The sequence below is a fragment of the Henckelia pumila genome, chromosome 2, assembly GCF_033568475.1.
Source record: "Henckelia pumila isolate YLH828 chromosome 2, ASM3356847v2, whole genome shotgun sequence".
Lineage (NCBI taxonomy): Eukaryota > Viridiplantae > Streptophyta > Magnoliopsida > Lamiales > Gesneriaceae > Henckelia > Henckelia pumila.
Genome location: NC_133121.1, coordinates 24,630,867 through 24,775,045, shown reverse-complemented (window position 1 = coordinate 24,775,045; position 144,179 = coordinate 24,630,867). Strand labels below are relative to the sequence as shown.

The 144,179-nt window shown below is 35.1% G+C and overlaps 8 protein-coding genes across 13 annotated transcripts; 2 read left to right on the top strand and 6 right to left on the bottom strand.

Annotated features, from left to right (window-relative positions):
* Nucleotides 1–48,989: 48,989 nt before the first annotated feature.
* LOC140880286 (beta-galactosidase 10) lies at nt 48,990–62,692 on the bottom strand. Of its 2 annotated transcripts, XM_073284601.1 has the most exons (19): nt 62,385–62,692; nt 62,211–62,306; nt 61,938–62,050; nt 61,545–61,611; nt 61,305–61,397; nt 60,908–61,051; nt 59,972–60,060; nt 58,284–58,389; nt 58,046–58,133; nt 57,801–57,919; nt 57,438–57,602; nt 56,780–56,979; nt 55,097–55,206; nt 54,793–54,902; nt 53,707–53,814; nt 51,376–51,486; nt 51,046–51,257; nt 49,597–49,933; nt 48,990–49,461 (listed from the first exon to the last, which is right to left on the bottom strand). In XM_073284601.1, the coding sequence occupies exons 1-19, from the start codon at nt 62,640–62,642 to the stop codon at nt 49,351–49,353; spliced, it is 2,637 nt and encodes an 878-aa protein (XP_073140702.1). In that variant the 5' UTR covers nt 62,643–62,692; the 3' UTR covers nt 48,990–49,350. The 2 variants fall into 2 exon arrangements, with proteins under 2 accessions (XP_073140702.1, XP_073140703.1); XM_073284602.1 differs by lacking the exons at nt 62,211–62,306; nt 62,385–62,692 and having other exon boundaries at nt 61,545–61,627; nt 61,938–62,032.
* Nucleotides 62,693–78,972: 16,280 nt separating this feature from the next.
* LOC140877390 (uncharacterized) lies at nt 78,973–80,323 on the bottom strand. The gene is made up of 2 exons (XM_073280923.1): nt 80,225–80,323; nt 78,973–79,596 (listed from the first exon to the last, which is right to left on the bottom strand). The coding sequence occupies exons 1-2, from the start codon at nt 80,321–80,323 to the stop codon at nt 78,973–78,975; spliced, it is 723 nt and encodes a 240-aa protein (XP_073137024.1).
* Nucleotides 80,324–81,356: 1,033 nt separating this feature from the next.
* On the top strand, nt 81,357–84,178 carry LOC140882033 (uncharacterized). Of its 2 annotated transcripts, none has more exons than XM_073287760.1 (6): nt 81,357–81,601; nt 81,719–81,789; nt 82,785–82,833; nt 82,961–83,068; nt 83,519–83,594; nt 83,712–84,178. In XM_073287760.1, the coding sequence occupies exons 1-6, from the start codon at nt 81,553–81,555 to the stop codon at nt 83,959–83,961; spliced, it is 603 nt and encodes a 200-aa protein (XP_073143861.1). In that variant the 5' UTR covers nt 81,357–81,552; the 3' UTR covers nt 83,962–84,178. The 2 variants fall into 2 exon arrangements, with proteins under 2 accessions (XP_073143861.1, XP_073143863.1); XM_073287762.1 differs by having other exon boundaries at nt 82,744–82,833.
* Nucleotides 84,179–94,110: 9,932 nt separating this feature from the next.
* On the top strand, nt 94,111–95,577 carry LOC140884442 (aquaporin TIP3-1-like). 2 transcript variants are annotated; one of them, XM_073291211.1, is made up of 3 exons: nt 94,111–94,576; nt 94,655–94,908; nt 95,097–95,577. In XM_073291211.1, the coding sequence occupies exons 1-3, from the start codon at nt 94,447–94,449 to the stop codon at nt 95,487–95,489; spliced, it is 777 nt and encodes a 258-aa protein (XP_073147312.1). In that variant the 5' UTR covers nt 94,111–94,446; the 3' UTR covers nt 95,490–95,577. The 2 variants fall into 2 exon arrangements, with proteins under 2 accessions (XP_073147312.1, XP_073147310.1); XM_073291209.1 differs by having other exon boundaries at nt 94,111–94,908.
* Nucleotides 95,578–96,422: 845 nt separating this feature from the next.
* LOC140883474 (uncharacterized) lies at nt 96,423–99,442 on the bottom strand. Of its 2 annotated transcripts, none has more exons than XM_073289955.1 (6): nt 99,028–99,442; nt 98,747–98,866; nt 98,592–98,645; nt 98,173–98,336; nt 97,250–97,426; nt 96,423–96,823 (listed from the first exon to the last, which is right to left on the bottom strand). In XM_073289955.1, the coding sequence occupies exons 1-6, from the start codon at nt 99,391–99,393 to the stop codon at nt 96,610–96,612; spliced, it is 1,095 nt and encodes a 364-aa protein (XP_073146056.1). In that variant the 5' UTR covers nt 99,394–99,442; the 3' UTR covers nt 96,423–96,609. The 2 variants fall into 2 exon arrangements, with proteins under 2 accessions (XP_073146056.1, XP_073146059.1); XM_073289958.1 differs by having other exon boundaries at nt 96,684–96,813.
* A 1,203-nt stretch (nt 99,443–100,645) lies between these two features.
* On the bottom strand, nt 100,646–102,578 carry LOC140882529 (L-ascorbate oxidase homolog). The gene has a single exon (XM_073288590.1). The coding sequence runs from the start codon at nt 102,455–102,457 to the stop codon at nt 100,784–100,786; it is 1,674 nt and encodes a 557-aa protein (XP_073144691.1). The 5' UTR covers nt 102,458–102,578; the 3' UTR covers nt 100,646–100,783.
* A 9,365-nt stretch (nt 102,579–111,943) lies between these two features.
* On the bottom strand, nt 111,944–117,244 carry LOC140882692 (uncharacterized). 2 transcript variants are annotated; one of them, XM_073288841.1, is made up of 10 exons: nt 117,131–117,244; nt 116,999–117,047; nt 116,774–116,898; nt 114,278–114,365; nt 113,996–114,055; nt 113,545–113,607; nt 113,203–113,406; nt 113,010–113,121; nt 112,689–112,906; nt 111,944–112,488 (listed from the first exon to the last, which is right to left on the bottom strand). In XM_073288841.1, exons 3-10 carry the CDS (start codon nt 116,890–116,892, stop codon nt 112,396–112,398), a joined length of 957 nt encoding a protein of 318 aa, XP_073144942.1. In that variant the 5' UTR covers nt 116,893–116,898; nt 116,999–117,047; nt 117,131–117,244; the 3' UTR covers nt 111,944–112,395. The 2 variants fall into 2 exon arrangements, with proteins under 2 accessions (XP_073144942.1, XP_073144941.1); XM_073288840.1 differs by having other exon boundaries at nt 116,999–117,136.
* Nucleotides 117,245–120,260: 3,016 nt separating this feature from the next.
* LOC140883533 (RGS1-HXK1-interacting protein 1) lies at nt 120,261–124,146 on the bottom strand. The gene is made up of 8 exons (XM_073290044.1): nt 123,948–124,146; nt 123,816–123,882; nt 123,410–123,487; nt 121,914–121,966; nt 121,611–121,747; nt 121,463–121,527; nt 120,578–120,636; nt 120,261–120,468 (listed from the first exon to the last, which is right to left on the bottom strand). Exons 1-8 carry the CDS (start codon nt 124,113–124,115, stop codon nt 120,379–120,381), a joined length of 717 nt encoding a protein of 238 aa, XP_073146145.1. The 5' UTR covers nt 124,116–124,146; the 3' UTR covers nt 120,261–120,378.
* Nucleotides 124,147–144,179: the final 20,033 nt, after the last annotated feature.

The following is a 144,179-nucleotide window of genomic DNA, read 5'->3' as shown; positions in this document are numbered from 1 at the left end:
AAATTTGTGATTCATACGGATCATGAATCATTGAAGCATCTCAAAGGACAACACAAGCTAAACAAGAGGCATGCTAAGTGGGTGGCGTTTGTGAAAACTTTTCCCTACGTTATCAAATACAAGCAAGGGAAGGAAAATGTGGTAGCAGATGCTCTATCACGAAGGTATGTACTTTTATCTACTCTAGATTCTAAATTCTTAGGATTTGAGTATGTGAAAGAGTTATATACTAGTGATCTTGATTTTGGTGAGATATATGCATCATGTTTGCATGGTCCAAAAGATAAATTCTTCATGCATGATAGGTATTTGTTTAAGGAGGATAAGTTATGTATTCCTAAGTCATCTATTCGTGAATTACTTGTTAAGGAATCACATGGGGGTGGTTTAATGGGGCATTTTGGAGTGGCTAAAACTTATGAAACTTTGCATGAACATTTTTATTGGCCACATATGAAGCATGATGTTGAGAAAATTTGCGAAAGATGTGTGACTTGTAGGAAAGCAAAGTCTAGACAACAACCACATGGTTTGTATACTTCACTTCCCATTCCTAGTGAACCATGGGTAGATATTTCTATGGATTTTGTTTTAGGACTACCGAGGTCTAAGAAGGGGAGGGATTCAATTTTTGTTGTGATTGATAGATTTTCTAAGATGGCTCATTTTATTGTTTGTCATAAATCTGATGATGCTTCTCATGTTGCTGAATTGTTCTTTAATGAAGTTGTTAGATTGCATGGCATGCCTAGGAGTATTGTGTCTGATAGAGATACTCGTTTCTTGAGCTACTTTTGGAAAACATTATGGTGCAAACTTGGTACTAAACTACTATTTTCGACTATATGTCATCCTCAAACGGATGGTCAAACTGAAGTTGTTAATAGAACATTAGGAACTTTGTTGCGTGCTATAACTAAAAAGAATTTGAAGAGTTGGGAAGAATGTTTGCCATTTGTTGAGTTTGCATATAATCGTAGTGTGCATTCTACTACAAATTTTTCACCATTTGAAATTGTGTATGGTTTTAATCCTTTAACCCCGTTGGATTTGATGTCTTTACCTATGAGTGAAAGGGTTAACATGGATGGTAAGAAAAAGGCGGAATTTGTGAGAAATTTGCATGAAAAGGTGAAGGCGAACATTGAGAAAAAGAATTTGCAGTATACAAAGCAAGCAAATAAGGGGAAGAAGAGAGTTGTGTTTGAACCAGGAGATTGGGTGTGGTTGCATTTGAGGAAAGAGCGGTTTCCTAAGAAACGGCGCTCAAAGCTTCTACCTAGAGGCGATGGACCATTTCAAGTATTGGAGCGCATCAACGACAACGCTTACAAATTAGATTTGTCAGGTGAGTATAATGTCAGTGCTACTTTTAATGTTTCTGATTTATCTCCGTTTGATGTAGGTGATGATCAAGATTTGAGGACAAATCCTTTTCAAGAAGGGAAGGATGATGCGATCATGGATGGCTCGCATGTTGATCAAGTGCCTAAGGATCCGTTGGAGATACTACGAGGACCGGTTACGAGAGGCCGAGCTCAGAAGTTTAAGGAAGCATTTCAATCTTTGTTGCTGAAGACACAAGAGGGCGTTGGATTTCTTGATATTCAATTTGGAGAAAGTTATAATCTTATTGAGGTCAAAAGAGGTCAAAAAATTGAAGAAATTGAAGACCCTGCTCGAAACCAAAGCGCGCCCGCGCCATTATTTTGCGGAGAAGAAGCGCGCCCGCGCTTACGGAAACCAAATTGACGATGTTCTTGCGAACCATAGGCGCGCCCGCGCCGTGTCCTGTGCAACAAAGGCGCGCGCGCCCGCCCCGAAGTTTTTACATGCACCAAAGGTGTTTGTGTGTGTGTTCGGGATTTTTAATATTTTGGATTTAATTCGTTTATTTTAGGTCTTTTATTCCTACTAGGAAACTTTAGGAGATATCTTTGATATCTTTTTGATTTATTTTGCGTTATCTTTCAATATTTAGGGTTGTAATATAAATACTACAACATTCATTATTTTAATGATAACTAAGATTTTCAGATTATTGATTATTCAATACAAAATTCTCTTTAGAATTCTATCAAAGCTTTTGCTTTACCCAAAATCAAACTTATCAAAGTTTCATAGCTTTGTGGCGTTTGTCAATCGATTTTCAATTGGGTTGTCAAAAACAGGTTCCTTTGAAGGTCTAATTGAATCTTTGATTGTTTTCTATCGTGAATTCTCTGTTGCTAGTTACAGGTTCAACTAGAGGTGGATATTCCAAAATCTGTTACTTGTTTCAAAGTCGGGACAACATTATTGAATTCTTTTGTTATCGAATTGAGGTGCGATTCGTTGAAATCGTGTTGCCTTTCATACATAAGATTCATATCATCAACCCTCAAGTTTCAAAATACTATCAACCAAGTTCAAATTTTATTTACACAGATCAAAAGGACTTTTTCGGTTAACTTTTAGGCTCAAGTATAATCAGCAGGAGATCTGTGTCCAGATATGTATCAATGGTAATCAAAGACTCGGGATTCAAGCAAAGGAAATGTATATTTTTCAATTTGTGCAGGATTATGAGTAGCTAAAATTTTTTATTTGCATTGCCAGACATTAGTCTTGGCTTTATTCTACTCCATACATCTCTATCTCTTTGCCTTATATTTGGACTAGAATTTCAATCTATTTTTTTTTTCTTTTCAAGGCCTCCCCTCACCTTACTTTCTTCGCCATTACTTTTCTTTGAACTTTTTAGCTACTCAATTTGTTTAGGATTTTTCATGATTTATATGACTAAAAAATGAATAATGGCTAAAAAGGCTCAACGAATTCAAAAATGCCTATATCACTTCTGTGCTCTTAAAAATCTACCTCAGTTTCAAGTAAAAATCACAAGAGTTAAGAATCAAATCCTCTAATCCACATCACAAATCCCCATAATTTCTCTAATTGCTAGGAGTATCGAAAATCATGGCATTCGTGCATGTAAGTGAGAACTCAAGATTAAATAGCGCTAACATGAACTTTTCAGCACAAAAAATTATTTTCATCATAGGCAAATCACAATTACATATTATGTCTTCAACTCAACCTAACTCATGAAAATTTTCAAATTTCACACATCCCCCCAAACTTAAATTGTTGTTCTCAATGTACAGTAGTAAATCAAAACAAGGACACATACCTTGGGCACCGAGCGTCAGTACTCGGCACCATCTTAATCACTCAAAACTCTTCATCAGGGTTGGCTCCTAAATTTTTTCACCTACACAATTCAAAATCATTATTGATGTCTAGTTTTCTCATGATAAAAAAAACAAAAACAACTAAAATTAACAAATAAAAATAAAGCAAATAAATAAAAAAAAAAGCTTGGGTTGCCTCCCAAGAAGCGCTTAGTTTATAGTCCATAGCCCGACTATACTCTGGTTCTAGCCCGGTTCAGTCTTGTTGGAGGATTTTTCCTTTTCTTTTACCCTCCAAACATACTCAACGATCCTCTTAAACTTTGATTTGTTTTTCTTCTTCTTCTTTGGAACCTTCGGATCATTCTCTCTTCGCAATTCTACTTTTCTCTCGACTTCATAGCAGTTCTCCATCTTCTTTGATTGTTCAATGAGGAACACCTTCTCCGTGGATAGATTTTCAGCTTCCTTGAACACATTAAAAGTAACTTTCTCACCGTATACACCCATCGTCAACACACCTTTTCTAACCTCTATCTTGGCGTCAGTAGTAGCCAAGAATGGTCGCCCAAAAATCAATGACAAATTTTCGTCCTTCTCCATATCTAACACTACAAAATCCGCAGGAAAAATAAATTTATCTATTTTTACCAGAACATCCTCAATGATTCCAAGCGGATATGTGATAAATCTATCAGCTAGCTGCAACATGATTGTTGTGGGCTTCACCTCGCTAAGTCCTAAGCTCCTGAAAACAGATAAAGACATTAAGTTAATGCTAGCTCCTAAATCACAAAGTGCTTTATTAAAATTAGAAGAACCAATAATGCAAGGAATCGTAAAACTCCCTGGATCCTTTAATTTTTGTGGTAGCTTCTTTTGCAGGATAGCACTGCCCTCCTCAGTCAAATTCACCATCTCAAACTCTTCCAACTTCCGCTTCTTTGACATCACTTCCTTCCAGAATTTAGCATAATTCGGCATTTGCTCCAAAGCATCAGCAAAGGGAATGTTGATATGAAGTTTCTTAAAAATTTCCAAGAATTTGGAGAACTGCTCATCTAAAGCTTTCTTCTTGAACCTCTGTGGGTAGGGGAGTGGAGGCTTGTACATCGGTTTTGAGTCAGGTTCAGGCTCCTTCTCTTTCTCCTCGACTTTTTCCTCAAATTTCTTCTCCGCAACAATAGGGATTTGGACCCCAACTTCTTTGCCACTCCTCAACTCGATGGCCTTACACTGTTCTATGGGATTCAACTCAGTATTGCTTGGGAATTGGCCGTAATTATTATTTTTCAGTGAGTTCGCCAACTGCCCAATGCTAGTCTCCATGGATTGCAATACGACACCCATGTTGGCCATGTGCGTCTCCAAGCTGTCAAGGCGAGACTCAGTTCTCGCCATCCTCTTACCTGATTCCTGCACAAAGGTACTAAAAACGTCCTCCAAAGAAGGCTTACCATCACCCTTATTTGTATTGTTAGCATATGAAAAATTTTCATTATTCCGCAAACTAGGGTGATAAGTATTGGGAACAGTATTACCTCTGTAAGCTCCATAACCTCGGTAGCCATTAGGATTGATATAATTAACTTTCTCTAGGATATGTGATCCTTCAACTCCAATTGAATCTGCAACATTAATCTTATTCAAAAAAGCTACCTGTGTAGTTAGTGAAGATAATTGAGCGGTGATGGATGTGAGAGGATCCACTGCATACACTCCAACTGGCTTCTTTACTCCCATACGCTCAGATGGCCATTGAAAGCTATTGACCGTCATCTGTTCTAGCATCTCGTAGGCCTGTACATGGTCCTTAGCAAAAATGGTACCTCCAGCCGCAGAATCCACATTCATCCTCGTAGGCGCATTCAGTCCGTTGTAAAACCACTCGATCTGTTCCCAATCTGCAAAATTATGGTTAGGACAACGTCTAAGTAATTCTTTGTACCTTTCTCACGCCTTGTATAGTTGTTCAGTGTCCATCTGCCGGAAGGTGCTGATCTCTATCTTCAACTAGGTGGACTTGGCAGGTGGAAAATATTTAGCAAGAAATTTTTCTGCCATCCCCTCCCAAGTAGTGATTCTTCCAAACGGCAGTGATTGCAACCAAATCCTTGCTTGATCCCTGAGAGAAAAAGGAAACAAGCGTATAGTATCCTCAGATACACCATTAATTTTTACCATATCGGTTATCTCCAAGAAAGTGCGTAGGTGTAGGTGAAGATCAGCAGTGGTTCTCCCATTAAATTGGTTCTGTTGAACCATATTGATCAAGGCCGGCTTCAGCTCAAAATTGTTTGCGTTGATAGTTCCACGAGCTATTCCAGAATAGTGAGCCTGGAATACTGGCCTGAAGTGATCTCTAATTTTCACCAGGGGAGCTTGTTGTGCTTCTTGTTCAGCCATTCTCTCAATTTCTTCTCTTCTAGCTCTTCTTAAAGCACGTGCAGTGCGCTCGATCTTCGGATCAAACAGTAAAGAATTTGCACTTTGAGATCATCGCATAAACTGCAATTAAAAATAAGAAGAAATTAATTAGTAACTTAAAAATAAAATAAAAAGAACTCTAAATTAAAATGTAGACTAATTGGTAAAAAGACTAAAAAATAATCAAAATTTACTCCCCGGCAACGGCGCCAAAAACTTGTTGTAAAAATTGCTGGCAAGCGTACGAGTGTCAAGTTTTAATATAGTGAATGAATCAAGTGTCGATCCCACAGGGAGTAAATTGAAAATAATCAGTGCTTGTAATTAAAATAGTCTAAACTTTATCTAGAAAATCAAACAAAGAGTTATGATTTTAACTTAAAATAAAATTCAGAACTTTTAGAAAAACTCACACAACTTCCGAATAATATTACTGAGAGAAAAATGGTCTAGAGGTTTTGATTTCACCTGGTTTCGACAACAACTACTCCTAATTAAATTATTTTCATGAATTCCATTCAATTAATAGCCAAGAACACTTAATTATATTATTTCCATCTCCCGAGCAACAAATAATATGTATCAACTAAGATTCAATTTCAATATCCTTATTAAAAATCTAGTCTTAGTGATATGTGTAAAACGATGTTCTTCCTAAAGCTCCGTTAACTTATACACTCTCCCGAGCTATATAAACAATTAACAGTGTAATTTCTAATGATCCTATTCAAAATCCCCTCTCCCGAGCAATGATTTCAAATAAGTATAACAATTCAATTAGTGATCAAGTAATTGAAAAAACAATCAAAGCTAGAAAAACAATTAATTTAGGAGAATTCAATCCAATAAAATTAACAATTCGTAAAAGCATCTCAACCAGGCTACACCAAACCCCTAGACTATGAAAATTTAGTTCATGATCAAAAATAGATAAACACCAGTCATATTCAAAAGTCTAGACATCAATTCAATGATAACAAATTCGAAAGGAAGAAAACAAATCCGAATATTCGACGCCGTGTCCGGTCGACGATCTTCTCCTTTGTTCTTCAAATTCTTCACGTTGATGCACAGATTTTTCTTCTCCAATTGTCACGATCAAACTCTCTCAATTTGTGTTGTGTTGTCAGGCGGCTCTCCCCCTTTTATGTTGTGTTGAAATCTCTTTTATATGTTCTCGAAATCCGTCAAAAAAAGCCCGACAAATCGAGAGTTTTAAAGTTGCAAATATCTGCCAATTTCTCGCACAGAGCGGCGCGGACGCGCAATAGAGTGTGGGCTTGACATGTTGGAACAAGGGTAGTGTGGGCTTGACATGTTGGAAAAACCTCAACTCTATCCAAACTCATTTTGAATTGCAAGTTAAGCAGGCCAACTTGTAAAAAAAATTTAAAACGAAGAACAAAATAACCAGAAAAATTCATATTTTTTAACACATATATTATCCATTATATTTAGCCTGACAGATCAACAATTAACATCATTAACCAAAAAAAAAAAGGTGCATAGAGTTTCTAAAAACAAGAGCGCGTAAAGTTTAACAAAAACAAAAAAAATAAATAAATAATATAAAATTCTTCAAAATCCATCAACCACAATGTCATTTTGTTTATTTCTTTTCTTTATTTCCCCTCTCCAGAATACTTGATCTTTCTCGTATAATCATGTCGAATATTTGAAGTGTTATCAACAAAAGTTAAAGATAAATTATGTCGTTCTTCAAATTTTAGAAAATATTTTAAAGGATTTTCAAATTTTAGGCCAATCGACGATTGTGACAAAGATGAAAATGGAAATTGGAAAAAATAAATAAATTTTAAAAAAAATTAAATTGGTAATTAATGGTTTGTGTGTCAATATTTTAAAAGACAGTGGACTTAAAATTTATGAGCTAATTGTCATAAAATCCCCAACACTACTTTCAAATTTTCCACCAGTCCCTAGATCAAAAAAAATATATATTCTCACTCCCTGAAAGAACATGTTTTTATGTTTCAACTCCATGTTGGACAAAAAAAATACCCAATTGGCCTCATTTTTAATTGAAACCCGCTAATAACACTTTTATTTTTTTGAAACAATAAACAATGTAGTAAAAAAATTTATATCCTCCATTCCTAACGTGTTTCACCAACTGCAATCCTAAAATATAGGATAGACAAGATCCTTGAAGTGTAGAATTGCAAAACTTTGGAAAAACCCGTGAAGGTCATGAGTTGAAGGTGCGCTTATTTCCTCAAGCTTTATGATTTTTTTTTCATGAAATTGCATCTTTATGAGTGAATTTGTGTTTTATTTGTTTTAGTTTAATGATTCCCTAATATTTGTGGTTGTTATTGTGTGATTTTCTGTAAATTCCTGACATTTTGTGAATTCTATTGATTTCATTTCCAATATTTAGGGTTTAGTATTAATTGATTTTGTGTTTTATGTATTCAATTGTGGGTTGATTATCTAAAAAACATATGGATCTCTCGATTAATACAATTTTATCCTCAAATTTTATGGTTTAGTTCTTTATTGAAAAAGTTATTAACTTTTTTAATATTGTCTAAAAATTCTTTAGAGTATTGAAGCGTGCAAGATTGTCTGAAAATTCTTTGGATTTCTCGATTAACACAATTTTATCCTCAATATTTTAAGATTTTCAACAGCTTAAATATCTCTTTATCTCCTTAAATATCCCTTCACTTCGTTTGTTAACTTTTTATGTTTTGTGTATTAGGTGCAATATGAGTTCCGAAAGTAGTTCTTGCAAAAAATTCCGTTTTCGGGTATCTTCCGTAAGTGCAAGAATCAGTTGTTTATGATTTCAATTTTTAATGATTTTAGTTTGATGAATATATTTGTGAGTCTTGGAAAGAAATTTGTTGATATTAATCTTGAATCTATATATGATTTTGTAATACGTACGTAGCTCCACAACACAAGATGTACGTGACTTTGAACGATGATGATGATGTCCTAAATATAATTCATATTCATATGTGTATGAATCTCACCATGATTGAATTGAGGGTGGAGAATAAAAACGAACATTTCAGCAACCTTTGGGAGGTGAAATATATTAAGTTTCTCTCCATATTGTGTTTTGATAGTTTTTAATTTTACATCTAGTAAACTTGAAATTGTGAAATTTTTGAAAATATTGTGGTTATATAATTTATGCTCTAGTATTTGAATATAAATACATTTTTCTAGAAGATTATTGCTTCAAAAAGATTAACATATAGTTGAACGCATATTCATAAGTGTGCATTATATGAATTATTTGATAATATTAATATTATTTACATTCAATATTTTACATTTTGTATGTTAAGTACTTATTTTTGTATTTTGCACTTAACAAGTATATATCAAATTGGTAAGGGTTGATGAAGAAGACAGATAGTCATAGTAGTAATGTAGAAAATCATGTCTAGTGGTGCAATACATTAGCTATTTGCTATGTTGCATGGATACAGGTACGGATATCGGATCGGATATAATACGGGTACGACAATACGGGAAATTTTAAAAATATAAGACACGATACGGCTAGGATACGACTATGATTAAAAAATATATAATATTAAAAGTTAAAAAATCTTAAAGATAGAAAACTTCAAGGTCCGTATCCATGCAGAAAACTGGAGGGCTGCGGCGTGCGACGAGTGGCGGCGAGCGGCGAGCAGAAAATTTCAAGGTCCAAGGAGTGGTGTTGGTGATGATAGACGATGAGAAGCAGAGAAAGGAGAACCGAGGAAGAAAGAATTGATGACTTAGGGCTACTAAGCCCAGTTCATATTAATATATTTATTAAGTAGTCCTCATACATTTCTAATTTTTCAATTGAACCCATAAAACTTTTAATTTTTTGCAATTTAGCCCAAACGTACCATGAAAACGTACCCAACTGGTCAAACTTGAAAAATTTCAACGACACGGGTTTTGTCGTATCTTACACGCGTATCCGTATATCGTACTCGTACCCGATACTCCAAAACAAAATTTTGGAGTACCCATGCTACATAGGCTACTTGGATTAATTACATTTGTGGTGTAAGTCAAACATTCAAAGATGTTGCTGACTTTAGAAGATGTGTTATAAATTATTTTGTTGCTACAAGACGTTCATTTTTGTACAAAAATAATGATAGTGAAAAGGAAATTGCTACTTTTACTGAAAAGAGTTGTGGATGGAGAATTTATGCTTCTAAATATAAAGTAGACTATATATTTGCGATCCGAAAATACAATTTACAGCATACATGTGGTGAGAACAATCTATGCAATAGAGGACATCCTAGAGCAAATGCAACTTGGATAGCTAATGTGGTGAGATACAATTGAGAGGAAACCCTCTTATCGTCCTTATACAATTGAAACAGACTTGCAAAGAGATTATGTGGTAGAGTTAAATTGTCGCAATGTGTGGAAGAGCAAGGTATTATTGATACATAATATTCATGGAAATAATAAGGGATGCTATGATAGACTAAGATGGTATTGTCATATATATTGTTAGAGAAACGAATCCTGGAAAGTGTTGTTGAGTGCGAGATTGATCCCGTAACTAATAAATTTAAATGGATATTCATTTGTTTCCAATCATGCGCAGTTGTTTTTGTTACTATATTGTATATCGTTGATTTTTTTTTTGGATGAGACTCATATAAAAGAATAAGTATAAAGGTTGTATCCTATTTAATTTGTCGTGTCGAAGGATGTCAATGATGATCTTTTTATAATTGCTTATTATGTAGTCCATGTGGAGAATGAACATGATGCACCATCTCAATCAACATTGGAGATGGTTAAATAATTAAGTACGAAAAAAGAGAAGGCTATTGCTAGAGTATATGTGGAATCCCAAAAGTTGATAGTGCATTAGTCTTGTAATTGGAGGTTTGAATTAGTTGATGACGAAAAATCATTTGCTATTGATTTAATAGGCATGACTTGTTAATTTAGATCTTGGCAAATCAATAAGCTTTCATGCAGGGATGGAGCCAGAACTAAATACCAGGGAGGGCCAATAGCAAACTCAAGAAAGATCAAATATTTATTATAATAACAATAAAATTTTAAATATATTATATTTGTATCAAAAACTACATCAATATTCATCATAAAAATTATAAATATATCATTATTTCTTGAATCTATTAGAATTTAGAAATTCTTTTGCAAATCACGAAAATCATCCACGACTACAAGTGAACTATATCGAACTTTTTAGAAATTTGATTCTCAATATACACTAGCAAACAATCATTAAGAATTTCAATTTTCATCATATTATGAAGCATACTTCTGAATATATTTATAATATAATTACATATTTAAAAAAAACAAAGAAATCAAATATATTTCAAAATATTAAGAATCCTCTCGAGTACATGTTAGAAATAAATGAAACAAATAAAGTTATTTTAAAAATCCCATAATAAAACATTAGTAACAATGGATTTTTTTATAATAAAAAAACATGTCTCATAAAAATTTAAAAACAAGTTATAATTCAAGAGAGTAAAAAAAAATAAAAGAAAGGAACACACCTTTATTTTGTAGCCTTTAAACAAGATGAAGAGAAGGGGAGGGAAGAGAAGAGAATAAAAAATTAAATACCAAATATTTCATGAAAAAATTGAGATTGACATTCGATAGATTACGTTTCTCAGTTTTGTAAAATTAATTCAAATAAATAAAAATATATTACTATTTTGAGAGGATAAATAAAATTTTATAAATTTTTTTAGATGAAATAATAACAAAATTACAAAACACACACATTTATATACATATATTATAGAACTTAAAAAAAATTTAAGTTGGGTTGGGGGTGGGGGGGGGGGGGGGGGTGCCAAGGCCCCCCCAACCCCAACCCATAACATACCTCCGCCCCTGCTTCCATGCAAGTCTGCTTGTGCCGCTATTGAGTCGAAGTCAATTTTTGCGACAAGTATTTCAAAATTAAAATGTACCACAAAGCATACAAAATAATTATTAATCATATCCCAACTTTTGACATTAATGAGTCGTATCTTGACGTTGGAAATGTAATCAATGCTCATAATATGAGGAGTCATCCAGGCCGTAGGAAGACTAAGAGGATACCATCGCAATTCGAAGCAACAGTCATTGTCATACGAAAGGAGACAACAGACATAGCTGCAAAGAAGCTATAAACTAGTCGTTATTATTTCACTAAAATGGTGCTTTAATTTTTTAATTATTACTAAATATTTTAAATTTAGTTTCTTGCAATATTACTCTATTATTGTTTATGATTGACACCTGAAATATTTTTCAACACTTCAACAGGAAAAATAGAGTGCTAGAAGGGGAATCAAGCATGGTGATACGTGTAAGAAGGCATACACGTTCGAGTGGCTGCATTGGTGGTTTACTCATTATGTGATTGTTTTGTTTTTCAAAATTTTGTGAAATACTTGGTTTGCCTTAATTTCATGTTGTTTCAGTGTTATTTTGATGCATTGTATTCTTATATGTATGGTGAGAACTTGTGCTTGTTCTTGTTGAGTTGTTGTTTATGTTGACTTTGTATCGTGTACAAGTTATTTTTGTGTTTTTGGTCAATGTTAAGCACTTCAATATCTATTTCTGTTGAGTAATATTTGTTTCTGTAAATTTTGATGTTTTATATATTCACCCTTTTAAGTTTGGTTTAAGTGTTGTTTCTGATATGAAAAATCAATTTCGAACACAGATTTAACTACAAATTGCTTTATCGGGTGTATTATGTGTAATATAAGTAAAAATATTGGGTATATCTTGAACACGAAGAAACTGTAATATAATAGAAATTTTCAAAATTTATGTCGAACTTGGAAGAATTTAGTCTTTAAACTTAATTGATTACTATAATATTTAGTCAAATTTTAATTAATTAGCATACGACATCTGATTTGGGGCACACAATTCTAAAATTGTGTGCATATACACAAGATTTTATGCACATCATAATGCACATGTGTTTATATATATCATAATTGGGTGCAACTAATGATGAAATTATTTTCATATACACTTGATTTTGTACACATCATTGATGCGATTGTGTTCAATTATCATAATTGAGTGCACCTAATGATGAAATTGTTTTTATATACACTTGATTTTGTGCACATCGGTGCTGCAATTGTGTTCATATATACCCAATTTTGTGCACATCGGGCTGAAATTGTGTTCATATATACCCGATTTTGTGCACATCATTGTTGGAATTGTGTTCGTATATACTTAATTTTGTTCACATCATTGCTGCAATTAGTATACATTCTTATACTATATTTGTAAAGTATATTATCTCATATGTATTTATATTTATCCGATTTTGTACACTTTAGTTGTTGGTGTGTACCACATCAACTAATGCTACTAAAAAATGGTATACATTCTTCTACTCTACTTGTGAAGTATTGTATCTCATATGGATTCATCTACATGAAAGTTATACTATCAAGACTATCTTGATGTTTTGGAGGAGATAATCATCTCTAATGGTTTTATTGACCACACCATAAGCTGAGTGTTGGGTACCACAACATTCTAGATCAGTGTTGAAGTGATGTTAATTTATAACCGATTTGGTTTACATAATACCGAAATATCATGTACATATATATACCATATTTGGGTACCAAAGTACCAGAATTTTTGGGGGTTTGTTGACGCATCAATGGAGGCCCCAACCTCAATACCCAACTTTTCTTATTTCGTATGCAATAAATACACACGTATACTTGCTTTTTTCTGTATTGTCCCTAATAAAGTAGGATATGTACATTGATCAACCATATAAATCAATATGTTGGGTTTACCTTGCAATTAACATATTTCCACGTCATACGAGCAAAGAGACAAGTTGATAAAACCAAAAAAACACACCAACAACAGGATCTTGTTCACTTTATTTGTTGGTGTATATATACTTCATCAAGTGATGCTACTAAAAAATAATATACATTTTTCTAATCTACTTGTGAATTTTTGTATCTCATATGGATTCATGTATATTGAATGTGTTGTGCCAATACTGTCTTGATGGTTTTGAGTAGATAATCATCTCTAATGGTTTTATTGACTACACCATAAGCTGAGTGTTGGGGACCACAACATTCCGGATTAGTGCTGAAATGATGTTGATTTATACTTGATTTGTTTTACATAATACCACAATCGTGTACATATATACCATATTTTGGGACCAAAGTACCAAAATTTTTGGAGCTTGTTGATGCATCAATGGAGGCCCCAATCTCGATGCACAACTTTTCAGGTTTCCTACCCAATTAATATACATTTATACCTGATTTTTTGTTTATTTTTCCTTATAAAGTAGGATAAGTACCTTGATCAACCATATAAATCAATATGGTGGGTTTATCTTGCAATTAACATATGTCCATGTCATACGAGCAAAGAGAAAAGTTGATAAAACCAAAAAAACACACCAACAATAAGAACTTGTACACTTTAGTTGTTGGTATATACCACATCAAGTGATGATACTAAAAATGGTATGCATTCTTCTACTATACTTATGAAGTGTTGTATCTCATATGGATTCATCTATATTGAAGTTATTGTGCCAATACTGTCTTGATGTTTTTGTAGGTTTGTTGACCATAATTGTGCCCTTAATATTGAAATTTTGTACATTATTATATGAACTACATTATGTAGTGCTCAATTGAAGATATATTATACTCTATGCATGTGTGCAGTATGCTCGATTAGTAAACTATTATATTTAATTGGACATTTTATGTACCTCAACATTGCCACACTATAACTTCATCCGAAAAATGACTAGTGTTTCCTAGCATGATTATATGACCTACTGTGCATAGTTCTCTATTTCAGATAATATTGTACTCGATGCATGTCTAATGTGCGCTCGATTCGTAAATTATTGTACTTGATCGGGTATTTTATGTATCTCGATATTGCCACACTATAACCTAATCTGAAAAATTATTAGTGTTTCCTAGCATGATTATATGCCCTACTGTGCATAGTTCTTTATTATATATATTTTACTTGATTCATGTGTATCGTATGCTCGATTGATAAACTATTGTACTCGACCTGGTATTTTATGTACCTTATATTACCACACAATCACCTTATCCAAAAAAATTAATAATGTTCCCTAGCATGATTATATGACCTACTGTGCATAGTGCTATATTTCAGATATATTTAACTCGATCGGTTTATAATTACCCTGTAGAAAGTGCTACCTTAGTCTATTGATATGTTGCTTGATTTTGCATCTAATATTCTCGATATTTGATTATTTATACATAGTTTATGTACAGAGATCACTTATTTGCATAGATTACGTACCAATTTAACCAAAATTAAGGCATAACAACAACCTTTTGTTAGTCTTCAATACATAATTTAAACCAGCAAAACGGCATAGACTTGTAATGTTCAAACACCAACTAAAACTTCTTAAATACTTGCAAAAAAAGCACACATGATGTGTGTGAAAACTACATAAAATATAATAATTGAAAAAAAATTTGAGTGAAAAAAACATAAAAGGACATGAAATGTTTTATGTTTTTACAATAATAGAGATGAACATGAGATAGAGGTTGAGAAAGTGGGATAGCGGGAATGAAATATTACTTTCTTACCCTTCTTGTATTTTTTTAAAAAATTTTAATTAGTATAATTAGGGGCATTTTAGGATTTTCACATTAAAATAAAAAATATAGTTACCCTGAACCACTCTTCCTTTTGTAAGAGATAAGCATAATGACAAGTTATTGATTAATCAAACTTCTTTTTACACAAGTCATTTTCATCAGATAATATTTTAGCTACCATACGGGCTCAATAAGTGTCCATCTTGACATCCTATGCATAGCTCCATATGTCATCAGTGGCACGGGCTAGACACTCCAACCACATGCATGTATAAATACCACAATCAAGGGTTGCACCTTGTTGGCGACAACTTTCTCTTAGTACCGGCTCACTAAATATGTTGAATCCTCATAAGTGTCATATGGAATGTAGTGACCCACACCGTGATCACCTATTAATCAGAATTAAGCATGCAATAATCTTAATAAGAACATAATAAGAGTTAAACTGCGGAAACCGATAAAGTTATACAATCCCAAGAGAAAAAATCTATAAACTTAATTATTACAACCAAAGCGAATAACAAGATTCTCAGTACCAACATCCTCAGAACGATAAACAACACTGCAAAGATAAACTTCCCACGCTAACAACCTCGACACCTAGGATCTCCCAGCATCTCCTGTGCTATCCAACCTGAGACTTGTCCCATCGAATGGGGTGTCCAATAATCACAGAAATAAAAGACGTGAGAGAACTACGCTAAGTACGAGAGTATGAGTATACAATATTATATGTGCATGAATGCAAGTGTACGGGTTACCAAGACTAGAGGTCAAGAATCTCTGGTTCAAGAACAGAATCGGTCCCTAGGTATGTAGCACTCTGCGTCGTCGCACCAGGAGGTGGCTCACATACCCGACAGTGGATATAGGTGACTTGATCATGAATATACGTGTCCAACCATTCACTAACAGGATAGGATGAAAACTCTACTACAGGATATTACAAGGATACAAGCTTAAGAAGATCATGCATAAAGCATAATAACGTGACATAATATATATGCAGATAAAATCATGTCATATAAATAATGCAACACGTAATACATGCATAATCAGTCAGAGTATCTCGAACAGTACTTTCGTACCTTAATAATACTAGGCAAGCTACACCAGCTCTATTGTCCAATCCTATAATCACAAGATTACTATATCACTAAACACTATCTAAAAGTATTAATTAAGCTAATAGCTACTCCCAAACTATTTATACGATCTAGGGTATACCTTCATCTGTCGTCAGTCCTTTGATGTCGAATGCCCCAGAACTTGGGCACAACTCCGCTACGACTTCGGGATGCCTCGCCAAGGCCCCGCCCCTTACCAAAGATGGCAGGAAACCCCTAAAATAACCAAGAAATGAGAGGAAGAATATGTGAATGAGCAAAGAAAAATGAGCATCGGATGCCCTATTTATATACTGAGATCAGAAGCTCCGAACTCCTCTTCGAAAGCTCCGATCTCGCATGCCAGACACGTTGCAGAAATGCAACGATCGGAAGCTCCAATATCCTCTTCGGAAGCTTTGATCTCCTACGTGTCCAAGCGAGTTGACACGTCGATAATGTGCATGGCCTAACTCTGTTCGAAAGCTCCGATCGCACTTCGGAAGTTCTGAATCGTCCGTAGCCTCCGAACCCTGAACTGTGCTTCCGAAGTGTTCGGACCCTCCTAACTTGGGTTCGGACCTTCTGAACTCTCCTCAACTAGAAATCATAATTTTCCCCAATTAATCCAAATTAATTCCTTAATCCATACTTAATCAATTTAATCATGTAAAATGAGACAGGTTTACTACATGGAACTAGCCAAAAATTTTGTCCACGTAAAATAATGCTTTCAAAATTAAATATTAAGTGGTATTTAAATATAATATGATTAAACTTACATAGAATTTTGTTGTCCCAACTACAAATGAATCATGCATGGAGTTCCATAGTTTAAATATCTCTTCAGCTCGTTTGTAAACAAAACAAAAAAAAAAAACCAATGCCACCTGTCAGTCATGGGGAAAATGATATATATGCATCATCTAAATAAATCATCACTCATTCCTGCAGTCTACCTATCGTGAAAGAAGTCATGTTTGAAAAAAAATCTCTATAATCAATATGGTGTACCATCCTTCTTTTATCATATCGTTTCAATTTCATAATCACTTCTTCATACACATTCAAGACATCATATACTTATGTATCTTTATCCAGTAAAAATAATAAAATAAGACAGCTAACAAAAAATTTAGACTGCTACACACCTTCACAATTTTTCCCATGCATTAAATTTCAAATCCATGCTACAAAATTTGCTTTTGCATAATTCTCATGTAAACGTTAATTATCTTAGGCTCAACAGGTTCACCAAACAGAAAAATACATAATATTGGTCCAATTAATCTCATACACTGATCTTGACAAACGACAACACTACAATAACCAAAAGTTCATTTCGTTACAAAAATTATGACACAATATTACAAAAATAAAAAGAAGAAACCTGTAAAAGATCAACAAACTCCAATTCCTTTCTAGTAATAAAGTATGTCACCAATTTTCTTTCTTCATCAATCTCTTCATCGTGTCCACGAAAATCATATCTATATTTGAATTTATCCATGAAAACCCTCGTACGAGTATTGCCTTCCTTCTTAATATATACAAATTCATGTCTCAAAGTGACAATATATTTCCTAATATAATAGGAAATTAGAAAAATATTAAAAACAATATAACTACAAAAAACTTTTAAACTTAAAAAATCCATACGAGATTGAAGTATGCTCCATCTACCTATTTTTTTAACCTTCCTCTTATGTTTTGGTGTTGAGCTAGGTGGAGTCACAAACATGGATTCTTTTTTTCACAGGATCAGCACTAGTACTCACATTATACACAATTGAAGATTGAAAAACAGTGTTCTTGATCTATATTTGTGAAATAGCTACAGCACTACCACCATTGCTCTCACTACCTGATATATTTCTAGAGTCACCTCGTGACACGTAATTGTTTTCTTCTTTAAAACCATCAACATTGTTATGCGAAAATACATTAGATATGGTATCAATTTTCATCTCATCAATTGAACCATTCAAATAATGAGATCCCTCTAATTATTTATTTTCTTTACCCAATTCAAAAACGACTTCATGTACCATTATGTAAACAAAATCATCTAAGTTAGAGATTGCTTCATGTGCTTACTCAAAAGAAACTTCTTCCTTGGTTTTTATCAAAATTCTCCTAACCTTCAACAATATTGTCAAATTTATCGATCACTAACTCCTTTTATTTGATTATAAGTCTCACATTTCCACCCTCTAATTCATCACACCGCTTTTTCCACATCTTTATTGTAGGAAAACGCGGCTCTCAGATCAATCACGATTGATACCCGGTGCAGCGGAAGTTTAAAAATTTTATTATGGAACAATTCCATAGTGTGAGTATCATCCGTTTAACGATTAAATTATAAATGTGTGTAAAATTAAATAACTATTATTAAATTTTACCTTCAATCTCGAAGCGAGATTATTGGACACCACACAGATTTCTCTGCGCTTCTTGTATCTCCCTGGAACTGATGAACAAGCTTTCCTTCAATCAGGTCCACGAATAGAGGTTTAATCCCTCTGATAGATTGCACTAGAAAATTTATCAGAAGTTTTCTGCGAAGAGAATAAACGAATTTGATTCGCTATTCCAGACTGCAATTCAAAATCACAGACCGGAATTTCTCAGACAGAGAGGGAGGGTGTTCGGCCACTTTGAGAGAGAGGAGGCTAGGGTTTTCGAAATTTTGCTCTCAAAATTATGACCAGTTGTATCTAATTTCTGTACTGCAATAACTTATTTATAATGCAGGCCACTAACACCTTAGGGCCCATTAGCCATAAGTTGAGGCCCGACAAGCAAAGCCCGCATGTTCAGAAATTAATATAAAATTCATCGTGACTCCGATTGATAAACCGATTTTACCAATGTGCACAGAAACCATTTCTGCACATTTTAAAGTCAAGATAAATTTTCCTGAATCCGAATTCAGTGGTTTCCAAAAATGTACATCCCTATGTCATTTTAGGAAATCCTACTCCCTTACTCTTATTTAAGAAGTCCAACTTCTTTATTCATTAAATTTAACTCTTTAAATTTAACTATCTCAACGGGGATTAAAACTCCATTACACTATGTGACCCTCAATGGTTCAGGGATACAGCTAGCCGTGGGCTCACAACTCCTTGTGACTCGGAACAACGATTTCCGACTTGCCCAACGAATCATGGTAAAGCGCCTAGCAACATCGCCCCATGATTCCCTAGGTATCACTGATAGTGACTACAAGAACCAGTAGATTTTGGTTAGCGTACAGTACGGTCCCTTCATCCATATATCCCGATCGAATCAACAACCATTGGTATATCGAGAGTCGCTCAAGATTCGATAACTATGCAATACATCTTGAAGATCAAATTAGTGACATCGCATGTGCTACTAAGAAACCATTTCTTAAATCACATCAAGTACTCTGGCCAGAGATTCGTCACACTAATATCTCCTCAGATCGCATAGGATATCCACACTCGCAAGTATGTGGTGAATCCTTGACAACAATGCATCGACTCCTATATGTGTTGTAACTGTACCCAATCCCGACACCTGATGACCCCCATAGAGTCGGTAAACGAGTCAAAGCACAGTACTAGAATATAGAGTCTCCATGATGTTTCAAGTAGTAAGGACTAATGGTGTACAACCAAAACCGCGGACTTTATCCACTCGATAAGTGATAACCACTTGGAAAGTCCGGATAGGGTAGTTCGATTATTCATCCTATGAATATCCATTTGCATGCTTCGAACATCCCCATGTTCCCTACCAATGAAACGTGGTACTCCGCATCGCAAATGCTAGTCTAAAACTCGAGCGATCCTTATCCTTATTATCGGACGGCTCAATCGACTAGGAACAGTTTAGAATATACAGTGACTATAAGATGTATTTCATGATAGACATCCCCATGTTCTACCACATCTTACATACACTATAGTATATTCAAGGTCTTTATCAAAACAACAATAGTATATCATAATATAACAATATGAAGAAAGATAAAGTCATTGCCATTAATAAAAGTGTAAATTATATTAAACAAAAGATCGTTTGTACAAAGAGTCATCAAAGCCCATAGCCACAAGTTGGCTCACTGGGCACCCACTCTTTCAATCTCCCACTTGCCCTATAGCCAACTAGTCATACTACGTAGACCCATTGCTTCGCGATGTTTGTCAAACAATGGTCCTGGCAAGGGCTTAGTAAGCGGATCAGCGATATTGTCTGCAGAGGCCACTCGTTCGACAGTGATGTCTCCTCTTTCCACAATCTCCCGGATGATGTGGTATTTCCTCAGTACGTGTTTGGATCTTTGATGAGACCTTGGTTCCTTTGCTTGAGCAACGGCACCCGTGTTGTCACAGTACACCGGGACTGGACCAACAAATTCAGGAATGACGCCCAACTCTTGGACGAACTTCCTCATCCAAACGGCCTCTTTAGCAGCAGCTGATGCTGCAATGTATTCAGCCTCAGTGGTGGAATCCGCTGTGGTGTCCTGCTTGGAACTCTTCCAAGAGACAGCACCGCCATTGAGCATGAACACAAATCCAGAGGTTGACTTCGAGTCATCCACGTCACTTTGGAAGCTAGAGTCGGTATAGCCTTCCAATTTCAGATCTCGTCCTCCATATACCATGAACATATTCTTAGTCCTTCGTAAGTACTTAAGAATGTCCTTCACGGCTTTCCAATGCATTTGACCGGGATTAGCTTGATATCTGCTCGTGACACTCAGAGCAAATGCTACATCCGGTCTGGTAGATATCATCCCATACATGGTACTACCTATAGCTGACGCATATGGTACATGTGTCATATTCTCTATCTCTTCATCAGTCTTGGGACACATAGACTTGGATAGAGAAACTCCATGACACATGGGTAGATGTCCTCTCTTGGACTCATCCATTGAAAACCGTTTCAATATGGTGTCGATGTAGGTTGATTGAGTGAGTCCTATCATTCTCTTAGATCTATCTCTATAGATCTGTATCCCAAGAATGTAGGATGCCTCACCCAAATCCTTCATCGAGAATCTACCTGATAACCATATCTTTGTTGACTTTAACATCCCTACATCATTCCCAATGAGTAGGATGTCATTAACATAAAGTACTAAGAATGTCACAGCATCCTTAACTACTTTCTTGTACACGCACGGTTCCTCCGGGTTCTTGATGAAACCAAAATCTTTTATTGTTTCATCAAATTTCTGGTTCCAACTTCTTGATGCTTGTTTTAGACCATAAATTGATCTCTGAAGCTTGCATACCTTATGCTCGCTTCCCATGGATGTGAACCCCTCTGGCTGCTTCATATAGATTTCTTCCTTAATGTCTCCATTAAGAAAAGCAGTCTTCACATCCATTTGTCATATCTCATAGTCATACCATGCAGCTATGGCAATAAGGATTCTTATGGACTTGAACATTGCAACTGGTGAAAAGGTTTCATCATAGTCAACTCCTTGTCTTTGAGTGTAACCTTTCGCCACCAATCGCGCCTTGTAGGTCAATACCTTACCATCAGGCCCAAGCTTTCTCTTGTAGATCCATTTACACCCTATTGGAACAATTCCATCAGGAGGATCTACTAAAGACCAAACTTGGTTTGTATGCATTGAATCCAATTCAGACTGCATAGCTTCAAGCCATAAATTTGAATCCGCATCAGAAATTGCTTCCTTGAAGTTTCTTGGATCACATCCAATGTCGGGTTCATCTTGATCCCCTTCAAGAAGAAGACCATATCAAACAGGAGGTCTAGAAGTCCTCTCGGATCTTCTAGGTTCAGGCGTGTCCAGTAATGGTTCCTGAGGCGTAGGATCGTTATTTTGTATTTCGGGTTCTTCTCGAACTTCTTCGAGTTCCATCATCTCGCCTTTCTTATCCAATAAGAACTCCTTCTCCAAGAAGGTGGCATTCCTAGAAACAAACACCTTTGTTTCAGCAGGATAATAGAAATAATATCCGATTGAATTCTTCGGATACCCTACAAAATAACATAAGCTGGATCGACTATCCAACTTATCTCCCACTGTCCGCTTCACGTAAGCAGGACATCCCCAAATCCTCAAGTACGAATACTTAGGAGCTTTGCCATTCCATAACTCGTATGGTGTTTTGTCCACTGCTTTAGTGTGGACGTTGTTCAACAACAATACCGCCGTTTCAAGCGCATAGCCCCAAAACGAAGGTGGAAGCTCAGTGAAGCTCATCATGGATCGAACCATGTCCAACAAAGTTCGATTACGACGCTCCGATACACCATTCAGCTGTGGTGTCATAGGAGGAGTCCACTGAGAGAGAATCCCATTCTCTTTTAGATAGTCCAAAAACTCGGTACTTAAGTATTCTCCACCTCGATCCGATCGAAGTGCTTTAATACTTTTACCTAGCTTGTTTTCTACTTCAGCCTTGAATTCTTTGAACTTTTCAAATGCTTCAGACTTATATTTCATTAAATATAAATACCCATACCTTGAATAATCGTCAGTAAAGGTAATGAAGTAGGTGTGGCCATATTGAGTCCCAACTCTAAATGGTCCACAAACATCTGTATGGATCAAATCCAACAGATTTTGACTACGCTCAGGCTTCCCCTTAAAAGGAGATTTAGTCATTTTCCCTTTTAGACAGGATTCACAAGTAGGTAGAGAGTTAATATCAGACATATCAAACATGTCCTCTCCCACTAGCTTGTTCATCCTCCTTGAGGAAATATGACCTAGCCTAGCATGCCAAAGGTTCGCCAGGTTTTGACTATCGATTTTCCTTTTGTTTGTTGTCGCCGGTTTATCAATATAATTTATTGGAACGTCTTTTAGTTTTAAGTTGTATAGATCGTTTTCAAGTTGTCCATTTTCAATCAAACATTCATTCTTGTAAATATTGCAAATCCCATTCACAAAATTGCAAGAATAACCATCTCTATCTAGCATAGAAACAGAAATAATATTTTTAATTAAATCCGGAACAAATAAAACATCTCTTAAAAATAACTTAAAACCATTCTGCAAAATTAAACAAACATCTCCAATGGCTGTAGCTTCAACTCTGGAACCATTCCCGAGCCTCAGCTGGGTCTCACCCATTCTAAGCCTGCGACTTCTTGTCATCACCTGCAAATCATTGCAAATGTGAGATCCACATCCGGTATCCAATACCCAAGAAGTAGTATTAAGTGAAATGTTTATTTCAATATAGAACATACCCTTTGCAGTTCCCAACTGCTCTAGATATTCCTTGCAGTTGCGCTTCCAATGACCGGGCTTCTTGCAGTAATGGCAAACATCCTTGGATTTTCCATTGTTTGAAGCCTTTGTCTTGTGCTTCTTCTCGGGCTCGACTTTCTTGGGTGGGGCAGAACGTTTCTTGCCCTTCATACTTGGCCCCTTCTTAGCAGAAGATGAGGAGCCCACCAAGAAAGCTGGCTTATCCTTCTTAAGTGTGGATTCATATGTCACAAGCATATTGACCATCTCTTCAAGGGTGGCCTCTATCTTGTTCATATTAAAATTTACCACAAATCCATCAAACGAAGAAGGAAGAGACAGAAGCAGTAAATCCACGTTGAGTTCATGCTCCAACACCAAATCAAGGGTCGCTAACTTTTGTATGAGCCAAATCACTCGTACCCCATGATCACGGACCGAAGTCCCTTCACGCATGCGACACGTCATCAGCTCCTTAACAGTAGCGAACCTTTCAGCCCTCGATTGAGCCCCAAAAAGTTCCTTGAGTTGAGCGTGAATGTCAGCAGCATTCACGGTGTCCTCAAATCGCCTCTGGAGTTCATCAGACATCGAGGCTTGCATATAGCATTTGGTCTTGATGTCATGGTCCCACCATGCATCAAGTTTGGCCAATTCCTCCGGACTTACGTCAGCTGGTGCTTCCTTCGGAGGTGATTTCTCTAACACGTAGAGCATCTTCTCCGAAGTCAAGACAATCTTCAACTTCCGGAACCATTCCGTATAGTTTGCGCCAGTTAACTTGTTTTGTTCGAGGATCGAGAATAAAGGATTACGCGAATTCATCGTATGAAATACTGAAAAGAAAAACAGACATATATCAATGATTGTTTAAGCAATTTACTAAGACATAAAATAGGCGAATTTAATTTTATGAATCTCACTCCCACTATTTTAACGATTTCACTACCCTCTAGTGAAAACGGGAAACTTTTTCCTTAGTGAGAACATGGAGTCCAATTGACAAACTTATGGTCCCGAATAATATCAGCCAACCATAATTCTCAAAAGGTAGAGCCCAATTGCTTCCAAAGCAACCCCCATGTGTTTACCTCATGTCCAATAAGGGCCCAATAATATGACGCCGTTTAAAGTGACATGTCAAGATGACCCATCAATATTAAGTTGTGATGGACGGTCGCCATGTGGATCCCCCAATAATATGAGCCGATCCCATGGGAGTTCCACCCAACTTACAACATTTGTCGATCCAATGTACAGCTTTCCGACGAACGGGCCCCCCCAATAATATGAGCCGGACCGTATCCGCGGGTAGCATCTCATACATTGACCGTTGATGGAAGGTAGGAATATTTAAACAAATTTAAATTTCCTTTATTTATCTTGATATCAATTTTAAATCATATTTAAAATGAGGAATTTTTAATTATAAAATTTGTCTCATCAATTTCAAATTATTGCATGCTTGCCGGATTCACGCAATTATGTCTAAAACATGCATACAATCATAATATCATATATTATATAGGATGATCGATTCCATTTCTAATTGACCCGTGGTTGCCAATCACGAGTCTTAGTCCAATCCTAGGTAATATGCAGTATGCAATGCAATCCTATTACATGTGCTTCCAATTTACATTTCTTCTGTCTTTATTGTCTGCTGGGCCCACCATCTTCAAATCTTGATCTCCCACTAAATCTAATGTATTTACAATAAATAACAATGACAAGTAGGGGATACATTTTTAGGGGTGGGAACGGGCCATAAACCAAGCCCACTTTTATTACATATGACATTCATATTGGGCCATAAACCAGGCCCATTAATAAAACCAACAACAATAAAAACAAATGTAAATTCCTAACATACACCTACAAAATTGGTCATGGCAATCGATCATCCTTATCCAATAACATTTAATTCAAAATTAATTTATTGGATAACATGCAGTGGCAATTCAAATTTAAACAGGATAAAATCATATTTTATATATAAAATCTCATTTTACATATAAAATCATATTTTATCTCTTTATCAAATAAAATCATATTTTATCTACAAAATCCAATTTTATGGATAAAATCATATTTTACTCAATATATTCATAAGATCAAATCTTATCATCAATTGTACCAAAAATAATTGATTTCAAAATTCAATTTAAGGATAAAATATTAAAATTTTCCAAAAATTCAAATTTATCCAAAAATCAATTTTAAAGTTTACGGACTCGAACAATTCGATCCGAAATCTCGTGAACCAATCAAAAACAATTTTTGACCGGACCAAAAATAAAATTTTAACACATTAAAATTAATTTTAAATAAAAATTTAATTTTTCCCGCGGGCCGCCCGGGACACTCCCGGGCCGGCCCGCACCCGTGGGCGCGGGCCGGGGCAGCCCGGCTGCCCCTTTAGGGCAGCAACAGTTGCCGCCCATGGGCGACGCTCGGCACCGCCCCAGGGCGGCGCAATAAAAATATTTATTTTGTTTCAAAAACCGAGACTCAAAAATTTTTGTACAATCGATTAATTTAATCGTTTGATCTGAGCAACCTGGCTCTGATACCACTGTAGGAAAACGCGGCTCTCAGATCAATCACGATTGATACCCGGTGCAGCGGAAGTTTAAAAATTTTATTATGGAACAATTTCATAGTGTGAGTATCATCCGTTTAACGATTAAATTATAAATGTGTGTAAAATTAAATAACTATTATTAAATTTTACCTTCAATCTCGAAGCGAGATTATTGGACACCACACAGATTTCTCTGCGCTTCTTGTATCTCCCTGGAACTGATGAACAAGCTTTCCTTCAATCAGGTCCACGAATAGAGGTTTAATCCCTCTGATAGATTGCACTAGAAAATCTATCAGAAGTTTTCTGCGAAGAGAATAAACGAATTTGATTCGCTATTCCAGACTGCAATTCAAAATCACAGACCGGAATTTCTCAGACAGAGAGGGAGGGTGTTCGGCCACTTTGAGAGAGAGGAGGCTAGGGTTTTCGAAATTTTGCTCTCAAAATTATGACCAGTTGTATCTAATTTCTGTACTGCAATAACTTATTTATAATGCAGGCCACTAACACCTTAGGGCCCATTAGTCATAAGTTGAGGCCCGACAAGCAAAGCCCGCATGTTCAGAAATTAATATAAAATTCATCGTGACTCCGATTGATAAACCGATTTTACCAATGTGCACAGAAACCATTTCTGCACATTTTAAAGTCAAGATAAATTTTCCTGAATCCGAATTCAGTGGTTTCCAAAAATGTACATCCCTATGTCATTTTAGGAAATCCTACTCCCTTACTCTTATTTAAGAAGTCCAACTTCTTTATTCATTAAATTTAACTCTTTAAATTTAACTATCTCAACGGGGATTAAAACTCCATTACACTGTGTGACCCTCAATGGTTCAGGGATACAGCTAGCCGTGGGCTCACAACTCCTTGTGACTCGGAACAACGATTTCCGACTTGCCCAACGAATCATGGTAAAGCGCCTAGCAACATCGCCCCATGATTCCCTAGGTATCACTGATAGTGCCTACAAGAACCAGTAGATTTTGGTTAGCGTACAGTACGGTCCCTTCATCCATATATCCCGATCGAATCAACAACCATTGGTATATCGAGAGTCGCTCAAGATTCGATAACTATGCAATACATCTTGAAGATCAAATTAGTGACATCGCATGTGCTACTAAGAAACCATTTCTTAAATCACATCAAGTACTCTGGCCAAAGATTCGTCACACTAATATCTCCTCAGATCGCATAGGATATCCACACTCGCAAGTATGTGGTGAATCCTTGACAACAATGCATCGACTCCTATATGTGTTGTAACTGTACCCAATCCCGACACCTGATGACCCCCATAGAGTCGGTAAACGAGTCAAAGCACAGTACTAGCATATAGAGTCTCCATGATGTTTCAAGTAGTAAGGACTAATGGTGTACAACCAAAACCGCGGACTTTATCCACTCGATAAGTGATAACCACTTGGAAAGTCCGGATAGGGTAGTTCGATTATTCATCCTATGAATATCCATTTGCATGCTTCGAACATCTCCATGTTCCCTACCAATGAAACGTGGTACTCCGCATCGCAAATGCTAGTCTCAAACTCGAGCGATCCTTATCCTTATTATCGGACGGCTCAATCGACTAGGAACAGTTTAGAATATACAGTGACTATAAGATGTATTTCATGATAGACATCCCCATGTTCTACCACATCTTACATACACTATAGTATATTCAAGGTCTTTATCAAAACAACAATAGTATATCATAATATAACAATATGAAGAAAGATAAAGTCATTGCCATTAATAAAAGTGTAAATTATATTAAACAAAAGATCGTTTGTACAAAGAGTCATCAAAGCCCATAGCCACAAGTTGGCTCACTGGGCACCCACTCTTTCATTTATCTCATCCATTTGTTTTATGACAATTTTCTCGAATCTTTTTACTTCATATGTACCCTCTCTCCCGACTTTAAAGTGTGTTTATGTCTAATAAAAACTTCTCCTCCTCAAGAAATGGATATATCTATTGGAATATACTCTATATTATATTTTGTATATTTTATTTCCTTTTATTCTTCTTAGTTTTCTAGGTGTATATAAATACATCTTGTATTCATTCTTGGAAAAATACCAAATAATATCATTCCATCAGTTTTTACATGGTATCATAAGTCTCTGGCATACGCCACTAGACCCTAATCCTACTACACCAAATAACTGCCGCCTCTCTCCATCTTACGTCGAGCCGCCGTTGCCGCTTATATGGCCGCCACCACCACTCCTGCCACTGCCCCTAATACCCCAATCTCCTTCAATGTTGCTGCTCATTTGCCCTTGAAGCTCACCTCCTCCAACTTTTTCTCATGACGTGTGCAGTTCACGACCCTCCTTACTGGTAATGATCTTCTTGGATTTATTGATAGTTCTCATACCTGTCCAGAAAAATTCGTCATGACCGCCACCATTCAAACGCTGAATCCTGCGTACACCGCCTAGATCCATCATGATCAACTGATATTAAATATCCTCATTGGCTCGCTGTCTCCATCATTGATTCCGTTTATTGCTACTGCCACCACATCCGCAGAAGCTTTGAACACCATTGCCCTCACCTATGGAAAACCCTCTCGTGGTCGCATAACTCAGTTAAAGATGCAAATGTGCAATCCGGTCAAGGGTTCGCAGTCCATCACCGAATTCATGCAGTTCATCAAATCCAAAGCTGATGAACTGGCTCTCATAAACGCCCCTATGTATATTGAGGATCTCACCATCAAAGTTCTTCATGGTCTGGATGATGACTATAAAGAACTTGCCCATGTCATTCAAGCCCAAGATATTGCGATCTCGTTTGAGAATTACATGATAAGCTCCTAAATCATGAAGCTCATCTTGATGCTCGCCGGGATTCCCAAATAACCCTCCCGGTCACCGTCAATATGTCTGGTCGATGGGTAGGCAACCGTCGGACATCCGCCACGCACCACCAACCAGCCCATCAACCTAGCCCCTGGCCCTCATGGCCATCATACCTGCCGTCTCCATCGGCACCACGCCAGCGTGTCCCGTGCCCCTATCTTGGGCGTTGTCAGCTCTGCGGTCGCTAGGGGTATTCTGCCAAAATCTTTCCGAACTTTCAGTATCTGCCAGCTTCTACTCCTGCGGCTCCTTCTGGGCACCCTTATTCCCCCGCTGATCCATCTGCCTCTCTAGTAGTTGCTACTCTCTCATGCCAGCTTCTACATCTGACTAGATTCTTGACTCTGGCGCCACTCATCATGTTGCATCTGATCTTGCCCATATCTCTATGCATGTACCTTATATTGGTTCAGATAGTGTAATTGTTAGTGACGACACTGGTCTTCCGATCACTCACACAGATTGTCTCTTACCACCCACTAGCCCTGCTTCTCTCCAATTTCCTCATGCCTTGTGTGTGCCCTCAATTAATAAGAATCTTTTATCGATTTCTCAACTATGTAAATCTAATGATGTCTTGGTTTTTTTCTATTCCTCTCCTTTTTAGGTGAAGGACCATCGCACCGAGGCAGTCCACACCATCCTCACCACTGGCGCTTACTTCCTATGTTGTGTCCCTATCCGTCTGGAATCACCATTTAGGTCATCCGTCTGATCGAGTCCTTCATCAGTTAGTCGTGTCTAAGTCGTTCTCGTCCTTTAATTCTTTGTTTCTTCATTTTAATTGTAACTCTTGTCAGTGCAATAAAAGTCATAGATTACCTTTTCATGATTCTTCACTCTCCAAGCAATTTCAAACCTCCCCCGTTCTCTCTTGTGATGGTTATAAATATTATGTTATCTTTGTTGATCACTACAGCAAATATATTAGGCTTTATCCTTTAAAATGTAAGTCGGACGTTCTCACTGTTTTTCGTTGTTTCAAGTCACTTGTGGAAAAATGTTTTGTTCGTCCCATTCTCACTTTTTACACTGATAATGGTGGTGAATTCCTTGCTCTCAAATACTTTCTCAGACTTGTCTGCATGGGATATCTCATCTGAACACTTCTCCTCATACTCCTGAACATAATGGCTTCTCTGAACATCGTCATCGTCATGTTGTCGAGTCTGGTCTTGCGCTTTTACATCATGCATCTTTCCCCACCAAGTTCTGGCCATTTGCTTTTGCCACAATAATTTATCTTATCAATTGACTGCCTAAACGCAATTTGTCCTACAAATCTTCCTTCGAGCGCCTGTTCGGTGTCCCCCCTAATATCTCTCTAAACTTCTTATATTTGGTTGTCTCTGCTACCCCTGGCTTCGCCCATATTCCTCCCACAAGCTTACCCAACGCTCCTCGTCTTGTGTCTTTCTTGGTTAATCACTCACATAGAGTGCCTACCTGTGTTATGAGTCCTTTTCTGGCAAACTATTCGTCTCAGTCATGTTGTCTTTGTTGAGTCTGAATTTACCTTTTCCAGTAGTGGTTCTGGTGTTGGTTCCTCTCCAGGAGTGTTGTCTGATGTGCCGATGGAGGATTCCCTGGCTTCTGATCCTTCACCCCTCTGCTCACATGAGCTGTGCCTTGGGCCCAAAACCTGCACCCCTGATCCACCACCCCCGAACCCGCCACCTGTCGAACTCGATCCACCACCTCCGCCTCACCCTACGGCCGAACCCCCCAACCCAACATCCAACTCCAATTTTAGCACTCATCCTATGGTTACCCGCTCTAGAAATAATATCTTCAAACCCAACCCTCTCTTTGGCCTCACCGCTTTCACTGACTCCACACCATCTGAACCAACCACACATACTTCAGCTCTCAAAGGCCCCCACTGGATTACAACCATGTCTGAGGAGTTTGATGCTCTTCTTCATAATCACAAAGAAATCAAATATATTTCAAAATATTAAGAATCCTCTCGAGTACATGTTAGAAATAAATGAAAAAAATAAAGTTATTTTAAAAATCTCATAATAAAACATTAGTAATAATGGATTTTTTAATAATAAAAAAACATGTCTCATAAAAATTTAAAAACAAGTTTTAATTCAGGAGAGTAAAAAAAAATAAAAGAAAGGAACACACCTTTTATTTTGTAGCCTTTAAACAAGATGAAGAGAAGGGGAGGGAAGAGAAGAGAAGAGAATAAAAAATTAAAGACCAAATATTGCATGAAAAAATTGAGATTGACATTCGATAGATTATGTTTCTCAGTTTTGTAAAATTAATTCAAATAAATAAAAATATATTACTATTTTGAGAGGATAAATAAAATTTTATAAATTTTTTTAGATGAAATAATAACAAAATTACAAAACACACACATTTATATACATTTATTATAGAACTTAAAAAAAAGTTGGGTTGGGTTGGGTGCCAAGGCCCCCCCAACCCCAACCCATAACATACCTCCGCCCCTGCTTCCATGCAAGTCTGCTTGTGCCGCTATTGAGTCGAAGTCAATTTTTGCGACAAGTATTTCAAAATTAAAATGTACCACAAAGCATACAAAATAATTATTAATCACATCCCAACTTTTGACATTAATGAGTCGTATCTTGACGTTGGAAATGTAATCAATGCTCATAATATGAGGAGTCATCCAGGCCGTAGGAAGACTAAGAGGATACCATCGCAATTCGAAGCAACAGTCATTGTCATACGAAAGGAGACAACAGACATAGCTGCAAAGAAGCTATAAACTAGTCGTTATTATTTTACTTAAATGGTGCTTTAATTTTTTAATTATTACTAAATATTTTAAATTTATTTTCTTGCAATATTACTCTATTATTGTTTATGATTGACACCTGAAATATTTTTCAACACTTCAACAGGAAAAATAGAGTGCTAGAAGGGGAATCAAGCATGGTGATACGTGTAAGAAGGCATACACGTTCGAGTGGCTGCATTGGTGGTTTACTCATTATGTGATTGTTTTGTTTTTCAAAATTTTGTGAAATACTTGGTTTGCCTTAATTTCATGTTGTTTCAGTGTTTTTTTGATGCATTGTATTTTTATATGTATGGTGAGAACTTGTGCTTGTTCTTGTTGAGTTGTTGTTTATGTTGACTTTGTATCGTATACAAGTTATTTTTGTGTTTTTGGTCAATGTTAAGCACTTCAATATCTACTTCTGTTGAGTAATATTTGTTTCTGTAAATTTTGATGTTTTATATATTCACCCTTTTAAGTTTGGTTTAAGTGTTGTTTCTGATATGAAAAATCAATTTCGAACACAGATTTGACTACAAATTGCTTTATCGGGTATATTATGTGTAATATAAGTAAAAATATTGGGTATATCTTGAACACGAAGAAACTATAATATAATAAAAATTTTCAAAATTTATGTCGAACTTGGAAGAATTTAGTCTTTAAACTTAATTGATTACTATAATATTTATTCAAATTTTAATTAATTAGCATACGACATCTGATTTGGGGCACATAATACTAAAATTGTGTGCATATACACAAGATTTTATGCACTTCATAATGCACATGTGTTTATATATATCATAATTGGGTGCAACTAATGATGAAATTATTTTCATATACACTTGATTTTGTACACATCATTGATGCGATTGTGTTCAATTATCATAATTGAGTGCACCTAATGATGAAATTGTTTTTATATACACTTGATTTTGTGCACATCGGTGCTGCATTTGTGTTCATATATACCCAATTTTGTGCACATCGGGCTGAAATTGTGTTCATATGTACCCGATTTTGTGCACATCATTGTTGGAATTGTGTTCGTATATACTCAATTTTGTGCACATCATTGCTGCAATTAGTATACATTCTTATACTCTACTTGTAAAGTATATTATCTCATATGTATTTATATTTATCCGATTTTGTATACTTTAGTTGTTGGTGTGTACCACATCAACTAATGCTACTAAAAAATGGTATACATTCTTCTACTCTACTTGTGAAGTATTGTATCTCATATGGATTCATCTACATTAAAGTTATACTATCAAGACTATCTTGATGTTTTGGAGGAGATAATCATCTCTAATGGTTTTATTGAACACACCATTAGCTGAGTGTTGGGTACCACAACATTCTAGATCAGTGTTGAAGTGATGTTGATTTATAACCGATTTGGTTTACATAATACCGAAATATCGTGTACATATATACCATATTTGGGTACCAAAGTACCGGAATTTTTGGGGGTTTGTTGACGCATCAATGGAGGCCCCAACCTCAATACCCAACTTTTCTTATTTCGTATGCAATAAATACACACGTATACTTGCTTTTTTCTGTATTGTCCCTAATAAAGTAGGATATGTACATTGATCAACTATATAAATCAATATGTTGGGTTTACCTTGCAATTAACATATTTCCACGTCATACGAGCAAAGAGGCAAGTTGATAAAACCAAAAAAACACACACCAACAACAGGATCTTGTTCACTTTATTTGTTGGTGTATATATACTACATCAAGTGATGCTACTAAAAAATAATATACATTCTTCTAATCTACTTGTGAATTTTGGTATCTCATATGGATTCATGTATATTGAATGTGTTGTGTCAATACTGTCTTGATGGTTTTGAGTAGATAATCATCTCTAATGGTTTTATTGACTACACCATAAGCTGAGTGTTGGGGACCACAACATTCCGGATTAGTGCTAAAATGATGTTGATTTATACTTGATTTGTTTTACATAATACCACAATCGTGTACATATATACCATATTTTGGGACCGAAGTACCAAATTTTTTGGGGCTTGTTGATGCATCAATGGAGGCCCCAATCTCGATGCCCAACTTTTCTGGTTTTCTACCCAATTAATATACATTTATACCTGATTTTTTGTTTATTTTTCTGATAAAGTAGGATAAGTACCTTGATCAACCATATAAATCAATATGGTGGGTTTACCTTGCAATTAACATATGTCCATGTCATACGAACAAAGAGAAAAGTTGATAAAACCAAAAAAACACATCAACAATAAGAACTTGTACACTTTAGTTGTTGGTATATACCACATCAAGTGATGATACTAAAAATGGTATGCATTCTTCTACTATACTTATGAAGTGTTGTATCTCATATGGATTCATCTATATTGAAGTTATTGTGCCAATACTGTCTTGATGTTTTTGTAGGTTTGTTGACCATAATTGTGCCCTTAATACTGAAATTTTGTACATAAACTATTATATGAACTACATTATGTAGTGCTCAATTGAAGATATATTATACTCTATGCGTGTGTGCAGTGTGCTCGATTAGTAAACTATTATATTTAATTGGACATTTTATGTACCTCAACATTGCCACACTATAACTTCATCCGAAAAATGACTAGTGTTTCCTGGCATGATTATATGACCTACTGTGCATAGTTCTCTATTTCAGATAATATTGTACTCGATGCATGTCTAATGTGCGCTCGATTCATAAATTATTGTACTTGATCGGGTATTTTATGTATCTCGATATTGCCACACTATAACCTAATCTGAAAAATTATTAGTGTTTCCTAGCATGATTATATGCCCTACTGTGCATAGTTCTTTATTATATATATTTTACTTGATTCATGTGTATCGTATGCTCGATTGATAAACTATTGTACTCGACCTGGTATTTTATGTACCTTATATTACCACACAATCACCTTATCCAAAAAAATTAATAATGTTCCCTAGCATGATTATATGACCTACTGTGCATAGTGCTATATTTCAGATATATTTAACTCGATCGGTTTATAATTACCCTGTAGAAAGTGCTACCTTAGTCTATTGATATGTTGCTTGATTTTGCATCTAATATTCTCGATATTTGATTATTTGTACATAGTTTATGTACAGATATCACTTATTTGCATAGATTACGTACCAATTTAACCAAAATTAAGGCATAACAACAACCATTTGTTAGTCTTCAATACATAATTTAAACCAGCAAAATGGCATAGACTTGTAATGTTCAAACACCAACTAAAACTTCTTAAATACTAGCAAAAAAGCACACATGATGTCTGTGAAAACTACATAAAATATAATAATAGAAAGAAAAATTTGAGTGAAAAAAAAGATAAAATGACATGAAATGTTTTATGTTTTTACAATAATAGAGATGAACATGAGATAAAGGTTGAGAAAGTGGGATAGCGAGAATGAAATATTACTTTCTTACCCTTCTTGTATTTTTTTAAAAAAAATTTAATTAGTATAATTATGGGCATTTTAGGATCTTCACATTAAAATAAAAAATATAGTTACCCTGAACCACTCTTCCTTTTGTAAGAGATAATAATAATGACAAGTTATTGATTAATCAAACTTCTTTTTACACAAGTCATTTTCATCGGATAATATTTTAGCTACCATACGGGCTCAATAAGTGTCCATCTTGACATCCTATGCATAGCTCCATATGTCATCAGTGGCACGGGCTAGACACTCCAACCACATGCATGTATAAATACCACAATCAAGGGTTGCATCTTGTTGGCGACAACTTTCTCTTAGTACCGGCTCACTAAATATGTTGAATCCTCATAAGTGTCATATGGAATGTAGTGACCCACACCGTGATCACCTATTAATCAGAATTAAGCATTCAATAATCTTAATAAGAACATAATCAGAGTTAAACTGCGGAAACTGATAAAGTTATACAATCCCAAGAGAAGAAATCTATAAACTTAATTATTACAACCAGATCGAATAACAAGATTCTCAGTACCAACATCCTCAGAACGATAAACAACACTGCAAAGATAAACTTCCCACGCTAACAACCTCGACACCTAGGATCTCCCAGCACCTCCTGTGCTATCCAACCTGAGACTTGTCCCATCGAATGGGGTGTCCAATAATCACAGAAATAAAAAACGTAAGCGAACTACGCTCAGTACGAGAGTATGAGTATACAATATTATATGTGCATGAATGCAAGTGTACGGGTTACCAAGACTAGAGGTCAAGAATCTCTGGTTCAAGAACAGAATCGGGCCCTAGGTATGTAGCACTCTGCGTCGTCACACCAGGAGGTGGCTCACATACCCAACAGTGGATATAGGTGACTTGATCATGAATATACGTGTCCAACCATTCACTAACAAGATAGGGTGAAAACCCTAATACATGATATTACAAGGATACAAGCTTAAGATGATCATGCATGAAGCATAATAACGTGACATAATATATATGCAGATAAAATCATGTCATATAAATAATGCAACACATAATACATGCATAATCAGTCAGAGTATCTTCGAACAGTACTTTCGTACCTTAATAATACTAGGCAAGTTATGCCAGCTCTATTGTCCAATCCTATAATCACAAGATTACTATATCACTAAACACTATCTAAAAGTCTTAATTAAGCTAATAGCTACTCACAAACTATTTATACGATCTAGGGTATACCTTCGTCCGTCGTCAGTCTTTTGATGTCGAATGCCCCAGAACTTGGGCACAACTCCGCTACGACTCTTGGACGCCTAGCCAAGGCCCCGCCCCTTACCAAAGATGGCAGGAAACCCCTTAAATATCCAAGAAACGAGAGGAAGAATATGTGAATGAGCAAAGAAAAATGAGCATCGGATGCCCTATTTATATACAGAGATCGGAAGCTCCGAACTCCTCTTCGAAAGCTCCGATCTTGCATGCCAGACACGTTGCAGAAATGCAACGATCGGAAGCTCCAATATCCTCTTCGGAAGCTTCGATCTCCTACGTGTCCAAGCAAGTTGACACGTTGATAATGTTCATGGCCTAACTCTGTTCGGAAGCTCCGATCGCACTTCGGAAGTTCTGAATCGTCTGTAGCCTCCGAACCCTGAACTGTGCTTCCAAAGTGTTCGGACCCTCCTAACTTGGGTTCGGACCTTCTGAACTCTCCTCAACTAGAAATCATAATTTTTTCCAATTAATCCAAATTAATTCCTTAATCCATACTTAATCAATTTAATCATGTAAAATGAGACAGGTTTACTACATGGAACTAGCCAAAAATTTTGTCCACGTAAAATAATGCTTTCAAAATTAAATATTAAGTGGTATTTAAATATAATATGATTAAACTTACATAGAATTTTGTTATCCCAACTGCAAATGAATCATGCATGGAGTTCCATAGTTTAAATATCTCTTCAGCTCGTTTGTAAACAAACAAAAAAAAAACCAATGCTACCTGTCAGTCATGGGGAAAATGATATACATGCATCATCTAAATAAATCATCACTCATTCCTGCAGTCTACCTATCGTGAAAGAAGTCATGTTTGCAAGAAAATCTCTATAATCAATATGGTGTACCATCCTTATTTTACCATATCGTTTCAATTTCATAATCACTTCTTCATACACATTCAAGATATCATATACTTATGTATCTTTATCCAGTAAAAATAATAAAATAAGACAATTAACGAAAAATTTAGACTGCTACGCACCTTCACAATTTTTCCCATGCATTAAATTTCAAATCCATGCTACAAAATTTGCTTTTGCATAATTCTCATGTAAACGTTAATTATCTAAGGCTCAACAGGTTCACCAAATAGAAAAATACATAATATTGGTCCAATTAATCTCATACACTGATCTTGACAAACGACAATACTACAATAACCAAAAGTTCATTTCGTTACAAAAATTATGACACAATATTACAAAAATAAAAAGAAGAAACCTGTAAAAGATCAACAAACTCCAATTCCTTTCTAGTAATAAGTATGTCACCAATTTTCTTTCTTCATCAATCTCTTTTTCGTGTCCACAAAAATCATATCTATCTTTGAATTTATCCATGAAAACCCTCGTACGAGTATTGCCTTCCTTCTTAATATCTACAAATTCATGTCTCAAAGTGACAATATATTTCCTAATATAATAGGAAATTCGAACAACATTAAAAATAATATAACTACAAAAAACTTTTAAACTTAAAAAATCCATACGAGATTGAAGTATGCTCCATCTACCTGTTTTTTTAACCTTCCTCTTATGTTTTGGTGTTGAGCTAGGTGGAGTCACAAACATGGATTCTTTTTTTTCACACGATCAGCACTAGTACTCACATTATACACAATTGAAGATTGAAAAACAGTGTTCTTGATCTATATTTCTGAAATAGCTACAGCACTACCACCATTGCTCTCACTACCTGATATATTTCTAGAGTCACCTCGTGACACGTAATTGTTTTCTTCTTTAAAACCATCAACATTGTTATGCGAAAATACATTAGATATGGTATCAATTTTCATCTCATCAATTGAAGCATTCAAATAATGAGATCCTTCTAATTATTTATTTTCTTTACCCAATTCAAAAACGACTTCATGTACCATTATGTAAACAAAATCATCTAAGTTAGAGATTGCTTCATGTGCTAACTCAAAAGAAACTTCTTCCTTGGTTTTTATCAAAATTCTCCTAACCTTCAACAATATTGTCAAATTTATCGATCACAGACTCCTTTTATTTGATTATATGTCTCACATTTCCACCCTCTAATTCAGCACACCGCTTTTTCCACATCTTTATCTCATCCATTTGTTTTATGACAATTTTCTCGAATCTTTTTACTTCATATGTACCCTCTCTCCCGACTTTAAAGTGTGTTTATGTCTAATAACAACTTTTCCTCCTCAAGAAATAGATATATCTATTGGAATATACTCTATATTATCTTTTGTATATTTTGTATATTTTATTTCCTTTTATTCTTCTTAGTTTTCTAGGTGTATATAAATACATCTTGTATTCATTCTTGGGAAAATACCAAATAATATTATTCCATCAGTTTTTACATGGTATCATAAGTCTCTGGAATACGCCACTAGACCCTAATCCTACTACACCAAATAACCGCTGCCTCCCTCCATCTTCTATCGAGCCGTCGCCGCCGCTTATATGGCCACCACCACCACTCCTGCCACTGCCCCTAATACCCCAATCTCCTTCAATGTTGCTGCTCATGCGCCCTTGAAGCTCACCTCCTCCAACTTTCTCTCATGACGTGTGCAATTCACGACCCTCCTTACTGGTAATAATCTGCTTGGATTTATTGATGGTTCTCATCCCTGTCCAGAAAAATTCGTCATGACCGCCACCACTCAAACGCTGAATCCTGCGTACACCGCCTAGATCCGTCATGATCAACTGATATTAAATATCCTCATTGCCTCGCTGTCTCCATCATTGATTCCGTTTATTGCTACTGCCACCACATCCGCAGAAGCTTTGAACACCCTTGCCCTCACCTATGGAAAACCCTCTCGTGGTCGCATAACCCAGTTAAAGATGCAAATGTGCAATCCGATCAAAGGTTCGCAGTCCATTACCGAATTCATGCAGTTCATCAAATCCAAAGCTGATGAACTGGCTCTCATGAATGCCCCTATGTATATTGAGGATCTCACCATCAAAGTTCTTCATGGTCTGGATGATGACTATAAAGAACTTGTCCATGTCATTCAAGCCCAAGATACTGCGATCTCGTTTGAGAATTACATGATAAGCTCCTCAATCATGAAGCTCATCTTGCTGCTCGCCAGGATTCCCAAATAACCCTCCCGGTCACCATCGATACGTCTGGCCGATGGGTAGGCAACCGTCTGGCATCCGCCTCGCACCACCAACCAGCCCATCAACCTGGCCCCTGGCCCTCATGGCCATCATACCTACCGTCTCCATCGGCACCAGGCCAGCGTGTCCCGCGCCCCTATCTTGGGTGCTGTCAGCCCTGCGGTCGCTAGGGGCATTCTACCAAACTCTGTCCGAACTTTCAGTATCTTCCAGCTTCTACTCCTGCGGCTCCTTTTGGGCACCCTTATTCCCCCGCTGATCCATCTGCCTCTCTAGTAGCTGCTACTCTCTCGTGCCAGCTTCTACATCTGACTAGATTCTTGACTCTGGCTCCACTCATCATGTTTCATATGATCTTGCCCATATCTCTATGAATGTCCCTTATATTGGTTCAGATAGTGTAATTGTTAGTGACGACACTGGTCTTTCGATCACTCACACAGATTGTCTCTTACCACCCACTAACCCTATTTCTCTCCAATTTCCTCATTCCTTGTGTGTGCCCTCAATTAATAAGAATCTTTTATCGGTTTCTCAACTATGTAAATCTAATGATGTCTTGGTTTTTTTCTATTCCTCTGCTTTTTAGGTGAAGGACCGTCGCACCGGGGCAGTCCACACCATCCTCACCACTGGCGCACTATGTCGTGTTCCTATCCGTCTGGAATCACCATTTAGGTCATCCGTCTGATCGAGTCCTTCATCAGTTAGTCGTGTCTAAGTCGTTCTCGTCCTTTAATTTTTCGTTGCTTCATTTTAATTGTAACTCTTGTCAGTGCAATAAAAGTCATAGATTACATTTTCATGATTCTTTACTCTCCAAGCAATTTCCCCTTGAACTTATTTTCTCTGATGTCTGAACCTCCCCCGTTCTCTCTTGTGATGGTTATAAATATTATGTTATCTTTGTTGATCACTACAGCAAATATATTTGGTTTTATCCTTTAAAATGTAAGTCGGACTTTCTCACTGTTTTTCGTTGTTTCAAGTCACTTGTGGAAAAATGTTTTGTTCGTCCCATTCTCACTTTTTACACTGATAATGGTGGTGAATTCCTTGCTCTCAAATACTTTCTCAGACTTGTCTGCATGGGATATCTCATCTGAACACTTCTCCTCATACTCCTGAACATAATGGCTTCTCTGAACATCGTCATCGTCATGTTGTCGAGTCTGGTCTTGCGCTTTTACATCATGCATCTTTCCCCACCAAGTTCTGGCCATTTGCTTTTGCCACAATAATTTGTCTTATCAATAGACTGCCTAAACGCAATTTGTCCTACAAATCCTCCTTCGAACGCCTGTTCGGTGTCCCCCCTAATATCTCTCTAAACTTCTTATATTTGGTTGTCTCTGCTACCCCTAGCTTTGCCCATATTCCTCCCACAAGCTTACCCAATGCTCCTCTTCTTGTGTCTTTCTTGGTTACTCACTCACATAGAGTGCCTACCTGTGTTATGAGTCCTTTTCTGGCAAACTATTCGTCTCAGTCATGTCGTCTTTGTTGAGTTTGAATTTACCTTTTCCAGTAGTGGTTCTGGTGCTGGTTCCTCTCCAGAGTTGTCTGATGTGCCGATGGAGGATTCCCTGGCTTCTGATCCTTCACCCCTCTGTTCACATGAGCTGTGCCTTGTGCCCAACACCTAAACCCCTGATCCACCACCCCCGAACCCGCCACCTGTCGAACTCGATCCACCACCTCCGCCTCACCCTACGGCCGAACCCCCCAACCCAACATCCGACTCCAATTTTAGCACTCATCCTATGGTTACCCGCTCTAGAAATAATATCTTCAAACCCAACCCTCTCTTTGGCCTCACCGCTATCACTGACTCCACACCATCTGAACCAACCACACATACTTCAGCTCTCAAAGACCCCCGTTGGATTACAACCATGTTTGAGGAGTTCGATGTTCTTCTTCATAATCACATCTGGGATCTTGTTCCCTCTGACGTCTATTATAATATGGTTGACTGCAAATGGGTGTTTTGGATTAAACGGAAGCTAGATGGCTCAGTTGATCGCTACAAGGCTCATCTTGTTGCAAAGGGCTTTCATCAGTGTCTGGTCTTGATTACTTTGACACTTTCAGTTCTGTGTCAAAACTCATTGTTATTCGCATTTTGTTATCTCTTGCAGTTTCCAATTGGTTGTCTATTCGACAAATGAATGTGAATAATTCTTTTCTGAAGGGTCAGTTAGATGATTGTTTTTATATGGCTCAACCGTCTGGTTTTGTTGATGATTTGTTTTTCTCCTATGTTTGTAAGCTGAACAAGGCGATCTATGGCCTCAAACAAGCTCCGCACGCTTGGTACATAGCGCTTCGCCAGTTTGTACTCAGTGTTGGATTCACTAGCTCTCTTGTTGGCACGTCTCTATTTATTTATCGTTCTGGAAGCATTACTATGTATCTAATTGTCTATGTTGATGATCTGATTCTCACATGGAATGATTCTGGTGCTCTCCAGGGATTCATATATCGCTTAAGCAGTCGTTTTTTTGTCAAGGATCTGGGTTCTTTTTCTTATTTTCTAGGTTTTGAGGTTGATTCTTATGCAGGGGGCCTTTGTCTGTCGCAGAAAAAGTATCTTCTTGATGTTCTGACCAAGACGAACATGGCTGACTCCAAGCATGTTCAATATCCTCTCGCCACGTCTTCAGCTCTGCACCTGCTGGATGGCTCTCCTCCTGCCAATGCCACCCTGTATCGCCAAACAATGAGGAGTCTGCAGTATTTGTCGTTTACTCAGCCTGATATTGCCTTTGTTGTTAACAATCTATCTCAGTTCATGCACTCTCCTTCTTCTCTACACTGGGACGCTATCAAACGTCTCATGCATTATTTAAATAGTACACGCTCTTATGGTCTTCTTCTTCGGCGGCATAGTTCTCCGTCCCTGCATGCCAATTGTGATATGGATTGGGCTGGTGATCTTGATGATCGCACTTCCACTGGTGCCTATATTGTGTTTTTGGGTCCTAATCCTATCTTGTGGAGTTCCAAAAAGTAGAACTCTATTGCTCGCTCTTCTACTTAGGAGAATATTGTGCCATTGCCTCTACGGCTGCTGAACTGCAATGAGTTCGATCTCTACTTAGAGAAATTGGGGTTGCTGTTGGATCTTCCCCAGTCTCTATCTACTGTGACAACATTGGGGCCACATATCTCTGTGCTAATCCTGTTTTTCATTCTCGCATGAAACATATTGCCCTAAATTATCACTTTGTTCGTGAGCTGATTCAGAGTCACTAAATTCGAGTATCTCATGTCTCGTCACCAAATAAAATTAAAAACTCTAATGGATAGTTTAATAAAATAATAATAATAATTCTCACTATAAATACTAATTAATTTCTACAAATTCATTCATTCATCCCGACACATTTATACGCGTCAATAACAATCAATATCTCTTTTCTACAATTCTCATATTCTCAATTTCATTTCAATATTTATTTTTTAAATCCTAAATTTTATTCAAATGGATGACAATAACATATGATATTTTAGAAATTTCGTGAATTCTAAAACATGTCGGAAGAAAATGCTTCTAATAAAAAATCACAAAATCCACCTCAATTTGTTTCTTCCACGCAATATCCAATTCAATTTCCAAATTGCTCGTTTGTTCCAATTTTTTTTTAAATCCTTTGAATAATCCAAATAACGCACCCGAGCTCCATATCCACCTCTTTCACCAGAATATTGGCAAAGTACAGGCAACCCATATGCCGCCTTTTTTTTATGGATTTTACAATCCACAATAACCGCTATGTCGATCGAAAAAGAACCAGAAGCTGCTATGTTTGTCCCGGAGACTCAATTTTCCGAGTGTTAAACACCAGTTGACCTATAAAATGTTGACATAGACGCTGAGGTACCGTTTGATATATGAGATGAAAGTGGGATGAGATACAAATTTTTACTCATCTCATGTTTCTCTCATTTTTTTGTTAACTCAATGATATCTCATGGCCCGGTATGAGATTAGATGTAGTTTTGATGACAAATACCTCTCCATCCATGATATTAGTGGAGGATGAGTGTCATATAAGTGACATTATGTGAAATTGACAATGACAATTAAGAAAATAAACACAATAATTCTACAAAATAAAAAACATACAAAACAACATATTATTCATAACTATGTCTTGCTTATCCATATCTCATCATGTTTTTATTCATTTATCGTACATCTCATCCATGATACCAAACGGTATCTGAAGGTATGAAGAAGCGAACAGTCTGGAAAAATGAGAAATACGAGCTCCTAGCGAAATATTATGTCACAAGGAGCAACGGCTCAATCATCGGCAATAATTATAAGGGGACTGATTTCTGGAGACTTTTTGCAAGTTACTACAATGGCAATAGTCCTGCTAGTTATGCCGAAGAGATGTAAATGTGATGCGATCTCACTTGCACAATAAAATCTAAAAAAGGTAAATCACTTCAACGCAAATTATAATAGTTTTTACAATACCTATTGAAGCGACCATATTGGCTTGCATATGAAGAATATCGGGATGAAAATAATTGTGTTGTATTTAATCTGGAGCATATATGAAGAATCGTGAAAATTTATCCATTTTTTAGTGTTTACTCCATAATCCGATGATAACTTGGTTGGTACAAAGAATGCCAGGATTTTGGAGTCGGGGGCTAACAACACCTCATCGAACCAAGTTGCGAGTGTGGATCTAGACGTAAACGAGGAAGATATTCGTCCAATCGATCAAAAAGTCGCAAAAAAAAAGAAAAAAATCAAAGCTAAATCATCCATGGAGGGTATGACAGCAAACTACAATAGCATATTTGAAAATTTTACCCAGTATATCAACATAAAAATAACGAATCTGAATGAAAACAAAAAGAACTTGCACTAGAAGAGAAGAAAGCAAAAACTGCATTGAACAATTCTGAGGCTAAGAAGAGCAAATATTTGCTGAAGGAATACAAAAATCATTCGAATGACACTTCGTAAATGATGTCGGAGCAGCTTATGGTTCATGAACGTCTGTGTGACCAAAAATGTAATTTCATGTAATTCTTTTCAATTATTTTAATTCATTTTCAATAAATAAAATATATTTTCAGTTATTGTAATATGTAATTTTTTAAATTTAATTTAATAAAATATTTATTTTAGTTTATTGCAAACTAGTCGTTATTAACTAAACATTAATTAAATTATAAAATAATAATTTTATGTTATTTTAAATAATAATTATTAATATTTTAAAATAATAATAATTATTATTATTATTATTATAATAATAATAATAATAATAATAATAATAATAATAATAATAATAGCTTTTTCATACTCTTAATATTTCTTAAATAATATGTTAATTAAACTTAAATTATGTTAATTTACAAATATTATTATTATTTATTTTAAATAATATTAATTTTAAAATTTAAAATAAAATTAAAAATATATTTATTTAATATAAAATAAGTATAAAGATATATGAGTGATCAGTTAACAGTGAGACGCACAAATAATGAGTGTAGATATTAAATAAATATAGAAGTGTATTGATAATAGGAATATATTAATATAATGAGTCAGTGGTATTTGAACCTCGCTTTTTTTGAGGAGATAGAGGATGGATTAACGTAGATTAACATACACCAATGAGGGTGTCTTAATACAATGCTCTAAAGGGTTCTTCCATTCTTCAAGTCCTCCATATTACAACAAGTATTTCTACATCGTTTATCTTATCTCGAAAGGATTATGCATATACTTAGACCTGGTCAAGGGCCGGGTTGGACCCGAAACCGGCCCGTGGTCAACGGGCCGATTAACCGGGTCAACGGGTCCAACCCGGAACCGGGATCGAACCGGCCACTTGGCTCCCAAATGGGCGCTCGGATGGCCAGATGATCCAACGGCCACAATTCAATGGCCAGGATTTCATGGTCGTTGGAGATCAACGGCCACGATTTTGTGGCCGTTAAAACCTGGCCGACCCGGCGAATCGACCCGCCGGACTCGCCGGGTTGCCGTTTTTTTTAAAAAAAAATTACTTTTTATCTATAAATACCTCCAAGTCACTTTCATTTTTTTTACACAATTCTCTCTTCATTCTCTCCATTCTCAATTCCTTTTAATTTTTTGAATTATCAAAAATATCAATTTTTGATTATTGGTTTATTGTCAATTGTTGATTTATTTTCATATTTATACAATTACAAATGTCCGGAGCGGGATCAAGTCGTAGGGGTGACAAAGAAAAAGTAAAGGAAAATAACGTCGTACCACCCGAGGTCGAGTATCCTCAATTCAATGTCGATTGCTTTGATCTTGAATATTTCGATGATGAAATTCAAGAAATTCGACAAGAGGCGCAACAAAGACAACAAGTTGAACAACCACCACGTCATCATGCAAGTTAAGAAAGTATGAACGATCCGGCGGCCTCTTAAAGACAAACTCGAGCGATGCCTCGCCCGACATCCGATATCTTCACCAAACATTTTAACAAGGTGACGCTTTTCTCCGGTGATTTGAAAGCCAAATGAAAATATTGTTCAAAATGTTACAAATTTAAACAAGGAGGTGGTTATGGAACTTTGACGCGGCATATCGAGAAAAATCATCCGGTGAAAATTGGGATTGATCGTGCTCAAACTCAAATTCCGGCATTCTCTTCTCAATCGGGTAATGAATCTCAACTATTTAAATATAACGAAGCTAGATTTAGAGAAGAAACGGCTAAATTTTATGCGGTTGAACAACTTTCTTTTAGTTTTAGCGATAAATTATCTTTTGAAAATTGGCTTTCTACAAGTGCTAATCCTTCTATTAGACGTATTCCAAGAAATAGTCTCAAACGCATAATGACAAAGTTAGTTGTCGATCAAAAAAAAAATTAATTAAGGAATTTTATAGTTTGAATAATAAAGTTTCTTTGTGGTCCGATATTTGGAGTGATCATTGGCAAAGTTGTTCATATATGAGTATTACATGTCATTGGATTGATAATAATTGGAACATTCAAAAAAAGTTGCTTTCATATAGATGTTTCAACGAATCACACACGGCACAAAATATTTCTCAATTTATATTTGTTATTTTAGAAGAATATGGTCTAACTACCAAAGTTCTTTCAATGTATTTTGATAATGCAAGTGCAAATACTTCTAGTATTAGTGAGCTTATTGAAGTATGTAAACCATCACTAGGTGGCAATTTTTTTCATATTAGATGCACATGTCATATTTTAAATTTGTGTTTTCAAGATGGGCTAAAAAGTTTAGGCATACATATTCAACCAATTAGGAACGCTATTCATTATTTATGGACGCATCCCCAAGTTATGAAGCAATGAGAAAAATTTTGTAGAGTAAATGGTATGAAGCCTAAGCGGTTTGCACGAGACATTCCAACTCGTTGAAATTCAATATATAAATTGGTATTATCCTCTTTTGAATATAAAGATTTATTATGTATATTTTTTCATCAATTTGTTCAAGTTCGTGATATTTATTTGTTTTCAAATCAATGGAACATATGCACTAGTATTTGTGAAATTTTAAAAGTTTTTAATGATGCTAGTGACCAATTATCTGGTGTTTATTATCCTACTTCACATTTAGTTTTAACACATTGTTGCAACATTTCTTGTGTTTTTCATTAACATGTTAAATATAATGATAGTGTTTTATCTCAATGTATTCTCGTTATGAAAGCAAAATGGGAAAAATATTTTTCGGTCATTCCTGAAATTTTTTTATGTGCTTTTGTTTTAGATCCTAGACTTAAATTAGATGGCTTAAGCGACATGTTAACATTATATTATGAATCTTTGGAGCCTAATGCGAAAACGATTCCTTCTATCTCATTGATTTTGTTTAATATTAAAAGTCATTTACTTGATATTTATAATGAATATAACATCAAATATGGTGGACAAATTGTTTCACATGAAACACAATCCACTGCAACTAGTAATGTTACTTCTAAACTTACTAAAGCACAACTTTTACTAAGGGAACGGACGAAACGTCCACGAGGATCCTCAAGTTCCAGTCAGGAACTTGAGAATTATTTTACCACTACTTTTGATTTTAATGATACAGATGAGGAAAACTTCGACATTTTGAGATGGTGGTCGCAAAAAACACAAATATATCCAATTTTGTCTATAATGGCAAAAGAAATTCTAACTTGTCCGGTTTCAACAGTTGCAGTGGAGCAAGCCTTTAGTATTGGAGAAAATACATTGGACGAGAGACGTTCTAGCTTAAGGCCGAAAAATTTGGAAGCCCAATGTTTGCTCAATGATTGGTCAAAAGCCATTACTCGAACACAATATATTCAAAGTGATGAAGAAGACCAAGATGATACCGAAGGAACATCCGGAACTATGACGGGAGAAAATACAAGTGGAGCAGAATAAAATATAATAGATATTGAAATATAAATATATATTTATTTAATAAATGTAATATATATTTGTTATAGAGATATGAACTATTTGATTGAGTTTATTTAAAGAATATGTATTACAAAAAATATTTAAAAAAATTTGAAGAGAAAAAAACAGCTTAGCGCCCAGGAGGCGCGCCCGCGCCTCCCAAGGACGCGGTCGCGCGACTGCTGCGCAAGAATGCGCAGCGTTGGCTCGCCCGCGCCTTGAGAGGCGCGCTCGCACGGCCGCTTCACAGAAAATAATGTGCAGCAGCAGCGCAGCCGCGCGGGTGCTAGGCACGGGCGCGCCACCCCTGCGCATTTAAAAAAAATGACGCTATTTTTTTAAAATTATAAAGGTTGACCCGGACCCGGACCCGGATCCAAACCCGTCGATTAACCGAACCCGGACCCGGACCGGAACCGCCGATTCTCCAACCCCGACCGGAACCGGCCATGGGCGGGCCGGTTAAGGGTTGGTAAAACACCAACCCTGAACCGGCGGGTCCGACCCGAACCCGGATCCGGATCGTGGTCAGGTCTACATACACGTAATGTGACAACTCCAAATGCCACATGATATTCTAAAAAAAACATCACTGATATATGCAAGATTCCTCATAGAAATCCATATTAGGATGAATGGCTGCCACAAATAATTTCTGACAAACACGATGGACTCCAATTAAAAAAAATGAGGAAGAAAAAAACATGCAAATTACATGAATAAAAATGCAACATCGTCATAATCATGACAAAAAGTAATAAAAAAATTTTCAAGTTACATTCTAAAAATGTAATTCATTGTTTTTTTTTAAATAAAATGTAATTCATTGAACCAAAAGTTGAAAAAGTACAAATCACATAACCGAAAATGTAATTTTGTCGTTTTATGTCTCACAGGTGGACAACTGATCGTCACTCATCGCAACGGTGGAGTGGCTTGGTGCCTATGTCCTTGATGCTATGGTAACCATTCCAATTCACCTTCATCGATGTTCCATATTTGTTTACTCACAATCCAATTATAAATGAAGCACAACTTGTATAAACAATGACCGAAACATTCTAGGCAAAGAGGTAAATATTTTTGTTATTGGACAACACATTGTAACAGCTCAAAGCATTAAAGCATGTGATTTAGGAACCTAAATCACGTTTCTGAGTTGCATTTGAGATGGAAGCATAAAATCAGGTCTCAGCTGCACACTACTTCAACAGCAAGTCTCTTCACTAAACTGGGGCACAGTTGCATGTCAAAGTTTTCTTGGCTTATTTCCAATTCGCAATAGCTTTTATTTAAACAAACCTGCAACATAACAGTACCAAATCAGTACACAAAGCGAGTTAGGCGAACTATGTTGATTTTCTAAACATGCACATTGAGACAGAAAGCAAGCTACTGACTTCACACCATTGAGAGATTTAAAGCATTGGCATGTACCTTTTCAACCGTGGAAACAGAATTAGGATCGTGGCACTGTCCCTGAGCAAATGATCCGCAAGTCCCTGTAGGATTTCCAAAGCTGGCAAATTTTACATGAGAAATCTGAGTGCTCGGGTGGCACTTTAACCTGGTAGTTGTTTTGTTTATGAAATCTCCAGTTGACCTTTTCTGCGAGTACTCGAAGTCAAAGGCAGGATGATCTTCAGATATATGTGCACAAACACTTGAGATTTTTCGTGTTGAGAACGTAATTTTAGTAGGATCTCCACCCTTTTCTTCAAAGATCACCAAGATATTTCCTGATGGCTTGAACCAAGACCTTGGAACATGATACCTGAGCCATGGAAGATACAAGATGAGGTTAATTTTATATTGCTAGGGACAGATACTGAACTTTATGAACAACAAACTGGATCCAGAATGCTATAAATTCATGCCTTTTTTTTCAATGTTTCAACGCAAGAGAGGAAGTTTATGGCTTCAGCATTAAAGGTTGCAACTCAGAAGCCAACAACTCTAACAAATTTAAAGACGAAAAAAGAAAGACAAAACATCAATAAAAGTTGGGCACCCAGCACCGGACCATTCAAACTTGGTGGAGAAATAAACATCATTAACCACCTAAAGGACTTCTTAGCGTATGAAGTTAGATGGAGGATCTAAGCTCCACTCAGGTTAGCAAGCAAGGAACTCAGATCACAAATATACAAAACTACACAAAATATGAAAGTAGATTGTTGTTGAAAAATGACACTAAAGGTGGTTATAATTAACCATTTTGTGTTTGATCACTGAAATTTGAAAAGAAAAGAAAAATCTGTGTTACACAAACAACTTACCGATCACCATCTCACATCTAATTTCTCGAATTACGAGCTTTGGATCATTTAAATTCAATCCTGTGCAGCCAACACATGGGCTTTCGATCGAATAAATTGTAATTGAAAAATGACACTAAAGACTGAGTTAGTGGCTTTGGATTGGTAATAACCCCCTGATAGATCCAATGACCTCCTGTGTTGCCACATGGGATGTGGCTAACACATGGGTCGTGGATTCTGGCCTTCGAGGTACCAGGATCGAATTTTCCGTTTGGGCCTGACATAAATTATGTAGGAATTACCTTAGGGCTCCATTTGGATCAATCACCTTGTATTTGACAATGAACTTTGACTTCTGAATGAAAATGATTTGAACATAAGTAGACTTCAATTAATATCTTTTAAACGAATTCAAATTGGCCCAAAGATTGCTTTAAAATGAACTGTATTTGAAAAATGAATTTCGAATTCTCAAATCTCAACTATTTTCTTATAGCCAAACATACATATGTAGGATATCAAATTTTAAGCCCATACAGCTCAAATCCACAAATCAAAACACAACCTAAGGGGTTCAATAGATAATACTTCCTAAATTTCTGCTTAGGCTATAACACTATCTTACCATCTTTGCGTTGGTTCTCCACACCCTGTGTTACATTTATTCTGGCTAAATTTGCCTCTATAGTCACATTGCTGAACACATTGTTCGCCTTTAGATCCTATTCTAGGCCAGTATCTTCCGATTTCTTGTCCATTTAACCAAGCAAGACCTTTACCCATCTGAATCATGTCTAGTCCAATGGGATCATACCCAGGTGGAGAATCCACAACAGCCTGTATCATATAAATACGTTCATGTAATTTGCTGGCATATTAAATCATGAATCCAGATATCAAGCATGTTGCACGATGAGTAGCTCATAGTTCGGGTAAGAAATTTCCCAAGGTTTACCTTGTACCATGTGAGAGGCTGTTGCTTAGGTGGTTCGGAAGTTGACACCCACTTCACAGCATTTAAACCATCGGTATCGTATATCCGTAAATGTTCTCCAAGCAACCCAATCTAAAGAAAGCAAAGTACACATGAATAAGGTACCGCAACTTTCCCATTGTGTAATACTTATCCATCAGTTAAATGCAAGGACCTGAAATTTTAACACAAACAAATGCGTTGGATTTTTCGAAATTCTGCAAATGCTTAATTTACCGAATTCCACTGATATGAATGATTTTATTACCAAGGTGGGGGGTTTTTTTGTGCAGAATGCAGGATTTAATATCCTTTGATAAACATAGATCACCTTTTACTTCAAAAAGAATATTCTCATAATACTTTTTACTTTTTCCACTTACGCCAAATAATTTATTCCACCAGAAATGTATTATAATATCAATATTTTAAAAATTATATAAATTGGTTAAAATTCTTTCTTAAATTGAATTTTTTTTAAAATCTAGTGAATACTAATTTATTGATTTAAATAATTGATTAAAAATTTACTTAAAATCTCCAATTCACACCACCTTTCTAAATTATTAACTTAAAATATGCCAAGGCATAAACAGTAGAGAGAAAAGTTCCACATAGTCTGCGCTCAAAACCTTATATAAGCAGACGACCATTCATACTTCATTCTTATAAAAGCTTTTGTTCAAATATTTCACAAGTAATGACCGTAAAATCGTGTGAAAATAGTTTTCTTTTGTTATAACAGTCATGATGCTGTCTTCAAAAAAAATATCTTGCAACATTTTTCAGCCATAACTGAAGTATCAAGAAATGTTTTAACCATGTATCTGCGTAATAAGAAGTATTGGTGTTCAGACATGGTTTCCGCAAGGTTAATTCCGTATGTCAATCTGACTTATTTGCGGCAAAGCAAAACAGATGCATTATGTGATACATGGTAAAAGTAGAGCATTTGCTAAACACCCTCTCGGCAGGAATAGTTTCTGGTAAATATACATGATATAATCGATAGTGATATAAGTATAAGCTATTTGGAAGCCGACGAACACTTAGATCAGTCCTGTTTATTTGATTTCATGGAAATTATATTATAAACTCTTATACTATTTTTCTGATGATAAGGATTTAAGCCTTCTGAAATCTGTGATTACTGAGTAGACAACCTCCCTTTTGATCTAAAACTTATTTTGTTTCAGACGGTATGTTAAGAGTCCGGAGGTTTGTTGTCCAGAAGAGAACATCTAGGAGCTAATTATACTAATTTTCAAGATTACTGGATTCGTTTGTCCAAAGATACTTTCAGCAACCTTTTTTGAATTAATGGATTCATTTGTATGCTTTAGGAGAGTCAATTTCATTTAATTTAAACATATTTTGTGTCAGATATTATCTGCTAGAGAAGCATTCGGTTCTGCTTGTATATTTTTATTCCACTGGTTTGAAGCTTGTAGGAAGTTCAATTTAGTTTGATTGATTTCAGTTCCATTTTCGCATATTTTATTCTCAGTTCTTTAACAGTATAAGAAAAAATGGCAATGATGTTTTCGGAAATAGTTTATGGAACCTGGTGTTAATCATCGTTTCCGCATGCTATGTATTATAACTGCATTAAGAGCCTAGTGATGACCTTGGGCGAACCCACTACAACTGTTTCTGAAATTTCAGTAGAGATAGTCACATATAATTTCTACCCCCAATGTCTCAAATTATACTACTCAAACCACTGCCTTTTCAATATGTAGCTAAGCAAAGCGTCCACCTAAATGTTTGTGGCACTCATGATTTTACTCACACTACCATAGCCGTAGATTGATAAAAATCCAATGCATAATGATAGCTGAGAGCCACTCGACGATATTCTATATTCTAAAACATAAGTTTAACTTGGAAACTTAACTTTCACGACGATTGGTATGGAACTCATTAATATGTTCGATGGGCATATGCCAAACTCAGTTGCTTGAAATAGGGGATTAGACTGAACACAGAGTAAGAATATAAACTAATACACAAGTAGATGTCTGTCGATGATGAAACTACATCTTCTAGGGAAATCTAGGCTCATTTGAACTCGAACAATCTATCATGCTACAACTTCATTGGAAAACCTAATTCACTATATTAGAGACTCTTCATTTGAACTTTTGAGCTAAAAAGTGGAAAATTGAATGAGTAAATAAACCTCAGCTGCAGACCAGATATGCTATGTAACATCCGTAATTACAATCTTAATTGGGTGAAAATTGGAAGCAATAAAGGCTTAAAAAAGATATAAACACAAGAAAAGAAAAGTAAAAATAATTAAAAGGATACCTTGTAGGTCCATGTACTACTGGATAAGTCTACTGTGCTCTTCTTCATCCCCGTGATTCTGACACTGTAAGGACCAGCTCCAATCCATTCATAAAAAGATCCTGCATTCTAGAGACCAAACAAAGGTTTCCTAAGAATAGTTTGAGATATATAGAATCTATGTTGTTTACATTGATAACGTTAATATAGGGAAAGAATTTAAAGTTTAGATTTCAAATAATATCAATGTTGAGTGCATTTGAAGTCCACTATGTTCGGTAATACAATATCTAAAATTGAGAAGGATGGATTTGAAATATTCCCATGTAACATTCAAACTACCAAACTGAATTTAAAATCATGAAAGATTTTGTATCTCAAACTTAATCAAGTTGTACTGATAACGATTTATATCAGCTTTGTAGAAGGATGAGTTGCACATACACGAAGTAGCGTAAAAGTGGACAAGTATCGCTGACTTGCACAAATATGTATGTAAAGACATTGATCCGTCTCTTACTGGCTTTTCGAGTTAGTGAACAAATGAATCCCAACAGGAAGAAGTGTCCTAGTTTGCATTTGGATTGAAGGATTTGAGTGGATTTGATTTTAATTCCACATTTCAAATCCATCGTATACATTTGTCTCAAAATTAAAATTGGTATCAAGGATTTGAAATCTCGTGTTGTCCAAGTATATTTTTGTATTTCAATTTTGAATCAACTTTCAACCTTATGATTTGAAATTCATGTATTTCAAATACTTATCTCACAAATCCAAATTCTTCCATCCAAACACAATAATATGTGATAAAAATAAAATAAAAAAAAAAAATTGCCAGCAGTTTTTGCGGGCTAAACTACAAATTTGAGCTATTTCTGTAAAACAAAGTGGTGGATTAGTCATCTGTTCCAGCAAATAAATATTTCATCAATCCTCATTTAAGTGTTTGAAAAGCGAGATTATTTCATATGGTAATAACTCGTAGACAAGCAGCATTATCGATCGCCAATCTTCCTGATTTTAGTGGGTTATTTATTACCTAAGGATAGAGAGGAAATACAAATGTTGACTATCATCTGCAAAGATTTAAGTCAAATTAAATACCTGCAGGCCAACAGTCATGCTTAATAAAGCTATCACATTCATCCCCGGCTTCAGAGAGATGGGACTTGTAAGTTTGAAAGGCGGCGATGATCCATTTCCAGATGCACTAGCTGAAGAGAGACAGGAACTAGAAGTGAAGTTGAAAATACGAGCTAGCTGCTTCAAGTACCAAATGCATTACGAAAAAATAGTATGAAAAAATGCGATAGAATGAGGGTAAACAACAATATATGATCCAATCCATTGGCTGGAAAAAAATATCAATGACGCAATTTTGAGTGATGGAAAAACAAGAGAATTCTACCTTGAAGCTTCTGATTGATAAAAACATGCATTGCATGGCCCTTGGATTCAACAATAAGAATTGGACTGCTTCCATTTCTGAAGAACTCTTCATTCTCATCAACAAGTAAACTATATCATCAAAGAAAATCGATGAGTGTTAGCATGAAATGCATTGCAAACTCACGTGAGCAGCATATGATATTGTTTCATGATGCATGACATCTACAATAAATTGCTGGAAGTTAACGATTAAATTAGAATCTAATCCTTGATTGCTTAAAATTGTAGAGAACTCTTCTACTGCACATTAACATGCATACTAACTAAGAACACAATGAGCCAGGGTCTAAATTGAGCCACAAAAGAACATGAAAACATAACATTTTAGAAGATTTCTGACAGGCGACAGCAGTTGGGGATCTATCACAACCGCAGCCATAACTGGTTTGTGACTAAGCTGTGGCTTATTTGATGTCACATGACAATTGATCCAGTGAATGGCCAAGATTTTGATTACGTTCCACAGGGGAAAGCTGACTTTCGCTATAACACATTTTCATGAAGTTGTTCATTACCAACTTCCTTTACTATTGATATAGCTCTATGCAGATTTATTTTCCAAGTTCTACCATGTTGACATCGAGGACCACAAAAGCAATGAACAGATCAGGTCAGGTCATGGTGCATGGATCAGCAGGATATTGTTGCCTGATTTGATGATAGTTGTGAAGTTTTGCCTATACAAAATTCAACTTCACAAGTATAAACATCGCTTTAATAATGAAAAGAATTATGTTAAATCTTAAATAGTAAGAATATAGTGTAAAGAATGTGCAACAAAACACACGATTTATGCGGTTCGGCGGTTTGGCCATAAAGGCCTACATCCACTAGACATTACCCAAATGGATAAAACCCTGTTAGTATCTCCATTTAGATTTCACTCATCACCTGAAAATACACATGTATAAAATATCATGGGAAATCTCTCTAAATCACAATCATACATATCAAAGATACACCATAATCTTAATAATATCACATTTGATTCCAAAATATATTTTTTGATTTCTAACATTCCCCCTCAAGTTGAACGTCAATATCTTAATTTAAGGGTTTTATTCAAAGCACCCAAAAAAGGTTTTTAAGAGAGAGACAGAGAGCAGAAAACCAAGGATCCTCCATCAAGCAACAAAACACAACCTGTACAAAGAACATTTAGATAGGAAGATGGTAAAATCACGTGCAATTCAACCAATGGTCACGCAGCAAGAAGTCAGAAGTGAGGGCTATTCACCCTGCAGCTATATGAACAATAACCAGGAACATTTTTTGCACATGTTTACAGAAAGGATAACCAAGACACCCTTTTTCCGGTAAGGACAAATTTTGGATAGCACCCGGATATGACACCTTAGGTAAGGATGCCCAATTTAGTACCAGATAGAAATTTAAATGCTAGGAATGAAGTGAGAAAAGAATACTACACCATAAAGACCAGCATCCATAATACAATATCCAGACATCTCTCTTAGTTTAGATTACAATCATTAACTCTAGAATATGGAAAATCTGATTTCATGATATACTATCTTATATTTCTAATCAAATGTAAAAGAGACGCAAATGTCCAAGCCACACAAGAAGACCTATTTTAATATAAAAATAGCATGTCGCATGATTGGTAAAGTAACAGACATACCTTGTCCTATACCAAAAGTAGTCAGTAGCATCTTTTGTGGTGTTAATGTGATCAACCAAGCCATTTTTAGTGAAATCAGCAATACCCCATATTCCAGCTTTCTCCTGAAACACATCCCACTGAAGACTTCTCAATGGGGATGGAGTTGATGGCTTCAAGTTGGTTGCAATCATCTCAACCACAGAAGTTTGACTACCAACCTATCAAATCACAATGAAAATGGATATAGCAAAGGTCAGTTATTTAGGACCTTAAATCAACTATCTAAGAAGGATTTGGGATGTTCTTTTGGAAGTTCAAATAATGAACTTTCCCATGTATATGGACTAGCTTATTTTATTTACCACACTAAAACAAATTACCATTAATGAATGATGATCACGCTGGAATGTAAAGCACAGAATAATATTCTTTCAAGTAGGCAAGGTTTTTGGTTTCAAAAGTTACGTGGAGAAGACACTTGTAATGATAACCAAAATCCAAACTAGCACCAAGTTAAAAAGATTAGACTGAGTTGACTAAAATGTTTGGTAACATAACATGTTGATAAAAAAAACTATTCTCTTAAGGAAAATCATATCTTGACATTAAACTGTTCGATTACCGTCAAAGAAACTGCAATGCATGAAATTTACATGTATGATAAGATTAAAATTACCTTTGCTGAGTTGAATGCTACACCTTTGCAGTCTGGTAAAATGCTTACAGACCACGCTGGCAGGTGGTATGATGTATTTCGGAACTCAACCACTTCATCATTTTTATCATCCAAATTTGCGAGGAAGGCAGCGCAAGCGCCTGATGAATCTTGATAGACATCAGCCTACAAAGAGATGCTGCCTAATAAATGATTTTGCGAGTGATAAAATAAGAGACTGGTGAGACTTTTCAACCTAAATGCAGGAAAAATCCAAATCCAAATTGTAAAAATGTGCATATAATGCTCTCATAGGACCTCTGCCACTCATTGCACGAACCACGTGAAGCAATAGCAGTTCAAAAGTAGACATTAGAAGCTCACCTCTTGTGAGGGGCCGAGTGTGAGAAATGTTGTTTTCCCATTTAGCAATGGACGCTCGCATAATTTTATAGATCTATGGAGCTCTTTAAGATGTCCCCATTTTGGACACCTCGCCAATCCTGGAAGTCATATCAGAATTATTTGAGATGACATCTAGAAAGAGAATACAATATTTCAATGTTTAAAGGGATTATTAAGAGATTCAAACAGCACATCTATGTTAACAGATGACATCCAGACTTTACCATATTCATCAATTGGTGCATCATAGTCATAACTTGTTGTAATGAATGGTCCACCTGAAGTGCGCCCGAAGTTTGTCCCACCATGATACTGAACAAGAAAAGGATATCAAGAAACAGAAATAGAAGCAAGCAGTCCAAGAGTTAAAGTCCATATCACTTTACTTTTGATACACTGGGGTTTACAGTGTTTTGTGGAGCGAAAAGAAGGAGATAACTCCTAGGAAAAATGTCAATGTACCATGTAATAGTTTTGTAAGCTTCCTCCTTTCTGGAAAAAGCGGGCAACAGAAAAAGCAACATCTTCAGGAGGCCTGTGAGGGTCACTTGCTCCAAATGTTTTAAACCTGAATTTTTCAAAGTTGAAGACATGACACAGATGCAGACTAGCTCAATGTAATGTTCTACCACCTTTATGGGATAAGGCTTTGCTGCAACACTCGAATTTCCAACCAATGATTGACCAAATGATGCAAAATGAATTAGAAATTACGATGGCGGAAGTTAAGGTTTCTGTATAGAGAAGGCAATAAAATACATGCACCACCTGTCAGCGCCAGCCACCAGATCACACAAAAGGTACAAATTGACACAAGATTCACAAAATCTGAGACAATATTTTATTGGTTGATTAAATTATGGATCATGGTCATATTTTTCCCAAGTTCAAAAATCTATCAAGTTACAGCGTGTTAAGTCCATGGCAGTTCATTAGAAACTATGATGTGATCCATAAAGCACAATATTATATATATAGCAGTACATCATAATTCTCCTAGATGACGTACATAGCTGTGCAGTTGATGCTCTTTGTTTATGTCTTGGCATTTTTAAGATTCCTTCCAGTTTCCTTCATCAACTTTAAGCAATGGCGCCGGATATAATGGAAATATTAGTTCTTTTCTAAATAGTTTATTTTGATTAGATTAGAACATTTTCATAAATGAAACACTGGTTCTCATACCGTTGCAGACAATCTTAGTTATTTTAATACAGAATTTAGCCTCATGGATGTAACAGACAGCAAGTTTTCCTAGAGCGTAAAGGTTTTGAAGCAAGTTAAAAACTTCTGATAAACGTTTGCCTTACAAAAATAATGACGGTCAATATTCAGAAAGGACCCATTCCATATGTTTGAGTATATTGAGATTGTGCAACAAAAAAAAACAGTAGATAAATTAAACTTTTCAGCCGAAGAAGAAAAAGTTTTCAAAGGGCAACTAATGCTAAAATATGATAATTACATGGACTTTTATGTAATGGACCGGGTGCGTCCCTCTGCCTCTGGCCCATCAGGCCTCAGCTCTGGGGGCCCACGACACGCACCCGGTCCATTACATAAAAGGGCGATAACTATCAACAAGAATGACTAGGCTAATATACATTTTTAGTGGCATGAACATTTAGACTAGCAAGGCCTGTAACTGGAACATAACTTAAAAAAGGTTTTTCCAGATGTCTATATGCTTAGGGCTCATGATATTTAGGATGAATTCAATAGAATCATCAATTTGCATTTCATTTGGCTTCAGAAGACCCTGGTAATTTTGAGTTTTAGAGTTAATGATCATCTAATAAATTGGTAGAAAGTTTGCATTCAGGCATCGATAAAACCCTCGCTCTTGTAGATGTGTGTTACCATCTTAAGCATGTTATGTCCCTAGATAGATATCATTAGTATCTTATAGTGTTCTACGCTATTACTTCTTTATAATTTATTTCCATAATATAAAATTATTAATTAAGTCCCACAAATCAAATGATTCCAATTTTTTCTCCAAAATCCAGAAAATAACACCATTTAAATTGCAAGAATCAACAGTATGCAAGATACGAAAACAAACAACAATTACACTTCCTTTGTAGAAAAAACAATGGTCTAGATGAACTATCAGTAGATATACTACTTCATAGAAAAAGGTTACTTACCATCCAGGCCAGTTCTCAGTCCAAAATTTAGGTTTATTCGGAGAGATTGGTTTGAAATTATCGCAATAAAATGAATTGCACGTGTCGATCTGAAAGAGAGAAGCAGAATTAGACAATTCTAACAAAATAAAATATGAAAGAACAAAGTCACATGGTTAACCAATATTATATTTTAGTCCTGCTCGGATTGAAGCTCTGAACATACACCAAGGTCCATTTAGAATCTGAAATTCTACTAAAAATTGGTACTATGTAAACGAGCCTTAAACTACATTTTAAGTTCATTAAAATAGGTTAATATATTGACGTTAAAGAATAGGAAAACAAAGATTAACTTGACTTTAAGTTATTAATTAAACATGAAAATGAGGTAAAATGGATGGATGAGATTTCAATTTCTTAAAGAGCAACATAGAAATAAAAACTTGTGCAGTCAAGCTCAACTATTTGGCAACCAATTAAAACTGAGATTCTTGAGCATTTTAGTGGAATTGCAAGAGCTTTTCTTTTAAATTTTTTTTTGGCCAAAGAGTATCTACAATTGTAAATCTATCATCAAACAGATTAATTTCATCAAAATGCAGATTTTCAATGTAGATGCTGCATTGTAAAGCCAAGATCAATAAAATGAATCGCGCCTGAGGATGAAGAGTAAAACAAAAGTTACACATTTTAGGTAAGTGAAAGGCAAGTGTGAAGAAAGTTTCAAAAAAGTTGGGAGAAACAATGTGAGGGAAATTTAGGGGTATTTTGTTATCCAACCCTGGTCAACCATTCTTTTAAAAAAATGACTTCTGTAGTGTATTTTAAATACACTTGGGGATGTCATTTTTTGAAGAAAAAAAAAAGGTTGACCAGATCCATTTTCCCAAATATCCCGGGAAATTTATCTTTAATGGAAAATATGCTGGCAACAGTGGATTCTATGAGTCTTACCACAGTATCAGGAGCATCAAACTGCTCGCACATAATCCATGGTACACCTGTACTTTGAGAAACAGCCATGTTAGCTGCCCATGCGGCATACCTTTTCCCTCCATCTCCATAAGCAGACTCATAGAATCCATATTCATTTTCCACCTGCATTTCAGTGTGTAAATGAATGAGATAGCTAACCAACAACTTGATATGTAATGGGAATTCTTACAAAAGCGTGAAGAAAAACAGGGAGCAAATGCAACATAATTCTATCTCATCAGAGTTATATAAAAAATCAAATCCCGAAATCAAAAACAGGTTGCTCAATTGAGAAATGCCACGTGATAAACTTTGAAATGTAAAGAAATCAAAGAAATTCCAAGAGTGGACACAAGTAAAGTGGCAAGGGACTGGCCTGAGCTAAGATGATAGGACCTCCTTGTGATGCAAAAAGATTCTCTTTCTTCATCAAGTTCACGATGAATGTCAAAAACTTTTGCATGTGATACTGCAATTCCAAACACCAATTGCATAAGGAATGTGAATTGCATACTTTTGCATACATAGTAATTGTATTGTAACAAATTGCAGAAACATCAATCTTCATACAAAATACTATTGATGTTAATTAAGCAATAAGAAAATGAACCCACACCTTAAAAGGCTCGTTATCAGTTCGAAAAACAGTTCCTGGCACGTAGTGCAACCAGACAGGTACACCACTGCATGAACCATTTACTGTTTACAAGTTAATAGAGCTGTAATTACACTAACCACCAAAAACAGTGTTAGCCTGTTTTAACTAGCACTTGGCCAATATTAGAACTTAGAAACTTCAACTAAAAATTTCAAAGACGATATCACCGGCCGCCAAGATACTTGAATGGACGACCAATATTAGAACTTAGAAACTTCAACTAAAAATTTCAAAGACGATATCACCGGCCGCCAAGATACTTGAATGGACGTTAAAGGACAGAGTAAACCAAAACTACAAATTCAAATAATTTTTTTGTAAACTACAAATCCGTAAGGATGAATGGCATACCCAAAGTTCCATTCTGCAGCCACAAATGGTCCGATTCGAAGAATCATATACATGCCAGCCTGCTGAACGATCTTGCAAAACTTGACCAGATCATATCTCCCTCCAAAGTAGTACTGAAATAAAATGATGATGATGATGGCAATGGTGATAGAAGAAGAAGAAGTTACTAATTACTTTCTACAAACCAAGACAATATAATGGAGGTGTCAATTCAATCAATCAATCAATCATATTAAAGACCAGAGCTATAAAGTAACACACATACATACATACATTGTTAGGTGAGAGTTCATGACCATTCCAGAAAACGTAGGTTTCGATGACATCAACGCCCCCTTCTTTGGCCAACTGAACGAGACCAGGCCACATCTATTGAAATACCAACATTCATCATGCTACCTACATACATATCACATATGCAAAAGACAAGAGAACAAAAAAGCATACGGCGGGTACGCTGCGCGGGTAGTGAATGGAGGCGGAAATGAGAAGCTTCCGTTGGCCATTGATGATGAGAGAGCGGGAGTCGTAGCTGACAGTGACACTGTAATTGGACGCGGAGGAGAAGGATAGGAAGAAGATGAAAATCAAAAAAAGCGATGATTTTAGTTGTAATTGAAGCCACCATTGGCATTGCATTGCAGACGGAGGAGGGAGAATGCTTCGCTCTCTCTCTTCTTCTTCTTCTTCTTCATCCTTCATCATGGGGAACAACAGAGGGTTTGGGCCCAATGTCTCTGTTGTTTTATGTTCAGTGTTTGTTCCCTCTCAGAATCTTACAACGATTATTCAATTGGCTTGGTTGGTTTAGTGCACTTTAATTTTTTCCTAAACTTAGCAACTCGAACTTCAAGATAAAATATACCATATAAACATATATGAAATGTCGCGGCCTCACAGGAGTCGATTTCATGAACGGATCTTCGACCCAACTAATTAAAAAAATATTATGTTTATTTTAAAGATTATTTTTCACTATATGTATTTCATCGATTTCAACAAAAACTTACTCTATATTTATCAATGTTTTAAAAAGCGGTAGGAGGTAGGCAGACGGTCACCCACCGCCTAGCGCTTAGACACTTAGGCGGCCGCCTAGGTGGGGTTTAAACAATTTTTTTATTTTTAGCCTAAATATTTAATTATTTTAATTCGATCCATTTTAATGTTTCTTCAATATTTTTTTTATCGAATTCACCTGCTTAAGTGGTGTTTTTTTATAGTACAAATATCTAACTATTTTCGTTCATCTTAATATTTCTCCAATAATTTTTTTTATCGAATTCAAACTCAAATTATATGACATATTTTTCGTCTTCATCCGAAACAAATTGATGGACAAATATGTCAAATAATATTTTTAAAAAAATTAAAATAAAAATATTATAGGTTAATCTAAACGACCGCCTAGGCAAATTTTGAGATGTCTAGGCGGCGATTAGGCGGTCTAGACGGTCAATTAATGTAATAACTCTCATAAGCTTCAACTGTCTAAAAATCGAGACGGTGTACCGCCTAGAGCCGTCTTTTAGAACACTGATATTTTTATGTAAAAAATTCGAGGAATTCGTAAATGAAAAAAATCTTAGTATTTACATTTAATCGCATTTAAATTATCTAAAAACCAATTCTAAAAAAATTATGGTTAATTACATATATTATTCTGGTAAAATTTCGAGATTGTTGAAAATCTCTATGACTATTAGTTCATGATAGTTTCAATTTTTGAACATATATACTCTTAAAAACATGTATGAACTATGAATAAGGGTGTGTCTGCTCAAAATTTTAAAAATATAAAGAATTAATAGATCATTCGTTTTTCATAAAAATTTTAACAATATCCGGATTTCATAGGAGCATTTTTCACTCTAATGCAATTAACCCGATACGCAGAGACGGGGCTAGAAGGGGGGTCGTGGGGGCGTCGCCCCCCTCAAATTTTTCCAAAATTTTTGTGTGTGTGTATATATATATATATATATATATATAATTATATAATTAATTAAAAATGAGGTCTCTTTATATTTGTGAGATCAATGTATATTTTTCATTAATGCCGCAAAAACAAACTTTTATACAAAAATTCACATAATATGAATTACATTTGCAAAAAATTTGAAACAAATGTATTCGACGATTTAACAAATAAAAAACAGTTACCTATAAATAAGCATTTATATTTTTTAGTTTGATTTCTTGCACAATCATCAATTTTTGAACGTATCAAACTGCTAAAATTATAATTAATATTCTAAAAAACTGAAAAATAATAAGTTAGTATGTCATGGATATATTTATTAGTTTAATTTAACAATTTCAATTTTCATAGAGCGTGGATTTTTAGGTGTTAAAATTATAATTAAATATGAGTTTATCAAATGAAATAGAAGATTTATGTTTTAACATCTATTCGTTAATGTTACATTTATGCATATTTTGTTCAAAATTTAATAATAAATTTAATCACTAATTATTTTGAAATTGTATAAAAAAACGAATATAATAATTTCTCTAGATATAATATACATGTAAATATTAAAAATATTTATATTTTAAATATTTTCTTTGTCATGATTAAAGTTTTAATTTTAGTATTTTAAATATTGAAAAAATATGAAATAGTTGTTTTTAACTTTTACGCAATTTAATATAAAACCACGTGTTTAATTTTTATTTAAAATTTCATTATAAGAAATTTAGTTTTTTTTCAAAATTTTAATAATTTTTTCTCAATGATATGAGTCAAAAATAATTTATTTATATTATTATGTACTATATATATATATATATAATTTTTTTAATAATCAATAATTTTATAATACTACATTCGCCCCCCTCACATAAAAATTCTAGCTCCGTCCCTGTTGGTACGTATTATTCTTCGATAAATACATATTTGGAACAATCTGCCTGTGAGAATAATTAGTATATTCACTTCAGTGAAATGAATTTGACTATACACTCGTATTATCTCGAATAATTTGAACTTGTATTAAGGTAGTGTTTGGAAAAATTTCTAAAAAACACTTCTCAACTTTTTTCTTATCAAAACATATGCACCACGTGCACGAGCATATGATGACAATTCAATTCCCCACAAAACACATCCGTCCAATAAATGCCACACGTTTTCTGGTTTCCCCTACCTACTTGTTTGGGGCCATTTGCAAAAATAAGCCCCCCACAAAATTTTTTTAAGTTTGTAGGCTCCTCTAAAATTTTTTGGATAAATAGGCCTTCTTTTATTTAACATTTAAGATAAATAATAATTAATTTATAATAGTTTTTTGATTTTGTGGGCCCTTTGAGAAAGGGCAAAACCCCACCAAAAACAAACGGATTCGCTTCTTCTCTGGTTTTGGCGTTTCTGCTTCTTCTTCTTCTCAACTGCTCTCAATCTTCATTTAATTTGTTGTGTGACATCTTCTTTTCTTTTCTCCAAAGAAATCTAGATGAAAACTAAAGATTAATAACATTCTCATTCTCACAAAATATCGTTGGATATATATATATATATATATAAGGTATTTTGTTTGCTCATTTATTTTTTTATATTTGTGGGTTATCCATTTGTCAAGTAATTTGATATGTCATTTAGTTTGTTGAAATATTTATATCAGTCGGTTAGTTATATATTCCAGTCGGTTGATAGAATTAAATCGGTTGGTTAAATTTCAGTAGGTTAAACCATATAGTACAGTCGTTTATAACATTCGATCAGTTGGTTCCGTTATATATTGCAGTCGGTTGAAAGAATTAAATCGGTTGGTTACATTTCAGTAGTTTAAAACATATTTTATAGATGTTGCTAAATATTTTCTATATGAATTCATAATATTATCATTCAATCCATATAAAGACTGATGAGGCAACTCCACCTCAAAAATCTTCAGCATCCATGCACCGCAATCAGAACTGTAAAAATGAATTATTTTAGACTCCCGCAAAATATGTTGAGTTCAAATGAAATGGTAAATTATGTTTTGTAATAAAAATTCTAGAAAATTCAAGAACATACACATCTGCTCATATCTTGCGGGAAATTTTTGGGGCGTGCAACCTTTGCGATAATGTAGAAGATGTTGAACCACATATTCTACTTGATCAATATAAGCAGTCATTTCAGCATCGGTGTAGCAGCCGTGGTTGCAATCAAATATAGAGATTGTTACGCCTTAAACGCATACAAATCTCGTGTGATGAGATTAATGTTTTTAATGCATTAAAAAATCTCATAATATTATGTTTTGATGATTACAAAACTCAGTTAATTGTTACTAACCATTTAAAGTGAGATTTTGAAGATTAGATTTATTGACAAATAAATTATTGGAAGTTATTTTAAAGCTATCAATGTATTTATGAAGTCTCAATTTGCTCATATAATTGACACAATGTTATGTGGATGTCATGAAACATTGTTAAGAGATATTTAGAAAAAGACAAGAAGAAGCCAAAGTATGGAACAGCAACTTCCGAAAATTACTGGAAATTTTGTATGACTCCAAATCGGATCTCCACCAGTCATAATCTAGATAAAGAAGTGTTACAAGTACTGTCCAAATTTGAGAGAAATCCAACGGCTAGAATGATAGATATGAATTTTTCCATATATGCTGCACAGTACCCACTTCTGCAAGGAACGAAACCAAGAATATTCGACTTCAGAAAATAACTGGGAATGTTTGAGAAATCCAAATCAAATCTCCATCGATCAGATTCCGTATTATGATTTATAAAGCTTCTGTCCAAATTTCAGGTCCATCCAACGGATGGATTAAGAGATATGAATTTTTCAAATTTGTTGCACAGAATAGGTTTGAAAACATGATGAAGCGACTTCCGAAAATTACTGGAAATTTTTGACTCGTTCAAATCAAATCTCACCGTTCAGAATGAAGATCTGGATGTTTTAAAGCTTCAGTTCAAATTTCAGATCAATCCAACGGTTAGATTGGAAGATATGATTTTTCCACAAAATCCGCTTAGTGCTGGAAAAAATAAGGCAGCGGCGCCGAACACTTTTTGTCTCTCCTTGACTTCTTAACACACGCTCCAAGCACTCAAATCAGATTCAAATCTTTGCCAACTATAAATAGAGGTCATCCAAGTTCATTTGGAGACATCCCAACTCATCTCTTCTCTCTTTTGCAAGCAATTTCTCACTATCAAAGTGTTTGTGTGATATATTTGAGAGTGTTTGTAAAAATAGTTTGTGAGTTGGTTGTGCTATTGTTGTAAACACTTGAGTGTGAAGCCAAGTGTGTTGTGCTATTGTTGTAAACACTTGAGTGTGAAGCCAAGTGTTGTGTTGAGGCTATCCTTGGAGCCCTTAAGGCCAAGTGTTCGAGTTGTATCGGCGCGGTGATCGTGTTGAGTTGTACGGCTATCCTTGGAGCCATCAAGGCCAAGACGTTGAAGTGCTAGTGGATCCTTGGTTAATCGACTTAACCAAGAAGGGGAGACGTAGACGATTTATCGTCGAACTTCCATAAACATCTCTTATCCCTTTTACTGCTTTATTTACATTACGCATTTATTTACCGCACTTATTATTTGATTGCTTAAGTCTTCCGCTTGCGTACTTACATAATCGCTTTAAATTGCTAAAGTTGCCAATAGAACCTAAATCCCCCCCCCCCCCATTAGGTTCTAACAAGTGGTATCAGAGCCACCTTTTTACAAAATATTTTCAAAAAGGCTCTATGGCAAATCTAGCGAACGACTATGCTCAAGGGCAATCAACAAATCGTCCTCCTCTTTTCAATGGCATAAACTACGGATATTGGAAAAACCGAATGTCCCTATATATCCAATCCGTATATTATGATCTTTGGAAAGTTACTGTGAAAGGTCCCTACATACCTACTAAAGAGGTTGAGGGTGTCAAAATTCCCAAGGGAATGGACGACTTTTCCAAGGAGGACATGCGATTAATTTCTCAAAATGCTAAAGCCATGAATATTCTTCATTGTTCCTTAGATATGAATGAGTACAACCGGATCTCAATGTGCTCATCAGCTAAAGAGATATGGGACAAGTTGGAGATATGCCATGAAGGGACTAATCAAGTCAAAGAGACGAAGATCGATCTACTTCAACTCAAATATGAAACATTCGAGATGGAATCAAACGAAGATGTAGATACTATGTTCCGAAGGCTTACTCAAATTATCAATGAGCTAGCCCAACTCGAGGAACAATATCCAACCAAATAAGTGTGGAGGAGAGCTCTACGCGTCTTACCCAAGGAGTGGGATGCCAAGAGGACGGCCATCATCGAGTCAAACAAAGGCGACACCGCATCCTACGATCTTGATCAACTACATGGGACTCTAAAAACCCATGAGCTGGAATTATCAACAAGGAAGGAATTAAAGAAAGAAGATACCAAGGCAAAGGGGATTGCTCTATCTAGCCAATCCAAAGAAGATGATGATGATGATGATATGGCGCTCTTCGCAAGAAAGTTCAAACGATTCATGCGAGGAAACAAATTCCAAAAAAAGCCGGATAAGGAAGTTACTTGCTACAACTGTCAACAACAAGGCCACTATGCAAATGAGTGTCCTCTTAAGAAGAAAGTTGACAAGGAAAAGAAGAAAGCACTTCTAGCCACTTGGAGCGATAGCGACGATGACGAGGAGGAAGCCAACATCTGCCTCATGGCTAAAAGTGATGACATCGTCTCCGACGACGATGATGAGGTACCTTCCTATGACGAACTACTACATGCATATAAAAACATGTTTGATATGGCTAAATCTCTTAGAAAAGAAAATAAAAAGCTCAAACATGAATTAGAAACTAAGGAGCATGAAAACCTAAGATTAAAGGATGACATAGCTCACTTAGAGAAATCTTTTGATAAATTCAATGTAAGTAGTAATAACTTGAATAATTTACTAAGCATGCAAAAATGTAGTTTTGATAAGGGTGGAATAGGGTATGGTAAGAAATCTATTGATTTCACTAGTCTAATTGCTAAAGCAAAAATGAGATCACCCCCTGCATGTTCTTACTGTTATAAAATAGGACATGCTAGACATAAGTGTAGATCTTTAAAATATCAATATGATAAAAAAGAGCTATATGAAATGGAGGCCTAAGAGTACTTAACAACTCATTAGTCGGCATTATGAGATCATGATCCAAGGGAGTTCATCATAGACCGGTTTAAACTGCCTTGACTTGCGACTGGTCTTCCTGATGAACGCTGCTCTGTCCAAGGAAATAGGTTTTTAAAGAGGCATAGCCCTACCTACAACTGGGAGCACTCTTGGAAAGTGGCGATGATGTCGCTATGAGAGACTGAACTCTTGAAAATCTGTTTTGTATTTTTCTTTTCTAACACTGTGGACCCAAAAGAACTAAAGGGTACCAAAATCTCTTCTTGTAGGGAAATAGGAAAATTGTTCTCCCTAGCATATGGTGTCTAGACATGGATGTTCTAGACATATGACGGGAAACAAAGAGCTACTCCAATCCGTCAAACCAAAGGATAAGGGAACTGTCACCTTTGGAGACAACAGCAAAGGAGTAATTGAAGGAATCGGCTCAATAGGTATATCTAAATCTTGCTTGATTGATGATGTACTCCTAGTGAAAGGGCTTAAACATAATCTACTAAGCATAAGTCAATTGTGCGATAGAGGTTATGAAGTCAAATTCACTCCCCAACACTGCACTATATCACTCACGACTGACAAATCCATAAATTTCAAAGGATATAGAAGTGAAAATGTTTACAAGGTTTCTTTAAACAATTTATCTTTATCAAATATTAAAAGCCTTGTATCCTTGAATGTTGATGACAACATTCTTTGGCATAGACGACTAGGTCATGTTGGTCCTAGTACCATAGAAAAACTTTTTAAACTTGATTTAGTTGTTGGTATGCCAAAACTCAATTAAAATTAGATTCTATTTGTGATGCATGTCAACTTGGCAAACATACAAGGGAATCTTTTAAAAGCAAAAATTTTATATCAACTTCTATGCCCCTTGAACTTCTTCACCTAGATCTATGTGGTCCCTCGAGGAACGCTAGCCTAGGAGGGAAGCTTTATGCATTTGTCATTGTGGATGATTTCTCACGATTCACGTGGACATTATTTTTAGCCCACAAAAATGATGTCTTTGATTATTTTAAAACTTTTGTGAAATGTGTTGAGAATGAGAAAAATCTTTCAATAAAGCAGATCCGTAGTGACCACGGAACTGAATTTCAAAATGAGAGTTTTTCAAACTTTTATGAAGAGAAAGACATCGGTCATAATTTTTCTTGTCCTAGGACTCCTCAACAAAACGGGGTCATTGAGAGGAAAAATAGGACACTTGTGGAGATTGCAAGGACCATGATATGTGAGCATTCTCTACCAAAATATTTTTGGGCTGAAGCAATGAACACTGCCTGTTACATTATCAGTCGCGTATCAATAAGGCCAATTCTCAAGAAAACTCCATATGAATTATGGAGAGGGAGAAAGCCTAACATTTCTTACTTTCGAGCTTTCGGTTCCAAATGCTACATACATAACAATGGTAAGGACAACCTTGGCAAATTTGATGCCAAATCTGACAAAGGTATCTTTCTCGGATATTCTACCTCAAGTAAGGCCTTTAGAGTTTTTAATAAATGCACTTTACTTGTTGAAGAATGTATGCATGTTATTTTTGATGAATCTATGTCTACTATTGTTCGCACTAACATTGATGATGTAGAATTACTCGAAGAAGAGTTGGCTTCTTCAAGCCTAAATGATATAGATGTTTCCGTTGAGAAAACACCACTTCCGAAGGATTGGACGCTTCACAAAGATCACCCAATGGATCTTATCATCGAAAGTCCTTCGAAGGGAGTAGTCACTCGTTCTTCTCTTAATAATATTTGCAATCATCTTGCTTTTGTTTCGCATGTTGAACCTAAATGCATAGATGATGCTTTGTTAGATGATGCATGGATAATTGTGATGCAAGATGAGTTGAATGAGTTTAAACGCAATGATGTTTGATTTCTTGTTCCTAGGCCGCATGATAGATCTATCATTGGTACTAAATGGGTGTTTAGGAATAAACTTGACGAGCATGGCACTATCACTAGAAATAAAGCTAGGCTTGTAGCTAAAGGATATAGTCAAGAAGAAGACATTGATTATGATGAGACTTATGCGCCTGTTGCTAGACTAGAATCTATTCGCATGTTACTTGCTTTTGCTTGCTCTAGAAATTTTAAGTTATTTCAAATGGATGTTAAGAGTGCATTTCTTAACGGTGAATTGAAAGAGGAAGTTTATATTGAACAACCTGATGGTTTTGTTGATGCATTATTACCTGATCATGTGTATAGACTAAACAAAGCTTTGTATGGTTTGAAACAAGCTCCTCGAGCTTGGTATGAAAAACTATCAACTTTCCTTAATTCAAATGATTTTTCAAGAGGAAAGATTGATATTACTTTGTTTACCAAAAATGTCAAAGATGATTTATTGATTGTGCAAATTTATGTTGATGATATAATTTTTGGTTCTACTAATGAAACTCTTTGTCAAGAATTCTCTAAGTTGATGCAGGATCACTTTGAGATGAGCATGATGGGGGAACTTAATTATTTCCTCGGATTGCAAATCAAACAGTGCAAAGATGGGTTCTTTGTGAACCAAAGCAAATACATCAAGGAGATTCTAAAGAAGTTTGGGATGGAGAACACAAAATCATCATCCACACCAATGAGCACAGCAATCAGACTCGACAAGGATGAAAATGGTAAATCTGTAGATCAATCTTCCTTTCGTAGTATGATTGGATCCTTATTATATGCTACTGCTAGTAGACCGGACATTATGTTTAGTGTTTGCCTGTGTGCACGATTTTAATCATGTCCAAAGGAATCACATTTGTTCGCCTTAAAACGCATTTTCAAATATCTTTCAAATACTCCAAATCTCGGCTTGTGGTATTCGAAAAATTCTTTCTTTGATTTAAAAGCATATTGTGATGCCGACTTTGGTGGATATAAGGTGGATAGGAAAAGCACTAGTGGAACTTGTTTCTTTTTAGGAAACTGTTTAGTTTCTTGGTTTTCAAAGAAACAAAATTGTGTTGCGTTGTCAACGACCGAAGCCGAATATATGGCTGCTGGTAGTTGTTGTGCGCAAATTCTTTGGATGAAGCATCAATTGCTCGACTATGGCGTCTCTTTTTCAAAAATCCCTATTTTCTGTGACAACACTAGTGCCATATGTCTAACAAAGAATCCGATTCAACATTCGCGCACCAAACATATTGACATTCGTCATCATTTTATTCGTGACCACATCGAACGAAATGAAGTTGAACTTCAATATGTTGACACGACAAATCAAATTGCCGATATTTTTACAAAACCACTAGATGAAAATACTTTTATTCGTTTGCGTGGTGAACTTGGCATGATTGAGTTGTAATCACTTGTTGACATATTCTAAAGATAATGACATATTAAGAGGGAGCTTAATATAAAATTCGAGCAACTTAATTTTGGATAATACAAATTAATTGTATTTATTCAATATTATACGCTCATATTTTGTTATTTATGTGAAATTTATGTGTTGCATTTTAGAAATCATATTTCAATTCTCATGTTTTTGCATACTTTTCCAGTCTTTTTGATTATCACAAAAAGGGGGAGAATTAGTTTGGTTAAATACTTTAACTAAAGGGAAGAGTTAGTATGGTTAAATGCATGAAGAATAAAATCGGTTATTTGATAAACAAACTCTTCTTCACTAATTGTTTAATTTAGGGGGAGTTTTATTCATGCAATTATATTGTGCAAATTTAAATTATTTATTTAATATTGTACATTTATTTCTCCTATTTAACCAAGTTTTGTGATCATCAAAAAGGAGGAGATTGTTACGCCTTAAACGCATACAAATCTCGTGTGATGAGATTAATGTTTTTAATGCAATAAAAAATCTCATAATATTATGTTTTGATGATTACAAAACTCGGTTAATTGTTACTAACCATTTAAAGTGAGATTTTGAAGATTAGATTTATTGACAAATAAATTATTGGAAGTTATTTTGAAGCTATCAATGTATTTATGAAGTCTCAATTTGCTCATATAATGGACACAATGTTATGTGGATGTCATGGAACATTGTTAAGAGATATTTAGAAAAAGACAAGAAGAAGCCAAAGTATGGAGCAGCAACTTCCGAAAATTACTGGATATTTTGTATGACTCAAATCGGATCTCCACCGGTCATAATCTAGATAAAGACGTGTTACAAGTACTGTCCAAATTTGAGATAAATCCAACGGTTAGAATGATAGATATGAATTTTTTCATATATGCTGCACAGTACCCACTTCTGCAAGGAACGAAACCATGAATATTCGACTTCAGAAAATAACTGGGAATGTTTGAGAAATCCAAATCCAATCTACACCGATCAGCTTCCGTATTATGATGTTATAAAGCTTCTGTCCAAATTTTAGGTCAATCCAACGGATGGATTAAGAGATATGAATTTTTCAAATTTGTTGCACAGAATAGGTTCGAAAACATGATGAAGCGACTTCCGAAAATTACTGGAAATGTTTGACTGGTTCAAATAAAATCTTCACCGTTCCGAATGAAGATCTGGATGTTTTAAAGCTTCAGTTCAAATTTCAGATCAATCCAACGGTTAGATTGGAAGATATGATTTTTCCACAAAATCCGCCAGTGCTGGAAAAAATAAGGCAGCGGCGCCGAACACTTTTTGTCTCTCCTTGACTTCTTAACACACGCTCCAAGCACTCAAATCAGATTCAAATCTTTGCCAACTATAAATAGAGGTCATCCAAGTTCATTTGGAGACATCCCAACTCATCTCTTCTCTCCTTTGCAAGCAATTTCTCACTATCAAAGTGTTTGTGTGATATATTTGAGAGTGTTTGTAAAAAATAGTTTGTGAGTTGGTTGTGCTATTGTTGTAAACACTTGAGTGTGAAGCCAAGTGTGTTGTGCTATTGTTGTAAGCACTTGAGTGTGAAGCCAAGTGTTGTGTTGAGGCTATCCTTAGAGCCCTTAAGGCCAAGTGTTCGAATTGTATCGGCGCGGTGATCGTGTTGAGTTGTACGGCTATCCTTGGAGCCATCAAGGCCAAGACGTTGAAGTGCTAGTGGATCCTTGGTTAATCGACTTAACCAAGAAGGGGAGACGTAGACGATTTATCGTCGAACTTCCATAAACATCTCTTATCCCTTTTACTGCTTTATTTACATTACGCATTTATTTACCGCACTTATTATTTGATTGCTTAAGTCTTCCGCTTGCGTACTTGCATAATCGCTTTAAATTGCTAAAGTTGCCAATAGAACCTAAATCCCCCCCTATTAGGTTCTAACAGAGATGATTTTATCCTTCACGTTCACTACAACTGCTACCCAATGTATAGGCAAATTCAATGGAATCAATATTGAAGATGCATTTGCCCATGGTACTGAAGTCCAACGACAACAATATCCATCAACGTAGCCAAATAACTTCTTCCAAATGCTATAGCTGAAATCATCACGAGCATTCCGATATGCAAAACCTATATCTTGAGAGAAATATGGACTCATGATGGCAACATCCTGTTTCACCAAATGTGGGTATGTCTTTTGCAAGACAGATAATCCATACATGCTCTCGTATACGTGCTGCATGTTATGGAAGCATATTATATATATAAAAAATATTATTATTAGAACACGACTAGAAAAAATATCCTACTCACGCTTTCATCAAGCCAGTGCCTCGGATTAAGAAGGTAAGTAAACCATGACTTGCCATATGATCCATATGTACATGCTTTAAATCCATCATGTAATCTACCTACTTCTTTAGTGATACTGGGCAATACTTTCTTGATGGAAACACACTGCACTGGTTCAAATGAACCGTTGTAAGGACCGGTATATCCAAGTGCAGTTAAAGCAGGTGTATCAGGTAGTTGTTGTTAGGGTAGGTGCCCGTCGAGCCAATGTATTGGTCGATGGTCCTTGAGAGAACTTTTGTATGACAATTTTTATTTTAATAATATTTGACATTATTTAATTTGGCAAATCTTTATCTGTATACCCATGCAAGCTGCATAGATAAAGCCCTTGAATATACAAATAGTAGAAAGAATATGAGATGGTCATGTGATGACTATCATGAAACTCATATTTGGAATACTGTATATTCTAAACTGTTACTAGTCGATTCAGCCACCATAAAGAAGGATAAAGGCCGCTCAAGCTTGAGACTAGTATTTGCGATGTGAGTACCGTGTTTCATTGGTAGGGGAAATGGAGATGTCCAAGCATGCAAATAGGTGCTCCTTGTAGAGTGCACTGAACAACCCTCCCTAAAGGACTTTCCAAGTGGTTCTCACTTATCGAGTGGAGAAGTCCTAGTTTATGGTTGTATACCATTAGTCCTTATGACCCGGGACAACATGGAGACTCTATATGCTAGTGCTTCACTTTGACTTGTTTACCGACTCATCTGGGGTCATCAGGTGGCAATGTTGGGTGTTGTGCAAAACATATAGGAGTCAATGCATTGTAGTCGGGGATTCACCGCTTACCTACGGGTATGGATATCCTATGTTATCTCATGTATACGTAGCTTGAAATCTCTGATCAGAGTAGGTGGTAATTAAGAAAGGGGTTTCTTGAATTACACCTTCGATGCAACTACGACATGACACATAGTTATCGATTCAATGACAACTCTCGATAAACCAATGGTTGTCGAATCGGTCGGGATATATGAGTTGAAGGGACCGTACTGTACGCTAACCATAATTGATTGGTTCTTGCAGACACTATCATTTGATACCTAGGAAGTCATGTAAGCGTTGCTGCTAGACGTTTCACATGACTGGTTGGGTACTATCAGACTTGAGTTTTCTGACGTTCTTATTATCAAGGAGTTGATCAATAAGAATGGAGCTATATAGGGTATGCTCATATAAGGGACTTGTTGATCCCGAATCACATGGAGATGTGAACCCACTGCTAGTTGTATCAATGAACCATTGAGGGTCACATAAGTACTAGCTTTCTAGATCCCGTTGAGATTAAAATTAGTTCAATATGTTGAACAACTTATAAAAGAGTTTATAAGTAAAATAAATTAGAAGTTTGACTTCTAAATTGGAAAATGAATGGAATAAGTAACTTATAATTTGTGAATGTGTTCCAAGATTAAAAGTTGACTTAAAATAATTAGTTTATGAAAATGGTGATTTTTTAAACTATTATTTTGAACTTAGTTAATTAATTCAAGTGTTGAATTAATTTAACACTAATAGACATTTTAATGTACAAATAATTAAATTAATTCAAGTTGAATAAATTAAACACTATTGAATCTAGTAGAGCTCAAATTAATATAGTGTTGTATAATTATTGATACTAGTGGACTTGAATGAGTTCAAGTTGAATTTAATTAATTGATTAAACTTAAATGGGTTTAGGTTTAATAATTAATTAAAAATAAGTTCAAATGACATTTGAATATATATATTTATATATGTATATATATATATATATAGGCGTGTATATATATATATATGATATATATATGTGTGTGTATGAAATTTGAAGGGTTGGAAGATGGTTTGTAATTTTCCATGCATGTCTTGCATTTTTTCATGCATGGCTTAATTGTACTCATTAATCCCTCTCCTTTAATATATTATTTGGAATAATATATACACACACACACATTCCACTCCATTTTAACCTTGAAGTGGCCGAACACTCTTAAGAAATTTTCTCCAAGTTTTCTTTCATTTTTTGTGGAAGAAGAAAAGAGAAATCTCAATGCAAAATTCTCTAAATATTCTAGTGCATATTTAGAGCAGATCTAGATCGTCTAGTCGTGGACCTAATTCGAAGGCTTGAAGTGTTGAATCCATTTTGAGCAAGGTGTGCTCTTGGAAGCTTGTAGATAGTGTCTACCATTTCAAGAGCCTAGTTGTTTATCAACTTGGTTGGAGCCATAAATCAATCTTTGAGATTGATAGGTAAAATTCTAAACACCCTATGGTTGTTTGATTTTGAATGCTACACAAGTTCTCGGATCTCTTTTGTTAAAAATTTTAATATTTTCGATGCGTTTTTGGGCACGAGTTAACCGATCACCTTCAGTTGTACATATGGAGAGCGACAAAATTGAGACTTTTTACTCCTTCGAGCATCTACATACGGAAAGCAAGTGTTTTAGATAGTGATGCATACCTTCAAAACTTAAATTCAAACAAATTATAACAAAGTATAATGCATACACTTTTGAACTGCAAGGGATGGTGTGATCTCCTTTGATAATGCTTGATCATTCATAGCTGCATCATCATCAACTGTGATGACATTTGCATCATCGTGTTTGAATGAAATCTCCGTAGTAACAACATCTCGTTCATTCACACTACAACCAGAGATAAGATTCTTTTGAGACTCAACTACAGCTAAAAGAAAGTAATGTATCATACACAAACAAACAAATGTTTCAAATATATAATTTTATAAATATTTGCACACATTACCATTCTTTTTCTTGGAACACGTGTAGACAATAATCTGTTTTCCAAATCTCTGTCGCTCGTTGGAAGGTGGCTCATCTATGATGAAACAAATTAATCAAGTTAAATAAAACTATGAAAATAGTTAAATTGAAATTTGAAAATAAAAAATACGAGGTGGATCAAACAAAACATCTGGTTCATTGGTCACTTCATCATCGACCACCACTTGCTCACGACTAACTCCTTCATTCAAGTCTCGATCGACAAAAGTTGTTTCTTTGACTTTGTAATCTATGATTTAAAAAATTAAATAATTGTAATTAAAATTAAAAAAAAAAAACATACTACAATTTGGATGTAAAAGAAAATATACCGAGAGATGTCAAAGGAGATGTTAATGGCGCCTCTTGCCCAAAAACCACTCTTTGATTGAAAAAAGGCGTCATCGGCTCATCTACAATTCAATCAATCATATTATTAAAAACAAATACATTATTATCTCTAACATTTTAAAGTTCACAAAACTTATATCTGTGGGTCTTCTTTCTTTTTGATCGTGCAAATATAGTGGTTGATTCATTCGAACGCCTTTTGGATGAATTTGAAATGTCCAAAACTTGCATTACACGTTCAAGCTTGCTATCCAAATTCGAAACCATATTTTTCAACTCCACAAAATTTTTATCCATGTGCTCTTGTAAAGCTTTTACTTGTCTAATAATATTTGATTCACCGAGGACATCAACTCGTTCAACTTGATGAGATTGTTTTTCTCTTGCTTTCTTGGCTGAATCAATTTTAGAAGACCTTGTTGACTTATTTTTGAGACAAAGTTTACTTTCTTGATCTTCTTCTTTGGATTGAAGAGTCTCTTTAGAATTTAGATTCACAAAGAGCGGGATTTCTAATGCAATAAACAGATTTTCCTTCCAACAACAATGAATTGATAAATGACAAATCAGAATCTATGGAATCTTCAATGAAAATATTTCTAATGTAAGAAGCGGTAGATTCTTGATCTGTTGGTGACAAAATACTTTTAATAATCTATAAATTTAACATATTTTAAATTAGTAAATAAATAAATAGAACTTAATCATAGAAATCAATCATATTCTAAATGCACTAACCTTTTTACCGCTTTTTGATGCATTTAAAATGTCAATATACCTAGGAGATCCTTTTTTTGGCCATTTGTTTGAAATTCATTGGCACATGCATGGTAGAGATGTATTGTCTCCTTCTCTTGTTTCGCAAATCGCTCTCCAATACCACAAACGCATTCGTATGCAAGAATCTAAATTCAAATTCAATTCAAAAATTATAAAACACATATAATCAATTATGTTAGAAACATATGAAAAATATAAAAATATTTACTTACCTGTAGCGGATAAATGAATCCAACCATATCATGGGTTCCACTGTTCGAACGCTTACCGTTTCCTACTTTTTCGCTCAATACAACTTTTTTTTTTCTTCAAGTCACACTTTTAATCACGAATTGCTCTTTTGAAAGCTATCGTACCCCAATGATACTTATTAAAAGCATCAAAATCATCAATCAAGCTGAAATTTTTTTTATCAACTAGAGGATTTTTAACTGGCGCTAGAGGCCACAGTACACCACAAACGAAGTAAAAACAAGACATCTTCACTCTCTCTATACTCAACAATGCATCCATACTTTTCAACTCTTTCAACTTCATTTCAACTTTATTCACATAAACTTTATTACTGCCTTGAAAATATTTACCACAAAAATCTGAGACCTCTACTTCTTCTTCAGGAAAACTATTAGAACAATTCAAACCTGTTATCAATGCATACTCCATTATAGAAAATCTTATTGGTCTATCATTCACAACAAACCACATTTCATCATCATCGGTTACATATGTTTGTCTCATCACCAAAAACCACAAAATCTGACTCGATAAATTATAATCTGCAACATACTTGATTAGATTGCCAAATTGTGTTTTTTCAACCATGAATACCATGTCCTCCTCGTTCAAGCAATCTAATATAATCTCACTTACTTTCTGATATTTGAAATATAAGCTAAACTTACAACTAAAATATTTATCCTCTGATATTTGAGATTGAAGATTAACCTGCACAAAAAAATCAATCAAGTTAGCTACTAATACTAATTAATTAAACACTCAATTATGTTAAAATTTCAAGTGATTTATAGAGCAATATAAAAAATAAATAATTTTTATAAAAAAAACAAACATACCCAAGTCTTTTGTGCAGCCATATTTGATATTCTCTGTTCTATAAGCAAGAAGTTTCAAGGAGTAGAGATCTTGATGGAAAAAATAAAATAAATAATCAATTTTCAAAATTGTTGGAGGACATTAAATATTTGATATTAAAAAATTGAGTCGAGGGTCAGGAAATGTATCCAATAAAGATCGAGTCGAAAGAATAGTAATTGTCTAATAATATTTTCACACAATCACAATCACAATCAAATAGTTTTTCATAGCCGATTTCACATAAATATCAGATATCATTAAATAAAAAGCAACATATTTCCAAAACAACAGTATATTTTGCAAATGTTTCATGTCTTGTCTTGGTAGATAACCATATTCCACATTTCCATACATTTTCAACAATCAAGTACCATAATCTGATCACAAGCCATATCAACATACCTAGGGCTGGCAGTAACTTACTTCTACAAAATTAACTAAGATGACAATGAGTAAAGTTTAATTTGCCTTTACTTACCTTTCCAAAAGCGCCTCGCAGTTGATTGTGTGCAGCGTCATTATTGCCATTCACGTTGAATTTCACTTTATCTTGACTGATGCACATCTTATTTGACATAGTTGCCTCTGCTATGCCTTTCTCTGCAGATATATCCACAACACCATCTAGGGATTTATCAAAATACCTTGTAGAGATCCACTGCTCAAATTGATGTCGTCTTAAGAGATGGCAGTGTAGAAGACAGGAACTAAACGAAGAAGAAGAGCGAGGAAGGGAACTGAGAGCGAAGAAGAGAACTGAGCAAGTGAAGAAGAAGAAAATTGAGCGCCAGCGAAATGGTTGAGAAAGAAGATTGGCCCGTTGAAGAATGTGGGAAGATTTAAGTTAAAACAAATAATTTAAGTAAGGATAAAATGGGTATTTGAAATAAGAAGTCTATTTTCTTTGATATCTTATTCGTGATAATCTGGATATCAAGACTAGCGGTTTGGATCACAATTTTATCTACTTTATTCGTATGTATCTAGTGAAAGTATCAAAATTATATTTGAGTTTTTTTGTTGATATCATCCAGTTGTTTTTTCTTGATTTAAGAGTTTTTTATGCTAAAAAACTGTCATTGTTTTCATTATTCTTGTGTTATAGTATGACTTGTTTATTAATTGATTGATTTGCTTGGTTTATTTGATTGCACAAAAGAAGAAGAAAAAAATTATTTATTTCCTTGTATGTGACTTCTTGAACTAGCCAGAGATTTATTGATTTTTTTTCTCGACAAATGTATAATTGACAGGTTTATCTGGAGTTTTTTCTTAAAATTTCTTTCATTGGAAAAAAAGATGTAACAATTTTAAATCATTTTATTATAAATTTTTCACTTTTTAAATTTGATATTTTGATAAACACAAAAACTTGCGTGAGACTGTTATAGAAGATTAAGAGTTGTGATGCTTATTAAATTTGTATAAAAATGAAATATACATTTTTAATATTTTACGGAGTGTTTGACGCGGTAACTCAAAAATATTTGATTAAAAATTTTTCATGGAAAACACTGCCTACACTTTGATAAATATAACTATTTTTTTTATTTAAATAAAACTAAAAAAACCACATGTCCATATATCGCATTTGATAGTACCATGTATCATATCAGTACGGACAAAGACGCATTTTCCTTTCCCCTACCTCACCTCAATCCTCCTCTCATAGCCCTAGCCAGAGGAATTCGACTCTTCTTCTCTTTTTGCCACTTCAATCTGAAAATTTTAGCTGCATGTGCTGATACAAATTTAGTGAAGAACACAATTTCGGAAGGGGGGGTCTCAAAATCTTGCCGTTGAGCGATGTCAGGAAGAGAAGTTCGTGAGTACACAAACCTGACGGATCCAAAAGGTGCATTCTTTCCCCTCTTTGTTGTTTTCTTGTTGGTTGCTTCATAAGAATCATCTTCAGTACGATATTTGTTGTGGAAACTGATGAATTGACGCAATGAATGTATGCGATATGCAGATAAGAAGTTAGGAAAGGGAAAAGACAGAGTAGATGACGAAGAAGTTACTTTCCAACGCATGGTCTCCAAGGTTAGCGAATCCAGCTCCTGCTTCTCTCCCCTTCTCTCTTTTTGAAGGTGTATAAATGCGTGTATTCGTTGTGATTGTATCATGTTGCATCAAGCAAAATTAGTCCAAGAAGCTATCATGGTTAGCTTACGAATTTCGCTAATATCTCTTCTTGGGCTTTTATATTTCTATCAATTCAACTCGTCCGCACCATGATAATAATGTGACAATTCTACGAGGCCAATGTAAACAATTCTTAGTCAAAGCACCTGCTTTGTTGAAAGGTGGAGCCATTAGGTCTGCGTATGAGCTTTGATTCACAATCTCTCCATCATTTAATGTTGAACCTTTAGGAGTGTGCTGATTCTCATGTTTTACGGATTCTCATGTTTTACGGCAAAGGCATGTGCTTCACTAAAGGGTTACCACTTACCCCATTGCTTTTGTCCGTCCACGCGACTCTGGATTTCATCAAGTATGGAAGAAATATTAGCTTCCACATATATCTTATTACTGCCTCGGAAAATATGAGCTGATTCGAGGACTAAAAATTTGGTAATATATCCCTAGCTTGCTCGTACGGTCTACATTATAGGCCAAGGAAAAAAACTGATTCAAGTTTTGAGTTAATCTTGTCCTTTGTCCTCATATTAAGTTGATTAGCGTTGAAAAATTTGAAGTTAATGCTGCTTGTGATCCTTATCTGACACCTCTGGAGGTGAGGTGAAACCCTTAACTCTGTTTTAAGATATGAGAAGAATGCCTATGATTTTTGAGTAGGTATTTCAATTATAAAGGATATGGATATTTTTTTTATTGAGAGGATTTTCCTCTGCAAATTTAGTGGCAACAAGTGAGCTTTTCATCGACCATTTAACACTTTGATATTCTGATAGTTGTCCTGAGTTGCCTGGTGAATGTCGAGTTCATTGATATAAAAATATTGGAAAGTTTTCTGATAACATGCCCCGGCAGGGATTTTGGCTTCTTCCACTGGGTGCTTGATATATGTGCAGATGCAAGAAGTTGCCGGTGAACGTGGTGGCTACCTTCACGGCCGAGGGGGTATGCATTTTAGCTCTATATTTTTTTTGTGAATTTTTTGTTTGTGTGAAAGCCTGCACACCTATATTAATTCATTGATAATGGTATCATCATTGATTCTTGAGACTTGTCAAGTGTAAATTTTCAGCGTTGGACAGCGATGATTTACTCTATCTCAAGGAGCAGATTGAAGCTGAAGAAGATGCTGAGCGCCTTCTACGCCGTACGGAGAAACGAGCATTTGCAGCTTTTAAGATATCCTTATTTTTTAGGCATATGTGTGCCAATATAAGTGGTAAAAATCATTTCTTGAGTGAATCAAAAGTTTCTTCGTCTTTACTTTTCCTAATCTTTCAAAAGAACCTGCTTTAAACAACGTGTCAACTACATTGGGATTAATTGCGATGATCGAGAAGGGATTCTTGCCTTTTGCATGTGTGTGTGGTGGAGAGGGATGTAGGTAACGTTCTTTTTAGAGCTTCTGTGTGATATGGCGTTTTTTGTTTTCCTGTAGTAGAAGACTATAATATTTAGCTAATCAGAATATGTTATTTTTACTTCTCAGCCTCATGCGCTGAGAGTGAAATATGCAAATCGCTAATTCGTTGTATGCGTCTGAGCTTTCTACACAACAAGAAATGAAACAAGTGGCCACGCATTATTTTCTTCTTTACACCTCATACATTTTCCTTGACAACTAACAACAAAGCTGTGGCTGAAACTTCCCCGGCATCAGTTCCCTTGGCACTTCGAGTCGAACCCAAGGCAAAGAGTGGTATCAGGTAAGATCCTCCTTCTTCTTCTCTCTCACCACAAATACAGCGTGGAAATAGCAAGAATGCCAGAAAACTGTGAAAAATTGAAATTTCAAAGGGAGGCTTAAACATGTCTATTTTCAGGCAGCAAGATTTACTGAAGAGGGTGGTAGAAGTGAAGCCTAAGCAGCAGAGAATATCTAAACCTTCTGATAAAGATCCATCCTTGGTAACTTTGAGTGGACAGGCATTTAAAAAACACAAAGCTGCGAGTATTCAACATGGTAACAAGAAAGAGCAGTCGCCCTCGAAGGAAGATGAAACACTTGTGGATAATAATAACCCAGTTAAAAGTTTGGTAGCAGCATACGCAAGTTCGGATGATGAAAACTGATTGAAAATGACTCGCACACTGCCCCTTTTTTTTCCCAGTAGACTTTATTATACAGAGACTTGTAATGCCGGAGATTAGGGATGAATGTGGCCGTGCATTATCTCCTTGCTTTTTTTGTATGGGCAACTTAATTTTTTTGATAGTGGTCAAAGATCAGGTAATCTGCTGGAGAAATCCAAAATACAATAAAATGTACATTATTTATCATGGGTTTAGCTATTAGAGGTTTCATCAATGTGTTTTTTAACACAAAAAAGTACAAATGCTTGTATATTCACAACAAACAGTTGAATATAAATTTCGAAAACACACAGAAAGAGCTTAATTAAAAACAAAAGACCTTAAAAAAAAAAAAAAACAAAAGACTGGATCAAATAAATTAAGGTGAGATAAAATCAGAAATACTTGTTTTTTAAGACGTTGGAGCTCGCAAACGCTCGAACAAAAAGTAAATTAGAAACATATCTTATTCTAGGAATATGTTATGTGTGCATACGTTGTTTTACGTTTATTTTTTAAATTACAAAATTTTTTGAATGAAAATATGTATTTTATGTTATTTTTGAAATTATAAAATTATGTCAATGAAGATATGCATTCAGGATAATTTTATATTGGATAATTTTACATGTACATTCAAGGTTTATTCATTGGTTTAAATGTTGCATTTGTTATTATAAAATTATCTCAAATTTTTTTTAAAAAGGTTTTTCAAATAAAGTACAAGATTAATTTTATAATTTCAAATATTAGTTATAAACTAACATGTAATGTTCAACGTGCATGGAACAATTTTCTTTTAAAACTTGAACGACAATGTGTAATCGATCATATATATCGTGTACATATCTACAACTAGAGGTGTTATCGAGCCGAGCCGAGATCGAGTAGTGTGCTCGACTCATATTTTACTACTCGAGCTCGAGCTCGAGCTCGATGAACAGTAAAATATGTGCTCGAGCTCGAGCTCGTTTGTAGTTCGAGTACTCGAGCTCGAGCTTAAAAATTATATATATATAAATTAAAAATATATGAATAAATAAATATAATATTATATATATATATTATAAATTATAAAATAAATATAATAAATAAATAAATAAAATATATAAATATTATAGATAAATAAATATATAAATATAATATTATATCTATTATTCTATTATCTATTATCTATTATCCATATAAATATGTAGCTTTCATTGTAAATTTACTTTGGTATCCTTATTAATTATTTTTCTTATTAATTATTTTTTTTCTTCATTAATTGTTGTGCATTATTTGTTTGATTTTGTTATTATACATTATTTTTAAATTCATTGATTATTTTAAAAATAATGCTAAAAATTATGTTTTTAAATAATTTTTTCCTACCAATAATTTTTACTTTGGTACCATTGTTAATTGTTTTACTTATTAATTGTTTTTTTTTTTAATTTTCTCATTCATTATTATGCATTGTTTGTTTGTTATTTTCTCATTATTGTCATTAACAAAAAATTATATGTTTAAAACTATATACCTAAATAAAAATATCAATTACATCATATGATTTAATTTCTTATATCTTATTTTATTTTTTTTAAATTCATTGATTATTTTAAAAATAAGGCTAAAAATTATGTTCTTAAATAATTTTTTTCTACCAATAATTTTTACTTTGGTACCATTGTTAATTTTTTTACTTATTAATTGTTTTTTTTTAATTTTATCATTCATTATTATGCATTGTTTGTTTGTTATTTTTTCATTATATTCATTAACAAAAAATTAGATATTTAAAACTATATACCTAAATAAAAATATCAACTACATCATGTGATTTGGTTTCTTATATATATATATATATATTATTTTTTAAAAATTTACGGTTTGTATTTAAAATTCAATTAAATAAATCTAGTCAAAAGATTAATGTGTATACCTTTTGTTGTTTAATTTTTTTTAATTTCATAATTTTAGAAAATGTCGCATTGAGAACGTACAATTTTGCTATGACATCGGTAGCACCTTGGTCCTTACTGGTTCTCGATAATATGAATAGAAAAACTTAAATATAGACTGAATGACTTAGAAACTTCTAAATGTGCATTTTTAGATTTTATAATTCGCTAAACTCTTTATTCTACTTTCAAAAATTAATCACAAATAATATGTTTAATAAAAGTTATATTACTTTTTTCAGAGCTTCTAAATTTCCAATGGCCTTATTATACTTATTGTCATTGAAAAAAAAATTATATGTTTAAGTTATATATTTAAATAAAAATATCAACTACATCATGTAGCTTGATTTTCTATATCTAATTTTTTATTTCTATGAAAATTTTTATTGTTTGTATATAAAACTAAGTAAATAAAATATGGTCAAAAAAATAATGTGATATACTTTTTGTTGTTACCAACCCGGATGCACAACTAATTACTTCATAAGCATGTAATTAACTTAATTAAAATATTAATATATAAATAGCGAAAGATAATTGAAATGTAAGAATCAGTTATATAACTCAATCAAATTACAACAAAATACAAAAATAGATTTAAACTAATTAAAACTATCGGTAACCTCTGCTCCTACACCTTGGTAATCGAATGAACATTGATCCACCTTCTGTACAACTTGCAAGTTGTCTCGTTGAATGTGATGTTCGTAATAAAAACATGACCATGAGTGAAATCCTCATGTACGTAATCTATTAGTACAAATGTTATATGCAATGCATGAAGCATTACTACTCTGATAAGCAGAGATTAAACATTGGAGCTCATGCTTAGATTATAGGCATCCCCAGTATGAGCACGCTGCTCCAAAAATCCAATTGGTTCTACACATACTAACTATGATCTTGGACTATGTAAGGCCCGAGATTATTTAATTTTAATTTGAAAATATTTAATTTGAGAATATTTAGAGTTTAGAATTAAATTCTAATATTCTTAAATGAATAAGGATTGAAATTGAATTAAATCGCTTTTTCGGGGACTAAATTGCAAATAGCCAAAAGTTCAGAGACTAAACTGCAATTTGGATCATTCCAACGTGCACAACCAGAAGGAAAGAAAGGAAAAGGACAGAACTCGACTTCAACTCCCCAAAACACCATTTTTTATCTTTAAAGCTCCGTTAATTCGCGATCCGGCAGTCAAATATTCGAGATAAATATATATCTGCGATCACCGCTCCGAGAGATACGTTTTGGTACAAGTTTCATTCAATTTTCTCAGATTTTATTTTTATGTTGAAGATGGAATTTCATGATTTTAAGATATATGCACATATGAGCTGTACCGATTGTATATTCGCAAACGGTTCGATAAAAGACTGTTTTTCGGATTTTATATGATTTATTGAAACTATTTCGAAAATTCCCAAGTTCTGATTATGTTTGGTTGTGTATATACATGCTGATATTTTTGGGGAATTATGATCTATATGATTGTTGGACTGAGTTGATTATGGTTTGGATTGCCGGTTTTTAGCCGTTACGTCGCCGGTTCAAGATTTGTCAAGATTTTGATCTTATTATTTGAGCTGGGAATTCTTGAGTTATAAGCTGATATGAATTGTTTCAATACTATATTTCAGTTTTATATCGAAGTTTGACGACTCGAGAATTTAGCCTTCGAACCGAGAAAGAATTGAAGAAGGTTTGAAGTTTGTTTGCATTGAGCAAGTAGTCATAACTTGAGCAGATTTTGATATATGTTCATCATGTTATGTTTTCAGATTTGAAGTATTTTCAGACTTGACATTGAAAGGTATAAATGACAGCTAATTCAGATGAGATAGAATACTCGAAATAGCTATGATTTTTGAGTATTCCCTTGTCAATCACATACTTGTTTGATTATGTGCTTTATGTTATTAGATGATTTTGTTGCTTTGCTTGCTAATCTGATTAAGTGTTCAAGGTGTTTTATAACATTCAATGCATACAGAATATGTTGCATTCATCTTGAACTCCAACCTGAAAAGCATAGAGGGCTAATTGGCCTAGAGTGCATATGACGTTTGGAGGGCTGTAGTTGAGTGGCACGGAATGTAGAGTTACTTCCAGAGCCAGAAGACTCACTATAGTTGCACTAAAGTCAGAGAAAATAAAATACTTGACTTCACCTTGATTGAGTGATTTGGTGTTAGTTTGAGATTTTATTTCCTCGGGATCCCAAGAACCGATATTGTTTGATATCAGAATTGATAGTCTGCCATTGAAACATGCATTGCATTCATGTTTATTATCTTGCATGTTTTGTTATTCATACTGGGATTTTATTCTCACCGGAGTTATCCGGTTATTGCTTTGTTTTGTATGTGTGCATGGCAATAGGTGGGACAGGAGCTGGTCAGAAGCGGCAGGAATAACTCGAGAGAGAGAGAGAGTAGTAGCATGTGGTGATTCGGGTTTAGCAGTTGATGTATTAGATCTTTTATCAAACATGTTAGAACGCAAGATAGTTTGTATATATGTTTGATATTCGTCACTTTTGAGATTGGTATATATTGTGTATTCGTGAATACATATGTTTATAGGAGAAGCTTGATAAGATTATATGAGAAAATCATGATTGATATGTCTTGATTTATTAAAATGCAATGTCAAGCATCAAAGGTAAGTATCGAAATTTTCTGGCTGGACAGACCTCGCTCGAGCGAGAGTTTTCCTCGCCCGAGCGAAAGACAACCAGAGATCGCTGGTTCATTGCCTCGCGCGCGGGCGAGAGTTCATCTCGCGCGAGCGCGGGCAAACCAGCAATTTCGCTGGAACATTGCCTCGCGCCCGCGTGAGAAGCTTATCGCGCGCGCGCGAGACATGTAGATTAAAAAAAAAATTCTTGTCTTCTTAAGGTGAGTTACGTTTTATTTATGATGTTTAATTATAAACTGCCCCACGATAAGATTAGCAACCCGAGTTCCCATAGACTAAAAGTGTCATAGATAAGATTGCACACGTTGCTCTATGACCCAGTCACATGGTTATCAGAAACAAGGGTTGAGAGACCCTTCTCAACTGAATATCTTAAATGTTATCAGGGCTCAACATGATACAAACATTCATATATAACATGACATAATAAACATGCATCATATGACTATTAATAATGCAACAAATAACAATGCAACAAAAAAATATGCATATTAAGCTTGATATCTAATTCAGTACTTATGTATATCTAAACAACTGATTTATGAACATAGGGTCTAAAGACCTAGCCTAAAGATAAGTGTGTGCTTATCCAATAGCTACAGTCAAAGTCCCAATTAAGAAAGGGATTCGGGACTATAACTTCATCTGTCGTTAGTCCGCATAACTCGAAAATGCCGCAAACTGAGAACAATTTCTCTATTACCTCGGTAGGACCTTAGTCCTTGCTGGATCTTGATAATATGAATAGAAACACTTAAATATAGACTGAATGGCTCGGAAACCTCTGAATGTGTATTTTAGATCTTATAATTCGCTAATTTCTTTATTTTACTTTCAAAAATTAACCACAAATTATATGTTTAAAAAAGTTATGTTTTTTTTTTCAGAGCCTCTAATTTTCTATTAGCCTTATTCTACTTATGATCATTAACAAAAAATTATATGTTTAAATTATATATCTAAATTAAAATATCTACTACATCATGCGGCTTGGTTTTCTATATCTAATTTTTTATTTCTATCTAAATTTTTACGGTTTGTATTTAAAACATATGGTCAAAAAAATTAATGTGATATACTTTTTGTTTTATATAATTTTTAAATTTCTAAATTTACTTGTCATCCTACCTGGATCAACAACCAATCACTTGATAAGCATGTAACTAACTTAATTAAAATATTAACATATAAATAACGGAAGATAACTGAAAACTTAAGAATGAATTATATAACTCAATAGAATTACAACAAAATAACTAAAATAGATTTAAACTAAAACTATCGGTAACATCTGCTCTTAGGCCTTGGCAATCGAACGAACATTGATCCACCTCCTGAACAATTTGCAAATTGTATCGTCTAATGTGATGTTCGTGATAGAAACAAGGATGTAAGTGATATCTTTATGCATATAATCTATTGGTATACATGTTTACATGCAATACATGAAGCATGACTACTCTGGTAAGCAGAGATCAAACATTGAAACTCATGCTTAGATTATAGGCATCTCCAGTCTGAGCACGCTGCTCCGAAAATCCAATACACATACTAAATATGATCTTGGACTAAAACTGTCATGGTAAGTTTGCATGCGCTGCTCTATGTACTCAGTGAGTGTCACATGGTTACAAGAAATAAGAGTTGAGCGGCCTTACTCAACTGAATATCTCAAGGGTTCAGGTTCAACATGATACTCAAATGTTCATAAATAACATGACAAGAAAAATATACATCATATGACTATTAATAATGCAAAAAATAACAATGCAAAAAAATAATATGCATACTCAACTTGATATCTCAGTCAGTACTTAACATATCTAAACAACTGGTTTAGGAACACATGATCTAAAGTCCTAGCCTAAAGATAAGTGTTTTCTTATCCAACATCTACTCCCAAAGTCGCAATTAAGAAAGGGATTCGGGATTATAACTTCATCCGTCGTTATTCTGCACAAGTCAAAAATGTCGTAACTTGAGAACAATTTTGCGATGACCCCAGTAGCACCTTAGCCCTTGCGGATTCTCGATAATATGAATAGATACTCTTAAATATGGCTCAGGAACCTCTGATTGTGCAATTAATTAGATCTTATATTCAAAAATCTCTTTATTCTACTTTCAAAAATTAACCACAAATTATATGTTTAATAAAAGTTATATTCATTTTTTCAGAGCTTCTAATTTGCTACGAGTCTTATTCTACTTATGGTCATTAACCAGAAATTATATGTTTAAATTATACATCTAAATAAAAATATCAAACATCATGTGGTTTGATTTCCTATATCTAAATTTTTTATTCCTATCTAAATTTTTTCGGTTTGTATTTAAAACCACTTAAATAAAATATAGTCAAAATATTAATGTGATATACTTTTTGTTGTTTAAATTTTTTAATTTACCGGTATTGGTCAAATTTTCATTTTTATGTTAATTTCTTTTATTGTTTTTCCCTAGATAGATAACTTGCAATTTATCTCATCGAATGTGATATTCGTGATAAAAAAGGGACATGATCAGTGAAATCGTCATGCACGTATATAATATATTAATACATATGTTTACATGCAATGCATGAAGTATGACTACTCTGGTAAGCAAGGATCAAACATTGAAACATGTGTTTAGAGTAAAGGCATCTCCAATATGAACATGCTGCTCCGAAAATCCAATGAGTGCTACACATACTAACTGTGATCTTGGACTAAAATTATCATGGGTAAGGTCAGTGGTGTACCCAGGATTTTCAACTAGGAGAGGCGAATTCAATAAATTAAAACAATTATTACAACACAAAGTGTATAATAAAAAAAATCATATATTCTTTCAAAAAAAAATTCATATATTAACTTCATATGTTTTTACAATAACACACTCTGAAATTTCATAGTTTGAAAATGTTGAATAAAAGTTTCAATATCAACTGTATCAAACACATCACGCTCAATATATGGTATCAAACCATCATCTATCACATCCTCTTTCAACCGATTACGAAGTGATATTTTGATTATTTTTATTGTTGAAAACACTTTCTTTACAGTAGCAGCTACAACAAGTGATAACACTGTTAACTTTAAAAGTAAATATACCAAATGATATAATCGATTTTTATTCGATTGGAACATCATTTTAGCAAGGTCGTTAATTCCCGCAGCCTTACAGAACTGATTGTTATTTCGCATGTCAAAAATAAAGTTATGAAGTTGGTAATCAAGATGCATTAAATCCATTAAGAAAAAATCAGGTGGATAAAATTGAGCAAACTGAATCAAATTTCAATGTCACATTCAAGCATTAAAAGTATTTCGTTTTCCAAAAACAAATACGAGCCAATACAAAACATACTCTCAAATATATTATAGTCTAAAATAAATTTATTCTATCTTATTCAAAGATCATCCTAATCAATACAAAATTAAATCAACCTTCTAAAATATATTATAGTACTAAGCTTTTTTTTAAAAAAAATTTCAAAGGGGTGGTCTCAAAATTAAATTTATATTTAAAAGATATATTGTGTATATATTACTAAAATTTTTTATAATTTCAAGGGGGCGGTCGCACCCTTTCGTGACCATGTAGCTCTGCCATTGGGTAAGGTTGCACACGGTGCTCTATGTACCCAGTGGGTCACATGGTTACAAAAAACAAGATTTGAGCGATCCTAGCTACACCACTGAATATCTCAATGATTATCAGGCTCAACTTGATACACATGTTCACATATAACATGACGGGATAAACATGCATCATATGACTGTTAATAATGTAAAAAAAATAAAAATGCAACAAAAAATATACATACTCAATTTGATATCTCAATCAATACTTATGTACATCTAAACAACTGGTTTAAGAACACATGATCTAAAGTCCTAGCCTAAAGATAAGTACATGTTTATCCAACAACTACTCCCAAACTTCCAATTAAGAAAGGGATTCAGGACTATAACTCAATCTATCGTTAGTCCACATAATTAAAAATGCGGCAACTTGAGACCTGTTTCGCTATGATCTCGGTAGCACCTTGGTTCTTGCTGGTTCTAACTAATATGAATAGAAACAATTAAATAGAGATTGAATGGCCCAGGAGCCTTTGAATGTACACTTAAGAACGAAAATCTCGCATCTCTTTGAACTTATGGTTTAAATAAAAAAATTTTGCAACCAATTGTAGTTTACAATTATAAATTATTTGAATGAAACACGATAACAAATCATTTTGATATTTTTTTAGATTTTTTAATTTTTTAAATCTGTAATTCATTTGCTTATGGCATTGACTAGAAGTTGTATATTTAAATAAAAGTGTCTTTATCTAACATTTTGTTGTGGTTTTATATTTATATATTACTTTAAAAAATATGGTAATAAAAAAATATTTTTGACATAAAAATTAAATTTTTTTCTTATCTGACCTAAACAAGAAATAATCTTATAAAATTAACTTGTCACGGTTACAGAAAACAAAATTTGAGCGACCCTAATCAACTAACTATCTCAAGGGATATCAGGCTCAACATGGTCATACATATATCACAAGATAATGTGCATCATGTGACAAATAATATTGCAACATATAAAAATACATACTCAGCTGGATATCTCAGCTAATACTTACGTATCTCTAAAAAATTGGTTTAGTAGCACAAAGTCTAAAGTTTCTATTAATCCAATAGATAATCCCAATAATTATTAAGTATTAGTGACTATCTTTCATCTGTCGTTAGTCCATAAAAGTCGAGAGCCTCGCAACTGAGCACAGTTTCATTACAACCTCAGTAGCACAATGCTTCTTGCTAGCCCTCGCTAATATGACTAGAACACTCAAATATAGACATATCTCAAGAAACGTTGTTGCACTTAGGTATGAAAATCTCACGTCTATTTTAACTTATGTGTTTAAATTAAAATGTTTTGCAACCAACATTTTATTGTGATTTTTATTTATAAATTAAATAAATAAAACACAATAAAATATCGTTTTGATATGATCTTTTTAGACTTTTTAATTTTCTAATTTGCAATCATTTCTTTCAACCAATGTTTTCTTGTATTTATATACATTTATAAATTACTTTAATAAAACATGACAAAAGATCAATCTCACAAACTTGATTCGTGAGACCGTCTTACTCGAGTTTTGTTTTAATTTTTTCGAATTTTAATTAAGCTATCGTATGTTTCCCACGTGCAACACACGTGTATGTTTTTTAGTTTATATATATATATATATATATATATATATATATATATATATATATATTTATATTATATTTTTTTTTATATATGTGGCTTATCGAGCAGCTCGCGAGTAGTTTCAAAGCTCGAGTCGAGCTCGATTATATGCTCGAGCTACTCGAGTTCGAGATCGGTTAAATCGAGCTCAAATCATGTTTTGATCGAGCTACTTACAAACTGCTCACGAATAGCTCGACTCGTTTATACCCTATCTACAACATAATAGAAGGATTGATTCATCCAGCGCAATATCATATCATCATTTGCAATAGTACGAAACATCGTACAAATAATAATTTTTTTAAGCTATATATATAATGTTTATTTATTTAGTATAGGTAAAAGGATAATAATAAGATTTGAAGAGGCAACGCATGCAGAAAGTAACGTGTCGTAATTCCTGCATTTCATCACCCAAGTGTCCATACCCATCTCTCCGATTTAAGCACCTCACTCGTTCGTTCGTTCTCCTCCATACCTCTTTCTCTGCTCATTTACTTACATCCAGATTATATATTTCTTCCCCTGCAGGCGTACGTTTTAAGCTAGGATTATATTATAATTTTCTGTAAGTAAGAGATCGATCATGCCCCGCAGGTATTATTTCGGGAGAGCTGAAGAAGCCACCCATCCCGACTCCATTAGAGCCACCTTGTCCGAATTCCTCTCCACTTTCATCTTCGTTTTTGCTGCCGAAGGCTCCATCCTTTCTCTAGGTATATGTATATACACACATTATTTATTTGTCTGTCTTTTGGGTTTTTTCTTCTATAGATATTTGTATATGTTGTCAGATAAGATGTACAGGGACAAGCAGGGTTTAGGGTCCTCGGGTCTGTTGGTGATAGCGGTTGCTCATGCGCTGGCGCTGTTTGCCGCCGTGGCTTCCAGCTTGAATGTGTCGGGCGGACACGTCAATCCAGCCGTCACCTTTGGCACACTTGTTGGCGGAAGGCTCTCTTTTGTCCGCGCCATTTACTACTGGCTCGCCCAGCTCTTGGGAGCCGTCGTTGCTTCCCTTCTGCTGCGTCCCGCAACTCGAGGCATGGTACGTACGTGCATGGCATGCATCCCGGGCTACCACCAAATTAAATCAAAATTATTCAAAAATTTTATATACAAAATTTTAAAAAATAACTTGGGTCCGCCCGGTGCATCAAATTCCTCTTGGAAAATATGTATGTACAATTAATGTAGTACTTTCCATGCATGCGATTACCATCTTGTATCATGCAGAGACCTGGCGGGTTTGCCGTGGCAGCCGGCGAAGGCGTGGCGAATGCTCTGCTAATGGAAGTAGTGTTGACGTTTGGACTCGTTTACACTGTCTACGCCACTGCGATCGATCCGAAGAGGGGAAGTTTAGGGACGATTGCGCCTCTTGCCATCGCCTTCATATTCGGTGCCAACGTGCTAGTGGGAGGGCCGTTCGAAGGCGCGGCGATGAACCCGGCGCGAGCATTTGGGCCAGCATTGGTGGGGTGGAGGTGGAGGAACCACTGGATATATTGGTTGGGTCCGTTTGTGGGCGCGGCCATTGCGGGGCTGATATACGAGTTCGGAGTCATACCGGCTGAGACTCAACACCAGGATAGCCATCACCAACCCTTGGCCCCCGAGGATTACTAGCTTCTATATGAGTAAATTAAAGTATATATAAGTGAATAAAAATGCTGGTCTTGTGGATATATATACATATATACAACGTTGATGTGCATTGTGCAAGAGTTGGTGATTTCGTATTTCCCTTTTCTTGGTTAATCCCTACTTGTCCATGCATAATGAGGAACGTGAGTGCATGCCTTTTATTCTTTTTGGCAAGTGGTCGCCGGCCATTTCGAGAGAAACATAAAAGTTTCAATAAAAATAGAATTTTTAGTTGATAAAATCAATACGAATCAAATGCTTATCCATTAGGCACAAGAAGGTTTCAAGAAAGTGTCTATATAGAATTGTTATATAAAGTGTTGTACGTTTTATTAAATTAGAAAAGTATTCTAAAATCTTTTTAAAAATTCTCTCTTTCCAATAACTTGTAATTGTCGTTTTAGTTATATTCGTCGCTCAGATTCTACATGAAATAGCTTCTTAATTTGCTTCTATGTCCCCTCTCCTCTCCTTTTGTATGCGAACTTGCAGGTATTTGTTCTTTTTTGGAGTTTTTCTTTTTTGGTTAGTTCGTGTCTTAAGAACGACTTTGGATTGAATAATATATAAAAGCTTACTATCAAAAAATAAATAAATAAATATAAATATAAATAAAAATTGTTCGTCTTTGTTTGAAAAAGCTTTCAATGAAACAAATTATTTTTTATTTTGTAATAATTTATTGTGCGATTTTAGAGGTATCAAAATTGAACTCAATCCGAGTCAATAAAAACAATCCGAGTCAATAAAAAAAATATCAAATTAGGATTGAAGTTTTTTGGTTATCAGATTAAGATTGAAATTTTTTGGTTCGGTAATCGGGTTGGGTCAGATTTGGGTAAACCCGAAATGACCTATTTTAGTTGTAGACAGACAACTATTCAATTACTTGAATCATTCAGGAAATCTTGTGAATTTATTTAAATAAGATTGGGCCGTGATTTATTTAAATCAAAATATCAAGTCCATATAGACTGTGATGCTGCATAATACCAATACAAAGAAGGCAGAGAAATGAATCTAATCCTATGCAGCACCAGAGTCACCCTATCTTCTCATTTGCTTAAAAAAGGAACTACAATATAATAATTCCTCTATCATCCTATACTTTAGTTTTGTAGAACCTGGCTACCCAAGGGGCAAGCTCAATGACTTCAGGAGTTCTGGGGTTGATTGAGTAATACTCAGACCAATAGCAAGGAGAGTGTCTCTCTGCAAAATCTCCACCATTGTATATGCAGAATGGAAGCCATTCTTCACCTCCATTCATTTTCCTTTGTCGTTCCCTTGGGTAAGCTAATGGTGCCTGCACATACCTGCATTTAGTCATCAAAACAGGGATTTAATTGACAGACCCGTTTACACACCTACAGAACACAATGCAGTAATCGATGTTTTTGCAAATAGGTCTTTTGTGAAGAACCTAGCTATCGAGATAATTGAACTAGGTTTAGTTTAGATAGGATTATGCTCTCTCTTGTTCCAGATTGCTATATAGTCTGGTATTGTTTGTATTCCGCTAAGAAGTTTTAGCCTAATTCTCTCCCTTATAAGCGTTGACCTATGCGTTTTATCTACTGGTAACCCCCGTCAGGGTACCGATTGTGTTTGTTTCAAAAAACATATTGAACCGTATAACCTAGACAGTGAAAACTCAGTTACACAACACAATATCTAAACAATTTCTAACTCATTGAAAACAATTGTTTGTTGGATATGTGACAGGGAATGATTTTAACTACCTGATACCGTCAAGAATAGCATCCCAGCAAAAATGAGTGTGACCGAACACATGGCATGCTGATGGATTCCCTTGAGCTCCATGTATACATCTTATTCTGTTCTCAAGATAGTTGGAACCAATGATTTTTGGAAGATTTGGATAGAAAAGCATTCTTTTTTCAGGGCACAGCTCTTGCCTGCACAGAAGAGATAGCAGATATGATCTTTGATTAGGTCCTCCAATGGAAAAGTTTGTGACAACAAATAAAGAGGTTTATTAATTGGAATCTATTGATATGAGATATAAATGCAGATATCAGAATGTTCTGATATGAAAGCCAGAAAACAAAAAACTTTTCCAACACTTCACAAATACACCATCCCCCATATTTACAAGTTTAGAGGATCACATAAGAAATTCTGAAACAGCTTATTCAACATCCTAGCCGGTTCACATATTGCGATATCGGTTGAAGACTAACTGTCCGGAAAGTCCCTCCAAATAACGTGAGGCTAGCAAAATAAAATTCACTTGATTTTAAATAAATTTAACCAATTGTGTAAGGAGAATATTTTTAATACGTGGAAACACAAGGAGCTACATACAGCCCTTCCTAGGACCTTTAACTGCCAATTGAAGCTTATTGGCACAATAAGCTGCTCTAATCCATTTTCCAAGGCCTATAAATAAACAAAGATAGAAGGGAATTTTCTAATTCAAACTAAAGAAGAGAATGCCCATGAGTCCTCATAAAAAATTATCAGGAATGAGTCAAGCTTTACATTGTACATAGGATGGAGAAAATAAATTATAAGATGCTCCTGCATCTACAAGTTCATTCTATAAACCACGTGCTAATGAGGTAACAATTCTAAGACACCAGGGTGCGTGCAACTCAAAAAAACCAAATAGGTTCTAAATGCATAAAAAAGATTGACTAGCCTCGGAACAAAGTGAGAGAATGAAATTATATGGCTGCATCTCTTCTGTATATCTTCGACCACGTCCCGGTTCTTGTCATTCAAAGAATCAAAATGCTTAGCAAGTGCAGTCTCTTCATTTTTCAATTCATCAGGCCATTTGCATACATGAAAGTCTTTGCATGCCTGACAGCGGAACATTCAATATCTTAGGTCATAGAATTTTCAGTACAAACAATGTAAATCACCAAAATATCTGGAAGATAGATGATGAGAGCGTTTAGAGTTTACACAAGGTGTCATTTGTACAGTTAAGTGTTCAAACACTCCAGAGAACAAAACACATCAAACATAGGTTCAAATCCAAATTTCAGTAAGAACAGGTGACTGACGAGGATTTAAAAAAATGAAATCCTTACTAGGAAAAAGAAAGTTAATCACCATCTCCAAGGAAGGAATGCGAACTCCAGTTATGTCCCTTTCCTCATCAAAGCTCTACAAGAAGCCAGATCATCGACACCGAATCAACAACTCGGACCAAGAAAAAAACAGGTTAACTCTATACAGCATTGCGAGGATTCAAGGACAAGATTTACCTCATGATACCAAGAGTACAATGGGATAACTCCCAATCCATCAACTATGCCAGGTGCAGTTTCAACCCCAAGTCTCTGACATGCATCTAGTAATTTATCCAATTTATCAAGAGAACCCGACTGAACAACAATAAAAATTACACCGATAAAACAATGTAAGGAGGTATAAACAAAACATATTGTCCAGTTTGCAATTGTACCGACTCATGTATGGATTAATATCATCTGACGACATAAATCCGCAAAATTGAGAATATAAAATGAGAAAAGCGAGAGATTACGTAGTCAGCTTTCTCCCCCCGGAGCCAAAGATCGTGGTTTCCCGGGACAAAGAAAACACGATGAAACTTGTCCTTCAAAAGCGACATAGTGAGAATGAAATTGGAGTAAATCTCGGCCACATCGCCGGCAACCAAAAGCACATCATCGCTACTGCGGGACTTGAAAGATCTGACCCAATTCATGTTTTCCGAGTAATCGGTGTGCAGATCGGACAACACGAATACTCCCCTTTTCCTCGAATCAGAAGATGAAATCAAGGATCGCGCTTGAGGATTGCGATTGCAAGTAGAGAAGTAACTTCGAATTCCAGTACGATTCCGTTGCGGCAATGCCGGGCAAGTGGAGTAAAAGCACAGAGGAGCCATGCATCTATGTATGTATGTAAACCCCCGCGGACCAAATTCAGAGCTCTCTTCTTTTTGTTGATTCAGACAGAGATCCGAATACCCGATCCAGATTCAGGAAACCTCAATCCGATTGACCCATTGTTTTTTTTATTAGATAGATATTTTATCAATTTACACAAAAAATTTTATAACACTGTCTCAAATTTTTCGAATGTGTTGAGTTCATAATTCAAAAGTCAAATATTTAAAATTGATTTGGACATATATATGGATCTCATTTGAACAAATTAAAAATTCGAAAATTAGATGTAACGTCAGGTATAATTCTTACAAGAACATTGATTCCTATACTGTCATACACGTGATGTTTCTTATATAATTTTTTTATTTGAAATAAATCAGTAACTTAAATAAAGAATAAAAAAATTATATATTTTGGACAATAGTTTCTTTTCGTTATATCTTGACACAATTGAACTTTTATTGCAGGAAAATAAATTCGGAAAAACTTAAAAATCATATACATGTTTGATTTGTAAAATGAAAAGATAAAATTCTTATTTTTTAGATGATTGAATTTTGAAATTTAATATGTAGCTTTCATATGTTATTTTTAGAAGACAAAATAATTATACATTTGGGAAAAAATAAAGTTTCTATATATCTATTTATTTTGGAATGCGAAAAGAAATTGCAATATTTTTTACGAAACTTATATTTGAATGTTTGATATTTGCAAACCATATGTTTTATTTAATAATTTTACGATATTTGAATTTCCAGATATAAGGTTTGTTACGTACTTATAATCTTATGCTTAAAAATGTAGATGGATAAAATTGAGCAATAATTTGGAAAGGAGATTCTGAAAGTCTATAACTCAACAAACTATCAATTTGAGGGAGGAATCAGGAAAAGCCTAAATTCAACCACGGCCAAATGTGCATATTAGAATCGGGTTTTAATTTTTTTTTAAAAAAATCGGGGTTGTTTTTTTTTTTTTTTTTTTTTGGCAATCATCACTTGTACTTTATATATAGTATTTGACATTTAAAATTTTCTTTTAAATGCATACATTATAATAACATATAAAAAAAAAAAAAAGTGAAGAGGAAGTGAATGCATTAAAACCCGCGAAAAGACAAATTTACATGAAACAAAACTTTTTTTTTATTCATGTCAAAAAAGGCCAATATTTCGAAGGCACATCCACCTTGAAAAAGGCAAAGAATTCCGGCCCAAACTCATCTACTCAAATAGGATCCCATGATGAAAGAAACACAAGTATATATGTAACTTCATTGCTACATTCTTATTAATTAAGATAGAAAGAAAGTAAGAAAGAAAAGAAATGATAACACCACAACATTATATAAGCAAAGTCCATTTGGTATAGGTGTGTGTTGGTTCAAGTGCCAGCATATGGAGTAGGCTTGGGCAGACCCTTGACGATGCCACAAAGCTGCTGTGCTTCGGGAATGTTGTATTCATCCCTCAAAGACTTTGCCGGAGACAGCACGCTCAAGTACATTTGCTGTCCTAAATACGTCCTCTCCCACATGTCCGACCTAAGGTTCCACATCCCTGCATTGTCCAGGGTCGTCATCACGGCCGCCCACGAGTTCGGGTACACGTGGATCGTGTGCCTGCTCACCGCGTCTTGCAGGTTGTACAGCTTCCTCTTGTCGGGGGTCCACCTCCCGGGCTCGATGGCCACCGCGAAGAACGAGTACCCGTCCAAGTGCCACGTTTGGATCGTCTTCTCGTGGTTCTCGAACACGATCTCCACGAAGTTCCTGAAAACGGCATTGACCACGCTGGGGGCAACCACCAGGGGAGCGGTCGACGCGGCGGGCTCGTCCTTCACGAGGTCGTACTGGAACACCTTATCCGACATCCCGAAGTATTCCGCCAGCTTCAAAGGGGTCTCGGTGTCCACATGGGAGACGCCGTTGATGCCGAAGCGTAGCTTGCCTCCCACAACTGACCTGGTGTTGGTTATCTTGATGGTGCGGGTGATGTCGATCTTTCCGTAGTGGTATGAGCCTTGCGGGTTGGGGCGGGCGGCGCTGGCCGTCAGATTCCACCTGAAGGAGCGGAACTGATTCATCGACCAGGCGATGCCAGCGGAGTTCTCGCTAGGTGCTGCTGGGAGAACAGGGGAAGCAGGGCCATTGCCGTTGGCGTAACGAACCACGGATACGGCCACGTCGGGGCGTCTAGCGAAGCGGCTCGACGCCACGAAGTAGTAGTCCTTTGGAGGCCGATTCGCGGTGACCAAAACAGACATGCATTGCCCGACGTGAAGGTCGATCGAGTCATACACGTTCTGCACGGTGTGGGATCCCTCCAATTCCACGAGCGTCAAAGTATGGCCCTGGAGCCTGAAATTGATGGAGTTTTTCAAACCCGCATTGCACACACGGAACCTATAAGTCTTCCCTGCCTCCATGACAGCCAATGGCTCAACATTCAGGTCCCCAACCTTGCCAGATTTGCCATTGATGACAACACCATCAGGCTTTCCGATTGAACGCCCGCTATCAAGAAGCCTTTTCAAAGTCTTGTGGCCTTTGTTATACCAATCTCCAAGAATGACAGCGAACTCATCAGCCGGCGTGTCGAATGGCACGGGGATAAGGTCGCGGCTGTGGATTTGGAGCATTCCAATGCCACCAGAAGCCCTGTGGAGGCCAGTGGTTGGGAAGTAGAAGTAGCTGCCGATCTGGTCCTTAACCTGGAAATGGTAAGTATAGTTCTGTCCAGGCAAAATGGGACACATTGTTCCAGGAGTACCATCTTGCCAAGAATTCTTCCTCTGCTGCACTCCGCCCCAGGTGAGCAGCAACGGCTCGTCCAAGAAATTGAAAACGTTAACGACGATGTTGTTGTTGGATGTGCAGTTGATCTTGGGACCTGGGAACTGACCATTGATGAGAATACCTTGCTGCGGGACGCCTAGAGGGGCGATGGTGCCGTATGTGACTTTCCAGTCGAAGAACAGATATGGATCCTCTGCCATAACAATCCCGATTGACACGCTCAGCAACAAGGCCACGAGGATCATTCTCGAGTACTCCATGGCTTATTCGAGTTTTATTTTATTTTATTTTATTTTTTCGTATACAGAAAAACTCCAAGAAAACGAGGAAGAAGAAGGATATGGATCCCACTCCTTCCTGCAAAGAGCTTGGAAAAAAATGTATGCGATGATTAGGAGCAATGGTGCAATGGGCTTTTATAGAGCTATGGGTTATTTTCATCCATACAAACTTCCAAAAAAAAAAAGGTTTGCTATTTAGGAGCCTAGCTTCCTTCCATTGATTCGGGTGTACCGGTTATTGCTCTTCTCCTCACTTCCAGTTACAGATTCGAGAATTATGCGGTATATGTGCAGACACATATGTGAAATTATATCAATTCGTTAATACTTTCAGTTCCTCAAACTAAATTATTTAAACTTTGGTTACTCAAAAATAAATTTTGATTTAATTTGCATTGTTCAGAAATACAGGAAACATCACAAAAAGATATTGTTTTTTTTTTTTTTTTGAATGAAACTATTTGTTATTTTTATTCCATTGTAGTTTACTTTTATATTTTCGTAATTTTGAATTAAGATGTTTCGTTCTTATTTTTGTTTTAAATTTTATCGCATGCCCTCTTATTTTTTTTAGTATAAGTAAAAATTAATTTCTTTAATTGATCACAGTATGAAGTTACTAACGAAATTGTAGTTTTTTTTTAAATAATAATAATATTTTGATTGTAAAATTTATTGTCAACATATTTTCTTAAAAATATTTTCATAAAGTGGAAAGAAATTTAAATATTTAGTGTGTATTTATATAAAATAAATAGTATTCAAAACAATATTTTTACATAATAAATAATGAAGTTGGTTCCAGAGTATATAACATGTTGGGTGCAATAATTGTCCATGTTGAATAGAATAATCTAACCATCGGTGAAAATAGACAGAAATTGGAGGATTTTGTTGATAAATATTATATCAAGAGTGAATATTTGAGGATTTATTCACACATGATTCATGTCGTGCCTGGACAAGCTGATTGGTGCAAAACACAAGGTGAACGAAAGAAAGACCTCAAAGAATGAGAAGAAGAGAAGCAGATGAGGGTGGCAGTAGCATGTCTACAAGAAAGGGACTCACTCATACTTGTTCAAAGTGCTTAGAGCTTGGACACAACAGAGCAACTTGTAAAAATCCAGTTCATCCAAAATCAAAAATGTGCAAGGTAACAATCGATTCAGATATTCCAATACAATGTTTCTCAAACATTTTGACCAAACTTTCAATTATAGGGAGCTTGCTGGACAAAGAACTGAAGGCCCAGAAACATAGTCATCTACAGCACCAAGACAGGCACCAAGGAGGCCAGCAAGCCAAGTTCCAAATTTAAATATTTAGTGTGTATTTATATAAAATAAATAGTATTCAAAATAATATTTTTACATAATAAATAATGAAGTTGGTTCCAGAGTATATAACATGCTGGGTGCAATAATTGTCCATGTTGAATAAAACAATCTAACCATGACTAGGGGTGAGCATTCGGTTAATTCGGTCAGAAACTGAACCGAATTAACCGAAACCGAATTAACCGAATTGCATTTTGGTTAACCAAACCGAACCGAATTTATACTAAAATCGATTTAACCGATCGAATTAAAAATCGGTTAATTTGGTTAACCGATCGAATTAACCAATTTTTTTTAAAAAAATTTAAAAATTAAAAATTTTATAAAATTAATAATTTAAATATGATATTTTTATCATTATAAAAATATATTGAGCTTAAAAAATTAAAATAAGAAAAATTAAGTAAAATATTAAATATAAAAACATTTAAAATATATTATAAATTATATATAAGGCATAATAAAAAAAATTCAAAATTTAATTATTTATAATTCGGTTAACCGAATTAACCGAATTTGTTTTTAAGAATACCGAAAATCGAACCGAATTAACCGATTTAACCAAAATTTTATAACATAAAAATCGAATTTTCGAATTAACCGAACCGAATTTCCGAATTGATTCGGTTCGGTCGGTTAATTCGGTTTAACCGAAATTTTGCTCACCCCTAACCATGACATTTGAGTTGTTGTACGGTTTAAAGATTTTAGTTGCAACATTAGCAGTAGCTATATATAGCATTTTATCCCGACGGTTGAACCAAAAAATCGTTTATACAATATAATACAATGAATAATATATTTTAAATTTTAAAAACCTAAAAGATGTATATAAATTGACAAAAAATATATATATTTACCATGGTTTGAAAAATAAATAACTATATAAATATATTCAAAATATCAATTATAGTTATACATTTTTTAAATAATAAATAAATTAATTAAAAAAAATTTGTGTTAGTAATATTTTTTACGAAGTACAAATTTCAAATAATCATGTATATATATATATAATAAAATAATAAATTTAAAGTTTTAAAAAATAAAACATTTATTTTTTAAATTTTTTTTTGTTCGGTTTTGACCCTTTTGATCGTTAAAATGGTTTTTTGGGTGTTTCAGACCAAACCTATGATCAATTCACGGTCAAACCGATCCTGAAAACACCAGTGACAACAATGAACTTAAAGTACTACAATAGCATCTCTTTGCTGAATTTGATTGATCACCATACCAAAGCATAGCCGCTTCAATTTGTTCTCTTTTTCGAAGGTCTTATTGTTGTTGGTGTGTAAGTTGTCTTAAATCGGTTGGATAAAAATCATGAAAGTTATATATATATAGACTTGGATAATCATTCTCCATTCAACTAACTTTTGGGGTGGAGTTAGGTTAAAGTCCAAATCTTAACATGATATCAGAGTCCATAACCATCATTATTTGTTGGGCCACCCGTTTTCTGTCCAGGGTACGTTGATTGTTCCGCTTGAACTAGTTTGTGGACTTGAGCCCAAGTCCACCTTTTAACACTTATGATGACAAATAAGTAAATGTTATATCAATCCAACCACATAACAGAGGTTGTATGCATTCAAGAGATGAAAGTGAAATCCCTTGAAGATCATCTAGATGATTTCACCAAAATCATTCTAGATCTTGAGGATGAAACAAATATTGATGATGAGATTCAAACACTACTCCTCCTCATATCACATCGAGTTTGAGAATCTATCCGATACTGTCATATTTGGCATGGATTCTTTGACATTAAAAGAAGTCTAGGTAGCCGTATTTTTCTAAGGAATTGAAGAAGAAGACGAAGGGAATCAATATTCTAAAACAAAAATCTTAAGCATTAGCGGGGGGCTGATGTAGCATCTGATGGAGATCAAGGTCCAAAAGTTCTTCGTGTGGTTGAAAGGAATGCGAATCCAGAATTAGGATGTCCTTTCCTCATGTGTCCACACAGAGAATGGGGGATTTTTGTATTCGGACCCCCTGTGAAAGTTTTAATTGTCGTAAAACCCCCTGTGATAAATCAATTGGCTTAATGCTCCTCGTGATTTTAAAACTTTGGCACACGGCCAACTTGTTTCTGCAAGATTTTGGCCGATATTAGGGTTGTGGTTTCTTAAAAAAAAAAAATCAAAAGGAACGTTGTATTACTGTTGTGCGAAGAATCATTGTGAATTTTTTCGTTGGTGTAAACCCCAAAGCTATAGTTTGCTACCAAATGGAGGTGAAGGTGAATCATTTGGTGACATAGATGTAAGTTACAGTAGCTACGATGGTGTTGAGAGGCAACATGAAGAAGCAGAAGTTCTGTCCAAGGTGCAAGAGACCAAGAACGATTCACTTTCCACTACAAGTGCTTCACTTTCCACTGGATATGTTCATGTTAGTTGGGTTGCTGCGATTTTCTTCCTCTTGGTGCTCATCGTTTCCTTGGTCAAGTGAAGCGTGTATTGTATTTGAATGGTGTTTGCACTCTTTCAGTTTCTGTCAACTTGAATTAGGCAGATGAATGTAATGTAGTTAATTTCTGCCATATTTTTTTTTTTAAATGAAGAAAGTTTGATTGTGGTAATAAATATTTTGTATTTTCTTTGTTAAGGTTAGCTTAATGTGGATTTGGAAATAAGATTGCAATAAACATTGTATGATCATAATAAAATGGTAACAACACAAAATGACACCAAATATAACAATCTGGATAATGGATCAAAATGGTAGTCTGCAATTCATAAAGTACCAAAACATACACCAAAAACTAAAATACAAAAAAATTGCATCATATTTGTTCCATCCCATCTTAAAAAACTAGCATATCCAAGACATATATAAAAAAAACTAGCCAGAATTCTTTCATTCCAAAAACTCTACTACCAATTATTCCAGACAAACAGGAGCATATCCACCTCTGAATTTTTCATCTTAAAGCACTTGCACTTGAGCTTGCATTTTTTCCTCCAACATGAGCTGTTGCACTAGATCTTGCACTTCTTCCTTGTGTTGAACCATAGATAGTGGCAGTTGCAGCTACTTTAGAGATACCTTCTCCAGTTGCAGCGGCTCTTGCTCTAGCTCTTGAACTTGCACTAGCACTGGCACTAGCACTTAGGGGTTTTCATATTTCGGATAAAATCGAAAAAACCAGAAATTCAAACCGGAAAAATCAAAGACCGGACCGAACCGAAGACGGTATTTTGTAATTCGGATATAAATATTAAAACCGAAGTTTATTTGGTTCGATTTTTGATTATATATGTCAAAATCGAACTGACCGAAAAAATCGAAATTGAATTAAATTAATAATTTTATTTAAATTTTTATTTATATTATATGTGTTATGAGATGATATTTAGTGAATGAATAATCATTCTGAATAATTTTTTGTTGATTGTTGTTTATTTAATTCATTATTTTTGTTTATTTAATTTATAGTTGATTGTTTTTTATGTAATTTTTAGTTGATTGTTGTTTTTGTATGTCATTTAAACTTTATTTTTAAAGTTTTTATAAAGAAATCATGTAAAAAAACATATTATATTTTACATTGTATTTATGTTTTTTATTGTGTTATGTATTATTAATGATCAAATCGATTAAACCGAACCGTATAAACCGGTCCATTATAGTGCAAAAACCGAACCAAACCGAAGTAGAACGGTTTGACTTTGGATTACATTTTTTATAAACTGAAAACCAGAAAACCGAACCGAAATTAGACAAATTAAAACCGAACCGACCGATGAACACCCCTACTTGCACTAGCACTAGCACTATCACTAGCACTGAAACTTCCATGTAGATTGTTCATTGCACTGGATTGAGTATTGGCTCCTCTTCTTACCCTTGAATGACAATTTGATGCTCTGGTTGAAGATGCTTGAGGAAAGCTTTCAGCTTCTTGTGTTTTCTGTCATAAATTTTAAAAATTATATACATAAATACATGAACACAAGATCTATTGACAGATACCTGAGGATTTGTATTTTGGAACTTGGCTTGCTGGCCTCCTTGGTGCCTGTCTTGGTGCTGTAGATGACTGTGTTTCTGGGCCTTCAGTTCTTTGTCTAGCAAGCTCCCTATAATTGAAAGTTTGGTCAAAATGTTTGAGAAACATTGTATTGGAATATCTGAATCGATTGTTACCTTGCACATTTTTGATTTTGGATGAACTGGATTTTTACAAGTTGCTCTGTTGTGTCCAAGCTCCAAGCACTTTGAACAAGTATGAGTGAGTCCCTTTCTTGTAGACATGCTACTGCCACCCTCATCTGCTTTTCTTCTTCTCATTCTTTGAGGTCTTCCTTTATTTCTCTTATATATTGGTGCATTCAATGGTTCACCTTGTGTTTTGCACCAATCAGCTTGTTCAGGCACGACATGAATCATGTGTGAATAAATCCTCAAATATTCACTCTTGATATAATATTTATCAACAAAATCCTCCAATTTCTGTCTATTTTCACCGATGGCAGTGCATGCATGAGCGCAAGGATACCCACAAAGCTGGAACATACCATATGTACATGTCTTCTTGTTCAAATCAACCACATATTGACTAAGTACACCTTGAGAAGACAAGCACTGAATTTGGAATTCATTTTTCCCACAGTATATTACAAAAAAATTTCTGGAGAATTTTTTATTCTTATTGATCCTTCTCATTATATTGGGACAAATCTGACCAATATATCCCTCTATTCCAATTTTCTTCTGTTGAATCCTCTTCATCATTTTATTCCTTAAACACTCCAACATTGTTATTATTGGTTTGTCCCTAGCCTCCAAGATCGAGCTATTGAATGATTCACACAAATTGTTCACTACTACATCTGACAAACAAACAGTGGAAAAATGACTTCTAGCCCAATGAATCAGTGGAATGTTTTGGAGCCACTCATAAGCTGTCTCATAACTAGCATTTATCTTTGGATCAATTTCAAAAATCTTCTTCATGTGAACATCAGACTCATTTTTATTTGCGGTAGTACCAGCTTTCCAAAACAGACCCTTCAATTCTACTCCCCTGTATTTTTTTTTGAAGTTTTGATACATGTGTCGTAAGCAATACCTATGCTGAGAATTAGGCACCAAATCCTTCAAAGCCTCAATAAGACCCTTTTGTCTGTCTGAGATAAAAGTCCATATATCCTCTCCCAAACCTCCTATGTCTTCTAGCAACTCACTTAGAAACCAAGTTCAGTTTTCTCGGTTCTCTATTTGTACTATAGCCAATGCAATAGGAACCATGTTGTCATTACCATCCCTACCAACAACAGCTAATATCTGTCCACCATGTACTGTTTTCAGAAAACAACCATCAAGTCCAATAATAGGCCTACACCCTGACAAAAAAAACATCCTTTCATTTCTTGCAAACTGTAATACAACTTATCAAAGGTTGGTGGCTCAAAGTCTTCTCTCTTCCTAATTATAATCTTACTGCATGGATTATATTTCAACACTGTCTCGCAATAATCTCTAAGTAGCTGGTACTAGACACCATCAACCCCTCTTATCTTCTGAAGATCAGCCTTCTTTGCCCTTAAAAATTTCCAATAACCAACTTCTACTGCACATTTTTTCAATATTATATTCTGTAGTTGATCAATCTTGATATCTGGATTATCTCTTATAATATTTTCAATTCTTCTGCCCAAGTACTTGTAGTTAGCAAATCTGTTGGTATGAGTTCTTGCACAAGTGTGAGCTACTTTGATTGTTTTGAGAATGTTGGACCACCTTGAACCAGTGAAGCATGAATCCTCCAATCACAACTGTGTTTACAAACACCGGTTATCCTAATTTTCTCATTATTTTTCAACACCAACTCATAACCCATTCTAACCATGCAATCTCTAAGAACCTCCCCGAACTCTGTTGCATTCTTGAATTTCATACCAACCACAAGTTTGAAATCCTTCATATTCTGCCCCTCTTTATAATTTGGATGCTTAGGGCCATCATTATCAGATCCATCAAGACTAATAAGGTCATCTTCCTCACCATCATCACTTGCCCAGTTAGCTGCACCATTTGAATCTTCATTCCTCTTTCTCTTCTCACAAACTTTGCTCTTACCTTTGTTGTCTTTCCTAATCATACTCTCTCTCATCCCTTCTCCTACAACACCTTCTTCGGCAAAAATATCCTTTTCATCACTCCCAAGAACACCTTTCAACATTTCATCAGTTGAATCATCATCGAAACTTGACTTCTCAACTCCAACTAAATAGTTTTCATCTGAAGAATCATCAAATTCACTGCCATCACTAATCCCTTCATGAATGTCATTGTAGTGATCATCAAAGTTACGTGGTTGTTGATTGGAAGCATTGTCTCCAACATTTTCAGTAGGATTTGGTTCAGATTCATACAAATTAGGACCAGAGCAATAAAAGGTCTCGTGGACTTGCGTATTATAAGCAAGAGATTCATCATCTAAGCTAGCATTCTCAGTAGGTTTAGGGCTAGCTACAGATTTCTTGTAATATTCAATATAACCTACTGGTTTTCAGTGTATAAGCTTCAATGCATCAACAACATTTCCATCTGGGTCCAAAACCATATCAGGCAATGACATTGTCTCCTCAATCCAAATAGTTACCAATTCTAATTCCTTATACCAGTCATACATATCACTGACCTCTTTATTCCCCATAATTTCTACCAGACCCTGTTCTATTACCCACCCAGGAATCCTATAATAAAATCGAACATTCAACTTGTTGCCACCACAGAGCTTATAAAGAGCAAATAAATCTTTCATATTAAATCTATCAAAGTTCACTCTCTTAAACTGGTGTTTTATCCCACCAACATAAGAAATTCTCGGATGTTCACCTTCGAATTTTTTCTTGAACACACCTCCATACCAAACGTCAAAATCGATTGCTAAATCCATGATACTAGAAAGAAGAGCATAAGTACGTGCACCTATTCCATAATTTGAATCACATCGATGTCTCAATTTCTCTTCAAAACTCCGCTGGTTCAAAATTAGGGTTCGCGGTTAGAGAATCGCCACTCCTCGCGTCTGTATGTTCCTTCAAGATTTTTGTTGAATACGACAACGTATTATTTGTTTATATATGAGGGTATAACAGACTTTTGCTAATTGAATTTAATTAAAATAGAGAAAGGGGCACGTGTGCCAAAGTTTTAAAATCACGAGGAGCATTAAGCCAATTGATTTATCACAGAGGGTTTTACGACAATTAAAACTTTCACAAGGGGTCTGAATGCAATTATCCCCAAAGAATGGCTCTCCTTGTATAAAATAAAACTTGTAAAGGGAACCAAATGGGACTTGTTGACAACAATGCTTGTAACATGACTGACATTGGATCTGTTTGATAAAAGTAGGCTCTCTTGATATCTTAATTGGATGCCTACTGTTTAATTATGAACAAAATCTTTTATTGCATTTGGCATTTTGACATACGTTTTCCTTTCATAGATTCAAGTTACATAAATTTCTATCATTTTAATTTTGTTCTATTTTTACGAATAAACAATGACGGAATAAATCCATGAATTTGAGACGTATTAAAAAAAATCCCGCAGAGATCAGATAACTGTCGTTTCAATCCTTTCATATCATTAATTCATTATCTTCCTAGAGTAAGACGACTTACTTGAGCATTTTTTTGTATGTGAATACAAGTATCAAGTGCCATTTTTCACATTAGTTGGCAGCAAAACATGTAGCATATTCAATAACTAATGAGATTAACAATCAAGAAATAGATTAAAAGACTCTTTAATTACAAGTCAATTGGATATTTGTTTGCAAATAGGATTCTAAGGAAGTAAAATAAAAATGTGTCAAAGATTTGCGTGAAAAAATCGCTTCTAGGCTTCTCAACTCTTTAAGGATTATTTTTCGACATGAACCCTCCAGCATGAGACAATGAGATGAATCCCGACAAAAATCGAAAAAAAAAAAAAAGAAGATTGTTACACGATCCATCATTTTCCGACCTTCGCTTTTGTGGTAGTAACAGTCTACAACTTTTTCCTTCAAGCAGTTGTTTTTCTAACTGCAAATACTATTCATACATAGGGATCATCGAATTTTAAAGTTGTTTCGTGTGTGCTGACTTTAGAGGGGTTAAATAGAAGCCCATGATGTTACATAGATCTCTTATGAAGTACATGGAAATACTAATGATACAAAATGTGGGGGTAAAAAGCATGATACCGATACACTCTGGACATAAAATTGTCCATGTCCTATTGATTGCCAAGGGGAGCAATATGCACATTACAGAAAACAAAAGACAGAAAAAACAAGGAGATGGAATTCAGAAATCAACAAAATAATAAGCACTCCGAGCATGCTTTATCAGATTGACTCAAATCATTAACTCAGAGTGACTAAAATTATTAACCAACTTCCCCAATCATTTAATTATTTCCTGGAAAAGGGAACCACAGGTTCAAAAAGGAGCAACATAAATCATGACACAACAATTATACAGACAAAGGTATATGAGGGCCCCAATTGAAGCGCATGTCCAAGATCACCGCCGTACAACATATATATCTTTCACAAGCAGCTGATCAAGAATCCTGTGGAGTCTCAAACCTGGTTGGAGTATCGATTCCCATCATGCAGCAAAGCCCAGATATCAAAATTATGAGCAAAACAATTGCCTGAAACATTGTAAATAGCACGAATTTGAGTGTGTCATGCACATTGAGAATGAAAAATAACTGAGAAAAATAAAATAATGCAGCACGGAAACTTATAAGAGCACGGAACTCCAGATTCAGAAACCAGATTTACACAACTCCATATCTCTCATACCAAATTCTGTCAACAAATTATCTGGACGAATACTCCACAGACTTACCACAAGAATTCCCTCCAAAAGAGATGACTTGATTTGGCAAACTCCATCACAGACCGAGGAGTTAGATGATCCATTTCCTAAGTTAGCTTCAGCAAGAAACCTTACTAGACCCTGGTGAGATGGAGGCTGAATTGATCTGAAGGGATCCGAGACATAAAGAACCGAGTATTTCGCACCAAATTGCTCCACGACATTGAGAAGTTTAGACAGAATGCTACCTGCATGTTAGTTAAATAAAAAGTCAAATCGCCGGCTCATGGAATAATAAGCTTGTGAAACACCAAAGTGTCTGATTAGAAAATCTTTCGAAGCCATTTATACTTTCAGAATGTCTTTGATCGGAATCTTGAGATGAATGAGAATGTCCATGGCATAAGACAATCAGATTTGTGTTCCCATCTGAATTTTTTTCCATCCTCGAGTGCACATAATCCTATCAATGAATTAGGTTAAATTAAAAGGATCATCTATAAGTAAACACAACAAAGATTATACTGCTGTTTCTAGTACTTACATGAACAGAGTGAATATCATCTAGTTTATCAAAATTATCACCCTCCATTAAGCAAGATCCCATTAGAGCAATATTGTTGATTCCCATTTTATTCTGACAAGAATCAGCAAACTCTGCCATCAGAGTATTTTCAACTGCTACTTTCTCCTCTGATGCAGCTACATAGGGGAATGCCAATGAGAAGTTGGAGTTTGAAAAGGAGTCCTAAAATGAAGAGACCGTAATTAACACCCTTCATACCATGCCGCAGTAATCTTATCTCAAATCAAGGAAACTGTACATGGATATAATCAAGTCTGTTCTAAAATGGGAATTTATAAACAACCGGACAAACTTGCTAACCTTGAGAAAGTCTACAAGTGCCGCATCTGCCTTTGCGGGTCTGGAAATATCAACAGATTGTAGCTGCACATGCAAACAATAATTTGGATCACTGAAAGAAAATTTCAGATCAAAGATACGAAAATTGTTTAGAGTGTTAAATATTTCTTGATTAATATAGAACATAATTTTTGAATTTGTTGACCCATGCGTGTCATAGATTTACAGATGTGTCAAATTAATGCCTGCAACAAAAATAGAAAATTGTCCTAAAATATTGTAGACTGTCCACAGTACTTTTAAGAAACCAAGCATCTACTGAAGTTAGGAATAAAATGTAATCAATTATCATCTTAAATAAATATGGGAAAGCTTGTTGCCAATTCTTCTTTATATGCATGCATATCACGGAAGAGAGAAAGGTTGATAATTTTTGCCTTGACAAAAGAATAGAGATGAGAAATACTGCTACCTCTGTTCCAACAAACAGAAAGGCAAAATTCTGAGATTCTTGAGCTTCCTCTCCAGAGCACTGAAGACAATTTAAACAACATAAGATTTTGCTTCGACTGAAATCAAAAGAAGTAATGCCCTCGACTTCTGAGGGAACAAATGAAATATAGCTCATACATTTGTGGGCCAAAAAGAATTTGCACTCTCATTGGCTCTATCTTTACAAAAAATGCCTTGATTCTATGATAAGCATGGCAGGACAAATTTCAATCAAGACATAAAGCAAGAGCACATAATATACCAGATAGTTCGACCACCTCCCTTCTGTCATCACAGATTTGGCTAAATCTCTTGGAGAGAGAGTTCTGTAATCAACCATTTCTTTCATTCTGCCAGATAATCAGAAGCATACATACAAATTTCAAACATCAACTATTTAAAACAGAAAGTTTTTCAGAAAGCAGAATAAAGAGGGGAGGGGGAAACCAACTACGAAGCAAGGAAAAAAAAGTTTATTCGGATAAAATGATGTAAAGAAAAAGGAAACAAATGCATGGATTCGATGCATCTAGAACATTTAAGACAGCACAGTGGTGACTTCTCTGAGCTATATTCCGCTGCTTTACCCCATGTTCAAGAAGTAGAAAGCAAGAGTTTATACCAAAGTGAAAAACCAGTAAAGTAGAGAGAGAGTGGACACAAAAGAAATCAGGAAGGTAAAAGCAAAGGACAAGATATTGAGACTTTGAGAGAGGATCCGGAAGAAGCAGCCCATTTTCTGTCAGTTTTCCAATCTGAAATTGTATTTGAGGCGGCTGTCATGGGCCAGCCTCCACCCCAGGATATAGTTTAGAAGAGTCACATACATGGTAAATTCAAAGGTGGCAGCAAGAACACCTAGTCCTTCAGGATTCTAGCTTTTGTGGTTTTTGGTTTCTTTAGGATTTTTTGGTATATCATAGGGTTGGTCTTTTAAGTTTTTTTTTTTTCATTCATCTAGCTTACCGCTAGGATTTGGTGTCTATCTATTCCTTGTATAAATACTTGGATCGGAGTTTTAATAAAGTTTAAGCATTCAGAAATTTTATCTTCACTTTTGAGTACGTGATCAAGAGGTACTCTCATTAAACAAGCCTCGATTCATCACCACGAACATAGGCAGAAACGGCAGAAAATCTCAGAAGAACAAACAAGCAATCATAGCAGACATCAACGTCCATAACTAGATCCTTCATGCGCACTCATAACAGCAGCATATAAAATTTTGAAACAGAGCTATATTAAATTAAAGAGGGTCAAAAGAGCTCTTTGAGTCATAGATTTATCCATACCCCACGTCACCTTCCCACAGGTACAAATTGCAAAACTTATACAAATATTGCTGCCGATATAGCCAAGGATATTAAAATCTATCCATGCTGTAATGAAAAGAGAAACAGAATAAAGGATATCATATTGGTATTAAAACCATTAAGCCTGTATTCCATAAGACGTAACGAGGACAAAGTCACATCGAGAATTGTATGCTAAGTAGTGAAGTGGACCATAAGTTACTCAGTTTCTCCAAACAACAGGCAAAAGGGATTCAACCAACAGCATCATTACTATTTGCTCATGTGAACCACGTTGTGCTACACAAGACAGAGGAAATGGACAAGACATTCTGGCAGCTATGTTGCATGGATACGGGTACGGGTATCGTATCGGATACGACACGGAAAAATTTTAAAATATAAGACACGATACGGCTAGGATACGGCGATTATTAAAAACTAATAAAATATAATATATATATATTTAGTATTAAAATTTTAAAATCCTGGAATATAAAACCATATTTCATCGATGATGAAAGAACGAGACCAGGAAAGTAACAGGAACGAGAAAGACTGAAGAAAGAATGACTGATGCAGGGCTTTTTTAGGCCCAAGTCATTTAATTTACTTATTAATTAGTCATCAGAAATTTATTGTTTTACAATTTAGGAAACTTTTAATTTTTTGCAATTAAGCCCAAACGTGTCCGGAAACGTGCCGTGTCCAGAAACGTGTCCGAGCCGTGTCCGACTGGTCAAACTTTAAAAAAGTCAATGACACGGTTTTTGCCGTGTCCGACACGCGTATTTGCGTGTCGTGTCCTTATCCGTGTCCATGTCCGTGTCCGTGTCCGTGTCCATGTCCGACACTTCAAAAAAAATAAATTTTGGAGTGTCCATGCTACACAGTCTGGCAGTAACTGGTAATTAGAGCATTCATCTTTCATGCAACCAATACTCCAATCAGCTGAACCACACAGGCTCAATTGGGCTCTCATGACATGGCAGTTAACGAGGCAGATTTGCACATCTGAGTATGTTCTTTGAATCAAACATGGATACCTTTCCACAAAAACATAATCTATACTCTGCCTGACCACGTAACTCCACAGTAAGCATATCCACAAGTCACCAAACATTCATATTATTATTGTGTACTGTAAATGATCAAGATTATGGGCATTTTCTATGTACAGATAGAGGTTTGCCTACCCCGCTTCTGGTTGTGTTTTGTTGGGAAAAAAAAAAGATTATGGGCCCTATCAACATTCCAGTATTCAATTCTCAAACTATCTCTTACACCATCCATGGTTGTTTTGCAGTCATTCCAGCAGGAATAAAGCCTCAAAAACCACAAAACTGAATACATCACAAAATCTAGTACATGTCAAGTTATGGAAGACTTCCAACTTAGCAAAACGCATCAACGAAAAAAAAGAAAAAAATAATACCAGAAACTATTAATATGAGGCGGAATCGTACCCATCTAAATGAGGGGACCAGAGGAATGCGGGGACAGTTGATTGGAAAGCTGTACCAAAGGGAAGTTGAGCGGCTACAACAAGCAGCGCCGCCACTAGTGCCACCGCAACTGTATTCATCCTCTTCTGAAAACCAAAAAAGCAAATCAAATGAGTGGATCATACAAAAATGAGAGGAAAAAAAAAATCAAACATCAATCTATGGAAGAATTTTGCAGGTGATTACCGATGGGAATCCGAAAATTCGTTGTGCGACGCAGCCTGGATCAAGGTTCCTTGGGATAAAGGAATTCGATTAGCAAGATTCAGTTTATATATTCCAATTTCAAAGCTATAAAGGAATAGATCCTCGCGTCACCTGTAGAGGAGAGGCACCGCAGATATTGAATCGGAGAATACTCAGTTTATTGCATTTGTCCCTTCAACTTTTCCTGATGTTCATTTTAACCCCTCACATATATACACACACTAAGGCACCGTTTGATAGCTAGTATAAGTGTGGAATTCATGCCAAAGTCCCATTTAATGGGGCGTTTGGTACGAGGACAACAATAGTGCTTTTATCGGAAGGCCCGTTATATTTCACTGTTGGTTCCGTAAAAGTAATACGCCTCAACCACCAACATAAGTTATTCAATGTCCACAGTAATATGTATAAATCAGGCAGTTTTACTTAAATGCCCTCAAAACCCCAATGATATTTTTTAACTGTACTGACAAACTTTAAATAACTTTTCATTATCAGCTTTCTTGAAAAGAGCAGAGCACTTCTTCTTTTTTTTTTTTTTTTTACCATCTATTTGTTATCTGTTTATGATTTTTTACTCTCTTCTTCGTTCTTTTTATGTGTTTTCATTTTATTTTTTATTTTTTCAAAAATATGGAATGGTTAGTTGCAGGTGGAATATATGCTTTGAGCCTTTGACCCAAGATTTTCGTTAGAAAAAGCTTCGATTTTTGTTATCTGGTGCCATATAAATTTCATATTGGGTTTATGTTTTGTGTTGTTTCATTCTTGTTGAAAGTGTGTAATTTTATTTTTTGTTTATATCCAATGGTTTGAAATTATACCAGAAATTTTTCTGTAACATCTTCAACCAATTTCTTCTCCTGCATAAACCAATTTATTCTCTTGCGTAAAGATGGCGATCTATTTTGCCCTACCTGGTGTTGGGAGGATTACGCTTTTGTGTTGAGAAAACATGTGCTAATTTTATCTTCAAAACATTTAAAATAAATTGAAAATAAGTAAAAGGCTTTTTAGATATTTACAATATCAAACCAATTTTACTCTCCAAATTAAAATCATACCAAACATCATATATTTTATCCACGTACAATAATTATCTGCATCTTTGAATATTCTAATCATTATTATAAAAATAACTTATATTATACCATCCTCGAACCAAACGATGCCTAATGACACACAGCATGAGTATGTTATCGTAGAAAAATCAAAGAATGTTACGTCAAAAAAAAAATCAAAGAATGAATGAATTAATTTTTTTAAATTTAAAAATAAAATTTATTAATTATTGAAATTGAATGATGAGATAGAAAATTAAATGTAAAGAACAAAAGTGTATATATAATTGAATGGTTAGAACGTGTTTTGGAAAAAAAAAAAAAAAAAACTTCGTCATCAAAGTGTCATCATATCAAAGTTAGTTAGCAAATAAAGTTTAACTCTAATAAATAATACAACTGTTACATATACATAATACAAACACACTGCACATTTGCATATACTATCTATTTTTGTTATAGGATTTATATAACTTTAATCTAACCAACTAAACATTACACGCAGTCGGTGAGATTTGAATTCAAAATTTTAATAATTTTAGGTCTCACCTTCATAGCCAACACTCAGTATAACAATATCATCTCATTTTAGATTTTTTTTTTTAAAATCACAATTAGTTCTCTGTTTGTATTTATACGTTTGAATCTATCACAATATAGGATAAAAATTATATTTAATGTTACTCATAATGAATAATTATAAAATTTATTAATTCACCTGAAAATTTTATTCTTTCTTTTTTGAGCAAGAGTTTCTTATTTTTTTTCATAAATGAATAAAATAGTTATATTTCGCACGAATACATACATTAGCTACACGCCTACACGTGCGTTGATGCAATTCATTATTTTTTCCCAGAATTTTTTTATAAAATTCATAACTCAATTTTCAGTAGGTGCTGTGACATTTATTAGTTATTAAATGTAAATAAACGACATTGAATAATTTATCACCACAAAGTTTTACCATAATTTGTGGTCGAAAAGTAGAACAGCTATTATTCTTTGCTCACTTAAAAGGGTCAAATTACAAAGCATGGACCATCCATATATACATACGGTAAGTTAGATCCTAACTATACAGGCACTGCCTTGATATATATCTAACGGTCCTCATTCATCAATAAATGTGGGGTCCATTATTTTTTAGTAAACCCCGCATATATTGTTAAATGAGGACCCTTAGATCTATCATGGGGATAGTGCCTGTAAAGGTAAACCTATACACTCCCACCCCTACACCAATTACAGGTCCTCGAGCATCTCTTAATCTTTATTGTGCCCATTCATTTTCCCCCCCACTGTTCGTCATCTGCATCAGATCTATCCAGTTAAAACCAAAATACTCGTGTATATTTTACTAAAAAAATCTACCTCTTTATTAATTAATTTACTATCAATTTGGTTAAACCTTAATTAATTTTACAAGCATACCTTCAAATCCTCATTTTCTTTTAAGTTCCACTCAAACTTATCTCCAGAAATATCCCACCACTTATCTATTATTGTTTATAAATCACCATATGTTTGAGCTCATCTAAAGAAATATAAAAAAATTTTGGTTCAAGCGAAATATTTGGTCACTTTTCTTTGCCAAGAGTAACCTATTATGGAGCTCATTTGACATTTCCTTTGGAAAAAAATATATTTCTCCCATCCATTAATTTATGGAGGAACCGTCCCACAGATCTCCATTACAATAGCGCAAATCAGCCAGCCAGTGAATGAAACAATGACCCTATTCACAGTGGCTCACAGGAACAGAGATGCATACAAAATTCCGAATTCATAGCGAACTGTCTGGAGTGATGTTCACCAATCGGTTTCGGGTGGGTATTTGAGGGATGCGGGACAAATTGAGATCTCTGCCGGATTAGTCCGGTCACAAGCCTACTGGATTGAAGGTCAATCCAATTCGGTTCCTAACGATCATAGTGGGTTAAAACTGCATCATTAACTGTTGTTCCTCAGATCAATTAACTACAAGAAGGACTAACGAGAGAGTAATCATAGAAAATGGTCAGTGCTCCCTTTTCAACTGGTACTTGCAGTCTATCTATCTATCTATCTATCTATCTATCTATCTATCTATCATGGCTAAATTATAACGACAGAGAACACTATATGTCTTTCAATAGAGACAGACATTCGATTCATTCAATGCATATGATGAGCATTCCTTGTATCATCACCTTTTGAATTAGCAAGAAGAATAGAGGGTGTCAAACTGTCAATTATAACACAACCGATTAAAACTTGAGCATCTCCTCTTATTAGAGAAACAGGGGAAAAATCCCATTACACAGGAACACCTAATTCAGAAATTTTAATGATTCTTTTATCCATCCCCACCCTTTGCTGCCGTAGATGTGATGCCATAGAAGCCACCTGATTAAACATAAGATATTAACAGAAAAAACTGCATCTATGGTACAGTGGACACTACAGAATAGCTTGAGAAGCATGCCGCAAGAATATTAGGATGCAAGGGACTTACATCTGCCCGTAGCTTCAAAGCCTCTCTACCAGGAATCTCTCGCAGAAGATCCATCAGATCTAAGCAGACATTAATGGAAAAAATATTAACAAGAAAATGGTGAGAATGAACTGCATGATATCCATCGAAAACTTGATTCATGTAACTCATTTGCTTCACACAAAAGAAAGTGAAATCGCCTGGCTAGAGTTTATGGGGAAAAATAATTCATAAAGAAAAGTGTCAGTCTCCAAGTACTAACCCCTAGTTTTCAACAAACCACCAGCAACAAAATCACTCGGTAGCACTCACTTGCTTCACTTGAATAAAATGCATGAATCTAAAATTATATAAGGTCCCTATCTCATACATACAGATTAGCTACAAAATTCTGAGACTATCAGAAAACATCCCACTCATTAAGGCTCATTCAAGTTCCTCGTATCAAGCAAATGTTGCTTATACAAATCATTATTAGGAAAAACACTAACCAATTCAGCACAAGCCCGAGCAAGTCCTAGCTTGCTTAAGGATTCAGGTACAAGCAAAAAACTGGCTTGTCATTCATAACTTACCTTCAATCTAATTTTTAAATTAGTGTTCATAATGAGCTCGAGAGGAGCTTGAACAACCTTGACATCTCAAGTTCAGAGCTTCAGAAAACATATAAAATAGAAATATACAGCTTTTAGTCCAGTATATGAAAATATTCATCTGTCTTAAAAGTTCTTGACAATTGCAAATGTGTAACTGAAACTTCTAAGCTGGTAATAGTAATAGAGGTGATCTTTTCTCCTTGACTAATGATAAAAAGCGTGTATCAGGAAATGCAAAGGAACAAGGTTTGTCGCAATTGTTGTGTTCGTCACCTTTAATTAGATCAAAAGAAAAAGGGGTGTAGCATACCAGCAGCTTTAGCTTCTGTTTTATAAACTGATCTTGCAAGACTTTGAATCTGAGTTCCAGTATTCCTACACGTCAATTCAAGGATTAGGTCCATAGATTAACAGATGTTAAACAAATATGCATCAAAGTGCTTCAAATAATGTTCTACATGAGGTTAGAATGGCCACGATTCATGTCTTTTTCAGCCAGCACTGATCTTTCGAGCAGTTTCTTGCTTTCCTTCTTCAATAAGTCAACAGAAAGGCTGAACTCTTTGACATTCTTTTCAGCCCTGACAAATTGTGCCTGCAAACAGCTCTGGTTATAGGTGTGCAGAATTTCAAAGATACTGCACATGGAAGTTCTTCAACCAAGCAGAATATATTGAAACCACGTCTGATGTGACAACTGTGATAGAATTTACTTCCACCATTCATAATATGAAAAACCATATGGTTGTGAAATTCAATACCTCTTCACTCTGAAGTCGACCCAATGTGTTGCGAAACAAAAACCTTCTAGGCCCTGCCACCCACAAGCAATATTTGAACTATATAACAAATTAGGGGAAAAAATGAGGGAAAAAAAGAAAGCAAAAGCAGCAAATCTTATGAAAAAAAGATTTGTGGCTGCCTAATCCATGATTAGCATTATGTACCCTAATAATTTTGCACGCTGTTTTGAAGGACTTAGCCAGTCATCTATAATATTAATAATTCCGTCATTACAGAATCTTTTGCTCTAGGTATTATATAATTTCTCAGTCATATCCAGCCTTGTTCCTACTTCTGTCTATTTTTTTCCTAATGTTCTGATTGTTCTCTATCTTGTGGGATGTGACGTCAGGAAGGATTTTTGCATGAGTTGCTCAACAAGGTATCAACGCCACGCATCCATTTAACAGTTTGAGAATGTCACTGACTTAAATAAGACATAGTAAATGAGAAAGACCATTCTCAAAGCATTACAACACTGGGGCAGGACAGGAAGGAGGTGACAAAGGATTCAGATACATGGTGGTGGAAAAAAATATTTTTTATACGTGTAAATAACATTGATCTAAATGGAGGTCGAGGCGACATCATAGGCGGGAGGCAGCCATCAACCGCACCGCCTTTGCCTTAAGCGATTTTGTAGGCGGTCAAAGGTGAGCTGGGGTGGGCGAGGCAGGTGAGGCGGTCAAAAGTCAACAAAATTTAAAAAACTCTGATTATTAATATAATAATATTATACACTTTTTTATTCAAAACACGATAGCAAACTCAATCACCCACATTCAATTTATGCATATACTGCATGATTATATATAATCACAAAAAATTCAACCGCAAAGGTGGCGGAGGCGGAGGCGGAATTTAAAACAATGGTAAATAAGAGAATGAAAGCTGAGGATAAAAATTTAAAAATTGAGTAAGCTTCTACACGAAGGTGTTATATTTGATTTTTAAAAAAAATACAGCTCATGATCACAGAAATTGAGATACATTTCATGAAATCACAAAGAACCAAAAAAGAAAAAGAAATAGCAGATGGTAATATTTGTGACAGATTCAGACTAATTCACAGAAATTTCTTCACATAACTCACTCATAAGATTTCAGAATAACTTAAGAACAAGTTTCTTGTTTCCAATATGTTACTCGCTGGTGGTCACTGGTGTTTAAACCATCACAAAACACTGAGCAGGGGGTGAGGGTTGTGCCCTAAGTTCACCCATCTCAGGACATGAATAAATAGTGAATATTCATATATTGGACATAAAAGTGTTTCAGCAATGTCACATTGGTTCAACTAAGTTTGAAACTTCTTAACATAATTGCAATACACATTATACATAATAAGGATAGTGCAAAAACTTTCATTTGTTTGTTATTATTCACAGTAATTTCCTACTTCGCTTCGTGCGTGTGTCTATCTTAAAGCTTGTGAAGGAAGCTAGGAGGTATAACAGTTGGTTAAAAGGCATACCACGCATGAGAAGGAGAAAAGCAGTAACAGCAACTCCTCCTGCCAACACAGGGTGTTCATTGAAGCTCACCAATTCATCTGCACGGATGCGGGTAGACCATGAGAAAATTGACAGAACATAACTTTTTTAAAAGAAGTAGAATATTCTCGAATTTAACAAACGAGTAAGCCAAATAGCACAAATCCATCAAATGTTGGCATGGAAATGAGCAAGGACTATACCCTACCCAGGGCACGAAAATTACATATTCAATTCAGCTGACGAACCTCAAGGATGTTGGATCGAGTAATATTAGGAAACCAGAAAGTTAGGCGAGCAAGAGACTATGAATTACTCAATTCAGAAACGCGCTCAGACGATTGATGTATGAAAATGGAATTTATAACGCAATGAATTTATATAGACCTTTAACTTTGTGGAAGAAAGCCTCTTCATATGATCTGTACCAGTTTCCAACTTGCGGTGCAAGATCCTGCACAAATCCCTCATCGTAAAGACTGGAAAATCGAATGGTGAAAACTAACAATGCAAGGTCACCTTGAGCGTGCGGAGGTGCGTGGAGGAAGATTGCTGAATTGAGCGGGCGGACTGAATGGCAGAGTGTGCAGACTCTTGGACGGTGCGGGGCAGCTCCGAAGATATGAAATTCTGCCACGACGGCGGTGGAGGCGACGGCGAATCCACAGGAGGCGCTTCTTCTCCCATCTTATGCCCAGAAAATCTGGTGTCGTGTACTTTTATCAGGCCAACTTTATTAGGATTTCAGGGAATTATTCAAAATATTTTTTCAATATAAAAATTATTATTATTATTATTATTATTATTATTATAAAAAGAGAGAAAATAAATCTCTAAACTTCTTTTCAATTAGTTAGACATTGTGTGATTATGTTCATGTTGTCCGTCCTAACTAGGAATGCTCGAAGGGTCCGATCAGTTATTGGTGGACATGATCACGGTTCACAAAAAATGGTTTCTGAACGATTCTTGATAAACATGACTACGATTCAGAATCGTTCTTTAGACCATTTAGAATTGTAGGTTCGATGGTTAAAAAAAATATGACTTTTAACTGTAACTCGCTTTTAACAGTTTTGGTTATGGTTCGTGAACCGACGGTTACAGTTAACCAACTATAACAATTATTGTTAAGAATAAGTGACTCTCAAGTTGGCATTTTCTATTCCAAAAGCGTGTTAGTTATTTCTCGTTTCTTTAATTGGTTGATGGCCACAACTAACTAAAGGAAAATCGTTATTATCAAATCGCTGGGAAAACAAGAAAACAGAACAACGGCTGGTGCAACTAAGAAGATATATATATTCCGAGTCTGGTGCATTAAAGAGAGACACGAGAGCAATCGGATTCCAGATTCAAGAGAAACAAAGAAAGCTTCCGAAAGAATAGAGGGAAAGGAGAGTGATCGAGTGTTTGTAATTCTTCCTTTGGTTAATCTCTGTTCTTGTACAAGCTTGATACTGTGATTTGTTTGATTGAGAAAAAGAGATTGCTGCCCTTCCGTGGATGTAGGCTGTTATAGCCGAACCACGTTAATTTCTGTGTATTTTCTTGAATCGTTCTTATTGTGTTTGATATATTGATTGAGAGATCTCAGTTTGTGGTTCTGGTTCATCGTGTGAAGAAGGTCATCTCCAAGATCAGTAGAGAAATCAAGTTCGATCACTTTGTGTTATTGTTATATCTTGCAATTAATCCAACAAGTGGCGGCGTCCGTGGGAATCGAATTGCGAGATGGGAACAATGAAGTATGATATCGAGAAGTTCAATGGCAGGAATGATTTCGGATTATGGAGAATCAAGATGAGGGCCATCTTGATTCAACAAGGCCTCATTGATGCACTACATAAAGATGAGGGATCATTTAGTTCAACGAAGGATGAGGATCAGGGAAAAGAAAAGGCAAAGGTTGACATACAAGAAAAGACATTGAGTGCGATCATCTTATGTCTTGGAGACAAGCCATTGCGAGAAGTGGTAAAAGAAAGAACAACAGCTGCTATGTGGCTCAAGCTCGAAAATCTCTACATGACAAAGTCACTGGCCAATCGTCTTTATATGAAGCAGAGACTATATTCATTCAAAATCCGAGAAGAGAAGAATCTAATAGATCAAATTGATGAGTTCATCAAGATCCTAGATGATCTGGAAAATATTGAAATAAAATTGGAAGAGGAGGACAAGACTTTAATATTGCTAAATGCACTTCCAAAGACGTATGAAAATTTCAAGGATGCAATGTTATATGGTAGAGAACAGTCAATCACCCGGGAGGAAGTGCAATCTGCCATACAAGCAAAGGAACTGCAGAGAAAAATACTAAATCAATCTGAGTCTCAAGGTGATATACTAACTGTAAAAGGCAGACCAGAGAAAAGAACTCAAAAGTTCAGAAGGGATAAATCCAGATCTAAGAGTCGTACAAGGTTCAAATGTTTTCAATGCCACAAGGAAGGCCATTTCAAAAGGGATTGCCCTGAAAGAAGAAAGAACTCAAATGACAAACCAAGGGAAATTGCTGAGGCTGCTGTTGCATCTGAAAACTATGATTCAACAGAAGCTTTGGTGGTATCTAATCAAGATACTGATCAGGAATGGATATTGGACACTGGGTGTACATTTCACATGTGCCCAAACAAATCTTGGTTTGAAGGGCTAAAGGAATCTGATGGAGGGCTGGTTCTTATGGGAAACAACAGATCTTGCAAGGTGAAAGGTATAGGATCTATCAGATTAAGAACTCATGATGGAGTGGATCGTGTTCTGCATGAAGTCAGGTACATTCCTGAACTTAAGAGAAACTTAATATCTCTTGGCTTGTTAGAATCAAAGAGCTATGCTTTTAAATCAGAAAATGGATCGATAAAGTGTCTAAGGGATCATTAGTGGTTTTAAAAGCTGTTAGGAAAGATGCTTTATATATTCTTCTAGGAACTACTGTTGTATGTGGAGCTTCCTTGTTACAAAACACAGTTGATAAATCCATGTTATGGCATTTAAGGTTAGGACATGTAGGTAAAAAAAGGCTGCATGAATTAGCTAATAAAAATCTACTGTGTAGGGACAAAATTCATGATATTGATCTTTGTGAAACATGCATTCTAGGAAAGTCTAAGAAGGTGCATTTCACATAAAGTAAGCACACTACCAAAGAACCTTTCGATTATGTGCACTTTGAGTTACAGGGGCCCTAAAAAACAACAACACATGGTGGGGCAAGATATTTTATATCAAACATTGATGATTATTCAAGAAGGGTATGGGTTTATGTGCTTAAGAAAAAAGATCAAGCCTTTGATAAGTTTAAAGAATGACTCATTACAACAGAGAATAAACTAGGAAGAAAACTAAAGCATTTGAGGACTTACAACGGCCTGAAATATTTTATAGAGCGGTTTCAAGAACTTTGCAGGTCTCATGGAATTTCCAGACACAAAACAACACCTGGAACCCCTCAACAAAATGGGATAGCTAAGAGGATGAACCACACTGTAATATCCTGAAAATTCATAAATCCATTCATGATTATTAAAGAAATTTTAAATGAATTTTAAGTTATTTCATTTGATTATTTATGATTTAAACGTTATTGTTATTCAAATAATCTTATGTGTTGTGTAAATGATTTAAAAGTTGTAGTTTCATGTATTAAAATATATGTTTATTTGTTGTGTTAAATGATTTTATTAGAATTGATTCTGGACTGAGAATACGAGACTAGCCTATGATCGTTATTGTAGAAAATAATTCTACGAGTATTTTAAGTATAATATTGTTATGTTTTTGTTAAACGAGTCAAAATATATTATTATTTTTATCAGACGAGTCGAGACGTGTTTTTGTGACTGCGTTTTAAGCAATCAACACATGATATGTATTATTATTGATAGCAACGTTTATCCACACCATCCCTACTAATTAATGTAATTGTTCCCTTGACTTAGCCACCCCATCTCCTTCACGTTTCCTTCCCCCATTTCTGCTATCATTAATCTTCTTCTTCATTCTTACTCCACGGTCTTCTAGCTTTGTAAAAAAATTCAAGCTCCGATCTCGCTCGTTTCGTGGTTAACTCGTTACCAAGAATCCGGATCATCTCCTCCTCTAAATTAAGGCAAGTTTTTAAAGAAATTTTAAACCACCATTCAAGATATATGTATTTTGATATGAAAATTCTGATTTATGTAATGTTTATGCATGATTTTTAAGAGTTCAAGATCATGGTTTATGTTTGATTGAAATCGTGAAAATTAAGTCGTTCTTGATGATTCTTTGAGTATGATCGAGATTTTAATGATGATTTTAAATTCTTTATGTGTTCTTGAGATTTTAAGAAATGTTTTATGAAAAACTTATAGCATAAGTAGTAGAAAATCTCATATTTTGAAGTTTTAAGTTAAAGCTTTGAAATGTGTTATGTGTTTGGTTGTTCTGAATTTGCAGCACTTGTTGCAATTTTGAAGATAAAGACTAGTGTACTGATCCAAATGATATGAGGCTTACTTTGTTTGAAAGCTAGTTTAAATGTCTACAACTTTAATTTTTTTAGTTTTGTCCAAATCGTTTTGGAAGTTTGTCCAAAGTCGCCCCAAAGTGTATCAATTGGTTTGATTTTCCTGCACTGACACATCTTGGGAGAATGAGCATAACATTTTACTCAAAACTTCAATTAAGTTCTAATTTACGTCATTGGAAAGCCAAGATCCAGGGCTACAACTTTTATGTTTACCACCTTTCCCAATTCTGGGTGCAAGAACTCAAAATATCAGTGTGAATGCATAGCAACTGCAGTGCAGCAAAACTGTCAATGCGCAAGTATAGCGCCACAGCGCTTCTCTGTCAGAGCTGGAGCGCTGTAGCTTCGAATTAATTTTCTTAAGTTTTGATTTTTGGGTCCTTAATTCATGGTTATGATCTTTTAAGGCTTCTAAAATTTATTTAAGAGTTCCTATGCAAAAAGTTTCAAGTTTAAGTCAAGAACGAAAAGAACGACTTACGTAGATCGCTTACGTTATGTGATGCATGTACATGTCTATGTTTCATTCATGAAACCTATGTTCAATATGAAAGTATGATTTTTATCATTTATGACATGCATGAAGTTATCGAGTAAATTTTTATGTTCATGAATGAAAGTTATGAAGGAAGTTACGATGAAATAATGATGCTTCATAATGAATGAAATGATATGATGAAAGATGAAAGTTATGATGAAATGATAAGATGATGAGGCATGAATGAATAATGTTATGATGAAGCATGAATATATGATATGTTGATACATGAAAATATTTTGATGTTTTATGTGTCTTTGTGGTGGCAATACGGGACTGGTACTTCGGTTTGGGCTCCGGAGGGACCTTTCCAAATATGGCTCAATGTACGGGTTAGGTCCTCTGGGATGAGCTCCAGAGGGACCTCCGAAAATTAAAGAATGAATGTTATGAGGCTTAGTGCCATATGCTTGTTGATCAACAGGAACTAAGAATGTGCCCATTATGACGGTTGCCACAATTTCACATAATTCATCACCCCAAAATGATAAGTTTTTATGTTATGTTCATGGTTTAATGTTTGTCCAAGTTGCATGATTTTATTTATTAGATGTTAAGAGCAAATGTTTATTTAAGAATAAAATGGTAAAGTTTTGAGAATATGAATGAAGTCTATTTTCAAGATTTAAAGTTAAGTAACTTGATATCCATGTTTAAATTCCTTGCATCTTTTAAGAGTTTTGAAGTTCATGTTCAAGATTTTAAGTTTAAAGTTCCATGATGTTTACGTTAAAGTTCCTCAAGTTTAAGGTATCATGTTATGTATGTTCAAGTTATTTTAATTTTAAAGTATTTTGAAACAATAATGATATTGATATGAATATTTTAATCTTGCTGAGTCCTTTAGACTCACTATGCTTGAATGGTGCAGATGGTTTAGCAGTTTTGATTTAAAAAGCTTTGGTAGCACGGCTGAAGAGTCCAAGAGGCGAAGACATTGCATGACACAATAGTTCAAAAGCTCTGATGTATTTAAAGCAGAAAGATTTACTTATATTTATTTATGTTATGTTGTTACAATATTTTATGTACGATGTTTAAAAGTAATGATTTAATTATTTTCATTGTCAATCTTTTAAAGACGAGTTTTCAGGATTTCAAATGTTTCGTCTTTCAAATGTTTATTTCAGTTAATGTTGTTATGTGAGTTCTCTGATTATTTTCAAATGTATTTTATATACATAGTTAATTAATTAAACTCACTTTCCCCTATCCTCTTTAAATGTTATTAGTAGGTTTTGACGAGCCGTATCTTGATGGACTTAAATGTAGGGTTGCATCCGTGTTCCATATTATGATTTGTTGATGTACTAGGGCGATGCACTCCCTGCATAGTTTAAAAAGTTTTGAAAAATTTTCTCACTCTTTTTCCGCAACTCTTTTATTAAATATTTTTAAATACGGGACGTCACAGTTGGTATCAGAGCAACTAGCTCTGGGAGATAGTTCGTGCATGCAATCTCGTCAAGGACTCGAATGCTCCTGCCTCCATAACTGTAAGTTCTATGTTTAAAAATTTTGAATTGTGATCTCTCTTACGGTTATGATCATGCTTGAATTTTTAACAGAAATTTTTCGTGTTTTGGATGGATTTTTGGATTTGTGACTGTATTGAACCTGAATTGGTTAAGATATCTTGGGGAAGTATTGAGTTGTTGTTCAAAAACATCAATTGATATTGGTATTACTTTTTTATTTGGGTTAATAGGAAGATTTTATTTTTCTAAAATAAGTGATCATTTTAGAATTAAGTCGGTATACTTTGGATACCGTTGTTTGGATTAAAAGATTTCTTAAGGGCACATGATTTGTTGATGAAAATTTCTTCTTTGGACATTAAAGTTAAGATTATTTTCTGTTGGATGTTATACTTTTACTATGAGGAATGTAAGATGATAATTGATTTTTTGTTGGTATGTGTTTGGTTGTTCCGAATTTGCAGCACTTGTTGCAATTTTGAAGATAAAGACTAGTGTACTGATCCAAATGATATGAGGCTTACTTTGTTTGAAAGCTAGTTTAAATGTCTACAACTTTCATTTTTTGAGTTTTGTCCAAATCGTTTTGGAAGTTTGTCCAAAGTCGCCCCAAAGTGTATCAATTGGTTTGATTTTCCTGCACTGACACATCTTGGGAGAATGAGCATAACATTTTACTCAAAACTTCAATTAAGTTCTAATTTACGTCTTTGGAAAGCCAAGATCCAGGGCTACAACTTTTATGTTTACCACCTTTCTCAATTCTGGGTGCAAGAACTCGAAATATCAGTGTGAATGCATAGCAACTGCAGTGCAGCAAAACTGTCAATGCGCAAGTATAGCGCCACAACGCTTCTCTGTCAGAGCTGGAGCGCTGTAGCTTCGAATTAATTTTCTTAATTTTTGATTTTTGGGTCCTTAATTTATGGTTATGATCTTTTAAGGCTTCTAAAATTTATTTAAGAGTTCCTACGCAAAAAGTTTCAAGTTTAAGTCAAGAACGAAAAGAACGACTTACGTGGATCGATTACGTTATGTGATGCATGTACATGTCTATGTTTCATTCATGAAACCTATGTTCAATATGAAAGTATGATTTTTATCATTTATGACATGCATGAAGTTATCGAGTAAAGTTTTATGTTCATGAATGAAAGTTATGAAGGAAGTTACGATGAAATAATGATGCTTCATAATGAATGAAATGATATGATGAAAGATGAAAGTTATGATGAAATGATAAGATGATGAGGCATGAATGAATAATGTTATGATGAATCATGAATATATGATATGTTGATACATGAAAATATTTTGATGTTTTATGTGTCTTTGTGGTGGCAATACGGGACTGGTACTCCGGTTTGGGCTCCGGAGGGACCTTTCCAAATATGGCTCAATGTACGGGTTAGGTCCTCTGGGATGAGCTCCAGAGGGACCTCCGAAAATTAAAGAACGAATGTTATGAGGCTTAGTGCCATATGCTTGTTGATCAACAGGAACTAAGAATATGCCCATTATGACGGTTGCCACAATTTCACATAATTCATCACCCCAAAATGATAAGTTTTTATGTTATGTTCATGGTTTAATGTTTGTCCAAGTTGCATGATTTTATTTATTAGATGTTAAGTGCAAATGTTTATTTAAGAATAAAATGATAAAGTTTTGAGAATATGAATGAAGTCTATTTTCAAGATTTAAAGTTAAGTAAGTTGATGTCTATGTTTAAATTCCTTGCATCTTTTAAGAGTTTTGAAGTTCATGTTCAAGATTTTAAGTTTAAAGTTCCATGATGTTTACGTTAAAGTTCCTCAAGTTTAAGGTATCATGTTATGTATGTTCAAATTATTTTAATTTTAAAGTATTTTGAAACAATAATGATATTGATATGAATATTTTAATCTTGCTAAGTCCTTTAGACTCACTATGCTTGAATGGTGCAGATGGATTAGCAGTTTTGATTTAAAAAGCTTTGGTAGCATGGCTGAAGAGTTCAAGAGACGAAGACATTGCATGACACAATAGTTCAAAAGCTCTGATGTATTTAAAGCAGAAAGATTTACTTATATTTATTTATGTTATGTTGTTACAATATTTTATGTACGATGTTTAAAAGTATTGATTTAATTATTTTCATTGTCAGTCTTTTAAAGACGAGTTTTGAGGATTTTAAATGTTTTGTCTTTCAAATGTTTATTTCAGTTAATGTTGTTATGTGAGTTCTCTGATTATTTTCAAATGTATTTTATATACATAGTTAATTAATTGAACTCACTTTCCCCTATCCTCTTTAAATGTTATTAGTAGATTTTGACGTGCCGTATCTTGATGGACTTAAATGTAGGGTTGCATCCGTGTTCCATATTATGATTTGTTGATGTACTAGGGCGATGCACTCCCTGCATAGTTTAAAAAGTTTTGAAAAATTTTCTCACTCTTTTTCCGCAACTCTTTTATTAAATGTTTTTAAATACGGGACGTCACACACACACTCTTGGAAAGGGTAGGATGCATGATTATAAATGCAAAAATGCCTAAGTTTTTCTGGGGTGAAGCTGTAACTACAACAACCTACTTAATCAATAGATGCCCTTCAAGATCTATTGATTTCAAAACACCAATAGAGAGGTGGAGTGGGAAACCAGCTGAGTATAAGAATCTTAGGGTGTTTGGATGCTTAGCTTATGCTCACTTGAAGCAAGACAAGCTAGCTGCAAAAACATTGAGATGTGTCTTTATAGGATATCCAGAAGGAGTTAAAGGGTACAAGGAGTGGAATTTGGAAGCTAATGGTCCGAAGTGTTTTAACTCAAGATATATCACATTTGTTGAAAACAAGACTGGTTTTGATCAAGAGAAATCAGACCAAATAATGATGAATCTCAGATTGAGGTGGAGTCTCAAGAAGACAGTATGAGCAAAGAAAAGGAAACTCATCATGAATCTGTTGATGCAGAAACTGATAAAACAGGTGAACAAGAGAATGAGGAGGACCCAACTAGATCTTGAACTAGAACAGTTAGACGTCAAGACTGCTTTTCTTCATGGCGAACTTGAAGAAACAATTTTCATGGAGCAACCTCAAGGTTTCATAACACTCAAAAATGAAGGAAAAGTATGTAAGCTAAGAAAATCACTTTATGGGCTAAAACAAAGTCTCAGACAGTGGTATAAGAGATTCGACGACTTTATGATGAAAATTCAGTTCACAAGAAGTGAATTTGATAGTTGTGTCTACATGAAAAGGGTGGAAGAGAAAGTACCCACGTTCTTTCTGTTGTACGTTGATGATATGCTAATTGCAAGTGCAAGCAAAACAGAAGTTGAGAAGTTAAAAAAATAACTTAATTTTGAATTTGAGATGAATGACTTGTGAGAAGCCAAGAAGATACTTGGAATGGAAATCTATAGGGACAGAAATAGCAAGACATTATTTCTAAGACAAAGAACTTATATTAAAAAAATACTCCAGAAATTTAATATGAGCGAGTCAAAGGTTGTAACAACACCTTTAGGACAACATTTCAAGCTATCAAGTGAACAATCACCCAACACTGAAACAAAAATAGAACATATGGCTAAGCTTCCTTATGCTAGTGGTGTTGGTATTGTAATGTATGGCATGATCTGTAGCCGTCCAAACTTATCATATGCCATTAGTGTTATCTCTAGATTCATGGCTAATCCAGGTATAAAGCACTAAGAAGCTTTGAAGTTGACTTTTCGATATCTAAAAGGGACAACAAACATAGGATTGTTATTCAAAGGTAAAGTCCAAACCTTTGGTGGGATATGTGGACTCAGATTTTGCAAGAAATTTGGATACAAGAAAATCATTGACGGGGTATGTTTACTATGTTCGGAACAATTGTTAGTTGGAAGACAAATCTTCATCCTGTGGTTGCATTGTCTACAACAAAGGCTGAGTATATTGCACTCACCGAGGCTGTCAAAGAGGCTATTTGGTTAATAGGAATAGCAGAAGAGTTTGGTGTGGTTCAAAATCAGTTGACAATCTACTGTGACAACCAAAGTTCTATACATTTATCAAAGCACCAAGTCTATCACGAACGAACAAAACACATAGACGTTAAGTTGTATTTCCTAAGAGATATTTTTGAAAAGGAGAAATAACAGTTGAAAAGGTATCAACCGAAGACAATCCAGCGGATGTCTTGACAAAAGCATTACCTCAAGGAAAGCACGTCCATTGCCTGAGGTTGCTAAATGCTGAAGAAAGGAAAATAGACCCTTGACAATAAAGGGGTGGAGGGCAGCCATCTTGGAGTCAAGGTGGAGATTGTTAAGAATAAGTAACTCTCAAGTTGGCATTTTCTGTTCCAAAAGCGTGTTAGTTATTTCCAGTTTCTTTAATTGGTTGATGGCCACAACTAACTAAAGTAAAATTGTGATTATCAAACCGCTGGGGAAACAAGAAAACAGAATGGCTGGTGCAACTAAGCAGATATATATATTCTGAGTCTGGTGCAATAAAGAGAGACACGAGAGCAATCGGATTCCAGCTTCAAGGGAAACAAAGAAAGCTTCAGAAAGAATAGAGGGAAAGGAGAGTGATCGAGTATTTGTAATTCTTTCTTTGGTTAATCTTTGTTCTTGTACAAGCTTGATACTGTGATTTGTTTGATTGAGAAAAAGAGATTGCTGCCCTTCCGTGGATGTAGGCTGTTATAGCCGAACCACGTTAATTCCTGTGTGTTTTCTTGAATCGTTCTTATTATGTTTGATATATTAATTAGAGATCTCAGTTTGTGGTTTTGGTTCATCGCGTGAAGAAGGTCATCTCCAGGATCAGTAGAGAAATCAAGTTTGATCACTTTGTGTTATTGTTATATCTTGCAATTAATCCAACAGCTACAGTTGATCCTTATAATTTCGAACCTAACTTTAATTTTTAAAATCTCATTTTAACCAAAAAATTGTTTTACAGGTAAAGAAAAATAAGTTGAGAGCTTGAACTTTTTAGATTGCCTACACCTCTTCTTAAGGTGTAGCCGTGTAGAGGAATCAAAGTCCCCCTAGTTCTCTTATTTTTTTAGTTTTTCTCACATTTGGAAGTGGTGTAGTTGAATCACTTCCATTATCTGTTCTTGTAGTCGTAGTTCCTTCGGTATCAAAATCTTCATGTTAAGAGCCTAATCAGCTAATCTCGTTCCTTGTGCTTTTTGCAGCTCGCGTCCCATCATCTAGAAATACTTGGGCTTTTGAAGAATCTGGATTTAGTTTTGATCGTCTCACATCCAAAAATGTTACCACCTGAGCTAAAAACGTTTGCTACACGGAGTTGACACGGGACAAAGCTAAGATCACCTTTGCTTTGATTGATAAAATTGGGAAATTTTGTGTCTTTTGCAATCACCACCGCAAAGTGTCGAATTCTTATCCATCGTCTGTTTTGCTAAATTAAAAAAAAAGTCATAAATCATTCTCAAGTTCTTGTCTGAAACTTGACGATCTTTTGGGTGTTTAATATATACATTCTTTTAATAAAAGTTGTGATTTTGTGAGCTTAGAACTACTAGAACTCTAGAAGTACTCGTTTGACTGTTTAAGTGTTTTGTGATTCAGATTCATTTTATTTTGTATACACCATATTTTAAATTATATTTGTTATAAATTTCATATAAAAATTTTTTAACTCGACCTATCATAAAAAAGGATTGGGCGAACAGTAATGTTTACAGGAATTAATGCATCATAGTACATTGTTAACAAATCAAAATATCTAATTGCATCTAGGATCTAAAACGCTTACGACTAAAAAACTTCAAGAATACGATAAATATATTTTTCCCATTTATCTTTCATTTTCTCCACTAAGGAACCCAAATATTCATTAGTAATATATACATTAAAAAATAGTGCTACATTGCAACAATTTACTAAAATTAGATAAGAGGTAGGAAAATAAACTCCAAGTAGTTGTTCGGTTGTATTATTAAGTAACTCTAAAATTTCACAAACTGCCTTAAATATGTTCCATGGATTAGAGAACAAATAAAAATTATAAATTTTTTTAATGTTGTGCAAAAAATGGACATGTATTCAAATGAATCTTGTAGTATTTTACATGTCGAGTTCCCACGAGTCGATATATCTCGTGGAAAATTTCTAGGTCGCATACCATTAGCCTTATAAAATTTTTCCCGCTGTTTCATCATTTGGATGAGCCCATAAATAATACAAATTTGGTCTGATTGGTTTAATGTGTGTATATAATGATTTTAATCCATCACACATAGTTCAAAACACGACAAATGCATCGAATATCAAAAAATAAACCACCAATTGCATGTTCACATTATATTTTTTAAGTTCATCGATATTTAAAATATTAGAACTAACATTATAAAATGATAAAAATTATTTTGAAGTTAATTAAACCATATCTTTCCACAATATAACATATCAATTGGAAAATGTTTTCGACATTATGCATTCCATCAAACACTCAATATGCATTAATCTTTTTTTGAATTGACCATGAACTATCAATCCAGTGCAAGTCTCCCATATAAGAATAAGTTTGTCAATGGTTACACCGAATATCATAACATATAGAAATTTTATTTTGTAAATTCATTAATTATTTCTTTTTTCATGAACTAATCTCTTAAGTATTTGAGTGAGTATAGTTTGTGGAACACGATTTACAGCAGGTTGTAGAGACTCGTGACATAAATCTTCGAAACTAAATCTAGACTAGATTGATCCTCTTAATTGTGCATCAAAATATTTAAATATTTGAAAGTTGGTACCTCCATCGAAAATAGAAAATATGCATATTTTTTTTTGAGAAAGATCATTATCAAATTCCACTGGATGCTTCATCTCTATATGTCGGTACAACGAATCATAGCCGCCACCTCTTTGAAACGTATACGTTACAGAGCAATATTTACATTGTGCACGTTTCTCCGAATGTAAGTTTCATCTTCTGAAAATTCTTAGTGAAAAATGGTGATTTAAGTGGAGGAGTATTTACTAATAAGTTTTTCTCAATTTGTTGCATTTGATACCCAAGAGAGTGTGCAAACACCAAAATTTTAGATTTTTTGGTATCTTTATTAGCCACCACGATATGGAAACTGAACAAGAAATCGTGACTGAAGCAGTTCCTATCTCTGTTGTCAAGCCAAGTTCAGAGGTTCCTGTTCTTTCATCAATCCAAAACAACAGCTGACGGATCAGGAAGAACAAGTGTCTCTTATCAACATTGACTCTGTGCTCAAGACCGTTACCACTGAAATTGAACAAAAACAAGTTATTGATCACAGTCAGGCATTTGATATTGAAATGGAAGAAGGACCTTCAATGTTCAAAGAACAAGAATCAGTTCTAGAAATGACTTCTGAACGGGAGGTTACCTCAAAGGAGCTCATTGATCTCACATCTCAGCCACATCAGTCACAAATTGATCCCGAAACTGAGCAAGCTGAGACAGCTAAACTTGAAAAGATTTAGGAGATTACAAAAGAACAAAAGGATGAAGGCCCAATACGAATGGAGAGTGTAGTTTCAGAAGAACCAGAGAAAACTGGTGATCAAATCGAGCCGTTTCAAGAACATGAAAATCAAACAGAGTTTGAAAATTCAACTGGATTTGAGAATGTTGTAACCAAGAATCAACTGGGTAATGATCAGACTGAGCAAAACAAGACTGAGACTACAAACGATCAAGAACTTGAGAAGGAACTCAGTAAAGATTCAGCCAACAACAAAGAACATGAACTAGAGAAACAACAGGGAACTGAATCTAAAGTAGAGAAATTTTTTGTCGACATGGAAAATGATTATGTTATCTTACAAAAGGGCAAGCAGATAAGCAGTGGAAAAGCTGGACTGTGGGGCCTCGGGTTTGATAATCTCATCTTAGAAAATTAATACATAAACATGATTGAATCAAACTTGATACAAAATACTCAAAGCATAATTTTTTTTAAACTACACGAACTCGGTGCACAGGTCCGTGCATTAACCTGTTGTCAAAATTTCGAAGGCTGAAAACTACACGGACCCCGTGCAACCTCCGTGTCTGGGTCCGTGCGAATCAATAACGCTAAAGCGTCAAGTTTTTGTTTTCTACACGGACTTCGTGCTCCCTCCGTGCCCAGGTCCGTGCACAACAACTCAAATTTTATAAAGTTACTGCCTCAACACGAAGTCACACGGACCCTGGCACGGAGGTATGCACGGGGTCCGTGCCTTGATTTTCTTCCAACAATTACAAATGCGAGGGTACATGGACCCATGTACAGAAGCATGTACAAGGTCCGTGCCCTGCTAAAAAATCAGAATTGCTAAAACTTTAAAATATGGAAAATGGCATGAACAAAGACATATACTCGTCAACAAGCTTCTACATAAAATACATGCATTCAAACACCAATCTAGTTATCTGGAATACATGAAATCTTGAAAATAAACGAATACTCGACGAACAAACATATACTAAGTTTCTTATTTTCTAACATGTTTGAAAACTTCATAGAATACATGCCATCTTTTTAACATAAACCTGAGTCCCACAGCTAAGATTCTAACTCGAGCTACTCATGTCGATTCTGACCAGCTCCTGCCCCACCTGTTGACGTGCACACATACAAAACAAAGAAATAACCGGATAACTCCGGTGAGAATATAATTCCCAGTATAAATGACATAACATGTCATATAATAATCATGAATGCAATGCATGTTTTAAAAGTGGCTATCAAATCTGATATCAATAAAATCTTGGTTCTTGGGATCCCGAGGAATAAAATCTCAAGCATACCACTGACTCTACCAATCGAGGTGGCGTCAAGTATCTCAATCACCTGAATTTGATGCAACTATAGTAAGTCATCTAGCTCTGGAAGTAAATCTACATTCCATGCTATCCAACTATAGCCTTCCAAACGTCTTTTGCAATCTAGGCCGTTAGGCCTTCTATGCTTTCTTGGTTTGTGGCTCAAGAAGAATGCATACAAAAGCTGATGCATCATGCTATAATCAATGAATGTAAAATATGCAAATCAAGCAATGAATAACATTCAAACCACAAAAACATATATAACAAATAAGAGCACATAAACATATATGTATGTGATTTAGATTGAGAACTCGAGAATCATATCTATCTCGAGTGTTCAATCCCAGCTTGATCAATATCTGCTTATACCTTTTTTTTTAATTGTAGAGGTTCCAAGGCTGAACAATCTACAAAAACAAACTTCAATCAAAATCTGCTCAACAACATTTGTTTGTTGTAACGCCCCAAATTTATCTTAATTGACTTTATTTGAGATAATCAAATATTATAGAAGCCGAGGGCCGATTTGATTTTGATTAGGGACTATTTCGTAATTTTCGAAAATTTCAGGGACTAAAATGCAAAATTGAGTTTTTATATATTATCTACACATGGAAATGTTGACTTAGTCTTGTTTCTTCATCTTCATCTCCTCCAACTCGGTTCTCTCCATTAGAGGCGACCAAAGCTCCCCTCAAGCTTTCAGATTTCGTTTTTCGGTCGATCCGTCCGTTAGAATTTATTTCTGAAGGCAGATTAGCAATCCCGGCTACAAGAGCTTCGTTCTATAATTCGTTCGAAGGCCATTGAGTTGTGAGGTTGCAGGAGTTGAATCTTTTTTAAGATTGAAGCCGGTATAGTATCGATTTCTTATTATCGATTATAAAAGTTTGAATGAGTTTTGAATGAGTAATTTGTTGTTTTACAGAGTTGAAGCTTGTGAAGCATCAAAAGAGGTATAAGATGACTTAGACTGGAATGAAATGAGTGACTCGAATCCGACTTGATTCGAGTGTTCCGAAGAAATCACATACTTGCATGTTAATTGACTTACTTGAATTTATTGAATGAGTTATGATTTGCATTGCATTCATATTGAGCCAAATGATACAGTTTATTTTGAATTATACATTCTGAGAATTATATTAGAGGGCATTGGTAGGCGAGTTGCTACAATGACCGACTTAACTCTCTATAGTTGCTTCAGAGTCTAGAAGATTCAAATATGCGTTATCCATCTCGAGGGGAGAGTCGGTGTGATTTGTGTGATATTTCATCCTCGGGATCCCAATAGAGGAAGAGAATAACCGGAATACCTTTTGATTATCCAGACTTTATAATCCCGGATTTTAAAGACATGCATTTCATTTTAGATTCCTCTTGAATTGTTTTGTTGATATATTAATTGATATTGCATGCTTGTTGCTTATACTGGGAATATTATTCTCACCGGTTTATCCGACTGTTGTCTTGTCTTGTATGTGTGCTTGGCAACAGGTGGGGCAGGATCGAGTCAGAGATCGCATGTGTAACGCACCAAAATTATCTTAATGGACTTTATTTGAGATAAGCAGAGATTCTAGAAGTCGAGGGCCGATTCGATTTGGATCAGGGACTAGAATGAAATTTTCGGAAATTTCAGGGACTAAAACGCAAAATGAGGATTTGTTATAATATCTAGACTTTGACTAAGTCTTCCATTCTCTTCCTTCATCCCTCCCAAACGTCTCCCTCCATTGAAGTGTAAGAGTGGGTGCCCAGTGAGCCAACTGTGTGGCTATGGGCTTTGATGACTCTTTGTATAAACAATCTTTTGTTTAATATTATTTACACTTTTATGGCAATGACTTTATATTACTTCATATTGTTATATTGTGATATACTATTGTTGTTTTGATAAAGACCTTGAATATACTATAGTGTATGTAAGATGTGGTAGAACATGGAGATGTCTATCATGAAATACATCTTATAGTCACTGTATATTCTAAAAACCGTTCCTAGTCGATTGAGCCGTCCGATAATAAGGATAAGGATCGCTCGAGTTTGAGACTAGCATTTGCGATGCGGAGTACCACGTTTCATTGGTAGGGAACATGGAGATGTTCGAAGCATGCAAATGGATATTCATAGGATGAATAATCGAACTACCCTATCCGGACTTTCCAAATGGTTATCACTTATCGAGTGGATAAAGTCCGCGGTTTTGGTTGTACACCATTAGTCCTTACGACTTGAAACATCATGGAGACTCTATATGCTAGTGCTGTGCTTTGACTCGTTTACCGACTCTATGGGGGTCATCAGGTGTCGAGATTGGGTACAGTTACGACACATATAGGAGTCAATGCATTGTTGTCAAGGATTCACCACATACTTGCGAGTGTGGATATCCTATGCGATCTGAGAAGATATTAGTGTGACAAATCTCTGGCCAGAGTACTTGATGTGATTTAAGAAATGGTTTCTTAGTAGCACATGCGATGTCACTAATTTGATCTTCAAGATGCATTGCATAGTTATCGAATCTTGAGCGACTCTCGATATACCAATGGTTGTTGATTCGATCGGGATATATGGATGAAGGGACCGTACTGTACGCTAACCAAAATCTACTGGTTCTTGTAGGCACTATCAGTGATACCTAGGGAATCATGGGGCGATGTTGCTAGGCGCTTTACCATGATTCGTTGGGCAAGTCGGAAAGTGTTGTTCCGAGTCACAAGGAGTTGTGAGCCCACGGCTAGCTGTATCCCTGAACCATTGAGGGTCACACAGTGTAATGGAGTTTTAATCCCCGTTGAGATAGTTAAATTTAAAGAGTTAAATTTAATGAACTAAGGAGTTGGACTTCTTAAATAAGAGTAAGGGAGTAGGATTTCCTAAAATGACATAGGGATGGACATTTTAGGAAACCACTGAATTCGGATTCAGGAAAATTTATTTTGACTTTAAAATGTGCAGAAATGGTTTCTGTGCACATTGGTAAAATCGGTTTATCAATCGGAGTCACGATGAATTTTATATTAATTTCTGAACGAGCGGGCTTTGCTTGTCGGGCCTCAACTTATGACTAATGGGCCCTAAGGTGTTAGTGGCCTGCATTATAAATAAGTTATTGCAGTACAGAAATTAGATACAACAGCTCATAATTTTTGAGACAGAAAATCGAAACCCTCCTCTCTCTCAAAAGTTTTCGGCCGTCCCCTCCCTGTTCTCTGCCCGAGAAATTTCGGTCTGTGATTTTGAATCGCAGTCAGGAATAACGAATCAGATTCGTTTAATCTCTTCGCAGAAAAACTTCTGATAGATTTTCTAGTGCAATCTATCAGAGGGATTTAAACCCCATTCGTGGACCTGATTGAAGGAGTTCATCAGTTCCTGGGAGATACAAGAAGCGCAGAGAAATCTGTGTGGTGTCCATTAATCTCGATTCGAGATTGAAGGTAAAATTTAATTAATTGTTATTTGAATTTTACACACACAATAATTTAATCGTTGAATGGTTGATACCCACACCATGGAATTGTTCCATGATAAAATTTTTAAACTTCCGCTGCACCGGGTATCAATCGTGATTGATCTGACCGCCAGTTTTTTCCAACAGTGGTATCAGAGCCAGGTTGCTCAGATCAAACGATTAAATTAATCAATTGTACAAAAATTTTTGAGTCTCGGTTTTTGAAACAAAATAAATATTTTTAAATAAAAAAAAAAAAAATTTTCGGGGGCAAAACCCGATCGCTGCCCGGTGGGGCAGCAATTGTTGCTGCCCAGGGCGGCGCACGGCGCCGCCCAGGGGCGACGCTCGGCGCCGCCAGGGCAGCAATTGTTGCTGCCCTAAAGGGGCAGCCGGGCTGCCCCGGCCCGCGCCCACGGGTGCGGGCCGGCCCGGGAGTGTCCCGGGCGGCCCGCGGGAAAAATTAAATTTTTATTTAAAATTAATTTTAATGTGATAAAATTTTATTTTTGGTCCGGTCAAAAATTGTTTTTGATTGGTTCACGAGATTTCGGATCGAATTGTTCGAGTCCGTAAATTTTAAAATTGATTTTGGATAAATTTGAATTTTTGGAAAAATTTTAATGTTTTATCCGTAAATTGAATTTTGAAATCAATTATTTTGGTACAATTGATGATAAGATATGATCTTATGATATATTGAGTAAAATATGATTTTATTTGTAAAATTGGATTTTATAGATAAAATATGATTTTATTTGATATAGAGATAAAATATGATTTTATATGTGAAATGAGATTTTATATATAAAATATGATTTTATCTTGTTTAAATTTGAATTGCCACTGCATGTTATCCAATAAATTAATTTTGAATTAAATGTTATTGGATAAGGATGATCGATTGCCATGACCAATTTTGTAGGTGTATGTTAGGAATTTACATTTTGTTTTTATTGTTGTTGGTTTTATTAATGGGCCTGGTTTATGGCCCGATATGAATGTCATATGTAATAAAAGTGGGCTTGGTTTATAGCCCGTTCCCACCCCTAAAAATGTATCCCCTACTTGTCATTGTTATTTATTGTAAATGCATTAGATTTAGTGGGAGATCAAGATTTGAAGATGGTGGGCCCAGCAGACAATAAAGACTGAAGAAATGTAAATTGGAAGCACATGTAATAGGATTGCATTGCATACTGCAAATTACCTAGGATTGGACTAAGACCCGTGATTGGCAACCACGGGTCAATTAGAAATGGAATCGATCATCCTATATAATATTTGATATTATGATTGTATGCATGTTTAGACATAATTGCGTGAATCCGGCAAGCATGCAATAAATTAAATATGATGAGACAAATATTTTTATAATTAAAAATCCCTCATTTTAAATATGATTTAAAATTTATATCAAGATAAATAAAGGAAATTTAAATTTGTTTAAATGTTCCTACCTTCCATCAACGGTCAATGTATGTGATGCTACCCGCGGATACGGTCCGGCTCATATTATTGGGGGGGCCCGTCCGTCGGAAAGCTGTACATTGGATCGACAAATGTTGTAAGTTGGGTGGAACTCCCATGGGATCGGCTCATATTATTGGGGGATCCACATGGCGACCGTCCATCACAACTTAATATTGATGGGTCATCTTGACATGTCACTTTAAACGGCGTCATATTATTGGGCCCTTATTGGACATGAGGTAAACACATGGGGGTTGCTTAGGAAGCAATTGGGCTCTACCTTTTGAGAATTATGGTTGGCTGATATTATTCGGGACCATAAGTTTGTCAATTGGACTCCATGTTCTCACTAAGGAAAAAGTTTCCCGTTTTCACTAGAGGGTGGTGAAATCGTTAAAATAGTGGGAGTGAGATTCATAAAATTAAATTCGCCTATTTTATGTCTTAGTAAATTGTTAAACAATCATTGAT

Bases quoted from the DNA above. Each gene is read 5' to 3' on its own strand.
- LOC140880286 (XM_073284601.1), bottom strand. From the start codon at position 62,642: ATGATGAAGGATGAAGAAGAAGAAGAAGAAGAGAGAGAGCGAAGCATT. The intron at 61,398-61,544 runs GTGTGGGTTCAT...TTGGAATTGCAG, and splicing joins CTGATAACGAGCCTTTTAAG to TATCACATGCAAAAGTTTTT. The intron at 60,061-60,907 runs GTAAGACTCATA...TCTCTCTTTCAG, and splicing joins TTGATGCTCCTGATACTGTG to ATCGACACGTGCAATTCATT.
- LOC140877390 (XM_073280923.1), bottom strand. From the start codon at position 80,323: ATGTCAAATAAGATGTGCATCAGTCAAGATAAAGTGAAATTCAACGTG. The intron at 79,597-80,224 runs GTAAGTAAAGGC...TTTTTTGTGCAG, and splicing joins TGCGAGGCGCTTTTGGAAAG to GTTAATCTTCAATCTCAAAT.
- LOC140882033 (XM_073287760.1), top strand. From the start codon at position 81,553: ATGTCAGGAAGAGAAGTTCGTGAGTACACAAACCTGACGGATCCAAAA. The intron at 82,834-82,960 runs GTATGCATTTTA...GTAAATTTTCAG, and splicing joins CTACCTTCACGGCCGAGGGG to CGTTGGACAGCGATGATTTA. The intron at 83,069-83,518 runs TATCCTTATTTT...CAACTAACAACA, and splicing joins AGCATTTGCAGCTTTTAAGA to AAGCTGTGGCTGAAACTTCC.
- LOC140884442 (XM_073291209.1), top strand. From the start codon at position 94,447: ATGCCCCGCAGGTATTATTTCGGGAGAGCTGAAGAAGCCACCCATCCC. The intron at 94,909-95,096 runs GTACGTACGTGC...TGTATCATGCAG, and splicing joins GTCCCGCAACTCGAGGCATG to AGACCTGGCGGGTTTGCCGT.
- LOC140883474 (XM_073289955.1), bottom strand. From the start codon at position 99,393: ATGGCTCCTCTGTGCTTTTACTCCACTTGCCCGGCATTGCCGCAACGG. The intron at 98,646-98,746 runs GTAAATCTTGTC...GGCTTCTTGTAG, and splicing joins TGTACTCTTGGTATCATGAG to AGCTTTGATGAGGAAAGGGA. The intron at 97,427-98,172 runs GCTAGTCAATCT...TCTTCTGTGCAG, and splicing joins TTCTCTCACTTTGTTCCGAG to GCAAGAGCTGTGCCCTGAAA.
- LOC140882529 (XM_073288590.1), bottom strand. From the start codon at position 102,457: ATGGAGTACTCGAGAATGATCCTCGTGGCCTTGTTGCTGAGCGTGTCA.
- LOC140882692 (XM_073288841.1), bottom strand. From the start codon at position 116,892: ATGAATACAGTTGCGGTGGCACTAGTGGCGGCGCTGCTTGTTGTAGCC. The intron at 114,056-114,277 runs GTATATTATGTG...AATTGTCTTCAG, and splicing joins GGAGGTGGTCGAACTATCTG to TGCTCTGGAGAGGAAGCTCA. The intron at 113,608-113,995 runs GTAGCAGTATTT...TTGCATGTGCAG, and splicing joins TTCTGTTTGTTGGAACAGAG to CTACAATCTGTTGATATTTC.
- LOC140883533 (XM_073290044.1), bottom strand. From the start codon at position 124,115: ATGGGAGAAGAAGCGCCTCCTGTGGATTCGCCGTCGCCTCCACCGCCG. The intron at 121,528-121,610 runs GTAGAACATTAT...ATTGACGTGTAG, and splicing joins CGTGGCCATTCTAACCTCAT to GAATACTGGAACTCAGATTC. The intron at 120,637-121,462 runs GTATGCTACACC...ATGTCTGCTTAG, and splicing joins AACAGAAGCTAAAGCTGCTG to ATCTGATGGATCTTCTGCGA.